This window comes from Sorghum bicolor, chromosome 7 (genome assembly GCF_000003195.3).
Source record: "Sorghum bicolor cultivar BTx623 chromosome 7, Sorghum_bicolor_NCBIv3, whole genome shotgun sequence".
Classification (NCBI taxonomy): domain Eukaryota; kingdom Viridiplantae; phylum Streptophyta; class Magnoliopsida; order Poales; family Poaceae; genus Sorghum; species Sorghum bicolor.
Genome location: NC_012876.2, coordinates 9639604 through 9783782, shown reverse-complemented (window position 1 = coordinate 9783782; position 144179 = coordinate 9639604). Strand labels below are relative to the sequence as shown.

Here is a 144179-nt window from a genome sequence, read left to right as displayed (position 1 = left end):
GATTTATGGCGCCACACAGATCCGGTTCATGAACGGTATAAGGAGGAACGACTTGCCATTGCCATGGGCTGGGTTAGCAGGTCCTTCCCAGCTAGCCAAGATCGCGGAGGCCAAGAAGAAGGAGGACGACATGACTGGGATCCAAGCACCAGTTGCGAATCATCATCCTGGCCAAGAACTTATCACTTTAAACTTGATAGACAAGGTTGGGTCGTCCTCCAGCAGCGAGCTCAGCTAGTTTGCCATATGTACTGTCATCTGTTGCTGCGAAATGCAATAGTGTAGATGATCACAAGCTTGATGTATCGTCGACTATGTATTACTGTGATCGCACTGTTTGCAAACATGCTTAACTAATGAAAGCAATTATCATGCGTTTCAACTATGTGGTATTTTGCTAAAATGTAGAAATATCCTGAAAGTGAAAACGGAAAAATATTTCGAACCGACCGCTTTTATTTTCTATATTATGATGATATCGTTTTCTATATTAGGTACCATTTCTGAATTTTGTGAAACATAAAAATTTCTCAGTTGGTTTCACAACCATTTTCAATGGACTCTTTAATTTGTAAAATGCAGAAATATTCCGATTCGGCCACGTTTGTTTTCTATATTATAATTTTGTTTTCGGCCGTTTCCTATCGCTTCCATCCTTAGACCCAATCCATCACAATCCACACACCGCTACCCTTCAATTATTCTCACCCACGGCTCCACCTTGAATCCTATAGCCCCTTGATTACCTCAAGTTCAGAAATTTCACCGCCAAGGTCACATTCTTCAGTGATAACCATCAGATGCTTTGTTACTAACATCACCATGAGAAGCGCGTGGTGCCATTATTTATCCCTTAATTTCTTAGTTTCATATGCTACTCGATGACTCTTCACCAATAGATGCTCATGCACTCATCCTTTTCTTGATGTCGTAACCGGAGCCACCGGAACATCGTCATCCTCGCCATATCTACCATACCACGATGACCTCACAAAAGAGCAGCCCGAGCTAGGCCATCCCTAGGATGACTTTCGAGATCATTGTAACAAGGTGAACACTCATAGGTGACGCAGTTTGTCGATGCTAATCTAGGAAAGGTAAAGGCACACAATATAAGCACAATATGTGGAAGCTTAAATGTGTAAGGTAGAGAACAAATCAAGAGTGGGCAAACTCTCACAGACAAGCATGCATCTTTCAGTATCCGTTGTCAAAACATAACCCCTTAGTCCATGTTGGAGAGCTCCATAAAGTATATGCTTCTAGTCATCAAGCCTTTTATCCGATCTTGTTTTTTGGAAGCCACAAAAGCCATCATCAATCAAGGCAAGTGCCATAAGCTAGTAAGGCACTAAACTTATCACTTGACTCTCACGATCACCAAGGTGTCATCCAATATTGAGCTTATCCACCAAGGTAGGGATCTCCTTGCCCCTCACACACAATGTCACTGTATCGCCTATCCATACTAAGCTTGAAGGCTCCATATCACCAGAAAGTCACAAAGACCTCAACATTTCTAGGGGTGTTTCCTTAAGAGAACCACCCCTAAAAATAGGATTTTTGGGGATGGACATCTTTTTTGAACCTTCTAGAAGAGAGTTTCACGGATGGTTATGTTAAGAGAATCACGTCTGAAATCTGATAATAGGGGCGGTGCTCTTAGTCAACCGTCCCTAAAAATAGCCCCCTACAAATACCATTCTTCCTTCTCATGAGTGTAGCTAGTCACACGACTACAACTGCGCCATGCCATTGTGGAGCCCCATTGGAGGCAAGAAATTGGAAAAAGAGAGAGAGAGAGAGAGAGATTTTTCCCTCTGGGCCTTTGAAAGAGTTCGATCTGAGAGGTGAATATGTGTCATCCCCAAAATCTTTTCAAATTTTACCTATACATTTCTTTACTATTTTTTTATTCTCGTGTAGATCTAGAGAGACATCACCACAATGTTGTATTGCTTTGAAGTGCCAAAAACCACCAAGGAAGGGGTTAAACCATCAAAGAAATGATCCTTGGCCACAAACGATCAAGCAAATTCACTCAAGAATAGGAGATAAGGTAAATTAATTTTCTTCGCAATTTTGGCACTCAAGGATGATTTCCTTAAAGGGTGACCACCAATAAAATTAAGACCATGCATACTTGATTCCCCAAAGGGCCAAGAAAATATTGCAACCGCTAAGGAAAATAGTTTTCTTGAGGGCCAGGAACCTCCAAGGAAACACTCCAGATCGCTAAGGTAATTGTTATTCTTTTGGCTATCCTTCACCTCTAAGAAAATTATAGTTTTTCTTGACTGTCATCAACCGCTAAGGTTAATTCTAATTTCCTTGGGGCCGGCCTTCAAGGAAATCTAACTGACAATAAAAAAATAATTGCAATAATCAACATATTCTAATATTCTAGTCTCTACATTAACATAATCTCACAAGGCAAACAATATATAAAAACATCAACATATTCAATTGACACATGATGACATGCATATATAAATTATTATGATCCGTAATCAATATATTGACTAAAAATGTCCATATGAATATCCCTACATGGAGTCCATACATCATAACACGCAAGGAAAAAGAACCAACAACTCTCAGATGGCCTTTGCGAATGCCAATACAGCTTCTTTCGGTATCCCATAATCTCACATGTGTACAAAATGTCACACTCAAAAATAGGAAATTAAGAGCAGCACGAGAAAGCATTCAACAGCAGCGAGCATCTAGTGTGAAACTAAATAAATAAAAAGCTGATAATATAACTCATTTAACTCTGAACGTAATAGCAATAATATATGACAATGTATCTAGGTAATAGCAAGAAATCTAGTTAGGTACCATTTTATTCTATTTATAAAATGTGGATAACTCAAGAATAAACCTGTACCATCAAAGTCAAGTTTCAGCACAAATGAATATATACGACGAGATCCCGAAACTACCAAATTTCCCAGCTCATGCATGATAATGGATCCACATAAAGAGACATAAGCATAAGAAATGTGATATGAATCTTGTTGGACTAATTAACTTTCTAGAATGTGCATTTTGAAGGCAGCAAGTTTAATCCGAGTTCTCTTTTTCTTAAGAGATAATTGTCTATGCCACCAAGCATGTCATAAATTGAGAATCTAGATACACTACCCTAGTTCTTCACATCACCATGGGTTCAAAATTCCCTTCACTGCTAGATTTTGAACCGATAGTGGCATTTATCACTCTGGTTTGTGGCCCAAGCAGGTAGTATTTCCTTGACCACCACTGCGGGCTTGTGGCTCAAGCCGGCTGTGTTGGTCAAGGCTCAAGCCAGCAGTGTCCTTTTGTGGATCAAGCCGGCAGTGATGTCAACACTGTCAGCTTGTAGCTCAAGCCAACAGTGATGTCTTGAATAACACCCTTGAAGCTCAAGTCGGCAGTGCTCTGTTTATCATACTGCTGGTTTTGTGCTAACTGACTGTTATCTTTTTTTTGCATTTATTATTTTATATTTTTTTGTGGAATCAGGTTTTGCTTTATATTGCTAGGTGGACCAACAAATCCATCAACGTCAAACATTACAAATGTTGCAGTTACAGTTTAAATGTACTTATCAAGATCTTTATCCCTCAAAACAAAAATGAAATTATAATAGTCTAGCGAGCTGCTCTGGCTCATACTGTTACTTGTACATCGGAGACCATGCAATGGAGAATACTCCTTTTCTTTCTAATATCTTAGATAAGATGAAGGATGCTAGCTCCGATGGTAGTGCTCTATGATCTCCATTTCTAACAGCCTTTCATGATTAAATTTTTTGCATTGTTGTTCAAACAAGATGTCACACCCAATTTTAAGGATAAAATTGAATGCAAAACCTTATGTGTGTCCAGAGATCAATCACACATAAGCCGACAAATTATAGGAAGTATCATCACAAGTGTTTATTACATAACGACATAACTCAGAGTCTTTACACAAATATAGCGGAAAATAAAAGATAACTCTCGCATGGAAGCTCCATCACACAGGCACGTCAACTGGTTGACCACAAGTCTAGAAATCCTCAGGGAAGTACCGATAGTAGTCATTACCCATGCCATCTGTTACCCATCCGGAATTTTTATCCAAATAAAGAAAATAAACAAGTGTAAGTACACCTCGTACTTAACAAGTATAACAGGGGGTTCATGAAGCTCAAAGGTTAGACACTGGTTCAACTGCATGTAGCTTTTAGTTGTCACAATTTTAGCATATGAGTAGCATCAAGTTGTCAAGTCCCATAATAAACTCATGATCAAGTAAAGTGAATAAAGAATAGTATAAACAACATATTAACAATAATAACATTTAATGAATTGCCATTAGTGTTCATTTATTCTGTATTGGTCCAAGGCCGCTCGTGACCGTGAGCACGGCTGATATATCAGTTTTACACTCTGCAGAGGTTGTACACTTTCACTGTGAGTCGTGATTTACCCTTTCGCCCGAGGTGATCAGCCCCTTAGCCCACTCCCAAGGAAGACCGGCAGGGTTCACTATGAAGCCTTTCAAAGGTTCGTCTAACAAGTTAGGGCCGCTAGGTTTCGTTAGTCAGTCCGTGTGACTCACCCGCAGGAATCCACGGTCTGCTATCCCCCACTTGCGCCACAAGGGTAACCACTAACAAGCTAGAAAAGGTCGTCATACTGAGCTAAAGCCAGAGCCATGTAGCCCTCACAGTTGTACTGTATGTCCCGGATGGTCAGATACAGATAAGTCCTTACGAAGAGAAACTAGAGCACCATAAGATAGCCCAATGCTCCAGCCCTCTTTTCCAAAGTTGCTAAAAAGTCATCTTTTAATGTTTATTGCATAATCCTTTAGTCAATTTACGAGATCATGGTTTAGTGGAGCACTAGCATAAGCTACCCAATGCATAACCATAGGTGACAAGGTATAAGATCAATACTAGGAAATCCTTAGCAAGGAGACACATGCAATATGAATTAAGTGATTAAAGTTATTAGGAAACAAGGATGATCCCATGCTATACTTGCCTTGATCACACTGGTCCTGCTGATCCTGCTCGTAGAAGTACTCTTGATCACCCACGAACTGCTCACCGTCTATTCGTAACCACCACATCAACAACAATCATCCAAAGACAATCATACAAAGCAAACAAGCCTATTATTAGAACAGTACACCAACAGTAATAAATAAAGATAAAAAGTTTATAAAACGAATCTACATCGCTCTACGATCACACAGATGTAAAGTTCACAAAAAACGGAGTTATAACGAAGAAGTTATGACTTTCCTAAGATTTCCTTTAATAAAATAATTAATTAAATAGAATCACGAAAATAAAAAGTTTAAAATTTGTAAAACAGTGAGACTATCATGTAGATCTTGTGATTACGAATCTAACGCAAGTTGAACGGATCAAAACGGAGTTAAAACGGATATTTTATGAGCAAAATAGATTCAATGGTAAAACTGTAAATCTGAGAAACTGCTTTTGAACTGTGCGGTGGAAAAATACGTTTTAAGACTTGGAAGGCGTAAACGGCGAAAGCGTAAACGGACCGTGGGTTTATACTTTAAAAACCTCGGGGGGATTTCTGCAAACCAGCCAGCCGAAGGGGTATCCTTCGCTGACGGCCGTTTGATCGCAAACCAAGGGCCCAGATTAGATCGAGGTGGGGGAGGGGAACTGGCCGGCCGGAGATGAACAGGACGCGGCGGTCCATGGCCGACGTTGGCCGGAGTTGGCCATGCTAGGGCTAGAAAGCGGTAGAGTATAAACCGAGTACACCGGGACGCTTAGAAGCTTGTCGCGAACTCACCTGAGGCAAGAATCGGAGCAAGGAGTGGCCGGCTACAGCTTGCGGCGATGATCGGCGGACGGCGAACCTGGAGAGAAGTTCGGCGATCGTTAGCATTGAGCACGGTGCACGAAATCGAGAAAAGAGAGTTCCGGCGACTTCGCAAGGTGATTCCGAAGCTCGGCAATCTGCTCACGATGCTCGGGACGCGCTGCAACGACGGATTGGTTGTGTTGCGGATCTCGGCGACGGCTTTGGCGAAATTTGACGCGGCGACTGCGGCTCGGGATGAGTTAGGCGATTGCGAGGCGGTATATAAAGGGCGGGAATCGGGCGGAAGGAGGACAGCTCGCGCGAAACACGTGCGCGGTTGCGGTTCGGCTCGTGTCCGGCTCGAACACGAGGTGGAAGACAGGACCGACAGGTGGGGCCCGCTTGGCAGTGGCACGGGGTGCAGGTCCGCCTTGTCAGCGGCTGCTGCGAGAAGGGAGGAGGCGCGCGGCGCTGGCTGGGCCGTGCTGGCGCTTGGGCCGCGGCGAGAAAGAAAGGGGAAGGGGGAAAGCAGGCCGCGGGGGGAAAAAGAAGTGGGCCGAACCCGAGACAAGGAGGGGAAGAGGAAATCTTTTCCTTTTTATTTTTCCAGCTTTTACTCAAACCTTTTGAAAAGAATTTGTAAAACCAATTTGAATTGAAAGAACTCCACTCAACCAAAATATATGCAGCAGCATGAATGCACATACATGTGTCTAGACCTTATAGTGGATTTTATTTCAATAAAATTTATTTTCCTACTATTTCTCAGTGCTCACATCAAATAATTAAATCAATTAGCCTATTTGGAAAAAAAAAGTGAAATTTTTAGGGTGTTACAATTCTTACCCCCTTAAAATGAATCTCGTCCTCGATATTCGGTTGGTGCTTACTCAAACAACTGAGGGTATGATTTTCTTAAATCTTCTTCTCTTTCCCAGGTAGCCTCTTCCTCGGTATATCTATTCCACTGCACTCTGCACATTCTGATGATCCGACTCCTAGTGACTCTTTCTGTTGTTTCCAAAATTCGAACCGGATACTCTTCATAAGTGAGATCCTCTTTAACGGTTAATTCCTCTATCGGTATCTGCTCTTCTGGCACTCGCAAGCACTTCTTAAGCTGTGACACGTGGAAGACATCATGCACTCCCTTTAAACTTTCAGGCAATTCCAACTGGTATGCTACTTCACCTCTTCTTTCCAACACTTTGAAAGGCCCAATATACCTTGGTGCTAACTTCCCTTTCATGTTAAACCTTCTCACACTTCGCATGGGAGACACCTTCAAATACACATAGTCTCCTATTTCAAATGCCAACTCTCTTCTTCGTGTATCAGCATAACTCTTTTATCGGGACTGTGCTGCTCTCAAGTTCTCTCTAATTATTCTCACTTGCTGTTCTGCATCACGTAACACATCAGGTCCAAACACTTGTGTTTCCCCTGCTTGATTCCAAAACAATGGGGTTCTACACTTTCGTCCATACAAGGCTTCAAATGGTGCCATCTGGAGACTTTTCTGGTATCTGTTGTTGTATGAAAACTCTGCATATGGCAAACTCTTATCCCAACTCGTTCCATACTGCAAAGCACATGCCCTCATCATATCCTCCAAAATTTGGTTAGTCCTCTCAGTCTGCCCATCGGTCTGAGGATGGTATGCTGTACTAAAATTCAGCTTAGTCCCCAGAGACTCATGCACTTTCTGCCAAAAGTGAGACGTAAACTGGGTACCTCGATCAGAAACTATCTTTTTGGGGACCCCATGTAACCACACTATTCTTTCCATGTACAACTCAGCCAATTTTGGTCCACTGTATTTGGTCTTGACCGGGATAAAGTGAGCGACCTTAGTCAACCGATCTACTATTACCCATATAGAGTCATAACCTTTCTGAGTGCGGGGTAATCCCACTATGAAGTCCATACCAACTTCCTCCCACTTCCACTCAGGGATCTTCATTGGTTGCAACAATCCTGCTGGTCTCTGATGTTCTGCTTTGACCCGTTGGCAAGTATCAAATAAAGCGACATATTCAGCAACATCTCTCTTTAAGCCATACCACCAATACTTTTCTTTTAGGTCTAGGTACATCTTAGTGCTGCCTGGGTGTATAGAATAAGCGGACTCGTGTGCCTCTCGCAGAATTGCCTCTCTAATAGACCGATCCTTAGGCACACATAGCCTTTTTCCAAACCATAGCGTCCCATTATCATCCATCCGGAATCCTGGTGCCTTTCCGATCACTATGTTTTCAGCTATCTCCTTCAGCTTTTCATCCTGCAACTGACCCTTTCGTATTTCTTGCTCCAAGGTAGGTTCTATTACTAACTCAACTGCATTAATAACAAAACGCAAGTTCAGACGTGAAATTTCAGCACACAACTCTTCAGCCATAGAGGCTATTTGCACCTTGTTGGCATAGCTCTTCCTGCTTAGGGCGTCTGCAACCACATTTGCTTTCCCAGGGTGGTAGTGTACTTCCAAATCATAGTCCTTGATCAGCTCTAACCACCGACATTGCCTCAAATTCAGATCTGACTGTGTGAATATATACTTCAAACTCTTATGGTCCGTGTATATGTCACTCTTATGACCGATAAGATAGTGCCTCCAGATCTTCAAGGCATGAACCACTGCGGCTAACTCCAAGTCATGAGTAGGATAATTCAACTCATGCTTCCTCAACTGTCGGGATGCATATGCCACTACTCTTCCTTCTTGCATAAGAACACACCCAAGTCCTAGACGGGATGCATCACAATATATGGAGAAATTCTTGCTTAAATCTAGCAGTACTAACACTGGAGCTGTAGTCAATCTCTTCTTCAACTCCTCGAAATTTTCTTGACACTTATCAGACCACACAAACTTGGCATTTTTCTCAAGCAGGGCTGTCATCGGTTTGGCAAGCTTAGAGAATCCCTCAATAAACCTCCGGTAATAACCAGCCAATCCCAAGAAACTGCGGATTCCACTCACATCTGTAGGTGGTTTCCAATCGAGCACATCCTTCACCTTGCCTGGATCCACCGCTATTCCTCCATTAGAGACAACATGGCCTAGAAAGGAAACTTCTTTCAACCAAAACTCACACTTACTTCATTTAGCATATAACTTGTGTTCCCGAAGCTTCTGCAAGACTAACCTCAGATGCTCAGCGTGCTCTCGCTCAGTCTTGGAGAATACCAATATGTCGTCAATAAACACCACCACAAACTTATCAAGAAATTCCATGAACACCTTATTCATCAGATACATAAAGTAGGCAGGAGCATTGGTCAGACCGAAAGACATCACTGTGTACTTATACAAACCATACCGGGTCGTGAATGCTGTCTTTGGTATATCAGTGGCACGAATCTTCAGCTGATGGTACCCAGAGCGAAGATCAATCTTGGAAAACACACAAGCACCTCTCAACTGATCAAACAAATCATCAATTCTAGGCAATGGATATTTATTCTTGATTATGACCTCATTGAGTGACCGGTAATCTACACACATCCTCTGCGTGCCATCTTTCTTGTCGACAAAAATCACTGGTGCTCCCCAAGGTGAAGAGCTAGGACGAATGAAACCTTTTTCCTGCAACTCCTTTATTTGTTTCTTAAGTTCTTCTAATTCTTTAACCCCCATTCTATATGGACGTTTAGCTATAGGTGCAGTGCCAGGTAATAATTCAATAATAAACTCAATGTCACGGTCGGGTGGCATACCTGGCAAATCATCGAGGAACACGTCTGGGAACTCATCAACAACCAAGCCCTCCTGATGGACACTGTTATCAAGCTGGTTCACTGTTGCTGTCGGCTGAGGCTGAACTGCAACTTCCACACAGATCCTGTCCCCTTTTGGTGTTGTTAGTGCAACTGCCTTTCCTTTACACTGAATTGAAGCATCTTGTTGTTTCATCCAATCCATTCCCAGAATCACATCTATACCAGATGCTCGGAACACAATCGGGCTTATCTTGAACTCTACCCCCCTTAGGTTTAAAGTAAGTGGGAGGCAAGTATAAGCAGCTTGCATACTTCCCCCCGGTGAATTTACTAATATGGGATTCTTCATGGCACATAAGGGTAAGCTATGTATTCTAAAAAATGCTTGTGATATGAAAGTATGCGAAGCTCCAGAATCAAAAAGAACAGATGCGGGGATAGAGTTGACTTCGAACGTACCGAGCATAACTTTCGGTTCCTGCTGTGCTGTCTCAGAGGACATATGGTTCACCCTTCCAGTAATGGGAGCTGACTTCTGGTGGCTATTTTGCTTCTGGGGAGTCTGCTGATTTTGCTTTTCAGGGCAGTGATATGACAGGTGACCCTCTTTACCACAGCGGAAACACTTGTTGGGGGTGTTAGGGGCACTAGTCTTCATTGGAGTGTTGCTGGGCGTACCCTAGCGTGGCGTCTGCTGATTGCCCTGCTGCTGATTCTGCTGATACTGCGGGCGCTGCTGGAACTGATTGCGCTGGGGTACTGACCACGATTCCACTGTGAAGGTGGTCCCTGGTACCTTTGCTGCGAGCCTTGCTGCTGGTTGGTGCGAGGACGAGTATTGCTTCCAGAGGCCTGTCCCTGCATCCTCTTCCTTTTAGCATCCATCTCCTTACGCTTGTTATCCACTACGATAGCACGGTTCACAAGCGTCTGGTAATTGGGGTATTCATTGGACAACAGTTGGAGTTGGAGCCCATCGTACAATCTCTTCAGAAAGAGGCGCTGTTTGTCAGCATCATTAGCCACCTCATTGGGAGCATAGCGCGACAACTGAGCGAACTTGTCCCTGTACTCTGGAACTGTCATAGATCCCTGCTTCAAATTCCGGAACTCCTCTGCCTTCAGTTCTATTAACCCTTCTGGTATGTGGTAGGACCTAAAGTTCTCCTTGAACTCCAGCCATGTGATAGCAGGTGCATTGGGAGGTCGTCCATACTCAAACGACTCCCGCCACGTCTGAGCTTATCCCTGAAGTTGTCCAGATGCGAACAACACCTTCTGCCTATCATCACACTGCGCTATATTGAGTTTCTTCTCCACTGCTCGAAGCCAGTCATCTGCCTCCAGTGGATCAGTAGCATGTGTGAAAACAGGGGGATGACCTTTCAAGAATTCACCCCGCTTATCACGCGGTGGTGCCCCTCCGATTGGATGATTCTGTTGGTTGTTCACCATGGCTTCCATAAGCTGCGTCTGGACTGCTAGTAGCTGCTCGATGGTGGCGGGTGGGTTGAGTGCGACACCCCTTCCACGTCCTCTACCTCTTGGCGGCATCTGTCATAACATTAAAACCTTAGAATCTCCCAAAATATAGACTTTCAAGTTCAAGTTTGAAATTCTGAAAACTTTCTGAGTGAGTCCAGTGCCAGCAGTTCAGTAAAACGATCATAACTTGAGATATAAAAGTCCAACAGAGGCGAAACTTTGATGGTTGGAAAGCTTATGAAATTTTCTACAACTTTTATTTAGAGCACAAATTCAGATCCGGACATTAAATTAGCCATAAACTGTCTCCAAACGAAACTGTTCCAGAACTCAAACTGCACAGGAACCTCTATTTTCAACATTCATATCTCTCGGCTCAGATCCGATAAAAAGGTGATTCCAGCGGCATAGGAAAGATGCTTAAGTCTAGTTATTCCCATAGAATTTTCATAATTTTTGGTCGAACGGATTTTTCTGGGTAAAATTATTAAGACAGATAGGTTTAAAGAAACAAAACAGGAAAGACAGATTTGCCAACCCAACTATTTATTCATTAAACCTTAATCCTTAATAACCTAAACTATGGAACTTGTAGACATGCCTACAATGTCCCAGCACTCATTACAAAGATCCAACTCACTCATAAACATAATAACAAGCAACTAAGCATGACAAAAGCACACCACACTAACTTGACTCGACTCACTTGCGCTTCTAGCGGCTTATTACAAACTAGGGACTTCCAACACTAAGAACGTGGTTCATAGTCAAGCTTCCCATAGATCTTGGGCTGTCCTTCCCTCTCACGATGATCGTCAATCATCTTGTAGCACCTCTTGAGAGCCTTTCCCTGTGCTATCACCATGTCTTGCAATTTCAGATGCTTTTCCACCATCTCGTGAGCAAAGTACACCATCACTCGGGAGACTGGGTCCAAATCTGTTGGCTCCAGCATTCCCCATCCTTGTTCCGGGTCCAGGCGGGGTAGATAACGGTGTATGTCCCACCGCATGTTACCGAAACGTTGCTCACGGAGGAACAAACATGCTGTGAAAGCTGCTTCCTCCATGCTTTCTTCCATAGTAGCTCTATGTCCATCATGACGGTAGCCCCTGTCCTTCAAGTATGCATCTTTCTCCACATCCTTGGGAAAAATCAGCACCTTGGACTTCCAGTAAGTGTTCTCCAGGGGGTGCGTGTACTCAATGCATGAATACTCCACTACTGCATCCGAGTCAGAGAAGTAATTCTCCAACATTCCCACCAGCCGGTGATGCGACGGAGCGTTGCACGAAGCCTTGTGGTACACCTTTCTATTCCACCCTATGGGAGGGGACTCATCATCTTCAGCAGGTCCATCTTGTGGCGGTGATGGGGGTAGACCTCCTCCGGGAGCACCTTCTTCTTCATCATCAGAAATGAGTATGACCTCCTGGGGCTCCTCCTGTGGTTCAGACTCCACTTGCGATAGCTCTGGCTCAGATGCTTGATCTGAAGGTGGTGGGGTCTCCTCATGTTCCGATGAACTCTCCTCTTGTGGCTCCATAGGCTCGTATTGGTAACGAGGTGGGTGGTACCCTCCAGTAGAGATACGAGCGGTCTTGTTGGCACGAACCATCTATAGAATAGACCGGAGAGAAGTTAGATTAGAATCAATAATTTCGTAATAGAGTGAGATGGTAGAAGCATTTTAGCAAATAACAAGAGCAAGATGGTAAGCATGAATATAGAGAAGAAAAGACAACTAAAACGACCATTTCTATCTAGGCTTGCGTCCTACAGTCAACACGACTCTGATACCAATTTGTTACACCCAATTTTAAGGATAAAATTGCATGCAAAACCTTATGTGTGCCCAGAGATCAATCACACATAAGCCGACAAATTATAGGGAGTATCATCACAAGTGTTTATTACATAACGACATAACTCAGAGTCTTTACACAAATATAGCGAAAAATAAAAGATAACTCTCGCATGGAAGCTCCATCACACAGGCACGTCAACTGGTTGACCACAAGTCTAGAAATCCTCAGGGAAGTACCGATAGTAGTCATTACCCATGCCATCTGTTACCCATCCGGGATTTTTATCCAAATAAAGAAAATAAACAAGTGTAAGTACACCTCGTACTTAACAAGTATAACAGGGGGTTCATGAGGCTCAAAGGTTAGACACTGGTTCAACTGCATGTAGCTTTTAGTTGTCACAATTTTAGCATATGAGTAGCATCAAGTTGTCAAGTCCCATAATAAACTCATGATCAGGTAAAGTGAATAAAGAATAGCATAAACAACATATTAACAATAATAACATTTAATGAATTGCCATTAGTGTTCATTTATTCTGTATTGGTCCAAGGCCGCTCGTGACCGTGAGCACGGCTGATATATCAGTTTTACACTCTGCAGAGGTTGTACACTTTCACTGTGAGTCGTGATTTACCCTTTCGCCCGAGGTGATCAGCCCCTTAGCCCACTCCCAAGGAAGACCGGCAGGGTTCACTATGAAGCCTTTCAAAGGTTCGTCTAACAAGTTAGAGCCGCTAGGTTTCGTTAGTCAGTCCGTGTGACTCACCCGCAGGAATCCACGGTCTGCTATCCCCCACTTGCGCCACAAGGGTAACCACTAACAAGCTTGAAAAGGTCGTCATACTGAGCTAAAGCCAGAGCCATGTAGCCCTCACAGTTGTACTGTATGTCCCGGATGGTCAGATACAGATAAGTCCTTACGAAGAGAAACTAGAGCACCATAAGATAGCCCAATGCTCCAGCCCTCTTTTCCAAAGTTGCTAAAAAGTCATCTTTTAATGTTTATTGCATAATCCTTTAGTCAATTTACGAGATCATGGTTTAGTGGAGCACTAGCATAAGCTACCCAATGCATAACCATAGGTGACAAGGTATAAGATCAATACTAGGAAATCCTTAGCAAGGAGACACATGCAATATGAATTAAGTGATTAAAGTTATTAGGAAACAAGGATGATCCCATGCTATACTTGCCTTGATCACACTGGTCCTGTTGATCCTGCTCGTAGAAGTACTCTTGATCACCCACGAACTGCTCACCGTCTATTCGTAACCACCACATCAACAGCAATCATCCAAAGACAATCATACAAAGCAAACAAGCCTATTATTAGAACAGTACACCAACAGTAATAAATAAAGATAAAAAGTTTATAAAACGAATCTACATCGCTCTACGATCACACAGAAGTAAAGTTCACAAAAATTGGAGTTATAACGAAGAAGTTAGGACTTTCCTAAGATTTCCTTTAATAAAATAATTAATTAAATAGGATCACCAAAATAAAAAGTTTCAAATTTGTAAAACAGTGAGACTATCATGTAGATCTTGTGATTACGAATCTAACGCAAGTTGAACGGATCAAAACGGAGTTAAAGCGGATATTTTATGAGCAAAATAGATTCAATGGCAAAACTGTAAATCTGAAAAACTGCTTTTGAACTGTGCGGTGGAAAAATACGTTTTCAGACTTGGAAGGCGTAAACGGCGAAAGCGTAAACGGAGGGTTTATACTTTAAAAACCTCGCGGGTTTATACTTTAAAAACCTCGGGGGTTTCTGCAAACCAGCCAGCCGAAGGGGTATCCTTCGCTGACGGCCGTTGGATCGCAAACCAAGAGCCCAGATTAGATCGGGGTGGGGGAGGGGAACTGGCCGGCCGGAGATGAACAGGACGCGGCGGTCCATGGCCGACGTTGGCCGGAGTTGGCCATGCTAGGGCTAGAAAGCGGTAGAGTATAAACCGAGTACACCGGGACGCTTAGAAGCTTGTCGCAAACTCACCTGAGGCAAGAATCGGAGCAAGGAGTGGCCGGCTACAGCTTGCGGTGATGATCGGCGGACGGCGAACCTGGAGAGAAGTTCGACGATCGTTAGCGTTGAGCACGGTGCACAAAATCGAGAAAAGAGAGTTCCGGCGACTTCGCAAGGCGATTCCAAAGCTCGGCAATCTGCTCACGATGCTCGGGACGCGCTGCAACGACAGACTGGTTGTGATGCGGATCTCGGCGGTGGCTTTGGCGAAATTCGACGCGGCGGCTGCGGCTCGGGATGAGTTAGGCGATTGCGGGGCTTCGGGGCGGTATATAAAGGGCGGAAATCGGGCGGAAGGAGGACAGCTCGCGAGAAACACGCGCGCGGTTGCGGTTCGGCTCGTGTCCGGCTCGAACACGAGGTGGAAGACAGGACCGACAGGTGGGGCCCGCTTGGCAGTGGCACGGGGTGCGGGTCCGCCTTGTCAGCGGCTGCTGCGAGAAGGGAGGAGGCGCGCGGCGCTGGCTGGGCCGTGCTGGCGCTTGGGCCGCGGCGAGAAAGAAAGGGGAAGGGGGAAAGCAGGCCGCGGGGGGAAAAAAGAAGTGGGCCGAACCCGAGACAAGGAGGGGAAGAGGAAATCTTTTCCTTTTTATTTTTCCAGCTTTTACTCAAACCTTTTGAAAAGAATTTGTAAAACCAATTTGAATTGAAAGAACTCCACTCAACCAAAATATATGCAGCAGCATGAATGCACATACATGTGTCTAGACCTTATAGTGGATTTTATTTCAATAAAATTTATTTTCCTACTATTTCTCAGTGCTCACATCAAATAATTAAATCAATTAGCCTATTTGGAAAAAAAAGTGAAATTTTTAGGGTGTTACACAAGATGATACCGAAAGGCATGAATTTAAGAGAAAATAGTAGATCATTTTATGGAATTAAGAGATATAAATAAAATGTGGATTGTACACATGAAATCATCTGTTGCATCCGATTTCTCGCCGAGGTAGCCAAGCATTGCCCACATTACATAGAAACCTACATTCATTGTTTCTTGCCGGCTGCTTTAGGGATTCCTTTGGTGCAACCTGGAATGGGACCTTCATCCCACGGATGATTCTTGCCTAGACACTGTGTGCCACATTGTAAAGTATTAAAAGGGGCAATATTAGAATGTGCCATATGTGTGATTAGAAAACAATATGTTATTAGGTTCACTGACAACACTGTGACTAGGGGATCAAGCAAAGAAAGTGGTTTTTACTTTGACTCCCACACCTCGATATGATTTTTACTAATATCGTAAACAATGAAGACAAGATGGTTGCTGCAATCATAAAATCCTAGTTAACAAAATTGTTGCTGCAATCACACAATCGTAACTAAAAAAGAAGCATAAAAATAAGAGCAGATAACACATAGTTGCAGTTAGGGATGAAAACGGTACGGATATTTTCCGATCGTATTCGAGACCGAATTCATTTAGAGGGTTCAGATCTGCCCATATCCGAGTCCGAATATTCAACATCCGATATCGTATCCGTATCCGAATACTTAAATCGTATATTTATGATGTCGACATCCAATTGTATCTTATCTGACATAATAATTGACATTATCCGTATTCGAATCCGAATCCGACCAAAAATATGAAAACAAATATGGTATGGGTGATATCCGTCCGTATCCGATCCGTTTTCATCACTACTTGCAGTTATAGTCTTGAAGTATGTGGTTTTTTTATTCATCTTGAATTGCTCGAAAACGTCAATCAATCGTGTTGTCAAATGTTCCATGTTCGTCATTTGCATGAATACCTCCGCATGTTTTCTCATTGATTTGCTCAGGGCCCACGAAGGCTATATGAGCGTCACTACTATTCGTTTTATTTTGCGCAGCATTTCACATAAAAGCTCCGAGACGGACGTCCTTTTTGCCCGTCATGGTTATTCTGGGCTGGCTGCAGCCAGCCACCTGGTCGGACAACCACCACGGTTAATAGACGACTATTAACCGTGGCGTGCATTATAAGTTAACCGCCACGGTTAATACTATTAACCGTGGTGGTTGCTTATAATAACCGCCACAATAAATGAAGTCCAGCCCGCTAGCCCACACTAGTCCACTACCATCTTCGATATATAAACAAAATCATCAGAAACCCTAACTCCCTCACTCTCTCCTAGTCGCAGCCGCACCCCAGCCCGATGCATCCCTTAGCCTGAATCATCTTCTCACCCGTCGCTCCCTCCCTCCACTGTATCGATCTCTCCCCTCCCTCCTAGATCTGGCCGGCGGTGCCTCTCCCTCCCTGCAGACCATGTCGCACGGTGGTTACACCCCTTCCTTCCCTCCTCTCTCTCTCTCTCTCTCTATCTATCTATATATCTCTCTCTCAAGCCCATTGGCAGCAGCGCTCGTGCTCCTGGCGGGAGCGGGGCAGGCGCGCAACACCCTGGCGAGAGTGAGGCGAGCCTCCTAACGGGTGTGTGGGGCGACGGCCACACTCTCCCTGGCCACGGCGGCGACAGACGTGCTCTCCCTAGCTACAACAGCGTGGATCCGGCATCATGGGCATCAACTCCGACGGTGGGTGTGGCCGAATCTAGCAGCGCTCCGCACCTTTCCTCCTTTGCTCCTAGATCCAGTGGTCGAGGGCCCAATCTGATGGCGAGCGACCTGATTCCGGTGGTTTGGCGAGGATGCTAGTACCGGCGAGCAGCGGCAGCCTATGGACAGGCTCAGTGGGCCCGTGGATGGGCTCGTTGGGCCTGTCCATGGGTTTTCTTATTTTTTTATTTTTTATTTTATGTACTGTGGTGGGCATTTGAACTACCTCAGTAAATCATCGATTTACTACGACCTTTCGACCGAGGTGATAGTAAAAACCACCTCGGTTAATGCCTTTTGCTAGTCATGGCTAAGTTTTTTTTTTGTAGTAGTGCGTATTTTCTATTTAAGCAATAGTTTGCTACACACCTGCATAAATTATCCTTGAGTGCCAAAACCACCAAGACAATTTAATTTACCTTATCTCCTATCCTTGAGTGAATTTTCTTGATGGTTTATGGCCAATGATCATTTTTTGCCATTTAAACCCCTTTCCTTGGTGGCTTTTGGCACTTCAAGGCAATTTATGATTGTGGTAGTGTGTCTCTAGATCTACATGAGAACAAAAAGTTAGTGAATAAATGTATAGGTCCAAAGGTCCAAAAAGTTAGGGTTTTGGGGATGGCGCAAACTCACCTCTCAACCCCAACTCCTTCAAAGGTCCAAAGGGCAAAACATCCACCCTCTTATCATGTGACCAGCTACAGCCACGAGAAGGAAGAAGGGTATTTGTAGCGGGCTATTTTTAGGGACGGTTGATTAAGAGCACCGCCCCTGTTATCACATTTTAGATGTGGTTCTCTTAACATAGCCATTCTTGAAACTCTATCTCTTCTATAGAAGGTTTGGTAAAGATGTCCGTCCCCAAAAATCCTATTTTTGGTGCAGTTCTATTAAGAAAATCACCCTTAGTAATCGATACATTTTTCTAGGGGTGATTTCCTTAGCAGAGCCACCCCTAAAAATTGATTTTCCAGCATAGGTTGTGTAGCTACAGTGTTTTCTGCCAAGGTTACAAACAGTTTCCTAATTCAATGCCTGCCTCTATTACAAATGGTAGCCGTCTGTAAAAATTATTTCTGCAGCAGTATAGCAGACCATCTAGCCAGTACAACATTTGGCAAACTTTTTCTAATGACTATTGGGGTTGGCGGGGTAGATATATGTGTTCCAACATCCAACTAACTTTCCTGGGGTGGGAGTGCCCTATATATATGGTTGCTAGAAGCTGGAGAAAGTCAATCTACACTTCGTCCACCCCCTTGTGAGGGTTAGGCCTTAGAGCTTTGAGAGAATGGGCAATCGTGCCCTTGTGATTTTTTGTGAGCTAGAACACTTGAGGTCTTTGTGACTTTCTGGTGATGTTGACCCTTCAAGCTTAGTATGGATGGGCGATACAGTGACATGGTGTGTGAGGGTGAGGGATGAGGAGATCGCTACATTGGTGGAGAAGCTCGATCAATAGTGGATGGTGACCGTGAGAGTCAGGTGGCAAGTGTTGAGCCTTCGTAGCTTATATATGGCACTTGTCTTGATTGGTGGTGGCCTTTGTGGCTTCCCGAGAACATGATCAGATAAAAGGCTTGATGACTAGAAGCGTATACTTTGTGGAGCTCTTCAGCATGGACTACGGGTTACGTTTTGATAACCAATACTGAAACGAAGATACATGTTTGTCTCTGAGAGTTTGTGCCCTCTCTTGATTTGTTCTCTGTCTTACACATTTAAGCTTTCCGCGTATTATTGTGCTTATATTGTGTGCTTTTAACTTCCCTACATTAGCTTGGACTAACTCCATCATCTACGAGTTCACCTTGTTACAATGATCTCCAAAGTCATGAGCATCTGTTAGTTGGCCAAGAGTCATCGAGTATCATATGAAACTAAGAAAGGGATCAGTAGCACCACGCTTCTCATGGTGATGTCAGTAACAAAGCATCTAATGGTTCTCACTGAAGAATGTGACCTTGGCGGTGAAACTTTTGAACTTGATGGGGCTATAGGAATAGGATTCAAGGTGAAGCCGTTGGTGAGAATAATTGAAGGTTAGCCGCGTGTGGATTATGATGGATTGGGTTAGTGGCTGTAGCTTCGTTTGGGGCACCAGTTAAATTGTTGTAGCAGAATACCACATAGTTGAAACGCATGATATATAATTTCCTTCGTTAGCTCTGTCTCTTTGCGAAGATCACAGTAATACATAGTGGACCGATAGATCAAGCTTGTGATCTTGCATTTCGCATCACACAGATGACAGTACATATTGGCAAACTAGCTGAGCTCGCTGCTGGAGGACGATCCAACCTTGTCTATCAAGTTTAAAGTGATAAGTTCTTGGCCAGGATGATGATTCGCAACTGGTGCTTGGATCCCAGTCATGTCGTCCTCCTCCTTCTTCTTGGCCTCCGTGATCTTGGCCAGCTGAGAAGGACCTGCCAACCCAACCCATGGCAAGCCGTCGTTCCTCCTTATACCGTTCATGAAGCGGATCTGTGTGGCGCCATAAATCAACAAAGAGAGGAAGCTCAAGGCGAGTCAGACACGAGCTAATAATAGAAGCAACTCCAATTCGAAATAGTACGTTAGTGCTGCTGCTCAGCTTGAAATGTATTAGTCGTACCTGCTTTCCTGGCCACTTAGGGAAGCCGTTCCGGCGGCAGAGGCGCCGGAGGTAGGTGATGGAGACATCCAGCTCCGCGGCAACGTCCTTGAGACGCATGTGGAGCATGCCACGGACGACATCCCATTGTGGGCGTGCACCCTGCAGCCTATTGCTCTTCCCGCCGGGCATGGTGGTACTATACTGTTGAAAGTTTGAGATGCAGACTTATGTCTCTGATGGAGAGGAAGAGAGCATGCTGTGTTTATATATATAGCACAAGCAAGGACAGGGGGTAGTCAAGGGCATCTTGGCGGTGTGTTTATCTAGGGTTTAACTCTCTCTCCCACAGCAGCGCCGCCACGTACGGGATGAGAGGACGGTTGTTGGAAACGATCGAATCACGCAGTCAAGGGATGAAGGGGCCCCTTTGATCTGCATTTCTGGCAGTACATAACTGGCGCCTGTTGGTTAAGTACTGGATATAGGTCTAGACACGCAATAAGCTCCAACGAGAATAAAAAAATAGCGGCAGCAGGATGCCAGGATCTCGCTCATAATTCGTGACACTAATACATACTATATATATTATTAATTTGTTTTTGTTTCACACATTGCCAGATTTCTTTTACACCAATATCATAAAACTTTACTTTTTTACTTTTTTGTCCTTATACCCTGTGCGCCACCCATACATGGCATACTGATACGCCCCCATGCATCTGTATGACACGTGGGCCCCGTTTGGATCCTTGGAATTGAATACATTCTAATAATTATAATTTAGGTATAGATTAATATGGTTGTATATGAAATATATTTGTATATTATTATTACCCATACAAAGGAGATATATACTTATATCTCGTGTTTCTACTGTAGAGAAGTGATCGAGTTGAACAACATGCAATAAGTTGGAGAGTACAAATATAGAATCGAATTCCATCTCCGGTCTTATAAATTTGAAATAGGCTTATTAGTGAGCTTGGAAAAGTTGTGGAATGTTTTAAATTCTCAACCAAATAGCCTAATCTATTAAGTAGATTACAATTCCTCCAAAATGAAAGGACTATGTTTCTTTGTGAAAATTGGGTAGCTGAAATCAAATATAGAATTTAGAAATTAGAAAATAGTGTATAGGTTCCTAATACTTTAGCAAAAACAAGTGTGGATTTATGTAACCCAAAAAAAATGTTAGTTTGTGAAAGTTCACTTGAAACAAGTATGGGTTGCATTTGCACGATGGTTGGTCCCCCTCCAAGCTAAGTAAAGAACTAACAATGTGTTTTGTTTTGGGATCATGTGGGTTGGGTTGGGTTGGGTCCAACCTTATTTTTTCGGTTGGGTTGAACCCATCTCGTGTGTCGGGTATCGTAAACCAGGGTACCCCAACTGATGATATAGAAAAGCTCGAGGCTACTTTCTTAAAAGCCCAAAACATCCCACGAAGCTTCCCTAGGATGGGCCAGAGCTACTCTTTTTTGGCCCAGGACAGGGCCAGCAAGGCAGAGTCTCCTCCTCAACCCGGCCAAGACTCGATCTAAGCCTTGAGCGAGTTCTCTGCCTCGTCCGAGGCCAAACCTCGAGCAAATTCTCCACCTTGCACGACCCCAGCCCCGGGCGAGTTCCTCCCTCACTCTGACCGCGGCCTCAGGCGATTCCTCCGCCTCGCCCGAGACCCAGCCCCGGCTCAGATCTCCTGTTCCCAGGCTTCCCACGCACGACAACTGCAATGTGGATAGGACGCAGGGCACGCCCGTACACATGCAACGGCAGGGAGGGGTGCTCACTATGCTAGCTGCTCCCATCACTGTAACATCTGACATCTGTCACTATGCATACGGCGAGTCAGGCGAAATGGGAAACATGAAGTCCGAGGCACTGCAGCCACAATAACCATTACTCCCGTATCTAGGCTCAAATCAGGGAAGAGGCCTCGGCAAGGCAGGCCATATACTAAACATAGCTCGGCAAGGTGAAAACAGAACCGAGCATCAAGTCAACAATATCAGGGATGGTCCGGCATGGTAAACAGGGATGACCACTCCAAGGCTACGGCTCCCAAAATGGGGCACTCTACCGCAACTACACCAACACCATCCCCCAACCTGTACTCCAGGAATAAACTATAACACAGCACATGTAAACCTGACCTCCCCTTGTGACTATAAAAGGGAAGGCAAAGACCCGTTGGGAACACACCATGATGACCATGGTTCACTCGAACACTCATACACACAACCACACCTCCTGCCGAGACTTAGGCCATGTACGGATGTACCCTCACTTGCAGCTCACTTGTAGCCCCTACTACAAGCACCTTGGGTGCAGGATAATACAGGACTCCACCTTCACACTAGACGTATATAACTAGTATAAACCTCTTGTATTCTTCTTGCATCACCATCTAGGTTCCGGGGCACGCAAACTCGTAATCACTCGTTAGTGTCTGGGTCACAGGTCTAGACACCGACATCGTGTTTGATTAAGGGGTTAGGTTGAACCTATTTTTTTGTTTGGTTGCAAGGGTGGAGAAGATGGAATAGATGGCACTTCCACACCGTAAACTGTAGCTATTAGTGGGGCCTCCCGTCATCCTTTATTTTATTTTCCCCATGTTATCTTCTTCGTCAACCAAAGCCAAGCATGCGCCACGGCTCCCCCGTCCAACCGAGCATACATCGTCGCTCGCCGCCATGGTCTTGATCTCGTCTTGCGCCAACATGGCCGGGGGCCGGAGGTCGCACCGCACCATGTCTGTGGCTAAAGCTCGCCTTGCGCCACATGGCCGGAGGGGGCGACGCTCACTCCAAGCATCCGGCTACCGTGCCCTGCCCCACGCTGCCCGGCTCTAGCCGGTCGCCACTTCTCCGAGCTTGCCCACACCTGCCGCCACCACCTCGAGTGCCAAAACTAGGCAATCACCCCAGCGAGACAAAGCATAACGATGTTTATGTGGGTCAAGCTCATCCCCTTGAATCAAAGGGTCCATTCCAACCTGCATATGAGGGTATATTTCCTCCTCGATTTGACCCAAACCCACATGGATCCTCAATGAAATCCATCTCCATCTAGGTCAAACCTAGGATATCCTAGTCCAACCTTCAAACCAATTGCATGGTAAATTTACGAGTCATTGCTAGAAACTGCATTACCCCTATGTGCCAAAGCACTGACAAGGAAAACAAAAAAAAAACAATCAAGGAAATCAATTTTGTCATGCAAACTATAGGCAAATCTCGTCAAGGATATATGCTCGACAGAGAATATCATTTTGCTTGTGAGTTTCACGACACAAAGATATCTCTAACGTTATTTCTTTTATGGTAAACTGATAGAAAACTAGTAGCTCTTAGGTCTTCTTTGGGACTTATTTTTCAATGTAAGATATTGGAGAGGCAGCTTATATTTTGGGCATAAATATCTATAGACATGGTTGAAAATGATGATTGGATTGAGCCAAAGTACGCATATTGACAAGGTATTGAAATTGTTTAATATGCAGGACTCTAGGAAAGGTTTCTTGCCAATGTCACATGTCATTACTCTTAGCGATACTCAGTGTCCTTCAATACCCGATGAGTGAGATATGTTGAGTGTGTTCATTCTTTATGCCTCAACAGTCAGATCCATCGCGTATGCCATGATTTGTACGGTACACCCAGATGAGTCTGATTGGGTGGATTTAAAGAATATCCTACAAAGGACTAAGGACATTTTATACATGGAGATGATGAAGAGCTCTTTGTAAGTGGTTACATGGATGCTGACAAAGGACTAAGGACTAAGGACATTTTATATGTCAGAGAAGGATACCATCGTTTTCATAACTGACTTTATGGTAAGAACTTGGCTGATTCTAAATCTACTCTTATTTTTCTCGAATACGTAGAAGACTTGCATATCATTATATTAAGAAAAACAGGGTTTACAGTACAACCAACGTGTAACAAGCGCGCTAGATGGTCAACAACTGAACCGGACCTAGCAAAAGGTTTCATGGATCGATATTACATAAATAGGTCAACCAAAATACGCTCGACGTCACGTCCTATGAGCCCTTCCGAAAATCTCACACGTGCGCCTGTTGAACATTGATAACAATGTGTCTAGGCCCTCCACCTTGCTCGACGACATGGTCCCAGAACACAGGGTGCCAAGAATCCCCCTCGCGCGGGCGAAACCGCTGCAGTCGGTGGAGTGATCCCCAGTCGCTTGTTTAGGAGAGCCTCGCCCCGCTTGGTGTGCACTGACGGCTGGGCGACAATCCGTCAGCTCCTGGGCCGGATAGGCGCGGCCTCCTGCCAGGCGTCTTTTGCCAAGGTGTGGAGGCGATCAGAGGCGGCTCCCGCTCGACTCGCATCTCATCAAGAAATTAACCTCACAAGGCGGCAAGGCGCCGAGCGGGGTCAGCGTCTCGTCCCTACCTGCGTTGTCGTGCTGAACCTCGCGAGGAGGTGTCAGCAGCGTCGACTCTCGCACCGACGGCTGAGGCGAAGCCACCGATGTGGGCATCACATTGCTGGGGCCAGGCGTGGCATGGTCGGCCACCGGACCATCCATCGGTGGTGTAGAGTCAGCCATCAGACTCTTATCATTAGTATGATGTATATTTATATGCATAGATAATATATGACCTATGTGGCTTCTCTATTTATGGAATGCACTACAAAATGGCATACTCCCAAACAATGATTGTTCAATATTATTAAACATCGGTGGGCATGTTTTCATGAAAAGATCAATTGTACCCTTATATATAGAGATCTATCATTTCTTGGAAGCCGGCCAGCATGTCTCAACCTCGCTAGCATCATCAAGTGGTAGATTCAAATATTATCTATGTTTTGTCAGGAAACTGCAGCATCATTATTACAACAATATATCTATAAAATAATACATGTCAAATATTGTACTTGCACTTTTTTTGTTTACTCCATGTAAATGCATAACATTGGGTAGTAGTTCAATGCCAAAAAAACTTGTATCATTCTCCACATAAACAAGAAAACAAACATCTAAGGAAACATGCCAAAATTTTTCATTTATATTATAAAATATATGTCATATTACATGCCATTGCCTCCTAGCAGATTATCTTTGCTTCACATTACACAATTATGTAGATAGCATAGAAAAAAATGAAATCTTTGAGGGAAGTTTTAACCTCCAAACTATTGCAATTACGTGGGTTGACGCTATCATATATATTTTGATCATATTCAGTTATTTATTTTGACTGATACAACTAGTTGCTACTAAGCAATTATTAGTTTGCTATCCACCAAGGATCTACTGGAAGAGTTGAGTTTGATGGAACTTAAATATTTTTGGGTACTGCTCTGCCAATCCAAAGACCTTTATCCTAGACAAACTTCTGAAAATTTTATTTAAATACATTTTTTCCCTTGATTTAACCTTCATGTGAGTCATCTAGATTCTTTTCCACATGCTATGCGCAATTGTTTTATTTCTCATAGGTACCACTTGTTTCTAGAATGATTTGACATACCCTGTCCTTGTAACTTGAAAGTAGAATCACTTACTGAGTACACATCTTCTCCACACATTCAAATTTGTCACCCTGAACCCCGTTCTTTGGTTCTATGTGCAAACAACACATTCCCCTTTGAAGTTCTATATTTCTTTTTTTTTCAGATATGTTGTGGCAGAACTGGATATTATTTCATTAAACTACAAGAAAAACCGGTACGCACTATATAGTACAGTCCTCACACATCAGCACCGAATATGTTTTCAGATCACTGTACATTATGGAAAATTACATCTAGATCTATCATGTTACTTTTTAAGGAAGTCGATCCCCTTGGGACATGAAAGAATGAATGTTTCTAGACTGCTAAGGATTTAGTGAATTAGCTCAATTTTTCCTTTGACAGACAAATATAATCAGTTTCAACCACTCAGATATTTTTTGGAACCTCTCCATAATCCATACCTCTCTTGCTTATCTTTCCATGACACGTTGAGACCACTAAGTAGATATAAGGATAAGTACACATATGACGTCGATTTTTTTTGAGAAAAAGACTGTGATTATTATTTATATAATAACCATAGTAAAATAGTTAAATTTCAAGCACTGCTAATTTCTCATATGCACATTACAAAATTTCACACAATTATTGACCTTATCAAAACCATTCTCCATGAACAAACCTTGTCATTTGTGTATACAAAAATTGGGAAAACATTGTTCTCTATTTCCATTGATAGGCACTTTTCCCTTTAGCTCTTGAAATTAGGATTGCAATCCTATATATGATTCTTGGTGTGGGATTTCAGAGTCCCTTCATCATCGTAAAGGTTCTCCCCTCATATAAAACCTATTATTGACCTTAGAAGGTTGGGGCCAGTGACCCAAACTTTTGGATCTGTCAGTAGGCTTTGAACTCTTGACTGCATTAGCATATGGGCCATGTTCTATCTTGAATTTTCTTTCTCTCTACCGCACTCCCATCATTGAAACATACAAATTTTGTAATGATTTCTATAACTCATGAATTATTTGTTTGCCCAAAATTTATGTAGAATATAAGTTATTTTAGGGTAGTGCGGGAGGGGGAGGGGTTTGGTTATTAATAATCTTGACTTCTCTTGATTCATGCATATACAGTTTTGGAATATTGTTTATAGAACTGATAGTGTTTCTCTTCCCCAAATTTATGCAGAATATGAGTTAAGGAAGTGTAGGTGGGGAGTGGGTGGTTATTAATTTTGACTTATCTTGATTCATGCTTGTATGCAAGAGATGGGAGATGACATGAATTGAATGATGATATTGTTGGCCTCTGATAAAAAGGTGCATAAATGCTCAGATAATGTGAAATTGGCTGATGTAGGCAAAAAAAAATGTCTTCCCTAAAAAACCAAAGAAATTGGTCATAGCTAGGTGAACCTATATTTGCTGCGCATTGTTAATAACTCAAACATGTCGGTCTATGTTCTAATGTGTTGGTCGTAAATAACTCAAATAAACTTGACATCAAATAGCTTCTTGAATTTCTTTTGATGGACTCAAAATCGACTGCACATTTCTTTTTTTTCGGCCTAGGGACGACCCCTCCATTGCTATGCAGATGTCCATTGTGATCGTACACAATAGCAGAGTAGAACGCAGTTCACAGAACTGACAGACCTAGCTAGCACCTAATTACACCTAACTCATGAGAACTAGGGCTAATCAAAACATAGACTAAGTTCAGATAACACAAAACCGACATAAAGTGACCACTCAGAACCCAGACAACACTACTTCAAGATCTGAGCCAGATCGTGACATGAAATGGCTTAGTAGTCCTCCTGAGTTTCCTAGCTCATTCTTGTATATCCTCCTCACCCTTCTCCCATCTCCGCCGCACATTATTGTTTAGGCAATACTAGTGGATCACTCATTTAGAGTATATTAGATACATGCTTGAAACCAGCTATATTTTCAATTGTGTTGATTAATCCATTCCATCTGACTATTCAAACTGAGTACTGCTTGAGAGTGGGACTCGCTAGCATTATCCACAATGCCACGCCATCTTCCAGCGCCACTCGCCGCCCATGCCATCGCTAAAGGGAACAGGTATACTACCTAGCACAAAATAAATCTACCACGTTCAAAACCAAAATATGTCATGTGAGTATGTAGTTCATATGAATTGTTACCACTAAACGTGCAGCAGAAGAAGATTTGCAGAAGTTTGGTCGAAACTATTATTACATGTTGATGTAGTGGATGTAGATGCACGTCCACATGCCCAGCTACCAGCCACATGCCTATCGATCATGCTTGCGTTCATTGCCAATCAATGCAGCAGCAATAATAACAGTGACACTATAGTTTCCACATGTGCGTTGATGAAACGTCGTGCGCCATTATACTAGCATCGCACGTGCATCTAGGGAGAGAGAAGGTAACGGCATCTAGGGTAGAGGAAGCGCTAACCATATCTAACTCGGAGCCTCACACCCCATTAGTAGTGTTGTGGTTCAATATACTATTTTGGCACACACATGGATCTATTCCATAGCATGTAGATTGCCTCTTGGCGACATCCACCAACAATCTTCCACTTGTATTAGAGCCAACCATCATGCAAATATTTCAACCCATTAAGTATGTGAGCCATTAGGTTCTTGTGTAGACGACCATGACCAAAAGGCATTTCGAGCCATCAATCAATAGCAATAATTAGAAGCACATATTTAATCCTGTATATACACATAAATATCATATCTATTGAAACTTGATATGCACATGTCTTGATCCATATGTTACATGATATTAGTCAAACTCAAGGCAACATTTATGAGTGATAGGTCAAAGGTTCACTCGATCCTGTAGTGGATTACAAATCATGGCTAATACTTCAGAAACATCATTAACTCCTTAACCATATTGGCATGGTATCATGCACTTTCTTAGTCCAACCACATTGTGAGGCCTAGAGATATCTCTCATGTTATGAAGGAGAAAAAATCCATCTTGATTCGCTCACATCCCATTCTATATGTTTCATAACTGCTTTTATAACTATCCAACAAAATGCACCACACACTCAATGAGAATATTGATGATAGAGTCTAAGGTCCAACTCGATCATATATCACTTGAGAACGCAGCTTGAAGGCACATATTAGCATAACAACCTCAGCGATGTCCAAGGGTTAGTCAATTCAACACCATGATCTCTATTGTGTGTCCAAAATATTAATTTTATAACTTTATATCTATGATCCATGAAAAATGATCATCAATTGAAACATGTGCTAGTCTACAAAATAATTATTGTCCCATATAATGACATAAGAAATGGATATTATGAATAGCTGTATTATAGAAACAAAGAGCTTCATGGACAATGCACATAATTGCCGGTCATTGTAAGAAAATGAAATTGCTACAGAAATTGATTACCAATGGGTCTAAAAACCCTTTCACTACTAGTGTTCCAAATCGACGATGAAGTGGACATTGATAATAAACTTCATCGCCTCCTGTTTCAAACTGACAATGAAAATGATCCTCACCAGCTCCTTAAAGAATTGATGGTGATAATTAGAAAAAATATATATAGCACCGACTTGATCTGGTTCTCTGGACCCTGTCTGCCACTAGCTCGTTGGTGTAGAGCTCATCGCCATCCATGTCTCCCCCACCACTGCCATGATGGGCTCGTTAGCAACGACATCCTAGTCAAGAATTTGTTCTCATCCTTGTCACCCTTGCACTTGCATGGGATCTGCTAAGAAGGCAGAGATAGGAGTGAGAGTAGATCTCGACGTACGATGGAGAGATAGAGGAGAGTACCTACCTCCGTCTCCCCTAATCAGGGGCACCACCTGCTTGTGCATGCAGGAGGTAGGGAGGAGGGAGAGAGAGATGGAAGGAGCTTTTTTGGGAGGGAGAGAGAGGGAGTAGAACGGGGCTTGCAGAAGTGGGAGTGTGGGGCCCCTGATCTGTGCCCTTCGTGTATTAGCTAACCTTGAGGTGCCCTGGGGGAGCACAGGCCCACTACTCATCCACTCTAAAGAACCACAATAAACACAGTTGGGCAGAGAGGTAGACGCAGTGAATGGTTTTATTTTTCACCGTCGATTTCAATCATGACCAAGCGGTAAGAATGGGAAGGATTTTTCAATGCCAGTTTTTTCGAGAACCAGCAATGAAACTAAATTTCACCTCTGATTTTATTACGAACCAGTGATGATATGTTATCACCAATAGTTGGTCCAATGAGACTAGCAATGAAAATGTGTTAGCGAAAACAATTTTTTACTCAAAACGTGTAAAAATAGGATGGCATAGAATCATGTGCACCACAAACAGTAAAGTCGATCATGTAAGTATTTAATACCCATCACTCGTATGTTCCTCATGATTTAGTCATGGAAGAGGCATCGTTCATCAATAGTTCAACAATATTTTTCCAATACGTGTGCTCCATGCAGGTCATCACATCATTTCTATCCATGATATCACGAATAAAGTGAAAGCACAGATGTATGTGTTTGAACTTTTTGTGCATCCTAGGATCCTTAGCTTTTGTGGTGGCACCACTATTATCACAATAGAGGTCCAAATGACTTTATATGAACTCAGTTAAGACAAACTTTATATCATATTTGTTAACTCTTGACGAGATCTACAACTTTGTAGTAAAATAGTTTTTGAATTGAAATTGTTTAGGGTCCCCAAATATTTTTGTAAGTTCATAGATCTGAAGTTTGAAATTTAACGTTATCAAATTGATGTTGACATGGTCTACACAAAAGTTATAGTTCTAAATAAAATATACAACTTTGTAGTTAAAAAGTTTTTAATTTGAAGATATTTGGATTACTAAATATGTGTTTGAAGGTTATAGATTTTGAAATTTAAAATTTAGAATTTCTAAATGACCTCTAATGTTCACATAGTTAATGAAAAGTTCTAGTGGCCGACCTGATCTGCATGTTAGATATTGACAAGTTTTTGATTTAAAGTCATCTAGAGGAGCCAACATATCCAATATAAGTTTGTGAAATATTAATATAAAATAATATCATATATTATATATAAACATGAATGAGCTAGTTATGGTTGGTGGTAGAAACATGAATGAGCCCAAAGAAGCGTTGACAAGTTCAAGTTTTCTGACATGAAAAAATATGTAGAGTTGACAACTTTTAGTTTTCTGTCAGCTTCCGATAAAACAAATGCAGCTAGAGATATCTTTTCTATCGGGATACTTACTAGCAAAATGATTTTCTCTGTGGACTCTATCCTTGACGAGATTTGCCTATAGGTTGCACGACAAAAATTTATTTCCTTGACTTTTTTTTGTTTTCCTTGTCGTTTTGCTGGCACACAGGGGTAATGCAGTTCCTAGCAGTGACTCTTAAATTTAGTTCTTTACCTTGGAGGGGGACCAGCCGCAGGGATGATAATGCATTGTATTATTTGCAAATGCAAACCATGCTTGTTTCAAGTGATGAACTTTCACAAAATAACTTTTTCCCGTAACATAAATCTACACTTGTTTTTGCTAAAGTATTAGGAACCTACACTATTTTCTAACTTCTAAATTCTATATTTGATTCCAGTTACCAACTTTCCAAAAGAAACAATTAGGTAAGGTACGACCTAGACCCGCATGTCATACACATGCATTATAGGTGGGCGGCGAAGGGCATAAGTTATTCAAATTTGTCGCAAGCAATTTATAATAGGAAATGGAAGTAAAAAACGTAAAGTTCTATATATGATATTATATATATTCTTCTAAAAGAAATAATGTGGCAATGTGTGAAACAAAAACAAAATAATAATATATATAGTATGTATTAGTGTCACCGATGAGCGAGATCCTGTGCTGCCGCTATTTTTTTATTCCCGTTAGAGCTTGTTGACCAATATCCAGTACTTATATCCTATAGGCGCCAGGTAGTACTTGCCAGCCACTGACGCGCACATTTCCATCTCATAATAAAAACTAACCAGAAATGCAGAGCAAGTTTTTTTTTGTAATTTTATATTTTTTTATGCGAAAAGAGCAAAGGGATCTTTTGACTGATGCGTGCTTCGAACGACTCCAAGCACCGCCGTCTGATCGAGATCCCGTGGCTGCGCCTGCTGTGGGGGGTCAAACCCTAGATAAAGACGCCGCCTGCAGGATGCTCTTTGACCCCTTGTTTGTCCTATATAATAATCCCAGCAACACGCTCTCCCCTCCCCATCAGACACAAGAGGACTCTCACCAGTATACCACCACCACCATGGCCGGCAAGAAGCAAGGTGAGCACCCGAAATGGGCTGTCGTCCGTGCCATGCTCCACATGCGGCTCAAGGACGTCGCCGCCGAGCTGAACGCCCCCATCACCCACCTCCGGCGCCTCTGCCGCGAGAACGGCTTCCATACCTGGCCAGGGAAGAGGGTAAGACGACTAATACATCCCTGATTCTATTCGAGCTATTTCGTATTGAAGTTCCTTGTGTTAGCTCGATCGTGTCTGAATCGATCGCCTTGATGAGCTTCCTCTTGTTGATCTATGGCGCCACACACAGATCCGGTACCTGAACAGTACAGGGAGGACCCTGAAGCTGGACGTAGATTCGCCGGAGAGCTCGTCACGGGCTGGATTAGCTGATCCTTCCAAGGTGGCCAAGGTCGCGGAGACCAAGAAGAAGGAGGAGGAGGAGGAGGAGGAGGAGGAGGAGGAGGAGGAGGAGGACGACGAGGAGGAAGAGGAGGAGGACATGACTGGGGTGGTCCCGGAACCTGCAGTTGCGAATCCTCCTCCAAGAAAAGAACTCGTCACTCTAAACCTGATAGACAAGATTGGATCGTCCTCCGCCAGCAGCTAGGCAGCTAGTTTGCCAAAACGTAGTGTCATCTGTATGTGCTGCGAAATGCAGTACATGTAGATGATCACAAGCTTTATCTATCGGTCGACTATGTATCACTGTGATCACACAGTTTGGGAGACATCTGTTGTTTCGATTGTGCTTTGTTGTGAACTGCGAAATGCCTTTGGTTAAGTCACTTGCGAAAGTTGCTATTGTTATTATTACAGGATGAATGCATTCATGCCTGACAGTTGGATGCCTCTCTAAACATCTATTGAATGTTGTGTGGTTTGTCAGATTGGCTTTGGTTAAGTCACTTGCAATTGTTATTACAGGATGAAACTTGACTGCAGCCCATGGATGCCTCTAACAGGGTTGCACGCGATAGCTACAGCTTTTATATATGCCTGGACTTGACTTAGTATAACCGTTCTTCATTTATCGATAATTTTGTTACATTACATGAATGGAAAACAAAATATAAGGTCTACAGCTCTTGCTATATCCAGTTGTTATATATGCTTCCAGCGTAGTTTAATCCGTGTTGTTCATATCCTGCAAAAAGAGGACACCAAAAGCAAGAGAGTAAGTATGATGGATCATACTCAACAAAATTGCATATGGAAATTATCATGTGTTTGGACTGTGGTATTCAGCTACAACAATTTAACTGGTGCCCCCAAACGGTGAAATCTCACACTTCTGCACGAAACCATATATATGACAAACCCCTGTTCTCTAGAGAGACGAGCAGATAGATCCCTTTGTTCCTCTAGGAAACAAGTTAATCTCTTGACTTACTAGCTACCGCATGTGGTCACTCTTATAGATCCATCATCAACCATCATATTCACAATAAGGTCCATCGATCCCCAATGGAGAACTCCCTACATCAATTTAACTTCTGAACTATATAGCTGATATGTTTAATCGCCATGGCAAAACCAGGTTTACCAAATACCAGTATACCACACTAGCATGCAGTTTAAGGGCATTCAGTTAAAATGCATGAGAAATATAAGCATTCATACGGAACAGCGGCTCAAACATCAAAACAGTGTTAACGATGCATAGATATATATGCAAGAAATGTAAGGTCAATAACACCATAGTTTGACATGTGAAAAATCTATGGCGTGTAAGCGCAACACCACAAGTCCACAATTGAGAATGTAAAACACTTTAGAATAATAGAAGGGCAGCACCACATAATGTAGATAGCTGAAAATAAAATGTTAGCAAACTGATATATTATATGCTAAAATACGGTATATTATGTTAGCTAACGGATCTCGCCGATGCAGGTGACACGGAGCCTCATGCGGTTGGCATGACGACAATGATGTCTTTGGAAGGTTGTGACAAGACTCAAACACAAGGATATACTAAGGCTTGAGGTAAGAAGTTCTCGCCCAAACGACCCCCAACCAATCCCTCTAGGAACGCTCCCGGGCTCGGGGCTATACCCATCAGGTATATATATATATAAGTTGACTCTATAAATAAATGTAGGGATCACTGGATACTCATTGAGATTAAGATCAAGAACCAATGTATATGTGTCTGGGACTCAATGAGAAAAGAGCTGGCAATGTACCAAGACATGATCCAGAGGTACGTTATATCATTCTTTAAATATCGGGCAATGTACCGACTTATTGGGCAGGGCTTGAGCTTGGTTCATACAAAAATATCGTACGAATCTGAAAGCGCCACTTCCCGCTCCTATTCTACATAGGTGGGTGCCCAGACAGCCATATGGTACCAATTTATGTGGATACTACGTTTGCGAGTACATGCGCTGTACCAAATTTACACCTTCTAAACAGATGCTCAAAGTAAGTAACATATGTATACATTAAATTCATATCTTATTTATTTGTTGAAACAAGATAAATCTTATGTATATTAATATCTTTTCCTTTAACTAATGTAAATGGAAGGAGTGGGAATTGAAAGAACAAGTGTTCGACCACACAATACTCGTCGCAATCCAGGAGACGATCGCAGAATTCATCCACGATCATGTCATCCTAGAAGACGCCGAGTTCCACTACAACCCTAGGTTGGGATTGCATAGTGCAAACAAGGATGAACACTTGTATGAGCTTTGAGTGGAGGCCAAACATTTGTACAACCTTTAACCGGCGGCCGAACACTTGATTACTTGTATATTATTGTAAATGTAATGTGTATGTACGTATATGTATAGCTCTATAATATATATATATAGTTTCATACTTTATTTGTATGCAATAATAACGCTCTCGTATAGATGCAACGTATACGGATAATAGCAGCGAAGAGTAAATTGGAAAACAATATAATTGAAAACTAAAATAAAAAATGAATTGAAAAGAAAAGGAAAAAAGAAAAAAATCTTTAATCTCGGTTTGTAATACCAACCGGGACTAAAAGAGGCTGCGCCACGTCAGTGCCTGGCGAGCCCTTTTGTCCCGGTTGGTATTACCAACCGGGACTAAAGGTGAAATATTTAGTCCCGAAACTTTAGTCCCGGATCGCAGTCCAGGGACTAAAGGCCGGTCTTGTAACAGTGACTACACGAGATGAGAGCAATAATTCAACATCAACGCATATAAGGTGTTGCCAAATCCTCCTAAGACACTTTTTAGAGCTAGCAAGCTAATGCATGTATAAATACTTCACAAATCACCAATCTGGCCTCATGGGATGAAGCTCTAAGCCGATTTAAGAAAAAAAAAATTCATAAATCTTTGGAAGAAAGTCTGGGTGTGCATTAATTAAAATAGCTGGGAGATATTCTAAACCATACCCCTCATATTTTGATTACATGATAGCTAGTAGCATGGAATACACAAGGAGTCGTAACTTTTCATTATCTTTTACTGTTACTGCATTCTTATGGTATTCTTTACTGTTACTGCAATCTTGCTCTATTTGTTATTGCACACGACTAACTAGAAGAAACCTTTTGTCGATATTTATATAATGGAGCCAGTGTGAGCTTAAATTGTCTAATATGATATGGGTCAAAAAATATGATAGCGTTCAAAGCAAGGGTCTAAAGATATGTTAATGGATCTAGAGATATTAAAACTGGACGTTTCAATTTAACAATTTTCTGAAAAGATTTGTTGATTTGATTTTTGTTGGCTTGCAGATTAATATTAAATAAAAGTTAGGGCACTAGCTTAGAGTTTCTTTCACAACTTCGGCGAGCACAAGCCAAATTAGTCTCTTCCTTTTCTCTCAAGCAGATTGCCAAGAACCGGTTAGAGAAGATGAAGTTTGCATTTGATGTATCTAAGTGTGAATTTGAGAGGACACAAGGAAAAAATCACGTGCAAATAAAAGGGATCAAATTTAGATTAAAATTGGGGAAATTTGAGTAGACACAAGAAAAAAACGAGCCAAGGCCACTTTGGAGAGCTTCAGCCAAGATGACATAAAAACCAGCCTAGCTAGGCCAATTTGTGTACACACCGCACCGTGGCCTTGGACACATCATCACTGCAGTTTCCATTGTGTTATTTTCTTTTTTCTTTTACACAAAAAAAAACGAAGCAAAAGGAAAAAGAGAAGCCACTAGGCCTCCGTATGGTCCTGCTGACATGTCCAAGGCCCAATTGTCTGCTTCCTCTCAAAACAAATTGACCTAGTCTGCTCGCTCTCCGGCGCCGTCATCGTCGCCGCCGCCGCCGCCTGCTCCGGGTGTCTTTTGAAGGTTCGGTCGCCGAAACCACACCGTGCTTCCTTTCCGGCAGTTTCCTATTTTTGAATCTCACCTTACCTTTCTCGTCATCAGTGTCTATAGGGCACGCACTCCGCGCAGCCTTCGCATGCATCATCCTCTGATCCTCCTTGCCTTGCCTCGCCTCGCCTCGCCAGTTGCAACCCACATGTCGACGCCGACGAAAGTTTCGACGTGTACCGCGGATACGGAGCAAGGAAAGCATGTCTTTAAGATCTTTGATTACAGCCAGCACAAGGGCATGGGTCAAAAGATGCTCATCAGGTCCGGCACCTTCACCGTCGGCGGCCACGACTGGTCAGTCCTCTTCTACCCCGACGGCTATAGCTTGGCAAGCATTGATTGCATCTCAGTTTATGTCGAGCTTCTGGGAAAGGAACGCATGGTATGGGCGTCATGCGACCTGAGGCTGGTCAACCATACCACTGGGTTGCCGTCTTTTGTGCACAAGACAGACCTCAGGATGTTCAATTCTGCTGATTTTAGCAGGTTTGCTCCACAGACTGGCATGTTTATGAATCGGAGCAAGTTCGAGTCGTCGGCTTACCTTCAGAATGATAGTCTCACCATCGAATGCAATATCAATGTAAAGAAAGCACCACGGGTATCTGCAACCAGACTCCTGAACAAAATTGAGGTGCCACCATCCAACATCACTGTGCAACTTGGCAAGCTGTTAGATGCAGAGGAAGGTAAAGATGTGACTTTCATTGTTGGCGGAGAGACTTTCGCAGCACATAAGATTCTGCTCGCAATGAGGTCACCAGTTTTCAAGGCTCAGCTATATGGGCCGATGAGCGAGGCCAAGGCAGAGCATGTAACAATCCAAGACATGCAACCCGCTGTGTTTAGGACCCTGCTGCATTTTATCTATACTGATTCTTTGCCTTTGGACTATCATGGTGGAGGCACTTATAATTGTGAAATGATCTGGCATTTACTCGAGGCTGCTGATAGATATGCTGTGGACAGGCTGAGTTTAGTATGTCAAAGCATTCTTTGCAAGAACCTTGACGTTGAAAATGTGTCAACTACATTGGTTTTAGCCTGTCAGCATGGCTGCAACAGGCTTAAGGATGATTGCCTTGAATTTATCACCAGTAAAAGTGTGATGGATGCAGTGGTGGCGACCCAAAGTTATAAGAATCTCAAGATAGCCTACCCTTCTGTGCTGTTGGAAGTACTTGAGAAGAAAATGAAGTCCTGCAAAACATAAGCACCATCTGAAGCTGTCCATTAGAGTGAGTTCTTGAATTATATAAATAGGATACCATATATTGCTGACAAACACATGTTGAGGAATCTAAGATTGGATAGGTTAGTTCTTATTTGTGATAGAAGAAGACTCTCATTGTGTTGCAAAATCAGTGCATCCCTTGCTTGATCTACTAATGTTCTTTTTTATAATTTTAGAACAATTTGTTGGTCTAATTATTTTTCAACTCCGAATGTGTGAATGTTTTTAGTGTACATATTATCCTTGCTATAGAACATTCATTGTTTAAAACATTCTTTCTTTCTTTTTTACTTTTTGTAGCAAATTTTGCAATAGTGGATATGCATGCAGACAGGCCATTTTTACATGGAATGCTATGAACTCATCCATTGCAAATTATTGTCAAAAATAATAGTAGCATATTGTTGTGGGCTAGCATTATAAACAGGAATATAACTACACCGTGTTAATTTTTTTTCTCCATAGTATTTAATAACCATTTATGTTGCCAATAAACTCATTCCACCACAGCAGTTGCATAATTTTAGAACACTTGTGTGTGTTTTGGACATATACTTGCACAATAATTATGATTTTTTAGATTAGTGAAACAAACTTCTAATTAAACCAAAGGAAATTATGATTTTTCTAGTGCACTGGAGTCCATGCATCCAACAAGAGCTGTAATTAATCTGATCTTTTTATTGAATTCAGTACTCAATTAAAACTAAACTAGCCTTCACTACGATTTTTGTTTTTGTTGCCCTGACTTTAGATCAATTTTTGGAAAGTCACTAGTGACTTTCTTTTGCTGTGGGATTTTGTTAGTCTATAGTTAATGATGTTTCAGTTGGGAGTAACATTAACATGCATTTTTCACTCAAAAAGCATTACAGCCATTGCCATTGGCAACTAATTGGTCTAAATAAAAATATTGGCAAGAAAACATTGCCATTATATATATTTAGGTTTTTATTACGAGTATAGTGGAGATATATGATTCAATGTCTATGCTTGTAGCTTTAGACTTGACATGATTCCATGCTTAATTTCATTTGCACTGTATCTATGTTCAGCACTGTCTGCTAAGATAATCCTCACCATTTATATGTTTTAATCACCTGTGTAGTTTTTCGTATCTTTTTTGTTTTTCATAAAATTGATTGATCAAATTTTTATACTGTAGCATTGCCTTTTAACAGAACAGATTGTCGCATTTGCTAACAATTCCTAGACTGTAATTTTTAATGTTTGCATTAGTGTAGAACTGTAGATAATAGTAATTTGGTAAAACTGTACGGAGAGGGCACTTAGTTCCTAGTTTGGTTCATTGTTGCAATGTTTCACTAGATAGGTTCCAATGAACAAGCAATATACCTAGTTTGCTTCTTATCTTTGAAACAAAAGCAGAGGAAAGTTAGGAAGCCATATTTACTTGTCTGTATCTAATACTTTTGGCACGGCAAGTTCATCAACGAGGCTAATCAGCTGCTACTTCATTCCAGAAGTAGATTACAGTGCATGTACTCATGCTAAGCTAGTGAGTTGTAGTTCCACTGTACTGAGATGTATCTCTTGATGAATATGTATCAACTACCTTACAGAAATAAACACATGGAGCCCATTCCGAATATCCTGTTACTTCTGTGTCTGCAGTTAATTTACTACTACCTGTCATTCCTTAATAATGAATTAATGGAATGAATTTAATGTTACGTTTATGTTGAACAAGAAATCTTGAATCAAACTGCTCAGTGTATCTATTAATGTTGTTTTACTATGATAATTGTTACACTCAGTAGCCGTTTCTCTCATTGTGTCATATATTTTATATAAGGGACGTCTATAATCTCTTATTAGTGATAATTGTTACATTATATATTGCTACTGAATTCCTAGTAATGGTCATGAACTGCGATAGTTACATCACTGAGCATCTCTTGCATGAACATTAAGTTGTTTGGTTGTCTATGACAAATACCAGGTAGATTGGAGTAGAAATGGCAGTCAGTCATTTAGTTAACAAGATAGCTTTATTTTGGCAGCTTTCTGAAGGTATAAAACCATGTCTATTATTCAAGACATATGAACTAAGCACTAAGCAGTATGTTTGTCAACGGGCTGCTTAAATCCTAAAGGTGAGTGCATGCATGACACCATCTTGCAAAGCCACACATTAGTATCACGTGTATGTTCTGGTGGATATGGCTGCTTGTTCTTTGTGATTTTCAGATTCTACAAAGTTTGCATCGGCTTGTTTTACTTTTGAGTGATTATATTACTTGTGTTCTACAAATATGGAAGTATTTGAAATTTTATTCTGAACATTGTTTGCCTTGTTGAGTAAATTTTTTCTTATTTCAGTCAATATATATCTCACTTAAGAAATTTTATTCAGGACGTTGTTTGCCCTCTATCGTCCAAATAGCCTAGATGATTTGGGGCTACGGTTGCCGTTTCTGTTTCCAGTGGTTCTGACTATCATGATTCATCATTCTATGTACAATATTTCTCATGTTGTCGTAATACTTTTAGCATGGATTACAGCAGAAGCATGAAAAGGGAAAATTCACATGAGCTTCTACTTTAATTTGGTTTCTTACAGCAAGTGCCATCGTGTTTTGACCTTGCGCCTGCATTGTGCACCTCCTCTGTCATTACTTTTGAGAACATTAATTGCAAGTTTTAACTGCTTCGAAGATTGGGAGCTCATTCAGACTACCTCTAATCATCGACATGTCAGCCGTATATTTGTCTACCAAATATCATGGATTGAGCAGTGTATGCCATGTCACTCTATTCGCTTGGCTGATGGCTGAAAAGCCAATATAAATATATGGATATTTCTATAAACTATTTCTCCGAATAAATATACTTAGCTTGTATCACTTCCGAACATTCAAAATCAACAGACAAAAATGTACCTTATAGTAAAAAAACTCAGTTTAGACACGGACGGACAACCTTAAAGTGAAGTATTTATTTGTTTGTGACCAGAAAGTGGATGCAAATGTTGTTGAAGTATTGATAAGAGTCTTGTCGTGTCCCAAGTTATTCTCCAAACCAATCACTTTCTAAATTTAATTTCATCAAATGATGTGATGAATAACACCAAGTAAACATCTAAGTATAAATGTTATAAGAAAATCATATTGCTTGGAGAATTGTTCTCATCGTTAATGATGTACTGGGTGGAGTGGATTAGCTTTAATTTTATTTCTTTGGGGGTTTATAAATAGTGTTTGGCTGTTTTGGGGCTCACTCTCTTGGTACTTTGACATACTTGATATCCTTGTGAGTCTAAGCAAACACCTCTCACTCATCTCTTTCATAGATTCACCATCTTTGTGAGATTAGGAGTGATTCCAAGTGCATTTGCTTGAGTGCTTGCATCTAGTGGCATATGGGGATCGTTGTGGTTGCGGTTTTTCTTGTTACTCTTGATGGTTGCCGCCACCTAGACGGCTTAGAGCAGCAGTGGAGGTCCGGCGCGTGTTGGTGATTGTTCCTGGCCAGCTCCGGTGATCTTGTGAAAGGTTCTGTCTTTTTCGGTGGAGCACCAAAGGCAACTCTAGTGGATTGCGTGTGTCATTGAGCTATCTTACTTGTGGATAGATTCTTGCGGTGTCTTACATGAGGTCGAGTTTCGTTCAACACCTCTTAGCCGTCAAACCAACAAGCATTGGTTGACACAACGGAGACTAACATGCCCACAAGCATATGAACCTCGGAAGAATAATCATTGTGTCCATCTCTTGTGTTTGATTGGATTTTCTTCCGGTGATTGGTCTTCATCATATTGATTGGTTCACTTGCCTCTACACGGTGGTATAAAGATCACATTCTCTCTATTTATATTCCCACAAAGTAGTGTAATTAGTTTTAGTTGTTAGCTTTGTCTTTTGTAGCTTAGTTCACTAGTGTAGCTTGTAGTGACATAGCTATTGTGTGCCTAGTGATCTTAGTAGCTAAATTTGTTGGATAGGTGGCTTGTAACCCTTGTAGAGCTAGAGCAAATTTGTATTACGCCTTTTGTTATGCTAATCATTTGCTCTAGTGCTTTGTAGAACTTTTAATTGGATATTCACCCCTAGTCATATTAGGACCTTTCAGATGGCTCAGTCTTGTATGGATACTATGCTTGTGAGTACCTCACGGCTTGCGGGAGATTCAGCAATAGCTAGCGGCAGCTGAAGAAATCCCAAAGTTGGTGGAAAAAGGAAGCAATTGATCAAAGAACCATCACACAAACAATAGCCGAGATTTGTAAGTTTGTCATGGATCAATGTTGTCATGTTCAAGAAAAATTCTTCTATACCATCGAGCGAGCTAGCGAGGGAGGAGAAGTTTGAGAAGCTTCGCAACTAGAGAACCAGCGATCCAGACATGAATAATTACAAGTTGCCAACATTTTTGGAGTGAACATTATTAGATGTGCTTTTGTGAACATCGTCTACCCTTATGTAATATGAACTTAGTGTGTAACATAGACTGTGGAATGATAAAGATGACACATGAATGGATATAATATATATGGTTATCCTTCATACGCGTGTCTTCTGCTTTGTATATGTTTCAACCTCATAAAATTTGGTTTTAAATTAAAAAGTAATTTCAAAAAAATATTTTTTTAATTCTAGATACACTTAACGGAGACGGGTAGTTAACAAAAAATGTCTCAGTTAAACTCATAACCGAGGAGGTTGCCTCAAAGGAACCGCCTCGGTTATTGCTTTAAAGGAGGTGGGTGAGTTAGGGCAACTGCCTTCGTTAATAGGCATTAACCGAGATAGTTTCTTTACTGCGCCTGCCACAATTAATAGATTAACTGAGGCAGTTGATCCGAGGTGATGGGCTCAGGCACCTCCTTCTCCGGCGGCGGTCGCGACCACCTCCTCTGGCATGGTGGCTGCCCTTCCTCTCATGGCGTCCGACAACGGCTCCCTCTTCTCCCTCCCTAGTGGCGCGGATTAGGCGGCATTGCGTGCGGGGAGTCTAGATCCGGTGATGGTACGGCGAGGAGCCATGGTGAGCATAGGGAGGCAGAGCACCTCCAGCACCGGTAGATTCAACGAGAAGGACACTAGATCTGCACGAGGCAGAGCTAGAACTAGTGAGGTGGCACACAGGGGCGGTGGCGCGAGGCCTAGCTAGCAACGGCACCGGTGGCCTGTGGATGGGCTCGGTGCACTTATCCACGCGTTTCTCTTTTTTTTTCTATGCCATTAACCAAGGGGGCAAACAACCATTTCAGAAAAAGGTCCTATTTACCGTGACCTTTTGTCCAAGGTTGTTGCAAAAACTACCTCGGTTAATCAATTTTGCCCGCCTCGATTAATATTTTGTGTAGTAGTGAAGGTGCCAACTATATAAAATAATGCTCTGATATTGTAATTCAGGAACAGATAAAAGAAAATAGTTTCTTATAAAAGAACATTTGTCTACACGAGAACCAACATCCAAAGAAATATGATATGTAAATGATAGAAGAGAGATGTTGCTTTTTGGAATAGATGGACATTTCGTTCGCCCGTCTATAAAATAAACTAATATAAGGAAAAAGTCTACGTAACCTCCAAACTATCTAGGTGGACTACTTCACCCTCCCAACTATGAAACCGGATATTCTATCCCCTAAACTTTCAAAACCGGTCAAATAACCCCTCGAATGGTTTTGGAGGGTGGTTTTGTCTTTTTCTTTTTTATTTATTTCTGCTAAATATTTGAAAAATCATAATAAATCATAGAAAAATCATAAAATGAAAATTTTAATTTTGTTGGACTCCTGATGAGTTGATATACACGGTGAATATATAATATGGTATATTTTAGTACAAAGTTTTTGCTATAACTTTAAATCTATGTTTTTCTGTAATTAATTTGAATAATTCATATATGCAGTTCCTGTGGTCCAATTGTGGTAAAATTTTTATGGTGGGCTCATTATTATATGCTTGAACTATGGTAAAAATTTCATACTCATTGGATCACGTATAACTTAGTTATAGATAAAGCATAGATTTAACAAGAATAAAGCTAAATAAATTGATAACTAAGTTATACGTGATCCACTAGGTATGAAACTTTTACCATAGTTCAAGCATACAATAATGAGCTCACCATAAAATTTTCACCACAATTGGATCATAGGAACTGCATATATCAATTATTCGATTTAATTACAGAAAAACATAGATTTAAAGCTACAACAAAAACTTTATACTAAAGTATACCATATTATATATTCACTGTGTAGATCTACTCATCAGAAGTCCAACAAAATTGCTATAATTTTTCTATGATTTATTATGATTTTTCAAAGATTTAGCGGAAATAAATAAAAAAGACAAAGACAAAACCACCATCCAAAACCACTCTAGGGGGTTATTTGACCGGTTTTGAAAGTTCAAGTGATAGAATATCCGGTTTTATAGTTCGGGGGGTGAAGTAGTCCACTCTTAATAGTTTGGAGGGGTTATGTAGACTTTTTCCACTAATATAATGTACCGATAAGAATCATTGGACTATTATTCTGTATTTGTTTTAGGGAGAAGTTCATGTTTTGTCGTCTAACCATTGTTGGGTTTGTTTCGGTGGTCTTGCAACTTTAAAACCAGGAACCTTTGACCATTGTATTATCAATTCTGGACAAATGTTGTCATCTAACTAATTACAAAAGTGGTTTGGTATTTTTTCTCCTATACAACTAAAAAAAGAATAAAACTAAGACTGTGAAATGGTGCGACAATTGTTTCGCTCCGCCTCTGCGATCCCATCATCCCCCCGCGATTGACGTCCTTTGCCTGGCTGTCTACTGCAAAAAAGGAAATCAACCCCAATCAATGCTAGGATTCCACTCGGTCGCCCTCGCCATCGTGCGCCCCTCGCTCGGGAACCACCTCGACGAGATCCACACCGAGCTCCTCCTCCTCCAGGAGCCCCACGCCGCCCTCCATGCCGCCAGCGCCAGTGCCACCACAGACCATCTCCTGGACGGCCTCCTCACCCTCGCCGACGCACACGACGCGTTCTAGGAGGCGCTGCTCGACCTTAGGTGCCATGCCGCCAAGGTCCAGACCATACTCCGGCTCTGCAAAACGGCCCTCCTCGAGTCCTTGGTCGGCACCCCAGCACGACGCCGAGAAGGACATCGCCTGCCTTGCATCCTCCGCGTGCACCGCCGCCCGGCTCCCGCAGGTGTCAAACCCATCTACAACTAACTCTAACTACATCGTTCGCACATTTCCCCTACAGCCAACGCCTACAGCATCATCACTTTTCCCCTATGTTGTCCGCATCTACTCTGTAGTGGCAGACCATGGCCTCCGCTCCACCTACACGGCGCCACTAGATGTTTTGTTTTTTTCTTAGCAGTACCTGATTTTTTTTCTGTTGGTTTGCTCACACAACAGTTCGTTGTCTTGTGAGATAAGAAGAGCAAACTAAATGATGGACACTCTGTTATAGAAATTAGGCAGGAAGACAGTTTAATTAGATTCAGTGATGCCATGTTTAAATGTTACATTATAGATGGTCCTAGCTACAACAAGCAGTTTGCTAACAACAACATCTGATTTCTTTTTTTGGGTCAAATCTGATTGCCGAATACTACCAGATCTGCATTATTTATATTTCTGTTCCATGAGAAAAGCCTCATTCAAGTGGTGAAAATGGTAATTCCTTGTTTATGGCATTAATATATATGATCAATTAATGATGAATAAAGATTTTCCACAAGTAATAATTAATATATATTTGTCCTATGGAAATCATGTAACAATATGGTTTATATTTGTTATGGAATCCATGAATAAAACAATGTTTTAATATATTTGTTATGGCATGTATATCTGAAGAACTGATCAAAGTCACTGAACCGCTTGGTCACAAATTACACCATGAATTCTCACCTTTATACTGAGACCTATTGTCAATCTACAATTTCAGAAGTCAGGACTATGTGACACAAGATGACAACTTGAATGACATAATGACAGTAAGGGAGACAATCTAATTAATATTTCGCACGTTTCCAGCTCCCCAATAAGATGCCAAGGGAGGAGAAGCAGGCCCTGATCGAGGTCACCATTGCCGAGCTGGGGTTGCACGGTTGTGCCAACATATATAGTCATCTGTAACTGGTACCTGGCACCTGTGGGGGATCAGGTGGCAGCGATAAGAGCAAGGTCGGTCAGCATGGCTATGGGGGTACTGATGAAGCCTAGGTTACTCATCCTAAATGAGCCCACCACTGGTTTGGATAGGTATGCACTTCTATTTCATCTCTTTTGGAAGCTATCATTTGCTATAGTGATTGATTTGCAACATAAAATATATATATACAGTGCTTCGACACTGCAGGGGTTGATGAGGGACGCTGGCCGAACAATCATAGCATCAAGCCATCAGTTAAGATGTGAGATTTTCATACTCTTTGACTATCATTATTTTCTATCATGGGGCAACTCTAAATTTGGAAAGTTCTTTGAGTCTTGTGATGTAACAATTTGAGAGAAAATTTTATCTATGTTTTTTCTCTACCAATGAGACATCTGAAATGTCCACTCTATTGTCCATAAGAGCAATTTTTCGCCCAAGTTGATTTCCTCTGCCCAGAGATGCTCGGTGAAAACTCATGTAATGTTAATAATTAGCTACAAGTACTGGAAGTTGTGAACATTATTAATACTAAGCATTATTTTTTCACGTTCTGACTCAAATAATTGTGACACTAATTTTTCTATTACAAGTGCAAGAGGGTTAGTGTGTGAGACTGATTTCTGTTGCCAGTCTTATCCTATGCGACTGTTGATGCATAAGATTAGTGTATGCTTTCTTACAAGCCTTTGTTTGTACTATGCAAATGGATTTGTTTAATGTGTCATCTTGTGAGATACATTAGTTCTGATCCTCTTACAATCTTTGTTTGTGCTCAGCTTTTTTTTTCTAAAAGAAATATATGTGCTCATTTACCAATTAAGAGCACGGATGATTTTTTTTTCATGTATCGTACTTTTCAGTTTTGGGCTGAAATGGGGTACATGTCTTAAAGGTAACAAAATTGTAACCTTAATGATTTTGGCTTGAAAATAACTGTAGCCTTATCACCAAAATGGACAAGAAATTTTGGAACCTTGAAACCTCTTCTTTTCTTGACAGTGATATTCAAATGAAGAGCTAAATTAAATTTTTAAGACACCATGAAATGGACAGATGGTACCTTTCTTATTCGTTGATTTAATAGCTCCAATTTTGGTTCATTTGGTTTTAGTCACCAATTTTGAGCTTTTTGCACTGCCTGATGATTGCAACTCAGCCTCATCCTGCCATGCAACCTGCAGTAAGAGAGCCTTAGCTGGCTTTCTTAATTTCATTTCTCAAATTCACATCTGAAATGGTGATGTTCAAATGGTAAGAAAATTTCATTAGAGAGATTTTACATGTCGATTGTTGTTTCATTCTTCATAATACCATGTGTATCTTCTTAACATGTGCTTGGATGGAATGGACTGTCAAACGCTAGAGCCCACAATATTTGGTGCCCTTTGCCATCTGAACAATAGTTTTTTTTGTTTAACTAGCTTTTGTTTCTTGATATTGCAATCAATTAGGTAATACTTTTCTCTTGATTACTGTAAGACAATGATCAAGCCAAAACATAACTCACTCCTTGAAAAATGACTAGCAAGCACCCCTACGTGATTTTTTTTATTTGTTAGAAGTTGGAAATTCGGCCAGATGCAGGAACCAAATAAGCATGGCCGTCAGCAATCTTCTTCACTATACACTATAGTTAGTATTAGTTAGTGATGAGGTCAGTAAGTCATATTAGTTTATGGCCCTTCCATCTTTGCGTAAGTGCTCCGTTTAATCCATTCCTGTTTTTAATCTTAGTTCTTTTCTGCAGGTAAGGAAGATCAAAGAGTAGAGCAGAGAGAGCTAGCTCTTAGATGTATCATGGAATCCATGTGCATTGCAATGTACATCACTGAATTGAGTAACAAGATGCAGAGGTGAGAAACCCTCTCACGAAATCATGTAATTCATCTTAATCGTACGAGCATCGCAATAAAGTGTGAATGACTCTTTTAAACTGTCTGCACACCATGTAACATAAAAAAATTCAGATTCAGTGAGTTCAATGTCTGCTATTTCACATATCTTCATTGCCTCTTTGTTACACTTTATAGTCTATTATGCTAGGTAATCTGTCTAGGCCTGGTGTTTTTTTCAAGAATATCGAATGATATCATATCTGCTGTTATTGTTGTTCAAGACGAGACAATGCACCACAGCTGTTTGGTTTGAACTTAGAACCACAATAGCTGTTTGGTTTCAGTCACACTGGTGGCAGAGATGGCAACTAGGGAGGCGTGTCGAGAGTGCTGGTGCTACCCCAACGATTGAAGCTTGATAGAAAACTGGTTTTTGAGGCCTCCTCTTAGGGAAACACTCCAATGATTAGATCATTCTCAAAAGGCCTAGCGAACACTCAGCTTAGGTGTTGAATCATGAAGCACTTTGTCATGTTTCAGTAATCAGTATTTTGTAATTTGTAATCACGATGTACCTTGCAACAAAAAAATATTTTAAAAAGGAAATTTTTGATTGTGTTAGTCTTGTTCAATCTTAAGAATTCACTAAAAACATTGCATGGGAAACATATAGACATGAACCATCATCTTGATTGTGTTAGTTTTGTTGTTCCCGTTGCAACACGGGCATGAAACCAAAAGCAATCGTGCTCAATCACAGCACTGCCATCCTGTGAATAAAAATCTATCCGGTCATTGGTCCGCTGAATCCTACCATCCCTCCTCCCCAGGATCGCTCGGGTTTGAGTAATTGCTCATAGTTTTCATTCTGGTCTCGCGCCTCACTGCGCTGCCTCTCTCTATGATTTTTCTTTCCAAAAACAAATCTCTAAAAAACAGAAATAATCACATTATTTATTGGTTGTGGCAATTATTCTTGTTCCTTTCCTGCATGATTCCTTCTTTCCCTATAGCAAACAACTCTACAAAAGCGAGGCAGACCCGCACATATGGTATAGAGATAGGGCAGATCTTATTTATGAAAATAGATATGAAAGATTTATTTCTTCTGATATAAAACATTATCTTAGCCGCATCACGAAAAAATCTATATAGTGTTTATGAGCCTGCGACGCTACACTCTCCATGACTATACTAATTTCACAAACTTTATTTTTTTAGATTAAATGTCATGTTAATATTGGTATTTAATTCTCATAGTATTGTTATCATATTGTGCGATCATGTGTTTTAAATACAAATTATTAGTTATCCCGTAGCAACGCACGGGCACACTACCTAGTAAGATTACAAAACCTAGTTTATTTTCTGAAAATACATAACTAAGTCTCATTTCAAAATAAAAAAGTTCAAAACTAATGCCACATTTTCTTTTCTAAAAATATAGTTTATGTATCGGTACTTTATTTAGAGTTACTTATATTTTATTTGTTCATATTAGTTTTTTATTGCTCGTCGAGTTTGTTACTTGGTTAAATCATCATTTTACACTATACTATACCACATTGACCAAGAGAATCCATTGTAAACTATGGAGCAGTTTGATAGAACTCTCTTCCTGATTTTTTTAGTTTCACTCATTATCCTCTAATGGTGTGTTTGGTTGGTGGAATGAAGTGATCCATCATAAATTAAGGGATGAGGTCATGATGCATTACTCTATCTAGTAATGAGTTGGTTTCCCCAAATCAAACATTCCATATAACGGAGTGATTCTGGTGAAGAAGTGAGCAAGAAGTAATTGTGGAGTGATTCTAGTAATAATGACTAAATGAGGAGTAGTGGGGAACGTATTTTTTGGCTCCTAGCATGTAAGATAAATGGAGAAGTGATCTTTATCACATCTCATCAGAACCCAGATGCGTTAATTTTAACTATTTGATAGGCTCCATAGCGTTAAACATAAGATCTGCACCTACTATAGCAATGCATGCTACCCATCTAAAAATAATTTGATCAATTTAACTACAGCATATTTTGTACTCTAATTTGAGGATTGATTCTCTTGGTTGATGTCTTGGTTTAATATAGCATAAAATGTTAATTTAATCAATAAATAACAAGCATGACTATGAGCAATAAAACAACAGGAATAAGTACAAATAAGATATAAATAACTCAAAATGCATGACCGATAGATAGAAAGCAATAAAACAACAGGAAACTCGTGCTTTGCCATGCGCCCGACGCTTTGCCGAGTGCTAGGGGACAGGCACTCGGCAAAGACTGGCCTTTGCCGAGTGCTACGTCACACACTCGGCAAAGACCATCTTTGTCGAGTGTTTTTTTGGCACTCGGCAAAGAATCATTTTTGACGAGTGTTTTTTTGACACTCGACAAAGACCTTCTTTGTCGAGTGCCCAAAAAACACTCGATAAAGAAAATTTCAAATCAAATTTTAAAGCCCTAAATAAATTTAAATCAAAAAGTTTTGAACTACAAAGTTGTATAACTTCTCAAGATCTATAATATTTAGTTTGGCCATTTCTTTATTTAACAAAATAAAAATAAATTTGTTCACAAATTTTACATCTCTCTTATAGTTTCTAGAACTATAATAGAGATATATAAGATTTGTGAAAAATATTAGAATTACAGTATCAGATGAGCAAATGATCAAACAATAAAAATAAACTTTGAAGATCTTGACAAGTTATGAAATTTTATAGTTGACAACTTTTTTATTTGAGTTTATCTTGTCATTTCAAACTACGTCTTTATTTGAAAATTTTTAAATTTGATTTTCTCAAATTACCTCAGATGAAAAAACTACCTAAATAAACTTTATAGGTCTTGAAAAGTTATGAAACTTTGTAGTTGATAACTTTTTGATTTGAAATCATCTTGTCATACAAAAACTATGTTTAAATTTCTCAAATTTGAAATTCAAATTTTGTAAACAACCTCGAATGGAGAAACTCCCTAAATGAAAATTATAGATCTCAAAAAGTTATGAAACATATGATTTGGTATAATATATGAGGAACAAAAATGAAATATAGACAAAAGTGATGGTGTAGTGCAGTGGATAAGGACTAAGGTGCTCGTGAGATAGGTCCTAGGTTCTCGGCTGCCACAAAGTTGTGAATTTTGTTGGAAAAACAAAACGTTGAAAAAAAGTGGGGAGGTGCTAGCTGATGGCAGCCCTCTTCCTAAAAACAAATTTTTCTTATTTTTGGGATTTTTTTTCATTTTTATCTTTGCCAAGTGTTGATGTGGCACTTGTCAAAGCCTTTGCCGAGTACGTAACACGTGGCACTCGGCAAAGAATCCCTTTGTCAAGCGGCCTTTGTCGAGTGGGCACTCGACAAAGCCTTTCCCGAGTACAAGACGGGCCTTTGTCGTACTCGATAAAATCTCAGAATCCTGTAGTGAAGGTTATACTTTTAGAAGACATTAATTTTTATTTAAAATGATTAGCTTACGAAATTAACCCCCATTGAGATTTGAGAATAGCCAGATACCAAATTTGCCCCCAGGAAAAAGCAAACTCTGGACAATAGTTGAATGTCCAAAAAATATAATTGTTTCTATTTTATTTTAATTTTTCGGTTTTTCAGAAACATTTTTCTTTTTTGTTGGACGGAGAAGATTCAGAGAAAGACGCGAATTTGTTTCACTCACGTATTGAGGGTTTCCTTCGCCTATAATAATAAAAAAAGAAACGTATTGAGGGTTTCCTAGCCGCCGCCCGTCGCCGCCGCCGCCGCCCTCCAGCAACCTTCAGAAGGTTAGTTTACCACTGCCACGATCTCTTCGCTGCCGTTTGCATTCCCTTCCGAATTAACCGCTTCTATTTTCTGTTTTCCTTATCGGAAGGCTCGCTTTGCCGCCGGCGTCGCGTCGACGATTCATCGCCGTCGCTGCTCATCGCCGTCGTCCCAACAGTTCGACACGACGATGCGGACGGCAGTGTCTACGTTCGCAGCGAAGACAGAGCAATGCATGCTTGTCTTTGAGATCTCTGATTACAGGCTGCACAAGGGTATGGGGATCGGTGAGTTTATCAGATCCGGCACCTTCACCGTCGGTGGCTACGACTGGGCCATCTGCTTCTATCCCGACGGGGACGTCAATAGCGCAGGTTACATCTCAGTTTATCTGGAGCTCTTGAGCAAGGACACCAAGGTGTGGGCCAGCTGTGATCTGAGGCTGGTCGACCAAATCACCAGGTTGTCCACGTCAGTGAACAGGACTGAGCTAAGGGTGTTCAAGTCCGGTGATACTATTAGTAGACGTGCTCCATATAATGGCACATTCATTTGCCGGAGCCAATTCGAGGCCTCATCCTACCTTAAGGATGATCACTTCACCATCCACTGCATCACAACTGTAAGACAACCACATGTGTCTGGACCTGAATTACTGAACAAGATCCAGGTCCCGCCATCCAGGATCACTGAGCTTCTTGGCAAATTGTTGGATGAAGGGGAAGGAGCAGATGTCACTTTCAGGGTTGGAGGAGAGACTTTCGCGGCACACAAGATAGTGCTCGCTATGCGGTCTCCAGTTTTTAAGGCAGAGCTGTTTGGGCAAATGAAGGAGGCGAGGGAACAGCTTGTGACCATACAAGATATGCAGCCAGATGTGTTTAGGGCCCTGCTGTATTTCATCTATACCGATTCTTTGCCAGCTGACATGGATGTTCGAGATGGAGAAGGTTACAGAGAAATGATACGGCATTTGCTTGTGGCTGCCGATAGATATGCTGTGGACAGGATGAAGTTGGTATGTGCAAGCATCCTTTGCAAGAATCTTCATCCCAAGACTGTGTCTGCTACTTTGGCTTTGGCTTATCATCATAACTGTGACAGGCTTAAAGATGTTTGCCTAGAGTTCATCACCAGTTCATCAGACGTGATGAATTCAGTGATGGCAACTCAAGGCTATCAGAATCTTAAGGCAACTTGCCCTTCTGCACTAGTAGATGCATTTGAGAAGTCGTCAAAGAAGTTCCAAAAAACTTAAGGTTATTGTTTGAAGCTGTTCATCAGCGCAAAAGTTCTCAAGTTACACAAATTCTCTAAAGATTTTTCTCTAGTGGCTCATAACATCCATATATCGTTTTGCAGCAGCAGCTTAGAGTTAGACGAATCTTAAAATGGTTAGGCTAAATATTTCTTTTCAGCAAATAGAACTGTCATTTGTTTTGCTATGTCTTTCCATCCTGTCGTCAATCTAGTAATGTTTAGTTGCACATTTAAATTTTATTTCTTCATATTCCTGATTCTTGAGTTTCACTTTTTAATTTTTTAATGGAGTGATTCTTGTGAAGAAAGTGAGAAGTGATTCTAGTGGTGATTGAACGGGCAGGGGGAACGAGTTTCTATAGCTCACAGCTCTAGTAGAAATGGAGAAGTAATTCACCTCTCCACTAGAATCCAATTGCATTTTAACTATTTGGTAGGCTCTATAGGATTCCTTTGAAGAGCCAATAATAAAGCTCTATAAAAAAGTATCGAATGTCATCAATTTGTAATGGCAGGATCTGTTTATTCTACATGTAACTCATACATGTGATGACAATATAGTGATTCAAATTAGGCCCAGTTCGGTTCCTGGAGAATGACCTCCAGGAACAATTCTGGCTGGATAGTTAATTTATATTTGTATACAATTCCGTTCCGTCAGCGGGAATGAATCCCGGCGTTATCCTGTCCAAAACAAATGAGCCCTTAGTGTATATTTACAAAAGTGTAACTTATTACAAAATGACCAGAGGGTCTAAACAAAAACTACATACAAGTACAAGCGAAGCAGGGTTTCCATCCCCGCAAGCAACCGACCGGGATACACCAACCTAGCATTGACATCGTCTTCAGAAAACACCATCTTCTAAGGACTTCATCGTCAAGTCCAAACAACTGGGTGGGGTAGCAAGGGTGAGTATATTGAACTGTACTCTACAAGTGTAGGAAAGTATAACATAAGGGTCAATACAAGTAAAGTCTTACAAGATTTAACACAAACACTTAAACGATGCATCCCAGTTTACCTTAAATCCTTAGCACCTACTAAGTGAAGTCGGCCATCTCCTCAGAGAACCAAACCATAACCACGTTTAGGTAGAAATTAAGATATCTGAAAATTTTCCATACTTGTTTTTAAATTATATATTTGAAACATTTTTTAAATAACAATTTTCAACTGAACTTAAACTTATTTTTCAAACAAAGTATTTTAAACTAAATTTTTAATCAACAGAATAAAAATTTGTTCGAGCATAAATGAACTCTTATATTGATTTTCAAACAATAAAATTTATGCTAATGTATGAATGCAATTCCAAAAGTTTTTAGAAAATTGTAATTTTGCATTGTTTAAATTGTTCAAACCCTTATTAAATTTTGAATTTTTTTGAAAAATGACAAAATCATTTTTTTTTTATTTAGTGAAAACTATACATAGTCCAAAATAGAAATTTTTGGATGTCACAATATGGCAATGCTACCTATCTAAAATAATTTGATCAATTTAATTACAACATAATTTGTACTCTATTTTGAGCTTTGATTATCGTGATCTCTCAGTTTAATATCGCACAAAATGTTAAATAAAGAATGAGCATGACTATCAGTAATAAACACTAGCTAACAAGAACTAGATTTCAAAAAAAGAAACACTAACAACAACTATAAATAACTCCAAATAGATGAACGCTATATTTTATAAAAAAAGTTATTGAAAATGAATTAGTTCTAATTTTTAAAATCATACTTGTTTTTTTATTTTTAGAAAATACGAAACCACCTTTGAGAATAGCTAGATATCAAATTTGTCCTATATTGATAGTTAGCTGGTTAAATGTGTTATATTTTTTGAAATTAAAGGTGTTAGATTTTAGGACAACCAAACTCGGACAATAGCTTCGTTCAAAAACTCGGATAATATTTCAATGTCCAAAAAATATATTTGTTTTTTTTTTCTGTGGACGGAAAATATATATAGAGAAAGATGAAGTGTGGTATTGGTTTTTTTTTTTTTGACAAAAGTGGTATTGGTTTCGAAAGTGGGCCAGCAATAATGGGCCGAATTTGTTGCCTCCAAATATTTGTTGCACTCACATATCGAGGGTTTCCTAGCTGCCGCCGGTTTCTCCGCCGCCGCCGCCGCCGCCGCCGACTTCTCCAGCAACCTTCAGAAGGTTGGTCCACCACTATCACGATCTCTACGCTGCCGTTTGCAATCACTTCCAAACCGCGCCTTTTATTTGTTCTCTTCTCTCTTTTTCCTTATCGGAAGTCTAGGGAAGGCTCGCTTTGCCGCCGGCATCACGCCGATTCATTCCACTCCGGCCTTGTTGCTCATCGCCGTCCCAACAGTTCGACACCTATCCACATGACGATGCCGACGGCAGTGTGTACGTGCACAGCGAAGACAGATCAATGCATGTTTGTCTTTGAGATCTTTGATTACAGCCAGCACAGGAGCATGAGGACCGGTGAGTTTATCAGATCCAGCACCTTCTCCGTCGGTGGCTATGACTGGGCCATCTGCTTCTATCCCAGCAGAGAGCAGAATGACTGGGGTTACATCACAGTTTATCTCGAGCTCTTGAGCGTGAACACCAAGGTGTGGGCCAGCTGTGACCTGAGGCTGGTCGACCAAACCACCGGGCTGTCCACGTCACTGCACAAGACTGAGCTGAGGGTGTTCAATTCCAGTAATGCTAGTAGATTTGCTCCACAGACTGGCTCATTCATGAATCGGAGCCAGTTCGACGCATCATTGTACCTTAAGGATGATCACCTCACCATCCAATGCATCACAACTGTAAAACAACTACAGGTTTCTGCTCCTGAATTACTGAACGAAATTGAGGTCCCGCTATCCAACAGCGCTGTGCTTCTTGGCAAATTGTTGGAAACAGGCGAAGGAGCAGATGTCACTTTCAGTGTTGGAGGACAGACTTTCACGGCACACAAGATAGTGCTCGCTATGCGGTCTCCAGTTTTTAAAGCAGAGCTGTTCGGGCAAATCAAGGAAGCAAACGAACAGCTTGTGACCATACAAGACATGAAGCCTGATGTGTTTAGGGCCCTACTGTATTTCATCTATACCGATTCCTTGCGTGGCATGGATGGTCAAGATGGAGAAGGTAAGAGAGGCATGATACGGCATTTGCTTGTGGCTGCTGATAGATATGCTGTGGAGAGGATGAAGTTGGTGTGTGCAAGCATCCTTTGCAAGAATCTTGATGCTAAGAACGTGTCTGCTACTTTGGCTTTGGCTTATCAGCATAACTGTGACAAGCTTAAAGATGTTTGCCTAGAGTTCATCACCAGTTCATCAAGCGTGATGGATTCAGTGGTCGCAACTCAAGGTTTTCAGAATCTTAAGGCAACTTGCCCTTCTGCACTAGTAGATGCATTTGAAAAGTTATCAAAGAGGTTCCGAAAAACATAAAGGTTGTTCTTTGAAGCTGTTCATCGTGGCAAGTTCTCAAGTTACAAAAATCTAAAGATTTTGCTCTAGCAGCTCATGGCATCCATATATCGTTTAGCAGCAGCAGCAGCAGCAGCTTAGTGTTAGATGATCTTAAAGCGGTTAGGGTAAATATTTATTTTCAGCAAAGAGAACTGTCATTGTTTTGCTATGTCTGTCCATCCTGTCATCGATCTAGCAATGTTCAGACACACATTTATATTTCCCTATCAATTTGCTGGTTTATCTATTGAATGGACAGCTAAATGTGCGAATTGTCCACTTTTCTGAATTCTTGGTAGTACTCCCTCTATATAATTTATCTATTTTTTTATCATTTATAGAATTTATTTTTACTTTTGTTCACTTTTTCTTTAAATAATGGACATGCTACTATGCTAGTAATCTACATTTATGTGTAATTATGAAATGCACTGATCCATTATTGACAAAGGCTACCGTCATAAATTGGAACACTTTGAAATGACGGAAAGAGGTTTGGCGTGAATATTAATACCGTTTATTTCCCTATAACAGTCTATGATTTACAATCGATTATATAACTAAGATTCTCATGTGTTTATATTTGCATCTATATTTAAGTAGTAAGTATTTTTTTTTCTCAAATGATAAGCATAACAAATCAAACTTATAAAGGGAGATTGTCGGAAATTAGTATGTTTAGTTGATTAGGCACTGCAGTCAATGCAGTAGTTGGCTTTTCAAAGGTTTTTTTAACAAATAGTTGATTCAAGCCTGATAAGATAGTGTTGAAGCGGAATTTTCATAGTTTGTTGAATTCAGTACTCAATGCAAAATTAAACTAGGGTTCACTCAGTTTTATTGCACTGATCTCAAATGAATTTTAGAAAGTTTGTACTATATTTGTACCTGTGTGTTGGTACAGGAACAAAAAAATTAAGGCAATAATGGAAATTCGAGGACACATTTGTATGTAGAAAAAGAAAATTCCATATTTTGTTCTATGCTTTATTGTTTTCGAACTACAGATCTGCAACAATGGTTTTGAATGGTCTGTATTCATTGATTTTACTTCATTGGCGACGGTGAGGAAAGAAAAAGGAATTTCTAAGCCAGGATGGAAAATTGTTGATGTAACACTTATGCCATACTGTTGACATATATTTGTAATTTTGTATCATATCAGTAGCAAGTAAGCTTTCGTCTATATATGGTCAAGTCGAAATAATCAATGTCAGAGCTCTAAGGTCTATTTGGTTGAGTTGTGTAAGCTACGGAAAAGCTGTTAGGAACTGTGAAAAAACTGCTATGAGTTGTAAGCTATAGAAAAGCTGTTGTGAGCTATGTGATGTGAAAAAATTGTAAGTTATTTGGTTAAAACAAGTATAAAACTTATCCTCTCTCGCTCTCTACCTTCCTTAAGCAAATGTGAAATAACTGTTTATTTCCCCTCATTTTGAAAAGCAGAAAGTCAAAAGCCAAAGCAGGGTCTAAAGTATTTCCAAAACTATACCATACGAAAGCAAAAAGCATTTTTTTTTATTTCATATGCATAGGGTGTATGCCTTTGGTTGGGCTTTTCGGAGCTACTTTTGCTTCTAAAAAGCCAAAAGTCAACCAAAGGAGTGAGAACCCATAGGTGCTTCTAAGTGAAAGCAGATTCCAAGTTGAAATCCTATAGTAGGTGATGAGGTGCTTCTTCTGGCTGTGGAACTGACAATTTTGAAGAAATTACCGTGTCACTCGTTATGAAACTTACCCCTTTGATTCTTTTCTCCTTCCCTTCAATTTTCCTAATTCCACATTGAATAGAGGCTGCTGATTGCGCTCCCCATCATGGGGCAGCCCGTGCTAGGGTTAAGGGTTAATGGTGGTGCGGGTTCTACCCAGCCATCCATCCCTAGCGGTCGTCTCTGGCAGCCCTTTTCTTAAGCCAACGCCCGAAGTACTTTTTCGAAGCTCAACTAAACACATACTAAAACTTATAGCCTTGTGGACATGCAGAATATGGTAGGTCTTGAGATACCGCCCTCATGCATATGATTTGACTATTTGTTAATCAAAGACTAATAGTTTCAGGGCATGCTTAGTTGGCTTCCAAAATTTGCAAGGCAAAAATTGGGTAACCATAAAAGTTGCCTAAAAAATGGACAAAAGATTTAGCAAGATAAACGTGAGGTATTGGTAAGTTTTGGCAACAAACTAAATAGAGGCCAAAAGCTTTACTTTCCAAGTTTCGGCAACCAAAATTTAGCTATCAACCAATCAGGCTATGAATTTCTCAAATCCTAATACACCCTTCATGAAGAATACTCCTAGGGCTGAATACTAAATTATACTCATCAAAATCAAAATTTAAATATATTATCCAAAGTGGGCTGATTTATTGTGAGAGAAAAACATTGTTGGCTGGCAGAAAAAATACGGTTGATAAGACAAGCGAACGGGTTTTATCAACGGTGCCTACTGTGCCCATGGATAGTTAAGGATAGACGGTACCCAACGTACTTGCTTATATTTATATTGACTTCATTAATCTTGATACTTGTTAGCTTATTCTTTCAGTAATGCACACAAGGATTGGGGGGTACATACGTGCATTGATAAAGGTGATGGTGTATCGGTGTCCAGCCATAATAGGCTTGGTAAGTATAGACCTTTTGGACAGCAGAAACGCAGGCAATTAGATGTTAGCTAGCTTATGTCTAGCCCCTTGTTAGAGCAACTCCAATATCTTAACTAAAATTAGTAGCCAAATTTTATTGTTTAATCATTTTATAAAGTAGAAAACTTCTTAAAAAAGAAAAGGTTCACAAAAACTTTGCTATTTTACAAAATCATATAGCTAGTATCAGGCCGTGTTTAGTTCCTGAGTGAAAAAATTCGCGACACTGTAGCACTTTCGTTTGTTTGTGGTAATTATTGTTCAACCATGGACTAACTAGGCTCAAAAGATTCGTCTCGTCAATTCCGACTAAACTGTGCAATTAGTTTTTATTTTCGTCTATATTTAATACTCCATGTATACGTCTAAAGATTCGATGTGACGGGGAATCTTGAAAAAATTTGGGTTTTTGGACGGAAGTAAACAAGGCCTCAGTGGTTGGCTATACTGTTCGCTTGTCTTATAAGTCGTACATTTTAGCCAATAGTATTTTTCTCTCATAATAAATCGGTGAACAGCTATGACTTTTTAGACCAAAGAACAGGCATAGTTTTTCAGTACCATATTATATATTTACTGTGTAGATGTGCGTAGAGTCTAACAAAATTAAATTTTATATTTTATGATTTCTATATAATTTGCTAGGATTTTTCAAATATTTAACCGAAATAAATCAAAAAGAAAAAGACAAAACCTTTATAGCAAAAAACTTTATACTAAAGCGTAACATATTAATATGTTCATTGTGTAGATCTACTTATGTGGAGTCCAAAAAAATTGAATTTTTTATTTTATGATTTTTCAGTGATTTACTATGATTTTTCAGCGATTTACTATAACTTTTCAAAGATCCAGCCAAAACAATTAAAAAAAAAGACAAAACCATCATCACTATAGCAAAACCACCATTCACTATAGTAAAACCGCATTCTAAACTGCTCCAAAAAGGTAAAATGTATGGTTTAAAAAGTTAAGGGAGGTGTTTTACCCGGTTTTAGAGTTAAGGAAGGAAAAATAGACTTTTTTCTCTAGAGTAACTGAACAGGACGTAGTAGGTATGGGCCTAGTCGGACCGGGCTGTAGGGTTCTGCTGGGCTATCTTGGGCTCAGGTGGTACGCTTCTTCCTTCCCAAAGCAAAACAGAACTTCATTGCAAGTCTTTAAAAAAAAAAAAAAAAAAAAAAAAAAAACCTCGTCGGCTTGCTTTACTCCTCCCTGCATCTCCTCACCTTCCCCGGCGCGCCGTCGTTTGCCAGTTCACCGCCGCCGACGCCGACGCCGACAGCCATCTTCGGGAGGTTCGATTTTACTCCACAAACTCATCTTCGCTCCCCTCTAGGATGTACCTCGAATTCTGATCAATTTGCGATTCTTTATTTCTCGCCGTAAAAAGTCTAGGTCACGCGCTTAATGCCGCCGCTGCGTCGATTCTGTCAGTTCTTGCCGCGGTCCACGCCGTCGATGGCTCGCCATGTTCCGACGCCGACGACGGCGTCGACGTGCACCCCGGAGACGGCGGAAGGCAGGCACTTGTTTGAGGTCACTGGTTACAGCAAGCACAGGGGGATGGGCCACGACAAGTTCATCAGGTCCGGCAACTTCTCCGTCGGAGGCCACCAGTGGTCCATCCGCTTCTACCCGGATGGGTTCGTCAAAGGCAAAGATTACATCTCAGTTTATCTCGAGCTCATGGGAGGCTCCAAGGTAAGGGCATCCTGTGACCTGAAGCTGGTCGACCTGACAACAGGGTTGTCGGCTTCAGTGCATAGGACAGAGCCTAGAATGTTTAACTCCGGTGATGTCAGTAGGTATGCTCCTCAGAATAGCTCGTTCATGGAACGAAGCGGATTTGAGGCATCGGTGTACCTTCGAGATGATCGCCTTGTGATAGAATGCATTGTCACTGTTATGGCAGAACCTAAGGTATCTGCAACCAAATTGCGCGCAAAAATTGAGATGCCCCCATCAGACATTGGAAATCATCTTGGCAAGTTGTTGGAAGAAGAGGTGGGTGCAGATGTCACATTCAGTGTTGGAGGAGAAACTTTTACAGCACATAAGCTTGTGCTCGCGATGCGGTCGCCGGTTTTCAAAGCTGAGTTCTATGGTCCGATGAGGGAGAGGAGCACGCAGATTGTGACCATTGAAGACATACAACCTGCTGTGTTTAGGGTCCTGCTTCAGTTTATCTATACCGATTCTTTGCCTGACATGGAGGATCTTGTGGAAGATGTCGACTGTGAAATGATCCGGCATTTACTTGTGGCTGCTGATAGATATGCTTTGGATAGGCTAAAGTTGATTTGTCAAAGCATCCTTGCCGAGAATCTTAATGTGATGACTGTGGCAACTACATTGTCTTTGGCTTATCAGCATAACTGCAGCATGCTTCAGGATGTTTGCCTTGAATATATGACCAGTTCAAATGTGATGGATGCAGTGGTGGCAACTGAAGGTTATAAGTATCTCAAGACAACCTGCCCTTATGCACTAGCAGATGCATTTGAGAAGACGATGAAATTGGGTAGAACATAAGCTGCTTGCCTTGAGCTGTTCACCAATATTTCTTATCAAATTATTATTATAATAGCTTGTCAGAATCTGCTAGAGCAGCTCATGATAATTTTAACATAGGGATGAGTAGCCTATTATAAGATGAATTGTTTGAGAACTATCGTACTTAGTCCTATACTATACTCAGTATACTAATATGTCTACGAACTTGTACAGGCTGTCTAATTTTTCACACAATGCGTTGCTATCTACTTAGTTATATTATCTACTTTCTCATTAGAATCTGGTAAAACCAGTGGTGAAATCTACTAACCTGTGAAAAAGTAACCTGGTAAAATCTACTTTTTCATATTATCTTTGGAATACTGTGAAATCTACTTAGTCATATTATCTACTAAGTAGATTTTCAGTCAGGTTCCAGTGCTCATGAAAAAGTATGTATACTTAGTCACCACACAAAGCAGTGGTGAGGTTACTGTAAGAAATATGAAATAGCTTGAACAGTCACAATTTTACCTCATTGGTCATTAGTTTTTACAATTTATATATGCTGGTAGCAGTACGATATCCAGTGTTGCGCTTGCACATGATTTTGGAGGTTCGTGTGCTTTCAATGTATGATTGAATAAAATGATTATCTGGATTACTGTTTCCAGTGGGTTTTGATTATGAAGAAATAGGCACCAAATTTTGCCTCCATGAGCATTTGAACTTGGTTGTTCTGGGTGTAAACATCCGTGCCATGCGCTGGAGAAACCAAGCTAGGTTCAGTTGCTAAATCCAAAGAAATCATTAGCAAGTCTACTTAGTTGTAATTGATTTGACACCCATGGTACTTTGTGCATAGTTAAAAGCTACTTTAGGATTGACTTCGAATTCTGTTCTGTTAACCGTACTTGAGACCTATGTAAGGCGATCGAGGTACTTGCTTAGTTGCTTGTTACTATTTATGCTGTGTTTTGTGTGTGTGTGAATCACTCAAAATAAGACGCATTGGCAAGTAAAATGTTGCCACTCTATACACACTGGTAGTAGTTCTTTTGCTAGAGTATAACGTTCTTTGAGTTATGAGGACAGTAGCATCATAAGCACAAAATCACTCAATGTGTAAAGACTGAAAGCTCTCATGTTTCGTCAGTTAACTTACTTGGCTCTGTTTCTTTCTTCAGCACTCTCAGCTAAGCCATCCTCATGTTTTTTTTTTGTCACTGGTACTATATGAGCCTTTGTTATCTTTCATCAAATTGGCATCTTACATTTAGGAGTTTGTCTCATAATGCCTTTTGGAAAACAGATAGATGCATTTCCATAAAACTAATTTATCAAAGCTTTGCTAATATTGACCATTGAGGGGAATGCATGAAGCTGCTTTACTCCTAAAATTTCCAAACAGTGAATTTTAGTATTTGCGTCATATTTTTGTAAAAGGAATGTTTCTTAATTGGTAGAAGGGTGGTGTTAATATCCACTACTGATTCTTATATTCCTGTTCATCCTATCTAATAAGTGTCACACAACTTTTGTTTCTATGCATTTTTCAATAGTTCTACAATGCCGGTGAGACCAGGAGTTGACACGAGGTTGTGAGTTTCATATTGGGCGGATGAGCTAGCAATACAGTGAGGATGCAGCTGCTTACTCCTTACCTGCTTCAGAAATACTTGTGACTCAAGTATTTTCGTTTTGTTGACCTGACTCAAGTGAGACCTATGTGTCACAAGGTACTTGTGACTATTTATGCTGCTGATTTTTGTGTTAGAGTATTTACTGTTCAGTAGAACCCCTCAAACTGAGATGCATTAGACAACGCTCCTGTTCAATAAAACCTCCACTCTATACGCTTTATCAGTATTTTCTGTTGTGCTGGTGTCACCTGAGGCTTCCATCTTGTTCCATGCTTTTCCATTGAAAACAATAACCATAGTAAATTAGTAATCATAATAAAGCTGAAGCGTTCTAGATCAGAAATGCCGAGGCCTATGTAAGGCGTGAACCTAGCTCTTGGAAATGGATTTTGATTCCGTTTCTCGTGGGCCTGGCTCATGTGGGCGTGATAGAGCAAGACAACCAAAGAAACATGCTTGCATGGCCACAGCCTGGCTATTGTTAGCTTGACTCTCTAGATGTAATGCAGGCTAGCTGAGAAGTGAATCAAATGAACCGAAAATTTTTCCTTTCCGTCGTGGTGATGTTCACCAACTATATACCTGTTTCGACACTTGGTGTGGCAGTGGCAATCAAGTCTTAAATTCCCCACAGTTTCAAAAAAATGCTCGATCAGGTTCTTCTTTCCTTCATAGAATTTGATCATAAAAATGCCCTCAGGGTTTTCTTACGTGCAGTGGCAATCCAAGGCATCTCAGGAAATGTGTCGGAATTTTTCTGAATATATTTAGGAGAATATATTCCACCACCGACATATCTGTCATGCTGATGGCTTATTTGAATACTCCAATATCCACCTCAATACATGTGTATCATAGTGGGGTTGGCAGATCAAATACGAAAATCAACCCTAATACACATGAATTGAGGTGGATACATGAACATTCAAATAAGCCTTAATTGAATTTGTTTTTGTCTTGGGCAAGTTGATTGTGAAGGCGTCAACAATTTCGACACGCGTATGAAAAAAAATGTGTAAGGAATTAAGTTTGATTGTTATTGGATTGACCAAGATGACTATAATCTGAGTCTCCTATGCAGCTCTGAAGTTAGACAAGCATCTAAGCCTCATGCATTCGAAATCAAATGCTTGGGAGCGCTCAGACTGTCTGGCAAGCATTCCTGAGATATGTAGGCCCTCTTGGAGAGTCAAAGCATTTTCAAGTTTGACAAAAAAATATAGAGAGAAATATAAAGATTCATGTCATAAAATAGGTACACTATGAAAATATAACTAACAAAGAATCTAACGATACTTGGTTGGTACCAAAAATGTTATTATTTTGCTATATAAATTTGGTCAAACTTGAAAAACTTTGACTCTCCAAGATTCTTGGAATGACTTATAATTTGGGATGGATGGAGTAATATACATGAAACTGAAAAAAGGATCCATCTTGATTATATATCGATTTTGAGAGATGGTTCACTCACCTTGGGCCACCAATGTACATCACCTCTACATTCAACTATATGAAAAGTACCCTTGCTAAAAAGGCTGCTAGTTCATTCCCAATCATCTTGCCATATGTGAGTTCACCTATATGAGATTCTTTCAAAATTTGAAAGGAGTGGGAGGAATCCTCACAATTGATTTGTACGGCTTTTTCTTGGATAATGGTTGGTTGTTGCTACTATTTGTTCATGTGTCTGCCGTGTTCCTCTTCTGCCTTCCCTGTCCAAGTGAATTTGGCTTGGAGCTACTACTAGGTTTTTCTTTTCTTTTTTTTTTTTTGAGGAAAAGCTACTAGAATCACAACGTACTCAACCAAGGCCCATTCTCTTGATGGGCCCCTTTGAGCAGGTAGGCCTAGGCCCACTTAAGCCTCTCGATGACTAGAATCACAACGAGGCAGTCAGACGGTTGTTCCATTTTTGTATGTACGATTCCACAGCGTCGCTCCACTCGTCGCCGTCTCCTCCGATCCGGCCGTCTTCTCAGGTTCGATCGTCTCCGGCCACGACCTCCGATTCTCTTCCTCCTCCTCCCACCCCATCCGATCCCACCACCGGTCCAGGAACGAGATCACGGCACCTTCATCATCAGATCCATGTCGCGCCAAACCAAGAACGGGGGGGATCGGAGATCCACCGATTACGCGCGCTCTGCATGCTGTCGTCGCCGGGCTGATTGATTTCTCTCCCTCCCTCTCCCGGCACTGGCAGGTCGTCGTAGGTCCGCCGCCGCCCGCCGCCGCCGCCTCTCGCCACGGCAGCATGATGACGACCCAAGCGAAGACGGCGTCGACTTGCCCGCCGCCGGAGACGGCGCAGGGCACGCACGTATTCGACATCCTCGGGTACAGCAAGCACCGCGGGATGGGCGCCGACTACTTCATCAGATCGGGCGTCTTCAACGTGGCCGGCCACCAGTGGGTCATCTTCTTCTACCCGGACGGCTACGGCGAGGAGCTGGCCGGGGGCTTCGACTTCGTCTCGGCGTACCTCCGGCTCCTCAGCACGAGCGGCAAGGTGCGCGCCTCCTGCGACCTCCGCCTCGTGAACCCGGGCACGGGCGTCTCGACGTCGGTGCACCCGACGCTGGTCATCACGAGGGAGCTGGACCCGGAGAAGGACAAGGTGGTCTGCCACTGCATGTGCATCGGCCGCGGCGAGCTCGAGGGCACCTACGTCAAGAACGACCGCCTCACCATGGAGTGCGTGGTCACCGTGAGGAAGGAGCCCAAGGTGTCCAAGTCCAGGACGTTCCCCAGCATCAGGGTGCCGCCGTCCAACCTCAAGCGTCAGCTCGCGGAGCTGCTGGAGAGCAGGGAAGGCGCCGACGTGACGTTCGCCGTCGCCGGCGAGACGTTCGCGGCGCACAGGCTCGTGCTCGCCATGCGGTCGCCGGTGTTCAAGGCGGAGCTCTGCGGACCCATGAGAGAGGTCGGGATGGGGACGCGGCCCGTCGTCGTCGAGGACATGCAGCCTGACGTGTTCAGAGCGATGCTCTACTTCGTCTACACGGACTCCATGGATCACAACGAGGACCTCTCCAGGGACTACCACAGCAAGAACTGCGACATGGTCCGGCACCTGCTGGTGGCGGCGGACAGGTACGCCATCGAGAGGCTGAAGCTCATCTGCCAGAGCATCCTCTGCAACAACCTCGACGTGCAGAACGTGGCGACGACGCTGGCGTTGGCTGATCAGCATCACTGCGACAAGCTCAAGCATGCTTGCGTCGAGTTCATGTGTTGTTCGAATAATGCGCAAGATGTCGTGGCCACACAAGGGTACATGGATCTTGCGAAAACTTCACCTTCTGTGCTAGCTGATGCAATGGGCAGGATGAGTAAGATCAGCAAAAAGGTGATGACAAGAGCACTGCAAGCCCAAGATGGATCGTCCATCTCATAGATAGTGCCTAGTTTATTAGTTCTTTCTTTAGTTAAATACCAATAAGATTTAGCTATCAATTTTCAGTTTCTTATTTGAACAGTTTATTTGTTATTAGCTAGTGGTATCCTAATAAATACTCCTATATATGTTACTTGATGTTTTCCAGTGTGACGGTAGCTATTACTATTAGCCATATGACAGTAGCTGTTTGTTTTCCAGGGTGCTTGATGTTTTATACCAATTCAGGCACGACTTTTTTTTTATGTACCGTTTCTGTCCACGTTTATATGTATATAAATGTCCGGTACCTGTATAGTCGAACATCAATTTTTCTTATAAACGTAACAATCGAATTTACTGAGCTGAGTAGCAGTGCACACTAATATGAATAACTTTTAAAATGGCATTGCCATTGTTAATTGGTTTCTTATTACTGATATTAGTAGGATGCTTGAAAATACATTAGAATTATTTTACTCTATTGTATAGGGAAAATTTGAGAAACTGAATAAGATATAGATTTCAATTGAATATAATTAGAGGAATAAATATCTTCATATGAATTTGGCCACCTAGACCACCACATTGTGGTTGCAAGATATAGCAAGCATATGCATATTGATCTATGCGTGCTCTTCTTATTTGTGTATTTTTTTCGACTCTATAATACTCTCAGTTTTGCACTAAAGTTGTGAGGCTAAACTGTTTGCCAGTGTGTTTGATGTTTTCTACTAAATTCAAAGAATGCTACTTCCTCCGTCCTTTTTTAATTGTCACTTGCGTTTCTCGAAAAACAACCGCCGGCAATTATATATTAAAAATATTAATATTTACAATATATAATTAGTATCATTAGAAAGACCTTTGAATCTAAATTTTTAAAAAATTTATTTGGAGATACAAATGTTGCACGTATTTTCTACAAATCGAGTCAAACTTGTGGCACATACACCAACATCGACAATTAAAAAGGGACAGAGGAAGTAATTTTTAAGGAAAAATGTACTGTTTATGTCCACATTTTATTTATACTGAAATACTTGAGGAACATTGCCACTGTTAATTAGTTTTGTATTATTAATATTACTGGAATACTTGAGAATACAGTAGAATTGTTTTCCTTTATCTTATAGGAAAAAAATTGAGAAACCGAATAAGATGCAGACTTCAATTGAACATAATTTGGGAATGGTTTTATATATTTTTGCAGCTACATCATCCGTTTTGCGCTGAAGTTGTGAGGCTAAAATTGATTCATAAAAATCACAATCGGAAGTGTTGGCCTATGGTGGTCCACATGTCAGCCTCAATAAGAGGCGATTGGTCACCGGCTCACGGCCGGCTCTGACCGTTGACCGGTACGTAGATCAACGGCACCAAAGTCTCCGACCGCTTTGGTCTCAGCCATGAGATCCCTCTCCCTCGCGATCACCAGCCACTTCGTCGAACACATGCCACTGACGGCGTGGGCGGACCCAATCGCCGGCGATGCGCGGCAACAAGGCGCGCACATGCTCGAGGTCACAAGGTACAGTCACCTCCTCCACAGGAGGCGCAGGGGCGTCGGCACCGGCGACCGCAACAGGTGCGTCGTCGTCGAGTCCGTCGGCTTCACCGTCGGAGGGTACCAGTGGGCAATCCTCTTCTACCCCGACGGCGACGACGACGCGCCGGGCAGCTCCGGGTACGTCTCCGTCTCCCTCGCGCTCGTCACCCGCCCCGCCCGGGTGAGGGCGTCCTTCAACCTGGGCCTAGTCAACCGCGCCACGGGGCTGCCGTCGTTCCAGCCGGAGGACACGACGGCGGTGTTCGACAACGCCGCCTGCTGCTGCTGCCGCGTGCACCCTTACCCCTACCCTATCCCGACCTGCCGCCACGAACGGAGGCGGCGCTCCAGCCACGGCGTGCCGAGGCTCATGAGACGGTGCGAGCTGGAGGCGTCGTCCTCGGCGTACCTCCGCGACGACGCGGTCACCGTCGCGTGCGTCGTGACGGGCGTCACCGGGACGGCGCTCACGTCGTCGTCGTCGTCGTCCCGTGGCGCGCCGGAGATCGGCTGCAGGGTGCCCGAGCGCGACCTGCACCTGCACATCGGCGACCTGCTCGTGTCCCAGGAAGGCGCCGACGTGACGTTCGATGTGGATGGGGAGGCATTCGCAGCTCACAGGATCATCCTCGCCGCGCGGTCGCCGGTGTTCGAGGCGGAGCTCTACGGCTCCAGTTCGACGACGGAGACAGCAGACGACGCGCACACTGTCGTCGTCGTCGTCACGGTACGTGACATGCGGCCTGAAACTTTCAGGGCGTTGCTCCATTTCATCTACACCGACTCCTTGCCGGCGATGAGCCATCTGGGCATGGACGAGATGAGAGAGCTGGTCCAGGATTTGCTAGCGGCCGCGGATCGATATGCCGTTGACAGGCTCAAGGTGATGTGCGAGCACATCCTTGCCAGGACACTCCATGTGGAAAACGCGGCTAGGACTTTGGTTCTAGCAGATCGCCATGGCTGCGACAGGCTTAAACATGCTTCCATCCAATTCATGGAATCGTCTTCAGATAAAAGTGAAATGGGTTTGATGGCATCGTCTTCAAATAAAGTTGAAATGGGTGATGACGTGGCTATAGAAGCATTGGAGAAGACAATGTAAGTTTCAGCGAAATATATAGTGTCTCAATTTGAATGTAATCTGGTTGATTCGTTGTAGCTTATTGAATCATATGAACAGTTGGAAGTAGATTTATATATGCTGGTAATAATCCTAATCGCAATGTGTGAAGTTTTGTGTGTTCATGTAGAAAGAGGAAGGTACAAATACAGGACTGATGAAATGATACACTGCAAAAACTTTATAAGCTGCAATTGGTTCCAAATTTTTCATGATATCTACCCATAAAATTTGCGTAAGCTTTTCAAAATGATAGGAACAAAGGAAGCGGGGAATATATAATCAGATAATTTGATCAGGGTTCAATTCAGAAGCAAAAAATTGTATTCATCTGATGAAGTAAAAGTGTAAACCAGTGGAGAGTTCCATAATTGTAGACTGTAGATGGAAATAATTAATGTAGGAGGAATTCCTTAATTTTAATGGTTAACTATTTAAGATAAGTTTGAGGACAGTATAGGGTATAGCGCCATGATCAACATCATCTAAATTATTCAGGTTAGATGAATACAGTATATATGTTAAATTTGGCATAGACAGTGAAATTAAAATCCTAATTTGCACTTGTAATTTTAATAATCGAAAATACAATAAAATTTCCTTTTGCCTTCACAGTTAGATGAATAGTATGTTAAGCTTTACTTTGCAAAAACAAAACAAAACAAAACAAAACTAAGAGGAGTCAAAACATGAAATTATGGATGTATCACTCCCAGAACAGAAGATGCAGTGCACAGGAACAAGTGTTAGGAACAACTCTGGTACCAAATTAAGAGTGTTGTACTAGATTTCAACAGCCACAAAACAGAATAAACATGTTAGAATTGATATGCTGATTAATCCCTCATTAAAATAGTGTCGACATACGCCTTTGTTTCATTAGTTTGGTGCAATGGCTAGTTGTCACGAAGGCAGCCACCGCCACAAAACCAATATTGAATTCTCAGTAAACTGAAATCTGATGTTAGATGAACAGGTATTTTGACAGTACATGTACAGAGAAAGTAAACATCTCAACAGTAAATATACTCCATCATTCCAACATCAAAGCTGTCCGGACATTTTTACAAGGAAACTGGTATGAAGTAGTTTCAGTCTATGCAGAATTGCAGATAGCACTAGACCCGGGGAAACTTGCTTGACTTCTCCAATACCTCCAGCAAAACTGAAGGACACAATCTTTTTATCTGAACATAGCCTTGTCTTGCCACCACATCATCAATCTTGTTTGAGAACGCAATATACTCGATGCAAGCATCTTTTAGGATGCATAAATTATGCTGCTCAGACAGAATCCACACTAAGGCTGTTGCAGAGGCTGTCTTCGCACATCAACTTCAGCCTCTTCATTTCATACTGATCTGCAATCACCAGCAAATGCCGAATCATTTCTTGCTTATCAACATCGCCAAGAGCATCCATATCAGGCAATGAGTCAGTGTAGATGAAATGGAGCATGGCTTTTAAGACAGCAGGCCGCACATCCTCAACAGCAATGCAACCTAGATTCTCCTCCATCTCAGGCCCATAGAACTTTGCCTTGAACACCGGTGACCCTTGAAAGTGACATCAGATGTGTCATCCTCCAATAACAAACTGCCAAGATGCACCGACAGGTCCAAAGGTGGCTCCTTGAACACAGAGACAGTCTTGGTTTCAGACACTTTTGGTTCTTTGACGACAGTGACCGCTCACTCGATTGTGAGGCCATCATCTTGGGTATACATTAACAGATTCCACCTGTAAGTGCTGACTTTTGCGCGCTTACTCACAGATACAACTTTGTAATTCATAAAACAAACCTGCCACTTGGGGGACGCCATCCCGGTGGCCTGGTTGAGAAACACGCCTTCGCCACGTCCTTGGTCAGCAGCTCAAGGAGCAGCACTAGCGCGCCGCCCTCGCCCCCATCGGGGAAGAAGCGGACGGCCCAGTCATAGCGGCCCATGCATGGAAAAGTGCGCGGAGCAGCGCCTTGTTTGTTTGGCTAATAAGCCATGACAGAAAATATTGTTGTCTGATTTATTGTAAGAGAAAAATATTACATAATGACTGGCTGATTCGGCAATAAACTCAGGCCTTGTTTAGATCCATTTTTTTATTTTTAAAACTGTAGTATTTTTGTTTTTATTTGACAAACATTGTTCAATCATCTTGCGATTTACAGGCAAACTGTACAATTAGTTTTTATTTTTATCTATATTTAATACTCCATACATGTGCCGATGTAACAGAATTAAAAAGCTTTTTATTTTTGAGTGAACTAAACAAGGCCTCAAGCGAACAAGCTGGCGCGAGATGTGGTTGAGGCGGTGGCAGCAGACCGGCAGCAATATCGGTGGGCCGAGGGAATCAGAGGGGCTTATTTATTTTAATAAAAAATGGGCTTGTATTGGCCGCGGCTAGCTCTGCAGTGGGCCGGTGGCCTTCTCCCATTTCGGGCCAGGCTGTCGGGCCTCGCGCTAAATGGATTTCTATAGGAAAAACATTACTTTCCCTCCTCTAATTTTCACAAAAGTTTATTTTTTCTATCTCAACTTCAAAACCGAGCAAACTACCTCTCACAACTTCTTGAACCATGCCTTTTACTTTATTTGAGCGGTTCCGAATACGGTTTTGTTTTGCTACAGTTTTGTCTTTTTATTTTTTAATTATTTTAGCTAATTTTTTGAAAAATCATAATAAATTATAGAAAAATCATAAAATGAAAAATCCAACTTTTTTAGACTCCACGTATGTAGATCTACTTAGTAAACATATAATATAGTATATTTTAATATAAAGTTTTTGCTATAAAAGTTTTGTCTTTTTTTATTTACTTGGTTGAATCTTTTAAAAATCATAATTTTCTTAGACTCCACAGTTCTGCCGTCAAAAAAACTCAAGATACAGGGCCACGCTGTGACCTGTGAGTGCCGGCATCTTGCCAGGCGCTCTACAGAGTAGTAACATCTGAAATTAAAGTGTATTTGTCTTTTGTCATACGAACACATGTTCACCAAAATAATATAAGTTTATGTTACTTTACTCTTTGGTTTATTCATTCGGTGCTACTAAAATATTGACCCTAATTCCGAGAGCAACGCATGTTCCTTTTCATATATCGTAAAATACACTTCACCCCATCGATGATTCTTAATAATGTTACACCATTTAAATTTCATTTCTCACTCCTTAAATTTTTCATGTTAATACAAAATTTTCACAGCAACACGTGGGATACCATCTAGTATAAATATAATTTTTTGGCTTCATATCTTCTGCTATTATGAATATTGCATCACCAAAAAAATTGTTTGAAGACAAGCCAATAATTTCTCCTTAAATATAATTGTTCCAAATTAAAAAGGGTGTTTGATCCGGGGACTAAAGTGTAGCACGCGTCATATTGAATGTTTGGATGCTAATTAGGAGGATTAAATTTGAGTTAATTATAAAACTAATTACATAGGGACTAGACCTTAGCAGCCACGTTCCCGGAACTAAGCCTGGGCATTCGGGTTACCTGATTTTTTCGGATCAAGTAATTCGGTAATTTAAAATTCGAGTAATAAAAATTATTATCCAATATTAGTCTCGAAAAAACACTATCCGCAATTTCGGGTACCCGATAATTTAGGTTCGGGTATTCTCGATTTACCCAAATTTTTAGAAAACAACACACTACACAAATTTTCAATAGCAATTTATATATAATTTCAGCAGCAATTTGTATAGAATTTCAATAGCATTTTATAGAGAATAATATATTACTATCACTTGTTCAAACAAAGAGAATTATATTCTAATAAATTGATAAGTTCTAATATTTAACTAACAATACACGATAAATACAAAAAGACATAGACAAATGTTTGGGTAATTCCGATAGTTTACCCGAATTATCCAAACTAACTTCAGGTAATCAAAATCGCTATACGAATTTAGGATTAGGTACCTCGGGTTCGGGTAATTTGGGTCCGGGTCCGGATAATTCGGGTACGGGTAATGGGTATCAGGTAATTTGCCCAGGCTTACTTAAAACGTTGGGGATGTGGTACGGGAACGTAGTATGCGGTACGACATCTTCAAAACCTATGAAACGAGGGGGGTATACAACTGCAGCTCGTACCAAACCCAAACAGAACGTGTAAATTGAAATAAAATGATAACATGGAACATGTTCTCAAAAAATAAGAAAAATGTTCTCAAAACGTGTACCAAATCGAAAGGAATCGCGTACCAAATCCAAATGGAGCGAGAAACATGTTTTATCAAATTTAAAACTTAGACAAGTTTGAAATAATAGGAATAAAATAGTAGATAACTGAAGTAATGAACTTTCCACTCTCTAGCTAGATAAGTCTAACAAAATTGAAATTTTGTTTTATAATTTTTCCGTGATTTATTATAATTTTTCTAAAGATTCAGCGGAAATAAATAAAAAAGAAAAAGACAAAACCACCCTCTAAAACCACTTGAGGGGTTATTTGATCGATTTTGAAAATTTAAGGGGTAAAATATCCGATTTTATAATTTGGAGATGAAGTAGTCCATCTTAAATAGTTTGAGAGGTTATGTAAACTTTTTACTTAAAAAATTGTTAGCTATTTTGCGAAAAAAAACATTTTATATGGTGAAGCTGACATGTGCCAGAGAGAACATTAATTTCACATCTAAAGATCTGAATGGATATTGTCAAAAAAAAAAGATCTGAAAGGACTACACCAAACAAATTGATTAGTAGGAGTTGACACGGTCACAACAAGAATAAATCCGTATCCCAAACTCCATCGTTTCACCAAATTGGCAAGAAAGCTGCCGCTACCAATCCACCATTGCGATTTGCGAGAACCTGTAAATACTATCAAAATCTTTCGCCATTCGACGCTGGTGATCCAAATGTGGAGCTCCTGATCCGACTTTAATCAGAGCCAGGCCTCCCAAAATAGGGTTCAAATAGGGGCAAGGAGCAAGGAGCCATCCCCTTTTTAGCCGTTGCCGCAGCTGGTCGTCGTCGCTGCTCCCAATCTGCGGCCGTCGGTGTTGCCTTCGCTTCTAATCCACAAGAGCGAGCAGCACCGACCGAGCCGATCCGCTCCTCTTCTTGGTTCTTGGTCAATAAATCAGCAGAGAAGGAAAGATCTGTGAGGGTTCTTGCAGTCGGCAGGTGATTTGCATTTTCTTCAACTAGTTGCGTTCTTTCTCGGGAGTTCTTGTCCTGATTGCTCGTCGTTTAATACGAAATGCGATAAATTCCAGGTTTTATTTTTGAAATGCTTGTAGGGGTCCAGGATTAAGATGGAAACCAAGAACGCAAGAAACATCTAAGAAGAGGGTAGGAAAGATTTGGGTGTAGATTGGTAGATATATTACACAGGTTTTCTTTTGGAGTAGATTATTAGCAAATAGATCGGTGGAGAAGAAGCCTGGCAAATAGAGGAGGTGAAATTTGTGCAGAAGAACATGTTTGGGATCCAAACCAGGGACGTGGCAGATGATTTCAACTCCAGGAGGAGGACACTATGGAACACGCCCACCGCATCGATGCCCACCAACACCCACACCATCAGGTACAACACAGCCAAGAAGAGTTTGTTCAATGTACACCTCATGTCTGTCAAGTTTGAGGACCTGTACGGGTTCATGGTGAAGGGCAATGTGGATGATGTCAATGTGCTGAACGAGGTGAGGGAGAGGATCAGGGAGCAAGGCAGGGTGTGGTGGGCGCTGGAGGCAAGCAAGGGTGCAAATTGGTACCTCCAACCAAAGATTTCTTCAAATGAGGGGGTGATCAGCGTCACATCACTCAAGTTGTCAGTGCTCACTAATACAATTACATTGAGGAGGTTGATCAGGAAAGGTGTGCCACCGGTGCTGAGGCCAAAGGTTTGGTTATCTGTGTCAGGAGCAGCCAAGAAACGGTCAACAGTACCAGAAACATACTATGATGAGCTAATTCGTGCTACTGAGGGGAAGACCACGCCAGCCACAAGGCAAATTGATCATGTGAGTTTTGTGAACATGTTATGGACTTGTTATATGGAGATTGGTGCTTTCTTATCTTGCAGCATATAGAACCCATGTTTCTTTGTGGTCACTATTCAAGTTTAAAATAGAAAGATGGTCCTTTGATACTGTAGTTTGTGTTTGTAAATCTTAAGTATTGTCATTAGTTTACTCTGTTATGCCAGTAAATTAACCCCAATACCCCATCGAAAGAACCTAAAGTATCTGCATAAATTCACTTTGTTACAAATGTGGGTGTTTCATTTTATAATTTTCTTATTCTGATACAATTATGTTGATAGTAATAGTAATACTAATGATAGGGATTTTATAGGATCTTCCTCGCACTTTCCCTTGTCATCCTTGGTTGAACAGTGACAAGGGTCAGGCATCTCTGCGACGGGTACTTGTGGGGTACTCATTCCGTGATTCAGAAGTTGGATACTGCCAGGTTAGCATAGTGTCAGATTATAAAATCAGATTATATCATTAAGCACATCCATCAATAACTGCATCCACTGCAGGGTCTAAACTACGTAGCTGCACTCTTGTTGCTTGTGATGAAGACAGAGGAGGATGCATTTTGGATGCTTGCTGTACTCCTTGAGAATGTACTTGTCAGTGATTGCTATACTGACACTCTTTCTGGATGCCATGTCGAGCAGAGGGTATTCAAAGATCTCCTGGCTAAGAAGTGTCCAAGGTATTTCTTTCCCTTTATGTTTTTGAGATGCCGCCACTAACCAATATAAATCTGAAACCATCAGGCCATGATTTCTTACTGTATTTTATTGGGCATTGATATAGGATTGCTGCTCATCTTGAAGCAATGGGGTTTGATGTTTCACTTGTTGCTACAGAATGGTTTTTGTGCCTCTTCTCAAAGAGCCTGCCTTCAGAGGTTACACAAAAGTTCCATCAGTATCAAAATTTATGTTGTCCCCTGTATGATTTGCTCATAATCATTTGAAGTTTTATTTTTACACTTCTTTTCATTGATGTGAGCAGACAACACTTCGGGTATGGGATGTTTTATTCAATGAAGGAGCCAAGGTTTTGTTCCATGTTGCTCTTGCAATTTTCAAGGTACCTCATGAAGCCTCCTATATACTTCACGTGTCCTGACTCCCTAGCCTATATCAGGTAAAGATTACTTTTCCTTTCACATTACTTATGTCCACCAAATTTGCAGATGCGAGAAGATGATCTACTACGCATCCAACATATCGGTGATGTGATTGATATTTTGCAAACAACCACACATCATCTATATGACCCTGATGAACTCCTGACAGTAAATCTTCTTGACTGTTATTTCATAGTTCTATCCTTTGCTGATATATTCATAATCTTTGAGAAAATTCTTCTATGCCATTGAAATTTAAACCTATTGCCATTGAAAAATATAACTTTTCTTGAGTGCCATTAGTTCTATTTTTCTCCTCCCCTCTATGCCATTTAGGTGGATGCTGACCTCATCTCTCTGCTTATTCCCCCATTAATTAACGAGCATCCCTGAAAATGAAAACACGGATTAGTCAAAGAAGTTCAGAGAGCATAGAGCATAGCTACAACAGGATGTTTCTGTAGTCAGATACTGCGAGGTAGAGAAGGGAAAAGCAGTGCTGTAAGTCAAGAAGGAACACATCATAGAGAGTGAAGCATAGGGGCGGCGAGGAGAACCCAGTCTACTTTGTGAATAAGTCAGGGTGTCCCGGAACATTGTCGGCTCCTGGCCACCACCATGCATTAGAGCGCATCACAGTAGAACTTGTATGTTGTTCTGTGCTGCGCTGGTGGTGAGGCTGTGCCCAACTTCTGGAGCCACTCGGGCATGGACATATAGCCTGCAATTTGCTGTGCTAGCGTTCACACGACTACTCTATCAATGTCGTGGCATGCAGCGGTGCTGCCTACATGGTCGTGCTGTCTGAGTTCCCCGACGTGGCAATCCTCCGCATGTGGGAGTTCATGGGTGGGATGGACAGCAGCAGGTGGCACGGGCCGCATTGCTGGCACACAGCAAGCAGCTGCTGCAGGCAGCTGGGTCTGATTGCAGACTGCAGACGCATGCATTCGCAATGCGTGGCGCGGTAGGATGGGGAGAAGAGGCAGCTCAGCGCAGGGAGCAACACATGCACACGGGGCAGTGCAGGTAAGGGCATGGGCACAGAGAAAGGTGGGCCATGCAAAGGTTTAAACCACTGTGCTGCCACGACACCATCATTGGATCCAGGACTTTAAGCTCCATGGCCGCCCTTGAGCGGTGCCATGGCCAAAAGGAGGCAGACGCAGAGGGGCGACACCAACTCCTCTCTCATCCCTTGGCAGTCATAGTGGCTTCTACTCCTTCCTGGGCGCCGACAACAGATCGCGAGGATGCCCTGCCATGACGAGCTGCGGAGAGGCGCCATCGTGAGGAGAGACCTCGTCTTCTTTGTGCCAGTGAGGTGGCATGTACAACCACGTGGCAGATGGCAGCAACTAAGATTTTGCGTATAATCTAATAGCAATGGCACAGAACGGAGATAAAAAAAATAAAAACAATGGCATAGAAGGGATGATATATTTTTTTAATGGCATTGAAGAGATAGGTATAAATTCCAATGGCATAGAAGGAATTTTCTTGTACTTTATTGTATTGTTGTACCAACAAATTTGGTGTAGGAGGTGATACATTGCTTTCTAGTCTATGCAAATATCTTATAGCAGTAGTTAAAAAATTAGAAAAAAAAAAGTAAGAAGACAGGTTTCTAGTAAAATCACAATGAAATATAATCTGTAACTCTATTGTAGATAACTTATTTTGCCAAACATTGGTTGAGGACCTTAAACCCTTCCTTTTTTTCCAGTTTGCATTTGACAAGATTGGTTCAATGACAACAAACACAATCACAAAGGAAAGGAAAAAGCAGGAGACTGTTGTCATGGCTGAGCTTGATCAAAGAACAAGACGGCTGAGTTCACTCAAGATGGATGAATAGTTTGTAAAGTACAAAGTTCTTGAAAGCTGTAGTCTTTGGCCTATTCGGCACCTTTGTCACACATGTGCGTTTGCTTCGGTGAGTGAAAAAAAAAATCATGGGGCTACCAAAAATACTGGGAGATGGAAAGCTGCAGTGTGTGTGTTTGTTTAACACGGGTTTTTTGGACTTCGTATTGACTGCTTTGTGTGTTGTTCCTTTGTGTTTGCAATTCATATTTACAAGGTACCGGCCAGGCCAGGTGCTGATTTTTTCTCTTATGTCTTGTCTATCGGAAACACTGTGAGCAGGACGTTGCATCGTCCGGACGCCCGCGTTGGTGGGCTTGCTCACCCGAACGGCCCAACACTATTCATTGCACGGCTCGTGTCGAGTTGCTCAATAAAATATAATAAAAACTCTGCTTACTTTCATAACTGTAATTATTATTTTGTTGGATTAGAGCATACCCATATTATAATATGATTTACTATCGTGTTGCTCAATAATAAATAAAATATAATAAAAACTCTGCTTACTTTCATCTCGAACCGTCGTGGCGACCGCACCCATCTGGAATCGCCGCTAGCGCTCCGCCTTGCTGCTGCTGTCGTTTCGACGAGCGCACGCACCCACCAGCGACAGCGATGCTTGGCTCTGTGTTGCGCCGCACGTCTCCTCATCTCCTCACACTGCCACATCCACATCTATCTCCCACCCCCGTTGCATTTGCATTGCAGCCCGATCGGCCGACTCCCCATGCTGTCGGCGGTGGCGATGGTGCTAGAGCAGCCCACGATGTTGGATGGCCTGGGAGACAGCGCTCCTCGTCAAGCACCGCGGCCCTCCTCGGCACCCCTTGCTCGGCTAATCCTAGCATAGGTCAACAATATTTTCTGTCATGTCTTATCAGTTAAATGAACTTAAGCTATATAGAACAACGTTAAATCTATTGTAGCTAACAAATAAATACAAAAAGATACAATAGAGGTTACAGGAGGCTTTATCAAGCCGTGCTTTTGACAAGATCTGGAATCTCTAAGCGAAGCCTCCCATTAATTCTTGCCTAGGTAGCTATGCCCTAGAATATGATGGAGCTTTGAGGAGATTAGGGTTTCTAGCTCTGATGACTTGATCAAATGACTTGGTGCCTTGAACCAAGGGTAGGTGGTTTATATAGGTCGGAGCAATGAATCAGAGCCCTCAGATTAAACCGACTTTAATTAAGGTTGTAGATGCAATACTTAAGGCGGTGGAGAACCGACATGCGGAGACAGTGGCTGATAGGCACGCGGGGCCATACTTTGGCCGACCTGGGGGTGGGGTCGGCCGAATTGGCTCTATGTCAGGTGGCCCCCTTCGGTGGGTCGCCTTCTCGTATTTTCTGTATCCTTCCTATGTTGGTTTCCATGTGGAATATACTTTTTAGCCCAACGTGTGGGTCTTCTTTACCTCTTTTCCCGAGTAACCCTTGTAGAAACACAAATTCATCAAAACCTGTGAAATTCTATCAATTTAACCCCTAATTCTATGTTGGAGTTTGATTTATTCCCTTATTCATGTTTAGTCGATGGTTTATTTTAGTAGTTGTCTACCATCAACAACTCTCCCAAGCTTAACCTTTGCTCATCCCTGAGCAATGCTAAACTCAGCGATAGATTAAGAGTTGCTATGATGTTTTCATGCCCCTAATCTGACTTTCGAACTCATCCATGTTACCTTCAACCATGGGGCTTGTAGCCTTCACTTGGGTCTTGAGCAATTGAAAGACAGAATAGTTAAGCCAATCACTATGTCTCAAGCTCTTTGTTCAACCATAAATCTAGAGTTTTATAAATTTTTAAAATAAAACTCAATGATTCCTTTGTATGACCCTCTCAAGTCTCGTGGTGTTTGTGGATCCTCACCAAGGCAGAAATGATGTTGTGCCTTCTCTCTCTCACCCTACAACTAAGGTTTATGTGTAGCTTATGGGTATGGAGATAGCGTATGCATACTTGCAAGCATATATTGTAAAGTCAAGCAATGGGTCCAGAGAAACGAGTCATATAGTCAAATCAAGATGTGCATGTGTATGAATATGAGGAGTGGGGTGTGATATATGGTGGAAGTGGTTATGAATGGTGTCAATGGTAAAAACCTAATTCTACTTTTGCTCCTTAAAGAAACATACCTCTCTTTTGGATCTTGAAAACTCTTGCTAGAGAACATGGGCTATTTTATTCATATTTCTTTTAGAATAACTTTTGCATAGCCACATGCCTCTTCTCTGCAACAGAATTTTTGAGAAATAACAACAAGAACATTGGAGCCTTATTTGGTGGCAATGGGGTGATTGGATGGATGGAAAATATGTTTTTGGTGTTCCTCCTAGTGTAGGAGTAGAATATTTTTGGATGGATCTTAAATGAAAAGCATGTTGGTATGCCTACCCCCAGTATAGGAGTAGTGCATTTGTGAGTGCAGTGTGCGTAATCTTGATTTAAGAGCATGAGAAGCCTCTAAAGGTCAACAAAGCTCGAAAACACTCATTACAAATACATGCAGTAAATATAAGTAGTTTTCCTAGTCCATGTGTATATGGTTGTGGTAGGAATTCAATCTCTGTCATACAAGGAACTAATCACATAGCATTTAAGGTTTTTTAAAAGATAAATCTCTAGAACTTTAGTATCACTAGGAATAAGATAAATCGACGAAGTTCTTCCCTCAGATCCAACCTCGGCACGGCGACTCGCTCGTCGAGCTAAGACATTTGTGCTTCTCAACAGAGAATTGTACATGTGCAGCCCTTCAGGAGTACTACAACATTGTATCACCTCTAGAGAGGGCAGAAGCCTTCTCCAAGAAATACACTTGGGGGCTTGCGGCCACCACGCGACGCCTCAGAAATGACTTCTGACAAGGCTTCTACTGGCCAACCGCTGTGGCAGACGCCACGAAAATCATGCGAACCTATGAGGGCTTTTAGTTCTACACACGACAGACCCATCTTCTGGCACAGGCTCTGCAAACGATTTCCATTACATGGCCTTTCACTATATCGGGCCTTGACCTCGTTGGGCCCCTATAGGAAGCACCCGGGGGCTTCACTCATTTGCTCGTTGCAGTTGATAAGTTCTAAAAGTGGATCGAGGCTCGTCCCATTGCCAAGATCAAATCTAAGCAAGCAGTATCGTTCTTCACCGACATCATACATCGGTTTGGGGTTCCAAACTCCATCATCACCGACAATGGGACACAGTTCACTAGAAGGAAGTTCCCAGAGTTTTGTGACGAGCACCACATACGTGTGGACTGGGCAGCAGTGGCTCATCTGAGGACCAACGGGCAAGTAGAACGTGCCAATGACATGATCCTCCATGGTCTAAAACCCAGGATCTTCAACCAGTTGAACAAGTTTGGCAAAAAATGACTCACCGAGCTTCCCACTGTCATCTAGAGCCTAAGAACATCCCGAAGTCGAGCAACGAGATTCATTCCCTTCTTCATGGTTTATGGGTCCGAGACCGTCTTCCCCATGGATTTAGAGTATGACGTCCCGAGAGTAAAGGCTTATGACGAGCACAACAACAAGACTTTCCAAGAAGACGCCCTGGATCAGGTGGAAAAAGCCCGAGACGTAGCCCTTCTACACTCGACCAAATACCAGCAGGCTCTGCGTCGCTACCACAGCCGACGCATCCGAGGCCGGGCCTTCAGGGTCGGCGACTTGGTACTGAGGCTAAGATAGAGCAACCAAGGACGCCACAAGCTCACCCCTCCTTGTAAGGGTCCTTTCGTCGTCGCCAAGGTACTCCGACCAAGGACATACAAGTTAGCTAACGAGAAAGGCGAAGTCTACTCCAGTGCTTAGAATATCGAACAGCTACGCCGCTTTTACCCCTAAGTTCCTGAGCTTTGTATAATTTCTCGTCTTGAGAAAGCAATAAAGAAATGTCTCTTATATAATTGCCTAGTTTTCTTAAGACTCTACGCGAGCCTAGGGTCAAGGCTCGATGGTATGCTTTACTTTCTCAAGCTCAGAGGGAGCCTCGGCAGAGACCAAGCCTCACCAAGATGTATTGCAACAACAAAAATTCAAAGGAAATGAAGATCATATTTTCATTCTGGATGGGCCAGAGCATAATTTACTCCTTATCTTTTTGTTCAATTTGAGACCCAAAGATGATGTCTTCAGTTAAACTCGACTACAGAGAATCTGTTCCATATTGTGTGACTTAACTTATATCAGCATGAAATTATTGAACTACAAAGAACACATTAAAAAGGGTTTCAGAAATAAGTACAAAAAATATAGGACAGAGAGATGAAAAGGCACTCTCTATTTCAAACTCTTAGTTTTCTAACTAAGCAACAGTATACATCAATAGCTGAGCAAACAATTTACAGAACGTTTGAGACATGTATGTTTCAGTGTCTTTGTCCAAAGATAATTCAGTCTAGCATCCCGCAAATGAAATGAAGTGCAGATGCTGGTAGCTGGTTGCTGAAACTAAAGGAATTCTCGCAGGAACTCTAGGGGAAACACAATAAGCAATCTAGGGCCTGGTTTACTTTCACCTTAAAACCCAAATTTTTTCAAGATTCTCTATCACATCGAATTTTTAGATGTATGTATAGAGTATTAAATATAGATAAAAATAAAAACTAATTACACAGTTTGGTCGAAATTGATGAGACGAATCTTTTAAGCCTAGTTAGTCCATGGTTAGACAATAATTACCACAAACAAATAAAAGTACTACGGTGTCGTGAAATTTTTCGCTTCAAGAACTAAACACGGCCTAGCAATTTCAGTACACATAACCAAACTAACTGTTCGTACTTCGTAGCACCAAAACACAAGCTTCTTCCTTAGAATCTTAGCTTGCCACCAAAATAGTTCTACATATATAAAAGATACAGGGAGAAAATATATACTTGGTATAAGAATAAATATAGTTAGGAAGGATTTGCTGTTAGACACCGTCTATTTTCAATTCCACGGGTAACAAATTTGGAGAGCAGCTGTTTCAGAACACCAGGACAGCTAACTGTCAGGTAGTCAAATCCACCTGTTTCCATGGATGCATCCAGAGTCTTAGCGGGCCTTGTTTAGTTCATTTCGAAATCCAAAAAGTTTTCAAGATTTTCCGTCACATCAAATCTTACGGCACATGCATGAAGCATTAAATATAGATAAAAACAAAAACTAATTATACAGTTTATCTGTAAATCGTGAGACGTATCTTTTGATCCTAGTTAGTTTATGATTGAACAATATTTTTCAAATAAAAACGAAAATGCTACCGTAACGAAATGCGGAATTTTTTCGGAACTAAACAAGCGTTACGCGAAGGCTTTTCAGCTAAAGCCAAGATGGTCGCTGCGGAGCCCGTATCAATATACTTGCACACTTTATCTTCATAGATTAACTTCAGCCACTCCAGGTTCTGCGGCCACAAGCAGATGCTGAGCCATTGCACATTCCTGTCCTTCCTTCATCTCTAGCTCCATGTCTTCTATCACTATCGAAAAGCCGGCCAAATCCGTGTGTCCGTCTGTTTGCCGTGAGCAACACACGACAAAGGTTGGGTTTGCCGTATGCTCAGCCTACGCACACGGCAAACGCTAGGCACACGGTATACCTAGCCTTTGTCGTGTGTTGCTCACGGCAAAAACCTTTGCCGTGAGCAACACACGACAAAAACAGAGCACACGGTAAAAACTAACCCCACACTAACGCTCACCCCCAGTCAACAACGTTTGCCGTGTGCTAGGGCCATAACACACGGCAAAGACCAATCTTTGTCGTGTGCTATGACCATAGCACACGACAAACCCACCTACCAGGCCGCCTATTCCATACCTGGGAAGGGGGTTTGCCGTGTGCCCACCCCTGACACACGGCAAACATTGAGACTTTGCCGTGTGCCTGCATGGTGGTACACGGTAAAGATTTAATGTTTGCCGTGTGTCACAGTGAAGGCACACGGCAAACCCTTTTTCAGGGAAAAACAAAAAATTATTTATAATTTTTGCCGTGTGCCCACTCTAGCTCACGACAAAGGTTTACCGTGTGCAACACACGGCAAACCCTGCCGTCAAATCGTCCCCCGCTGTTTCACGCCGTCCGTCACCTTTTTTTGCTGTGTGTCAGGGTTGACTCACAGCAAAGCTTCGCCGTGTACACCATTTGCAATGGCATTCAGATGTCATTGCAAATGGTGTATGAGACTGCTGCCACTTATATATAGTATGATCCTGTCATCTATAATCCTGTGCTAAATTTTGTGTTGTTATGCTTGTGAAATCCTATTAGCTACCATTGCACCAGTCAACCCAACCTTAGGAATCAACATGCTTGTCTTAAGTTTATGGCTCAAGGGCTTATGATCTCTAAAAAGTTTGCTATGCTACTTTGTTGTGATCTGCAATCTGATGATGCTGATGCACATGAAATGTGTGCAAGGGCTATTTACTGCACAAATATTGAAAGAAGGTTTGCTGCCCTACACTAGTATGTCTGTTCGCTTCTCTTTTTAGCCATACTTATTGCAGGTCACTCAGGCATATCTGAAATTGTTCTTTGAGTCTGTGTGGAGAGGTTTGCCATTCTTTACTTCAAACTTCCTTTCCCTTCTGTTCGGTTTGTGTTGCTAAACATCTGCAAAATGACAATTCAATCAGCACAACATTGTTGGCTCATTGCAATGCTTGCTACAGGTCTTTTGGCTGAGGTTGCTTGGTGTTTGCTATCATTCTACTCGCATTGCTTTTGGGTTTTGGGGAATTTGTGATGGTTAGCTAGCATATCTTCTTCCTGACACATTATATTGTCTCCAAATACTAAAATGCTAAGAATATTGAGGTGGATATCATTATGTGTGTTGCTTGAGAAGCGTGTCACAGCTTTCTTTGCAGTAGAATATCATGTACTGTTTACATAGAAGAAATTTGCATCACTGATTTTAGTTTCTGGACGGGTAGACAGTTTCAGTTTTAGAAACCCAGATTAATTGAGGTGGAAATGGATGTGCAAGAGACTTGTTTTATGTGCTGAGATTTAGCTCTTATCACCAAATTAATTAGGCAGACAACAATTTTCAGAACCCTCTCATTTTGAGCCAAAATGGAGAACATTAGAACAATGAGTATAGGTTTTTGTATTCTCAAACAAAGCTTTACTTGTACTAGTAACTATTTTCTTCTGTTTCTGTTATATCATAATTCCCTAGGAATTGTTACTTGTTTGAGTGATGAATCAAATTTGGTGAGGTGCACAGCCTAAGTACCACAAACATGATTTTTTCTGCCCAAGTACAGCCTAAGTACCACAAACATGATTTTTTCTGCCCTCTACTCCTGCTTCGCTTCTCTCTGCACACTATTGAAGTCGCTAGTGCACCACTGCACCCATGCCAGCTCCATGATGGAGGAGGATGTTGTCAAGCTCAAAGAAGAGCTAGACTCGTAGCTAGAAGAGCTAAGAGGAGATAGGAGGGCAGGAGGGAGTCGCCATGGTCGAATCGAGAGGCTCTTGTGACCATTGTTGAGGAGGAAGAAACGCCACCGCCCCCCTGCTTTGGGAAGAAAGTGACGACCACAGAGGGATGGGCGTAGGGAGATTATGGGAAGAGAAGAGATCTAAGCCGTCTGGCACCAGTGTCCATGGAGTTGGGCAATCTGCTATGGCTCTGACATAACGAGGGCTAGGCCTAGCATAGGGAAGGAGGTCTCGAGGGAGAGAGAAGGACAAGAAAGGTGTACAACCAAACTAGTATAGGGAGATGGGAGAAGCTACTGACATATGGAGTTATGGATCCCATAGGTATATGTATATTGGGGTTGATGTATTAATCTGCTGTAATATTTCTTCTAAAAATATGAGAAAATAGTATTAATGGTAACCAATACTACTATATTAGCAATGGGATTATTGGTGAGGTGCTTGACATGTTGCAATGGGGAGCAAGTTGCATGATGTTTGCATGACATCATGAGAGGACTGTTGGGTCTGGCTAAGTACTAGTGCGGGTCCAGTTGTCAGCACCGATTGAAGGCTGAGAGCCAAAGTACACACATGAATAGGGATAGAGTATGCATTTTACCGAGATCCTCTGAAGTCGAACGAAGCGACTTGTCTCTGCAGTCGCTGTGCATCTAGCCGTTCACTGCTATCTGACGGTGGAGCTAGAAATATGCAGTTCCCCACTTGGCTTGATGGGCCGGCCCAACATCAGGCACGACGCACGTATAGGCGTATAGCTGCCGCTACGGTAATTTCCTGGCGAGAATCCTCACTGCTTTGATGTCAGGCTCATGTTTTTGGTATGAGCAGTGAAGGTCGTGGGGGCGGCGATTGGTGAAGGTTGTGCGTCGGGGCTCAGGTCTCTGCTTGTGCTGTCCATCGGCAAACTGGTGCCAAAATCTCTACACTTGTCTCGTCTATTGCTCTCCATCAACTGGCAAACTACTTGCATCTAATTTTCAGGAGCAATGACAAATGCTGTTATTGGTAAATTCCAGTAGTACAGATTATATCCCATATGCACTCAGGAGTATGGCTCAACAGCCTCCTTGGCCATATTACTAAAACAACAGGCTCCTTAGATATCATGTTCAGATAGTTTTGGTTTCCTAGTTCTATGTAATTAACCATATGAAAGTTTCAAGTTGCAGACTTGCTGTAATATGCATCATTTTGAGCAGCCATATGAACTTGGAGTAATCAGCAATATCTTTTGTGGATTTCATTCACAACATCATTCTAGAACTTATAGCAGTGTAGCACTTGAATACACAACTGATAGCAGTATGTAAGCGCATTGCAGTCTCCTTCCATCACAGAATCTTTTACAGTCCACCGATATGCTTGTCCATGGGATGGCAGGGGCTGCTGCCACGAATCCTAAGCGTCGCAGTGGTACAGGTGTGAGCGCCGACGAGGTGAGGAACGCCACTGCCACAACCAGCCACGCGCTAGGAACGCTTGCAGCGACGACGCTCGAGGCTCGATGGCTTGACCACGATGGCGGCGATGGTGAATGGGAGCGTTGGCGAGGTGGAATCCCTGCTAACGTGCCATGCCGTTAGATCAAGAAGGAGAGGGGAGCGCCGGCGAGGTACTCCGAGCGTCCTGGCGGCGGTCGGTCGAGAAGAGGAACGCTGACGTGGCTATCGGTGACGGCGGCGGAGTCTGAACGAGTGGCGTCCAGGGACAGAGAGTCACAGTCACTAGCCACTGGGCTGATATGGGCCGGCCCGTGAGATTGGTTTGTTTCCAGTTTGTTTGACCCACGGTTGGATATGAATTGGACGGCTTGGATGCGTGACTGCAGAGATAAGTCGCTTCTATCGACTTCAGAGGATCTTGTTCCCATTTTACAATATACAGAGACAAGTCATCAAACTCTATCTTGTGATCCAAACAAGCCATTTTTTTTGTTTAGATTTTACAACTCCACAAGCTACAAACCCTTTTACAATTCCACAAGCTACAAACGAGTTTCCACAATCTAGTGCAGATCAAACAGACTCAAACACCTATGCATTGCAAACCAAAAAAAAAAAAAAAAACCTATGCCCACGTAGTCGTTTGTGTGAATAGTTCACGGATGAGATGTAACACGACGATGCGGCATGATTGACATCTTAAGCCTATCCTCTTGTCGCGGCAACCTTGTGTGCATGCTAATATCTACTCTTTTATATATATGAGACCTTGTATACTTTTTTTTTGGGTAAGAAAAGAGGGATGTGCGTCGAATGATTGCACATCTGTATTACCATATACATCAGTTTTCAGTATCATGCTCGTTGCTGTGTTCTTCAGATGAGCCCCTTGTCATCGTCTTCCTCCTCAGAGGCGATCTCGCCGGGGGCAACAGCTTCATCAGTTTCAGAGCCGCCGGCACCCGAATTATACCACCTGGCACACAATAGGTAGCAGAAGAAATTGAGCACGCTGAGCGCGGCGAGCACCCAGTAGAAGAGGTCCAGCCTGTCCTTGTTAAGGTCATTGTCGCCGAGCCATCCCCGGCGGCCGCCGCTCGCCGTGACCCTGTTCACCAGCGAGACGAGCACGGAGCTGAGGAAGAACCCGAACGAGAAGGAGCAGTAGAAGAATGCCATGAAGAAGGCCTGCATCTGCATCGTGCCTGCGGTCGCCGCCTGCTTGTAGAAGAACTCCATGAGCCCCACGTTGGTGAACAGCTCCGACACGCCGAAGACGAAGAACTGCGGCACGAGCCAGAGCACGGACAGCTGCCTGGACGACAAGGCGGCGTCACGGCGCCTCCGCTCGACGGCCGCGGCGGAGGCCATGGACAGCGCGACGAGGCAGAGGCCGACGCCGATGCGCTGGAGCGGGGTGATCCCGGACCGCGTGCCCGTGAGCCTCCGCATGAGCGGCACGAGCAGGAGCTCGTAGGCCGGGACCAGCGCCAGCAACATGGCGTAGGGGATGGCCTGCAGCGACGCCGGCGGGATGCGGAACGAGGAGGAGGAGCCCGGCGCTAGCCTGGTGTCCATGACGCTCCCCTGCTGCACCGAGAACGTCTGCAGCTGCGCCAGCACGGTGTTGGTGACGATGGTGCACGCCACGATGGGCAGCACCGCTAGGAGGGTCTTGGTCTGCTGCACCTCCGCCGCGGTGCACAGCCGCCACTCGCTCTCCGGCACCGTGTCCGCCGCGTCCCTGATGCACGCCTTGTCCAAGAACCTGCCAAAGTTTTTTTTTTTAAAAAAAAAAAAATTCTCACTTTCGTCAGATCAGGTGTCTGAAACTCTGAATACTGAATGCGGATGGTGCACGAGCTGGATGTTGACCTGAACTTGTTGGCGTGGCGGAAGTCGCCGTCGCCGTCGACGACAGCCGGATCTCCGGCTGCAGTGTGGGCAGGATTGGAGGAGCCGGAAGGGCAGATTTGCTTCCTCTTGCTGAATGCAGCCACGAAAACCTGACGAATTTTATAATTGCACAATCAGGCAACCGTATTTAGCACAAGGAAACTTGCGACATTTTGAAAGTTCTCTTCTTCTCACCCTTGCAATAGGAGTAAAGATGACGCTGCCCCGGGGAGGCTTGTTCCGGTATAACACCGCGCCGGAGACGAGGGTGACGAGGCCGGCGCCCAGGGCGGCGGCGGCGAGGCCGAAGCCGACGGCCATCCCGAAGCGCGTCTGCGCCCAGACCACCGCGGTGAGCGCGACGACCTCAGCGACGCAGTAGCCGAAGTAGGACAGGTTGAAGTAGGTGGAGAGCCTCTTGCTGGCATCCTTCTCCGCGGCGGCGCCGGCGAACTGGTCGCCGCCGTACGTGGTCATGTTGGGCATGACGCAGCCGGTGCCGAGCGCCACCAGGTACAGCGCCACGAAGAAGATGGCGGCCTTGGACCCACTGGCGGGCTCGCAGCTGCCCGCCATTGTCAGCATGTTGCACGGTGCCGACTTGAGCTGTGGAAGGTGTGCTTGTACTGCCAGTAATACCAGGCCCTGGTAAAAATATTTTAATTTTAGTTTTACCGAAGAAAACACTAATGCGTCTGGCATCAAACAAGTATATTATAAAAATATACTTCATGGTGTATTGAATAATATAAATTTGGTGTCATAAAATTTGGTACTTCTTTGATCGATTCAATTAAATCTAAAAATATTTGACTTAGAACAACTTCATGAGTTAATTCATTTTGAGACTTATAGGAAAAGTAATAAATATGTGCTATGGCCCCCACAATATGGCTCACGTTTAACAGTATAACTTTATACACAAGGCCTCTTTAATCTTTATGCCCCATGGCTTGTAATAGTCCTAGTGCCAATTTTTTTTGTTTGAAAGTTTGACCAAATTTATAGTAAAAAGTAAATAGTATTAGTAATTATATTTTAAAAAAAATATTATGAAAATATATTCTGTAACTAATCTATCATTTCCCATTGCCAAAAGTTTGCAACTATTATTAGAGTACTGCAAAACAGATATGAGGTCCTTTTCTGTTCTGAATATATATCCTGAGAGGACAGCAAATATTAATCCGCATTCAAAACAAATAAATTCCTATGACTGATAGATTCTTCGTAGCTGGGTTCGTGAAAAGTTCAAACGCAAAAGTTCAAAATATTAGGTAGATCGCCATAAATATGAGATCCCATGGAAAAGAAAACCCTACCACAGTACACCGTACCGGTCATCCAGTGACCACTAGTACCGGCCAACCTCACAGGTCACAAGTCACAACATAAAATCCAAAAAGTTTTCAAGATTTTCCGTCACATCAAGGCCTTGTTTAGTTCGCAAAATTTTTCAAGATTCCCCGTCACATCGAATCTTGCGGCACATGCATGGAGCATTAAATATACATAAAAGCAAAAACTATTTGCACAGTTCATCTGTAAACCGCGAGATGAATCTTTTGAGCCTAGTTACTCTATAATTGGACAATGTTTGTCAAATAAAAACGAAAGTGCTACAGTGCCGTTTTTCACAACTTTTTGCGAACTGAACAAGGCCCAAATCTTACGACACATGTATGAAGCATTAAATATAGACGAAAAAAACTAATTATACAGTTTGTCTGTAAATCCCGAGACGAATCTTTTGATCCTAATTAGTTCATAATTAGACAATATTTGTTAAATAAAAACGAAATGCTATAGTAGCGAAATCTGAAATTTTTTCAGAACTAAACAAGGCCTAGCACGGTATCACCGGTCCTACCCTACCCACCACAGTCCACAGTGAATGTGTTGCGTGTTTGGATGGAAGCACTCCATCGTCCCCGTTAAAATTCAAATAAAATTGAACAGTTTTGAATTTAATCAAATCTATATAAACCGGTGTTAACATTTATGATACTGAATTGGCATTATTAAACTAATCATGAAATGTTATTTCTTAGTATATATTTGTTTAAAGTTACAATTGTTAATAATATTTTTGTATAAGCTAAGTTTTTTTTTGTCTCAATTCAAATTCAGAACAGCGTCTTTTTTAAGGACGGAGATATAGTAGCATATGACTATATCTTCATGTGTGCTCCTTTTGTTCCAAATTATAAGATATTTTTGATATTTTTAATATATATTTTTTGTTATGCATTTAGATATACACTATATGTCCAGATATAATATATAACAAAATAATATATTTAGAGAAACTAAAAAACTTATAATTCAAAAAGTAGGGTATACTATTTATAGTGTGACTGGAAGTCCAAAAGGAACAACTTAACAAAAATGTAGAACTAAAAGCATAACTGAGTCTACATGCATTAAAAATAAAAATACTCTACCCATTTTAAATTATAAATAACTTTGAATTTATCACAAGACAAACTTTTTTTTAACTTTGACCAAATTTATTGACGAAATATGCTATACGTAAATCCATATATAACTAGTCCTACGGAATGATTAATTTGATAGTGCTACTTTTAAGTAATGGTCTTTTTTACTTCAATTGGACAATAGAAATCTGTAAATTTAAATTTTATCACTTGTTCTAGGTGATGGTTAACTTCATTTGAATAGATCATAAAAAAAATTATGTATTTTTTTCTGAGAGTTGCGATGTCGTTTAGGCCTTATTTAGATGTGAAAACTTTTTGGATTTCGGTACTGTAGCACTTTCGTTTGTTTGTAACAAATATTATCTAACTATGGACTAACTAGGATCAAAATATTCGTCTCGCGATTTACAGCTAAACTGTGTAATTAGTTTTTGTTTTCGTCTATATTTAATGCTTCATGCATGTGCCGCAAAATTCGATGTGATGGGGAATCTTGAAAACTTTTTGATTTTTTGGGTGAACTAAACAAGGCCTACTTTATCCCCTATTGAAATTCAGCCTGTGCTTGGAGAACCAAACAAAAAAAAATCATACTATCTCATTTGGCATAGACAGACTGAACCAATCAAAATAGTTTGAGCAGTAAACTGAGGATAATCAAAGCTTTGTACCTCGGTTATATATAAGCAGATAAAGTGGATTATTGCGCGCTGGCTGTAGTAGATAGATCTTGGTGTTGGAAAATTAGAAGTACAATCTGTAACAGGCTAACAGCTCCCAATGATGATTTGGCCCCAGCAATGAAAACTCCTCGAGGATCCAGCTGCCTGACCTGATTATATTATTATTACTACTACTACTACTACCGAGCGGCTCAAGCTCAATGATACAACAATGCCGATCTTTGGCTGGCCCAGGGGCCCAGGCCCCGGCATGGAAAAGCCAAGAGGCACACAACACACAGCAGCAGGAGAGGTGCCAGATCCAGAATTCCAGATGGACCACACACCCGCACACACACCTCGTGAATCCCAATGTTCCTGTCGGATCGAATCCCGCTCAGGCGGTTTGAAACTGCAGATCTCTCTGTACACTGAAATTTTTTTGGATTTAGCATTTTTGTTTTATTTGTCGATTAATATCAGTCGTAGAGTTCAAAAGATTAATCTTGTAAATTATAAATAAATTATATAATTAGTTATTTTTATCTATATTTGATGTTTTCTGTATACTTCCTCCGTCGATAAATAAATGCACATCTTACTTCCGATGAGTCAATTTTTTTAAGTTTGACTAAAAATATATCAAATAATATTAATATTTGTATCTGCGAATAAGTATATTATGAAAGTATATTTCATGCTCAATCTAATAATACATATTACATAAGATAAATATTAGTACATTTTTGTATATATTTGGTCAAACTTAAAAATGTTTGACTCATCAGAAAACGAGATGTGCACTTATTTGTAGACGGAGAAAATATATATATAAAGATTATGGAACGAAAACAAATTTTTTTTATGAACTACTTAAACAGGGCAAGTCAAGTAGGAGTGCTTGAACGCTGATGGATCCAAACTCCCAAAAATGCTCAACTCCCCCACCCGGTCCCGTGCAAACTACTGTACTAGTAAAAACTATAGTGTGCAAGGATGCTAGCATGTGAGCGGCTGCGAGTTCGTTGCTGCAACCAGCGCGACTTTTGGTTGTGTTTTTTTTTCCTTTTCTTTTGGTGTGTTTCTTTTTTTAAAAAAGAAAGAAATAAATTGGGAGCTGTGTTGGTCATGGTGATGGGCGTCTTTTGCGGGCCATGCATCCATGCCCATGACCCTACCATGTTCTCATGTTCCAGTTCAGTTCATCTCCCTTACCACCAACATGATCAAAAGGCGGGTCAAAAAAAAAAAAGAAAAGAAAGAAAAGCAGCTGGCTGGCAATCTCTGGTCCATGTCCATGTCGTCGTCCATGTCCATGAGAGTGATGCTACATAGGATAGCAGCTGGATAGGAGTAGGACTACACTCTACTGTCGGACTTACTGTACTGTCCAATCCAATCCACCAATGATGAAGTGAAGGAAGGAAGAAGAAGAGGAAGAGGAAGGATGGAAGCGTACGTACGGCGAGCTCGGCGGCGGCGAATGCGAGCAGCGTCCAGAAGCATCCGGCGTAGGAGTCGGAGAGGAAGCCTCCGAGCGGGGAGAGGATGAAGACGGTGCCGACGAAGTTGGTGACCACGTTGGCGGCCTGCGACAGCGGGAAGTGCAGCTCGCCGAAGACGAAGGTGATGAGGTTGCTCCCCACCGCCGCCAGCGCCGCCGTCTGCGACGCCTGGAACACTGCATCCATCCATCCCATGGAACACCTTGTCAATCCGCCAGGAGCAAGAGCAAGACGGCCCCCACCCAACCCACTGCAACCCACCCACCTAGGATGAAGACGGCGGCGCGCATCCCGCCGTGGCGTTGCTGGTGGCACGGCCGGCCGCGCCAGTCGACGGAGCTCTCCGGCGCCTGCAGCTGCAGGGATCTCTCTGCGTCGTCCATGGCTACCTCTCCCTCCCTTCCTGGAGCCGGAGAGGAGCTAGTTGACTGCGAATCTGCAACTGCACTGCAGATTGGAGTGGAGGAAGCTGGGAACGAACGAGCAGGAGGAATGCAGGATTTGGACTTGGAAGCTGGCGCCTGGCGGGGGCTATCTCTATATATATATATATATATATATATATATATATATATATATATATATATATATATATATATATATATATATATATATATATATATATATATATATATAACCGCGGAACAGCCAGGCAGCGTGTGGTGTGGATCAAGTTTGGACGACTCGTACAGTACACACCGGGGGGGGCGGCCAAGCAACAAGCAGAGGAGAGCAGAGCACGGCACGCGCGCAACGGCACGTGCAAAGGGGGGCGTCGGTCAGCACCCACGTCAGGGTAGCAGGTGAGCGAGCACAGTGCGCGCGTGTTCCGGGTCCGGGGTTTCCTCGTCGTTCTGGGCCCCCGCGCTCTGCTCCAAATGGTCTCAAAGAAAACTCCGACCGCCGCACAAAGAAAACACTTTCTCTTTCACATTTGGGAGGGGGGCTGTTTACTTTTGACAGACATTGGGGTTTGGGACTGACAAACTGGTTAAAAATAGTGTCATTTGCCTAGCATTTTGTCAATGATGGAAAAAAAAAAGTAATCTTTCCCTCCTCCCTCCTCCCTCACTCTGTCCATGGAGTGTGTAATTAATCCGCACGTTCTTGCATTCCCCCACAACAAAGAAATACGGTACCAAGCGTCCACATCGGCTGTTTCCCGTCTTTTTTTTTTTTGTTGTTGTTGTTTCTACTTAGGTCTTGTTTAGTTCACAGAAAATTTTGCAAAATTTTTCTGATTCCCCGTCACATCGAATCTTTAGACACATATATGAAGTATTAAATATAGATAAAAATAAAAACTAATTGCACAATTTGGTCGAAATTGACGAGACGAATCTTTTGAGCCTATTTAGTCCATGATTGGACAATATTTGTCAAATACAAACGAAAAAGCTACTGTGTTGATTTTGCAAAATATTTTGGAACTAAACAAGGCCTTATATTATCGAGTAGTACAAGTAACCTTTTTCTGTACATCTATCTATACAGAGGATTATTACTACTCTACTACTCGTCAATCAATCAATAATAATAATAATAATAATAGAAAAGGTAATCTTTGGTCTTACGGCTCCAGCGATGGTGCCCTGTGATCTGTTTAGACTAGCACCGATAAGTGAACCAGGCCTCCTTTGGACCAGTACTCAATCATGCCCGTCTCAAGTTCAAAAAAAAGAAGAAAATAATCATGCCCCGTCTCTCCTCTCTTTTCCCCGTGACGTCCCTCTCTGTCAGCGCCAACCTACACTACGGCCTTGTTTAATTTCCAAAAAATCTGTAAAATTTTTTTGTCACATCGAATCTTAGAACATATGCATTGAGTATTAAATATAGATATAAAAAAATAAATAATTACATAATTATCTGTTTTTTGTGAGATAAATCTTTTTAATTTAGTTAATTCATGATTAGATAATATTTATCAAATACAAATAAAAATATTACAGTGTCTATTTTTTTAAAAAATGCAACTAAACAAGACCTACACCACCCTCACCCTCTCGAGTTTGGGCCTTATTTAGTTCACCCTGAAAACCAAAAAGTTTTCAAGATTTCTCGTCACATCGAATCTTGTGGCACATGCATGAAACATTAAATATAGACAAAAATAAAAACTAATTACACAGTTTAGCTGTAAATTACGAGACGAATCTTTTGATTCTAGTTAGTTTATGATTAGATAATATTTGTCACAAACAAACGAAAGTGTTACAGTACCGAAAACTTTTCACTTTTCCGACGTAAACAAGGCCGAAGAAGGGCGGGGGAGGAAGTTGCCGAGGGCTGGTGGAGGAAGGCGGTGACATTGATGCTGGATCTCTCATGCGTGTGGCGTCGCCTGCCGAAATCTGCGTCAAAACTCACGTCGCCACCTCAGAGGCACTCGCGCTGGCTTCTTCACCCAGCCCCCTCTCTACCAGCTGTGGCAATGGCAAGGGCGTGCCACGGAGCATCCTCAGGGGAAAAAAAATTGCACGACTGTTTTGAGCCCAAAAAAAAAAAATCTCGTCTACCATCATCCCACTGGATGAGCCACAAGTTGAGCGGTTACACTGTAAAATATGCTTATCAAATAAATATTTTAGGCTAAGGTTTTTTTCTACTCTAGACAACGAGATCTGTGTCCAGGGCGGCTCCAGGCTCTATCAAGTATCAACTAGTTGTCTCGATGTAGCTAAATATGTATCGACAATGGTTGCTAAATTAGCCTGCATCAAGTTCTAAAATTTAGAAACGTGACAGTTCACAAAATGCAAATTTCAAAGATTGTCGATCAAGGAAAAGCGAACAATTTCAATCGGACAGAGGAAGGCCACATGTGAACTCTTGGGCCAACTCCAATGGTATGGTCTATTTGTACAATCGTGGGCTCTCTGAAAGTTGATAGTGTGCAAAACAAAACATGGTACTTCAAATAAATAACTTGTACCAGATCGCCGCTGCGACTTTAGTGTTAAACTACGTGAACATTCAAAAGTCCTTCAGAAACTTTAAATTTTGAATTTAAAAAACTATCAACTTAAAATATATATTTGGGACTCTAAATGACTTCAAATAAAAAAAACTTTTTAGCTACAAAACTGTAGATTAGATTGAGAGCTGCAACTTTGGTAAAGACCGTGTCAACATTCTATGTTGTTTGAAAATTCTAAATTTAAAATAACCAAACTTAAATAATACTTTGGGATTCTAATCAGCTTTAAATAAAAAAACTTGTCGACTGTTGAGAGCTATGAATTACTGTTTTTTTAATTTAACTTTTTATAGTCACAGGCATCTTAAGATACATATCTTTAAAAAATAGATTTTTGATGATGGATGCTTATAAAGAAAGTCTCTGTTAACAATGATTTTCATAGACATATATGTCAAGATTCCTACCTCTTAATATAGATATACACAGACAGGTGCCATATTTCGACCGTGATGATTTCTAGAAGCGGCTACCTTAAGGCACTTATCTTTGTAAATATTTTTTATAAGATTTTTAGAAGCGCCATTTCTCTTGAGATCGTCGGGCCATTGTGCGGAGGCGGTTTCTAGATCTCCTAAAATTATTGTTTTGTGATTTTATCCTTTATATCTATTATGGGAAGTTTTACCAAATGTTGTTTTACAAAAAAAACTAGCTGAAGCCGTTGCTCCGTTACAGAAGAGAGCCAAAGCAATTTATAGTCTGTTTGGTAGGGATTATATCCTAACTTTACTAAACTGTTTTTATATTTTCTTACCAAACGAGCTCTTTCAAAAGAACTTCTCCCAAAAAGCTATTTTTCAGCTCATCTCACAGCACAAAAACTGAGGTGTCCTAGCTTTCTCCTCTGAGAAGCTATTTGCCAAATGTTTATGAAAACATATTCAACTATATCGAAAAAGATACTTTTGAAGCCGAACCAACAAAAAAACAGAAATGTGAAGTTGAGCTGTACCAGAAAGACCCTTAATTTGACTCGAAGCTCTACAAAGTAACACCGTAAGGGGTTATTTAGTTGGAGGTGTTAAAGTGTATTGTAGTATTTTTGTTTTATTTGGTAATTAGTCTAATCATAGACTAACTAGGCTTAAAAGTCGTCTCGCAAATTATTATCAAGCTGTGTTTTTAGGTTCGTAAATAGTTTATATTTTATACTTTATGCATTTATCTAAACATTCGATGTGATAGGCGGTAAAGTTTACCGCCTCTAAGTGAACTGTGCCTAAATCTCAAATTTGTTTAACGATATCTAACTACATATATACTTTGCTGAATTACCAAATCTTGGCTTAACCCCACCAAACAGATCGCAATTGTGGCTTGGGCTTCATCTCTCTGCACGACGGCACGACTTCTCCCAAACCTATGGCCACAAAATGCCGCAACTGCCGTGGCATTGCTATGCAATAGGATCTTCTTGGTTTTATGCAGTCGAAGCCCACCTCGCTGCCACCACCCGGGCACGCACCGTGGTGACCATGACGTCGTCGACGAGCGTGATCGAAACCACCAGCTCCTAAGTTCTACAACCAGCCGCCACCTCCACAGTATGGTTTCTACCCCAACCACCCACCACCTCCTATCCCAATTCATCATTTCACCATAGTTTGGCTTTTGCGCCCTAGAGGTGGTGGATTACAGGGGAGGGGGAGAGACCAACTCTAACCCAAGTGGTTTACCAAGAGATCAAAGGAACCATCAAAGGAAGCGGTGAAGATTCCTATCAAGGACAATCAAAAAGTTACTGAAGAAGGTATTATGGACACATCTATGGAGAAGAATTTGAAGGTCGTTTGTTTTAGTTGTGGTCAGGCGGGTCACTTCAGTTCTGCCTGCAACCAACCGAGGATGTGTTTCATTTGCCGCAGTGTTGCTCCTGTAGTTGATCTCTATCTTGAATGGCTGAAAGCACAAGCAATAGCTCAATACTTTGGTAGTGCTAACAAAGGACTGGGCTTCTATTTGGTTGATGTGGAAGATGCAAAGAATAGGTTCAAACACTGGGAAGGCATGGACAACTTTGGGGTCACAACTATAGAAGAGGGGGATATTGATGAGGAAGGGATTGTGGAAAATCTGAGTGAACTCTTTTGATGAGAATTGGGCTTGGCATCTGAGGAAATCTAATGAGTACAGTTATATTGTGAGGTTCCCACCATCCAAAAAGGTTAAGAACATAGTTATTGGGAAAGCTTCAGTGTTTGATCTTAATAGACCTAGGGTGGTTGGTTCTTGAGTGTGTGGAATGGTGAGGTAGAACCTGTAGGCGTCTTAGTGGATGTTTGGGTGCAAATTAAGGGAATCCTCAAGCTTGGCTATACAATATTGGCCTTTATATAGAATTGTGAATGAGAAGGAAAAGTCTATAGCTGATCTATGGGATGGTGATAGTCTTAGATGTACTTTTAGAAGAACAGTTTCTGAAGATTTTGTTAGTCCTAATCAGAAGTAGTAGAATTGATTTCTACTGTTTCTCTGTCTAATGAAGAAGATGAGATGATAAGGCAGTTCACCTCTTCAGGGGTGTATTCTTCTCATTCTTTATACAAGATCAAAAGCTTGGCTGAGAAAAATCTTTGGCTGCCCTATTCCCCCCTCGACATCACATGAAGCTTTCTAAAGGGAGGACATGATCAAGTGATCTGGGGACATCAAGGTGGGGGAGGTGACTTCAGATCTCTACCCCTGGTGGAAGGATCTGGACGTGGCTTTGTTTTGAAGTCGCATTGGTGTAACATTTCCTTTTGTTTCTTTGGGGCGCGTTTGCAAAACGCTGTGTGTCACAAGGAGTTTGTGCAGTTTTTTTGCCGCTTTTTGTTGGTTCGTTGCTGGTGGTCTGCTGGGTCCAGGTGGACATGGTCCTGCTGGTTTAAACTTTGCACTGTAAATGGATCTTGGTCTTTTAATGTTAATTGAAAGGTCGGGGCTATAGCCCTTTAACTAAAAAACGCATGTCTTCCAAGTCTGCCGCTACAGCCTGCTGAGGGGCATCGATCGGCTCCGGCAACTACGTGCAGTCAGGCACCTTCGCCGTTGGTGGCTACCTCTGGTCCCTCCGGTTCTTCGCCGACGGCGACGCGCGTGGCGGGCCTGGCCCTGGCGGCTGCAAGAGCAAGAGCAGCGGCGACGACTAGTGCTGTTTCCACGCGGACTTCATGACCCAGGGAGCCGACTCCAAGGCGTGTTGCTTCGCAATTGGGTTCCTGAACCAGGCCGACTGATCCACGTGCTGGAGATGATATGCCAGGGCATCCTCACCCTTGCAGTGCATACTGTGGCGTCTATGTTAGCACTTGCTGATCAGCACCATTGTGATATGCTTAAAGACAGCTCATTTAGTAGTTAGTTGTCAACATTACCGAGTTGTTCAACAAGTAACGAAGAGCCGCTTTATCAGTAAAAGAGTAAAATACACTGGAGGCCCTTTAACTTATCAGCATGTGCCACTTTGGTCCATGAACTTGCAAACCCAAAAAGTGACCTCTGAACTTGTCTGCCTGTGCCACTTTGGTCCATGAACTTGCAAACGCAAACAGTGGCCTCTGAACTTGTCGGCCTGTGCCACTTTGGTCCATGCGTGTAAAGGCTCTTTCAACGCGTCAACAAATATTTGTTTATTTCATAACTAATTATTAGTGAAATGATAAATTCATAAAATATTTTGTGTAGCCTCTTTATGATGTACTCTGCCTAGAAAAAATTATGAAACTTAGAAAACGAATAATTTTTGCTTGTTTTAAAATTATCTCTTTTAATTAATAAATGCAACGAATTGATATATTTGATGGTACGAATAAAAATATATCAATTTCGTAAATTAAAAAAGAAATGCTGACATCATCGCTGATGTCAACACCATAAACGGTGTCATGCATGGCCTACCAGAGGCGGCCACGTGGCAGAACAATGCCATGCAGCTAATGTTATTTTCGTATTTGCATGTTCATGGACCAAGTGGCACAGGTCAACAAGTTCAGGGGGCACTTTTTCGCGTTTGCAAGTTCATGGACCGAAGTGGCATAGGCGGACAAGTTCAGGGGTCACTTTTTCAGGTTTGCAAGTTCATGGATCAAAGTGGCACAGGCTGACAAGTTAAACGGCCGCTAGTGTATTTTACTCTTAGTAAAATCTGGTAAAGGTTAATAGGACAACCACCAATAGATTCAACTTGAGACCAGCCGCTCACTTTTTACGCAAATTATTACTGGTCTTGAACTCAAGTGCATCTGCTAGGATACAAGGGTAGTTCGTCTTGAGATCCTTATAACCTGGGGTTGCCTTGACTGCTTCCATGGTATTTGGATCAGTGATAAGCTGAAAACATAAATTTTTCAGCTTAGGACAGTTATAATGATAAGCTAAAGCCAACGTGGTCGCCACGTTCCCCGGATCAAGATTGTCACAGAGGATGCCCTGGCATATCAGTTTCAGTCTCTCCACATCGTACCTATTTGCAGCCACAAGCAGATGCTGGATCATCCGGTTGTCAGTGTAGCTTATTTAGCCGCCCCTGCAGTAGTAATATATCACCCCTATCCGGCGGCAGGGAGTCGGTGTAGATGAAATGCAGCAGTGCCCTAAAGACATCAGGCTGCACGTCGTCGACGGTGACATGCTGCGTCGCCGCCTCCCTCATCGGCCCACACAGCTCCGCCCTCAGCACCGGCGACCGCGCCGCGAGCAAGAACTTGTGCGCGACGAACGTCTCGCCGCCGACGACGAAAGTGACATCTGCGCCCTCTCCCGTTTCCAGCAGCTTTGCAAGGTGCTCCGTGATGTTGGGCGGCGGCGGCGCCTCGAGCCTGCCCGCGAACGTGTTCCCGGTGAACACGCTTGGTTTCTTGATGACGGCGATGTCGCAGTGGATGGTGAGGCGGTCGTCGTGGAGGTAGGCGGACGCCTCGAGCTGGGCGGAGTCCATGAAGGCCGCCGCCGTCGTCTGCGGGAAGTACATGCTGCCGTCGCCGTACCGGAACTCCCTCGGCTCCGGTGTCCTGTGGAAGGACGACGGCAGCCCGGTGGTGTGGTCGACCAGGCCGAGGTCGCAGGAGGCCAATACCTTGGCGCCCTTGCTCATGAGAGCTAGGTAGACCGAGATGCAGGGCTGGACGGCTCCTCCTCCGTCGTCGACGCTGTAGATGGGGTTGTTGGGGAAGAAGACGATGCTCCAGTCATGGCCGCCGACGGAGAAGATGCCGGACGAGATGGACAGACCGCTGCCCATGGCCTTGTGTACGCTGTACCCCATGATATCGAACACGTGCGAGCCGTGCTGTATGACTGGGGTGCACGTAGACCTCGTCGCCACCGTCCTCGTCGACGATGTCGGCGTGCGCCCTGCCATTGGCGATCAGCTCGGACGACGACGACAGGTGGTGGCCGTGGCAACAAAATGCATGTGCTTGTAAACCTGTCACGGCCTCACGGGAAGGGTATGTGTTTGTCTGGTTTTATTGAGAATTGATGGAGGTGTGCGTTTTTGGTTCGGCTAACGTGTCGGAATCGAACACGTACAGAGTCACCGGCAAAACACGGCAGATTATCTTGGTGTTCTCACTTGGTGTTCACCGGCTCCGACTCGGAAAGACGCCAGCCTAATCCAGCTATCCAGGTGTTGAGGTCTAGGCTTCTTCAGCTTGTGTCACAAAGTTCAGAACGGTTGGGTCGATTGCATCCAAGGTATTCTTTTGGCTTAGTTCACTTTGGCTGTCCCAAGTCAAAGTTACATGACACAGTTAAACTTCTGTAACTTTGAAAATTTGAACTAGTTTCATTATTTTTTTTAGGAAAAATGTGTTGGCGGAGCATTTATTTGGACTTGTACATCCTAATATATTTTTTCTTAAAAATTATATGAAAGTTAGAGAAATTTCATTTATGATAATGCTAACTAGAGTAAACTCTAATTTAGAACATAGAGTATAAAGGGCCGATTATATATATATAGTTGCATTGCAAGAGAATGAAATTGTCATCTTAAATTCATAATATGTGCAGATGTGAAAATGAGATAGTACGTAAAACATCTCTTCCTTTACTCCAACATTGCAACAGGGTTCTTGCAGATTTACAGAACTCATCCATATCAAAATAAAAAATGTTAAAATATATCGACGTTCAACTTGTGGCTCTATGTCACTTAATTAGGTCCATGGACTTTCAAAACTGAAATCTACTCCTCTAAACTTGTTTCGTAGTGCATGGAAGATCTATGTCACTTCAGAGGACATTGAGTCGTTGACTAAGATAAAATTTTACAAAAACCACCATGTGTAGTGATCTTCTACCTCTAGCACTCTGTTCCTAGGTGAGGGCCTGAGGTGCCGGTGTCACCCAAACCGGCCTCCTACTTAAGGATGGCAACGGGACGGATTCGGATTGGGCGAAGTCTATGTGCACTCGAACCCGAAACCCGAAATTGAAACCCGAAACCGCACCGAACACCAATTCGGGTGATAACCCATTCCAAAACCAAACCCGCGGATACCCGAAACCCGCTTTCTATGTCAACATAATAATAGCAATAAGGACTTTCTATAAATATATACATGATATATATACACATATTTACATGTATAAACAAGAGGCAATAAAAATAAATATTTTCATGAGTTAGGTTAAAATAAATTTAATAATCTAAGTAAACAAGTTCTTATTATCATATTATAACATATGAAAATTAATTCTAATGACTTATTTCAGATATCCATTGGATATCCACGGGTGGAAAACCAAACCCGATAGGTTTTGGGGCCCCGAACCCGAAAACCGTGGGCGAAAAATCATCCCCAAACCCGAACCCGCGAGAACCAAAACCCACGGATATCCGACCCGAAACCGCCCGACTGCCATCCTTACTCCTACTATGGACAAGCACACAAGCAGGCTGTCGTCGTTGTTCCTCCACCACCGCCACGATGCCAGGCCACCGTCGTGGTCGCTCGATGTCAACCCTCCACCATTATCCGTGAATGTCTATGCTTTGCCCCTCCCATCTCCCTCCCTCGCCTCTACCCTATTCCACACTGCACTATCCCGGATTCGTCGTGCTAGGCCACAACAACGGCCAATGCCAGCTTCCAACCCTGATCACGCCCCTAACGAGCTTCGCTAACACCTTGCCTTTTTGCTGCCTCATGGTGTAGTTGCCACCTTGAAAGCCCAAGTTTGGTTTTGGTAATTAATGACACCAAGTTGCTAATGCCTTGTATCTAAGTGATTTGAGTTAGGCATAGCAACACATGTGATGAAGGTGCATGGTGGCATAGAAAGGTGGCCACATGATCACAAAGGGATGAAGCATGAAGTGAAGATCATGGTGATAGACGAGGAGCAAAGTTATCAAGGCAAAGGTATAAACATAGGGTTTTACTTTTGCCGGTCTAAGATGAGTAGAGAAGTGATTGATCGGGTTTAGGATAGATAGCCGACTATCAAGAGGGGAAATCACGGTCATCTCTCGAATCAAGTGCTACTAGGTCCATATCTTGAGCATATGCATTAGGATCTAGTAAAGTGCTAACTTAACTCCTTTGGTAAAAATGTTTGTGAAAAGCTAACACACATGCTCTTTGGCGGTGGACACTTGTTGGTGTTAGCACATTTACAAAGGAGGTGGTTTTCCTAGGGTTGAGAGGGGTGTGGGTTCCTCTCTCCCTCCCGCCGAGCTTGCGAGGCGGGATTTGGCGCTTTTGAGAAAAATAAGTGTATATTTTCTTTTACGCCGGTGGGAAATTTGGAGAAGTCGCGGGAGTGTTTTCTCTCTGAGAAACACTCACCGGACGCTGAGTGCAGAGGCACCGGACGCTGGCCTCAGAGTCCGGTGTGCTTAACCCTACTAGGGTAGAGCACCGGACGCACTCTGAGAGCGTCCGGTGGTTAGCGTCCGGTGTGAGGGGTTTTTGTAACCCTCTCTGCGCATGAGTCCGGTGAGCACCGGACCGTCCGGTGCCTAGCATCCGGTGAGGTCGCGAGTTTGACAAACTCTCTGCGCATGAGTCCGGTGTGCACCGGACGCGTCCGGTGTGGACTTGCAGAGCGTCCGGTGTGTTGCAGGTAGCCGTTAGAATCTGACACGCGAGATTTAAAGAGGACACGTGGCCTATCCCTGAGCACCGGACGCTGGGGGTCGAGCGTCCGGTGATCACTTAGTAGCGTCCGGTGCCCCCGTTTTCAGCCCAGTGAAAACAGCCAACGGCTAGTTTCTTTGAGGGGCTTATAAATAGTTGGTAGCCGGCTTTGGGAGGTTAACTCTTGCACATTTGATTACTTGAGGCATACTTTGAGCTAGAGAACACTCCCTCCACTCATCTTCTTGCTTGATTGCTAATCCTAGTGAGATTGAGTGAGATTCAAGTGCATTGCTTTGAGAGTTGCATTCAGTGGCACTTGATTCTTGAGTTTGCTGCGGATTTCTTGTTACTCTTGGGTGTTTCCCGATGCCCTAGACGGCTTGGAGCAGCGGTGGTGTTGAGCTCGTGATTGGAGATTGTTTCGAGCCTCACCAAGTGATTTGTGAGGGGTTCTTGAGCCTTCCCCGCGGGAGATCGCAATTGGCTACTCTAGTGGATTGCTCGTGGCTTGGAGGATCCCCATCTTGTGAGTGGATGTGCGGCACCCGCTGAGGGTTTGGCTTTGGATTGCCAATTAGCTCGTGATCCATCAAGTGGGTGTATCGCCACAACGAGGACTAGCTTGCCGGGAAGCAAGTGAACCTCGGTAAAAACTCTTGTGATTGTGAGTGATTGATTGGATATATCTCTACTCTACAACGTTGGTATAAAAATCACTCTCCACTCCTTTACTTTCCTGTATATCTTGCTAGTTGCTTAGCTTGTTTAGGAGTGTAGCAAGTTTGTAGTTGTGCTTTCTTATTGTAACTTGTGTTTAGCTTTCTTGCTAGACTTGGGTAGGTGGCTTGCATAGCTTAGTCGTGCTAGTGCTAGAATAGCTTCGCCTTTTGTTTTACTAATCAACTTGTCTAGTTTAAGTTTGTAGAATTTTAAATAGGCTATTCACGCCCCTCCTCTAGCCATTTGGACCTTTCACACCTCCCTTGCTGTCCTCACCGGTCTACATTGCTGACGTAGGGGTGTGCCTATAGAGTTGTCCGTGATGCTAGTCTGAGCCACAACGTTGGCCATGTCGGGGCTGTCTCCCTGGGTGCCACACCATGACGCCGCTACCACTGAGGACTATATCGAGTGACGCACGGACTTCGTGATGCTAGGAGTCACCACCACGGATGGCCCATCGTCCTGCGCCGTTCTGCCAGGACCTACTGCTTGGACCACCACAACATCTCCGTCTTTCACTAACAACTATGGCATTGCAAGCCACACGACCGTGACCTCGCTGGGTACAACCCTCATCATGCCAGGCCTGCACGATGGGGTTGTATGCGGGTGCGGCGCGGCGGGTTGGCTTGAGCAGCAGCAACATGGCGGGCTGGCGTTGCAACACGCGGATGGTGCTGTGGTTGGGGAAGAAGTGCTAGAGGTAGAACTACAGGGCCAGTTTTTGTAAAATTTTATCCTAATCAACATCTTTTTAGGGCCCGTTTAGTTAAGTGTTCCTGGCCTGGAAAGGTCCGGAACAATTCCAGCCCAATATAATTTATCGAATGGTTCCAGGCCTAGGACAGTTTCAAACCATTCCGGGCTGCAAACGAACGGGCCCTTAAGGGGTATGGACCTTCGGTGCAAAACTTAACAAGTTCAGGGAGGTAGGTTTCAATTTTGAGAGTCTTTGGACCTAAGTGGCATACTGCCAGATGTTTAAGAGCCATCAGTATATTTAAATATAAAAAATAATAATACTCATATTGAATCTTGAATGTACCACACAAGGCAGAGATAAGAGCTTATAGAACAAATATATACTCATACTTCGTGTGGAACACCACAAGACACAAGGAAAACATGGATTGGCTCCAATAATGGTAGAGTTCGAAACACATTCTAGCCTTCCGCGGCCTAGCAATATGATCAAATCAAGGATGAATTGTTTGATTTCAAAAGCATACAATTAACTCTCCACAATTTTTTTAGCACATTCCATAATTGGAGGACTGCCTTGTACTTGCTTAGGATAGCGACACGGTAATGAATCTTTAAATGCTAAGTTTATAAAATCACAACAATGTCAATGAAGCAAATATTTTTATTGGCATCGACGAAATGATAAAAATCAAGGATTTACCAAGTTTTGTGCTCTGCAAGCTTGCATCTCATTATCCTCATAAACTTGAACAGAGGACAGTTGCTAATTTGGCAAATTTAAACTACTTGTTACTTCCAATATACCTTTTTAGGTAGAATAATCTTAACTTGGATAACTCAAATACAACATCTCAAAAGACAAACTGTGATACAACAATGAAAGCCAGCAATAAATAACTTCAAAGTAGTTAATTCGTGCATCGTGCAACTAAATTAAAGTATTGAGGCAAAATATGGCAGCATCACCTTCAAGCACCAAACACACCATCATGTTTTCATGTTTATTATGATGCAAGTTGTATTTCACTACGCTACCACTATAACTCCAAACGAGAATGGCAATGTAAGTCTGCAATTAAACTCCAGAAGTTGTGCCCCAGTAAACTAGCTAACCCCGGCCAGCACCTATGCCGCAAACACACAAGCATGATTTAAGCATGGCTATTTTCGTCATTTTAACTGTGGCATTGGCCTTTCTGCAAAAGAGAAACATTCCTAGTAAATTCAAACATATAGGAACTTAGGAAGTCCTACGGTTCTTGGATGCGACACATTAAGTTCCCTATGTCTCCACATAAACTGTACTCATTTTTTCTTGTGCTCAGAATAACACCACATCCATCTGAATTTCATGGTGCAAAGGATAAATTAGATTTAGCTAGAGTAGTGGCATCATAAGGGCCAAACATTGTAGTAAACCAACTCCTGTAGATTGTGGATGTGTAGTGCCAATCCATATCCTAGAGCACACATGATGTCAAACTAATCATATGAAAAAGTCTAGATAAGTCTCTAATGATGTGACAAAATATTTATTTACATACGTAGATACAGAAATGTAGATATGATCTAAGAATTAGATCAAGAGTAACCATTCCCAAATCCCTTTACCAGGACTCTTAAACTATATTTTACGCAACTTACCTGCCTTCTCCAGTACCTCTACCAAAACACAAGGGCAAGATCTTTTGAGGTTTGCGAACCCTTGGGTTTTGGTCACATCATCCATCTTGTTGGACGAGATGATAAACTCAATGCAGGCATCTTTGAGCCCACTGCAGTTATGCCTGTCAGCTAGAGCCAATGTGGTAGTCACACTCTCCACGTCAAGGCTCTTGGAAAGGATCTGAGCACAAATGAGCTTGAGCCTTTCCATGGCGTACCGATCGGCAGCGACGAGCAGATGACGGGTGATCTCCAAGCTGTCGTCTTTACTGAGATCATCCATCGGCGGCAAGGCATCGGTGTAGATGAAACGAAGCAGGGCCCTGAACACCGCTGGTTGCATATCGCTGATGACGATGCGGTCCACGCTCCTCTCCTTCATCTGCCCATGGAGCTCAGCCCTGAAAACCTGCGACCTTGACGCGAGCACCGTCCTGTGCGCCGGGAAGCTCTCCCCCTGGACCTCGAAGGTGATGTCCGCCCCGTCTCCTTGGTCCAGCAACCTGCCCATGTCCGCGACCAAGTCCGACGGAGGCACGTCGATCTCTGGCACCGCCCGGGCCTCCAACACTCGCGTCTCCTTGACCACGGTGACCGCGCACTGGATGGCGAGGCGGTCGTCGCGGAGGTACTGGGACGCCTCCAGCTGGTTCCTCTTCATGAGATCGCGCCTGGACCATATCGTGTGGGTGTGGAACTCCACCGTGCGGGATTCCGCGACGAACCAGGGCTCCCCGGTGGTCTGGCTGATGAGGCCGAACTGGTAGGACGCCCTGACCACGCCGGCGTCGGCCGTCATGAGCTCGAGCCCCACGGCGACGCAGTCCTCGGCATTCTCAGCTTTCCCGTCTGGGTAGAAGAGGACGGACCACTCGTAGCCGCCGACGTCGAAGGTGGCTGAGCGGATGGAGCGGCCGACGCCGATGCCTTTGTGTAGGCTGTAGTCGGCGACCTCGAACACGTGCGCGCCCCGGGACGCCTCCACGACGCACCTCGAAGCCGTCTTTGGCATCGGCGGGGGAAGTGCGGATGGAGACGGCTGCGGCGTCACGGGGGCGCCGCCGCAGCGTGCGATCCTCCCCCTCCCGAAGCAGATGCCGATTGGTCGGTCCATGGGAGGGCGAAATGCCATACGGCGGCGGCGGCGGTGCGGTTTAGGTTGAGGACTTGGGAATGGGATTGGGATTTGGGAACGAAGGACAGGGGGGAGTGTGGTGATGGAGACGGGATCACGGGAATGTTATGGACTAAATAAAGCCTAATAAGAGCAAGACAGTTGTGATTCTCGATGGGCTGTTGATACAAGCCCACAACGCAGAGCAATTTTCCTCCATAATTGCATGCATTGTCCCTACGTAACGGGCCTTTTCCTAAAAGAAAAAATAAACAAATATTTATATCTACTATATATTCCCTCCGTTCTAAATTACAAGATGTTTTGATTTTTTTTAGATACATAACTTTTTGCTATGTACCTAAATATATATTATGTCTAGATACATAGTAAAAGATATGAATCTAAAAGTGCTATAATGTCTTATAATTTAAAACAGAGGAAGTATATATATATTTACTATCTAGCTAAAATTGCAGCTTCAGTGTATCTCTTCTTTAGATTTGTTTTTGTATATCCAAATTTTAATTTATACTTCTTTAGACAAGATTTAGCAAACCAAGACGTGATTAATTAGAGTACTTTTTTGTTTATCCTTATTAAACATGATTGTCTATATCTCCCATGCTCAAACATCACTACAACATAAATGATTTTACAAGGCAATGCGATTTTATTAACCGAGACGGTCACAAAATTTAACCGCCTCGTAAACTATCTAGAGATTAACCGAGCTGAGCGTTTTTATTTATGAAGGCGGTCAAAAGTGTCCGCCTCCCAAAATATATTTATGGAGACTGTCATTTCACGACAACCGTCTCAAAAATGACTCATTTATGGAGGTGAACGTCTTAAGACAACCGCCTCCATAAATCTATTTTCGGAGACGGTTACTTTATAAGGCCCACCTCTAAAATTCTAGCCCAGTCTGCTACCATTCCCAGGCCCAATGCCTAGTGTTGACTGCATAAGCTAAACAAAAACCCTAACCAGTCCTAACTCATTCCCAGGTGCCGCTCCCTCCCTCTGGTCTCTCTCTAGCTCGCACGCCTCCCTTCCTCCCTCTCTCCCAGCGCTCCCTCACTCTCTTTCTCTCCCCCTTTGCCCCTCCTTCCCTCCCTCCCTCTCCACCGGCATGCCCTCTCCGTGGTGGTGCCGGACCATATGGCCGCACAGTGAGGCATGGCGCGGTGGTGCGTGGTGTCCGTGGTGGTGAGCGGCACGGTGGTCGTGGTAGTGAGCAGCGTGGTGGCCATGCTTGCGAGCAGCGTGGTGACTCTAGTGAGAAGCAAGGACACAAGTAGCGGATTTAATCCAGCAGACGAAGGTACAAATCCCTCTCCCTCTCTCTCCATCTCCCTCCCTCTCTGGAGGCAAGTAAACCCAATGACACGCCTTCTGCTAGTTATATTATACTAGTGGAAATCCACGTGCACCACACACGTGTCTACAATTTGTTTTCCCTTTGAGAGGAGGAATAACAATAAAATCTTCTAGTTGCTAGTTGTAATTCTCTTTAGTTTACTTTGATCTTTGTGAGTTTGTAGAAACTAAAATTTGCTCTCCTTTTTCTGTAATATATACAACTTAGAATGAGTTTACTTCGATCTTTGTGAGTTTGTATAGAAACTTAAATTTTCTCTCTCTTTTTATATCTTGGAGATATTTGAATCATCAATACAGTGTCTGACATGATGCTGCAAACAGTTCACATTTTCTTCTCGTCGAAGGTCACCATTCTATCGTCAACATAGCTAATTTGATTCCTTTAGTGCGGAGAGAACTACAAGCTAAGCCTAGCAGATTATCAATAGGCACAACTCATCTCACTGAAGCTCATGATTATGTTTTGATTGTGTACAACTGTTGCCATGGATAATTTGAAAAATGATAGTGAAAAATAAACAAGGATTCACTAGTGATTTACTATTTACGACAAAGGTGACACTGCTAGTTATATATACTATTTACATCAAGGCGACATTGCAGAATGGATGCCTTAAAACTATCCTGGTTCTTGTCCCAACAACGAATTCTTGAAAATAAATTCTTTTTCTTCTCTCAAATTTATCATGCTGTTCTTATAGACTTGAAAAGTTATGATTTTTATATTATTCACACCAATGGGCTACTAACATACCATTCCATTAGTCACCAGCTCCTGCAAGAAACAAATTTATTAGACGAACCATTTACAAAAATGGGGATGCTTTTATATTAAAAAAATGCATAGGTTTAACATTTACTATCAATAACAAATAAAAAACAGCTCACCTGTGTATTTCGTTTGGGAATCACTACTAAAATGGTGGAGTTCTCCTAGTGTTTTTAGTTAGTAATAAAACACTACCACTAGTGAAAACACTAGGTAATCCTCACTAGGTGGTATTTACTAGGGAGAGTTTATACTAAATTTTGAATGCTAAAACACTAGGAGAACCCCACATTACTAGGAGAAATTGAAAAATCTGGTTGTGAATGACGGCAAGAAAACTTGTATTCTACAGAACATGTCAACTCCTCAAATCAGAATTGATTTTTGCCTTATATGAGTGAATGCAACATACAAAAATAATTAGGTCAAAATTAGAGGCAGCAAGGCATGTTTTTAATTTGTATAATGGTTGAACTCAACCAAGACAAAGTTGAGGGAACCACCAAAATTCTTTTCTGATCCGTAGATTGATCCTTTCATTCGGCAAGAACCCAAAAGCAGTTTAAAATATTAAGTCTTCAACACCAAGGGAAACACACTTAATAATTTCACAATATAAACATCAGTATCCACATAAGCTGATACCTTTAAATAGAGAATGTTATCTTTCTATAGCTTCAACTTTTGATTCCTCGTCATCTTCTAAGGAAGATCAAATTATGTCAAAAAAAAACACTTCAGAGACGAGCTTTTAGGTGCATCATAGGTGTGCCAACGCACATCGGCACTATGGAAAAAATCACAAATTTTTTGCTGGCATATTTCCTAGAGCTGGCAGCACTAGCTGCAATGTATGGAGTCACTCTTCTTTTATCTCTCTCCTATTCTGCACTACTCAAGCATCACGCTGTGGAGGGCCTAACATCCTCTTTAACTGCTTCCACATCCACACTTGCAGGCTTCCTCTTGTTGTTATTCATTCAGGCTATGTAATTCATTCAAGCTATGTAATTCATTCAGGCTAAACATTGATCCAATTCTGATAGTGCACTTGTTGTTAGACAACTTAGTACCAAGAAACTAGAACAAACTGCTAAACTGGAAGACACCCTGGCCCTTCAAATGTGAATTCGAAGGTAGTTAGGTGCTATAAAAAAATCAGATGAAAAGGAAAAGGACTAGGAATCGGATGGGCTGCACTGCTGCTGCAGCAAAGAGGCAAAGCCACAGCAGGCTCCCGCATGCGGGTGTGGGACCGACTTGGGCCTGGCGCTACCGTCGCCCAAAAAAACGAAGGGAAAAAGGGAGTGCCGAGCTGGGCTTGGTCCACGAAGGGAGAAGGGCGCAGGGTACTTCGGGGGCCTCTTCGGGTCCGGCGTTCGGACGGAAGGAATCTTCGGTCCGTCAATTTTCCCGCCTTGTGCGTTCTGCAGCGGCTGGGTACAACTTGTTTCTTTATTGTTTTGATACAGACGCTGTTCAGTGTGAGCTATTTTTTTATTGTTTCTAGGCAGGCACACCGCACGCCACAGGCAAGCTAATCACATAGGCCCACCTCATCGAATTTTTTTTATTTTTAGTCCAAATTCAAAACATATTTTAAATTTGACTCGGTTTCAAAAATATTTTTAAAACTAACCCATTTGGCCCCGCCACCATACATGGCGGGGCAAATACACTATACCCCGCCATGCATGACGGCGGGGTATAGTCTCCACGTAGCGTGCATAGCGGTGGAGCTGCTGACGTGTACCCCGCCATAGATTACGGCGGGTTAAGAGTACCCCGCCATGGATCATGGCGAGGTATGGCTAGACCCACGGCCTGGATCACGTCTGGGGCTGTGGAATACTGTACTTATATGTGTGGTCTCCTTTCGCAACCAGAAAAGATGGTTGATTTGTCACTTATCAAGGCCTTGTTTAGTTTAAAAAAAATTATAAAATTTTTCAGATTTTCCGTCATATTAATTTTTTTATACATGAATGGAGTATTAAATATAGACAAAAAATAAAAACTATTTGCACAGTTTGATCGAAATTGACGAGACGAATCTTTTAAGTCTAGTTAGTCTATGATTAGACAATATTTGTCAAATATAAATGAAAATACTACAGTGGCAATTTACTAAAATTTTTTAACCAAAGAAGGCCCAAAGAATCAAGACCCGGCTGCTGTAACTGTGATGGTCTGTCCGTCAATGAGATGCGTGGGCCTCGTTTAGTTTCAAAAAAATTTTACAAAATTTTTCAGATTCTCCGTCACATCGAATCTTTAGACATATTCATGGAGTATTAAATATAGACAAAAAGAAAAAACTAATTGTACAGTTTAGTCGGAATTGATGAGACGAATCTTTTGAGTCTAGTTAGTCGATGATTGGACAATATTTGTCAAATATAAACAAAAATGCTACAGTATCGATCTCCCAAAAAGGAACTAAACGACTCCTTGAATGCTACGCCTGACAGATCGTAACTACATGCTAGAACGTACCAGTACCAATTGTTTAACTCTTAAAAAATTTTGCAAAATTTTTTAGATTCCTATCACATCGAATCTTTATACGCATGTATGGAGTATTAAATATAGACAAAAAGAAAAACTAATTGTACAGTTTAGTCGAAATTGACGAGACGAATCTTTCAAGTCTAGTTAGTCCATAATTGAACAATATTTGTCAAATACAAACTAAAGTGCTACAGTGTCGATTTTCCAAAATTTTTGGAACTAAACAAGGCCCAAAAGACATTTGTAACTGCTACCCTGCAAGCATTGAACTTTTGTGACAAATGTGGCCTTGTTTACTTTCACCTTAAAATTCAAAATTTTTCAAGATTTTCCATCCCATCGAATCTTTAGACACATGTATAAAGTATTAAATATAGAGGAAAATAAAAACTAATTGCACAGTTTGATCGAAATTTACAAGACGAATTTTTTAAGCCTAGTTAATATATGTTTCACTTTCCCGTGAAATGACCCTTCGTTGGCCAAAAAGTGCTACACGCTTCAGGCCTTGTTTAGTTCCAAAATATTTTACAAAATTGACACTGTAGCTTTTTCGTTTGTACTTGACAAATATTATCCAATCATAGACTAACTAGGCTCAAAAGATTCGTCTCGTCAATTTCGACCAAACTGTGTAATTAGTTTTTATTTTTATCTATATTTAATACTTCATGCATGTGTCTAAAGATTCGATGTGACGGGGAATCTGAAAAATTTTGTAAAATTTTTTGGAACTAAACAAGGCCTCAGTAGTCAGCACCCGTGATGATTTTTGGCGGTTTATGGTGTCTTGATAACCCAGTGGCACGTCATTCCATAACAAATTCGAGGTGGAACGGAACAAACTGTCTTCGCCATCCATACCCCGCTATGATCCATGGCGCGGTACCCTAACCTGCCGTGATCTATGGCGGGGCAAATACACGTCAGCAGCTCCACCGCCATGCACGCCACGTGGAGGCTATACCCCGCCGCCATGCATGGCGGGGTATAGTGTATTTGCCCCGCCATGTATGGTGGCGGGGCCAAACGGGTTAGTTTTAAAAATATTTTTGAAACTGAATCAAATTTGAAATATGTTTTGAATTTGGGCTAAAAATAAAAAAAATTCACCTCATCCCACGTTGCATGCAATACTTTACAAGAAATAAAAAAGTAATAACTCCTAAACTAAATATCTAAATTAAATTCCGATTATACCATCAGATTTCTTGCAATAAATCCTTCAAAACAAGATCCCACATAAATATATTTAGATAAAATTTTATTAACAAACATTTATTTTATAAAGATAAAGATAGAATATTTTTTAAAGAGCAGAGACAATGTTCTAGGTTCAAAGAAAAAATGTTTTTGTTTTAGAACAACAATACTCTAGTTTTAGATTCATGAAATTTGTATTTTAATATACACAAAAATAAATAAAATACATAACATAAGTAAAACTAATAAAATCTGGAACAAAGTATAAGAAAAAAAATAAAAACATGTAATAGAAAAATATTTAAAAGAATATCATGTGTATACTTTTCAAACATTTTCAAATATACTATAGAACAACGCATGTGTACTGAGCGAACATTACTAGATATATCATAGAACATCACTATATACATTATAGAACATCGTATGTATATTACGTGAACAACACTAAATACACTATAGAAGTCATTAAAACATTATAGAACATCGCATATATATTACGTGAACATTACTAAATACATCATGGAACATCACTAAATATATTATAGAACATCACATATATATTATAGAACATCATATATATACTAAGCGAACATTACTTAATATATTATAGAACATCACATATATATTATATAAACATCACTAATAAATTTATCATAAAATATTATATGTATTCTATGTGAATATTAAAAAAACATTACAGAACATGAAAGATAAACATGAATCAAATAAACATAAAAGAACATGTGAACATAAACATAATATATTATATGCACGCGAAAAAAAAACATAAACATGAATCAAAGAAAAACATAATTAGAAAATGAAACAAATAAATATAAAAGAACATGTGAACATAAAAAAAGAAAAGAAGAGAAAATATTAAAAACAGAAAAAAGAAACATAAAATATAAAAATGGAAAAGAATAATAAAAATGACATAAAATACAAAAATAAAATAAAAATAAAGCATGAAAAGAAAAAAGAAAAGAAAAAGAAAAAAAGAAAATAAAAATAAAAGAAATAAGAAGAATAAAAAAAATAAAGAAATTGAAAGCAAAGAAAAGAAAAAAGAAACATAAAAAATAAAAAGAAACAGATAATGAAAAATGACATAAAACAGAAAAAAGAAATATAAATAAAAATGGAGAACAGAAAGAAAAAAGAATAAGAAAAAAAAAATAAAAAAAAGAAGAAAAGAAAACATACATGACTTCCTACCTGGACGCTGCCGAGATGCAGTGCGGGCAGCACACGAAATCCCGTACATGTAAGTGGGCCACGCGTGGACTTAATCACCGTGTAAGAGCATCGCGTGGGAAGAACGAGCGGGAAAATTGAGCGGGAACTGTTCGGCGTACGGCTTGTGTCCGGCCGTTCGGATGCGAAGAATCGCGGGGTAACGGTGGTCACGGCCGCGAGACAGGGTCCGGGCTTGCACAATGAAGGTGGTGCCGCGCATCCTATACACGGCCATGGTCGCGGTACTCAAGCGCGCACCGCGACTGTGGGTGGCCTGCGGTGGCGGTACGGTGGTGCCATTCTCTGTGTAGCTGCGCAGGTGTGTCCGTGTCCACTGTGGTGTTGGGTGGTCGACGCGCCGCGCGTGCGAGTGCCAAGGTGCCGGGCGAGGCGTGTGCAAGGCGCGCGGCCACAGGGCTGGAAAAGGAGGCTGACTGGTGCCGTGGTGCGTCGCGGAGGTAGGGGGGAAGCAGTGCCGGGTGTCCGCGTCTTGGCGAACACGGCCACGGCACGACGTCGGTGGCCTCCATAGCACGGGGTCGGCGGACGGGACGGCGTCTTGTGGCACAGTGCTATGGGGAACGGCGGGGCGGGGCGAGGTCGCGGCCGATTGGCCTGACGTAGACGCGCGGCGGCGGTCTCGACGCAGACGGAGCTCCGCACCGGCGTTGTGGTCCTGCTAGCTGCCGAAAAGCAAACGACGCGGGGACGGAAAAGCAGCAGATGAGGGTGTAAAATTAGGGTGAACGAGATGACCCTTTGGGGCTCTCGGTTGCATGTTAATATATGCAGAGAATAGCCCTCTGCGTGGCTTACAGCACAAGAAGATGAATTACAACAAACTCTCAAAGATCTCATCTAGATAACCACCTAGCTAGATACATGCGTCATATCTTCTAGTACAAGTAGTTACAAGTCATCATATCTCAACAACTAATTCTAATACTCCCCCTCAATCTTAGCCACTTACAAGGTTAAGATTGTTTCTGAATTTCCGTAATTGTGCAACTGAGATTGCTTTGGTGAAACCATCCGCAACTTGATCACCAGAGTTAATGAATCGAATATCCAGTAACTTGTGTGCCACTCTTTCTCTCACAAAATGGAAGTCAATCTCAATGTGTTTTGTTCTCGCATGAAAAACTGGGTTTGCTGATAGGTATTTGGCACCTAAATTGTCGCACCATAACCTCGCAGCTGATGGATGTGATATTCCCAACTCACTTAACAGCTTTTGCACCCACATGAGTTCTGCAGTGGCGTTGGCTAACGCTTTGTACTCGGCTTCAGTCGATGACCTTGAGACGGTAGCCTGTTTCCTTGCCATCCAGGACACAAGATTTGTGCCAAGAAATACTGCGAAGCCTCTTGTCGACCGTCGGTCATCCACATCGCCGGCCCAGTCCGCATCCGAGAACGCACTTACTAGCATCGATCTTGACTTCCTGATTTTGAGACCATACTTGATCATTCCTCGAACATACCTTAAAATCCTCTTCACAGCGCTCCAATGAACTGAAGTAGGAGCGTGAAGAAACTGGCACACCTTGTTCACTGCATAGGATATGTCAGGGCGTGTGAGCGTGAGGTATTGCAAGGCCCCCACCAAGCTTCGAAACCGTGTAGCATCTTCTGAACCCAGCGCCTCACCATCAGTGATACTGAGTTTTTCCGCGGTAGCCATAGGTGTTTCAACTGGCTTTGCCTTGTCCATGCCTGCACGAGAGAGAACATCATTTGCATATCTTTCCTGAGTAAGTACAAGTCCTTCTGATGACTTCTTGACTTCTATTCCAAGGAAATAATGAAGATCACCAAGATCCTTGAGTGCGAAGTCTTTCTGCAAATCCTTGAGCAGTACATTGGTTCCCTCTTGTGTAGAACTGGCAACGATAATGTCATCTACGTATACTAGGACGAATATGCAGTAATCACCCCTACTATAATAAAATAGTGACGCATCAGCTTTAGAGGGAATGAATCCCTATGACTGCAACCTTTTACTGAGTCTGGCGTGCCACGCTCTTGGTGCCTGTTTCAGGCCATAAAGAGCCTTGTCCAGCTTACATACATACTTGGGATGTTCCTTGTCTTCATAGCCCGGTGGTTGGTCCATATATACTTCCTCTTCCAGGATCCCATGGAGAAAAGCATTCTGAACATCGAGTTGACGTAAAGACCATCCTCTGGAAACTGCAATTGACAACACAAGCCGTATAGTCGCTGCTTTTACAACCGGACTGAAGGTGTCTTCGTAGTCAAGACCATACCGCTGCTTGAATCCCTTTGCTACAAGGCGAGCTTTGTAGCGATCAATTGATCCATCTGCCTTGCGCTTAACCTTGTATACCCATTTGCAACCTATGACATTCTTCCCTTTGGGACGGGGTACAAGGTGCCAAGTCTGATTCTTCATAAGTGCTTGATGCTCATTGTCCATAGCTGCATGCCAATTTCTGTCATTGAAGGCTTCAGCAAGGGACGCAGGTTCCCCTGAGGCAGTGCTTGCAACCATGCCCCACCGAACCGTTCCATCAGTGTATGTCTTGGGCTTCCTAATCCCACGTTGAAGACGAGTCACCGGGCGCAGTGGAGGAGCTGGTGCGGCCGTAGAGGATCCAGGCGTAGGAGCATCTGGCAACACAATCGTCATGGGATCCAGTGCTGCCTCTGTCCCCTGGGCGTTGGGATCCGGCTGCGGCACTGGGACCGGCGCCGTATCGGCCGTATCGGTGTGTGGCACGGGTACCTCCGCTCTAGGCGAGGACACGCGCTCCTGAGCAGCCGTACCTCGGACAGCAGGACGCGGTGAATCAGCATCGACCGCTGTGCTGTCCCCAGTTGGGACACACATGAAATGACGCTTGCCCAGCGCCGATTCTGGATCAGTTTGCTCCATGTGTGCACCTGCATTCAACGAGTTTCCTGCACAACTTGATGAGGGATTAGAAGGTAATGAAGACTCATTATTTTGACCAGGCAAGTACGATTCCCCAGAACTAGCGTTTGAGAGATGTTCGGGCAATAGCGCAATTTCAGCGCGAAGTTGAGCGCCGGCGTTAGGATGGAGCACTGCGAACGGGAAGACATGTTCATCAAAAACAACGTCGCGTGAGATATACACACGACCAACAGAGGGATCAAGGCATTTGTACCCCTTGTGCTTGTTGCTATAGCCAAGGAAGACGCATTTTGTGGAGCGGAAGGCGAGCTTTCTATAGGTATAGGGCCGCATATTGGGCCAGCATGCACACCCAAACGACCGGAGGAAGGTGTAATCTGGTTGCTGGCCGTAGAGTCGGAAAAATGGGGTGTCATTATTGATAACTTTGGATGGCAATCTATTGATTAGGAAGACCGCAGTGGTGAAGGCCTCGTCCCAAAATTTAAGTGGCATGCTAGCATGAGCAAGAAGGGTTAGCCCAACTTCAACTATATGTCGATGTTTCCTTTCAGCTGCTCCATTTTGTTGGTGAGCATGAGGACAGGAAACGTGATGGGAGATTCCCATGCGGGTAAAGAAGGGACTAAGAGCTTGATATTCCCCACCCCAATCAGTCTGTACAACACGGATTTTTCGATCAAATTGTCGCTCAACAAGCATTTGAAAATCACGAAAACATTGAAAAACTTCAGACTTTCGACGCAACAAATAGATCCATGTGAATTTACTATGGTCATCAATGAAACTCACATAGTAATTATTTCGACCAACTGAACTAGGAGCAGGACCCCATACATCAGAGAAAATAAGATCCAACACATTATTTGAAACACTAGAGGATCTAGGATAGGGCAATTGATGGTTCTTTCCCTTTTGACAGGCATCACAGATGCTAGCTTTATTCGACTCTTGGATGAAAGGAAGCTTGTGGTGGTTGAGCACGCGCTAGACAATGGATGATGCAGGATGCCCTAACCGATGATGCCACAAGGACGCAGGAAGCTTGGTTACTCCAAGCACCTCTTTATTTGATCGCACGGGGTAAAGACCATCCTTACATGGTCCGGTGAAAAGTATTCTCTTCGTCTGCTGCTCCTTCACACAAAAGTGATTGGGGTAAAACTCAAAGAACACATTATTATCACGAGCTATACGGTTGACAGACAGAAGATCTTTGTGTGCAGATGGAACATGAAGAATGTTTCTAAGATGCAGCTTACTAGTTGGGGAACGTAAAATGTCATGACCAATATTTTGAATCTTCATACCTGAGCCACTGGCCGTGTGAACTTGGTCACCGCCGTGGTATTTATCGCGAGTTGTGAGCTTCTCCAGCTCACTCGTGATATGATCGGTCGCACCGGTATCCATATACCAGTTGGTGTCGATGCCGTATGCCGAGGAAGTAGCCGTGGACGCCATCTTCTGCGGAGGCCCGGTGAAGTCACGATCAAATCGCTTGAAGCAGCGATAGGCCGGGTGGCCTTCCTTCCCGCACACTTGGCAGATGACTCCTGGTTGGAAGGTACTCCGGCCGCCGCTGTTGCCAGCACCACGGCCAAAACCGCCGCGGGAATTGCGTCCACCTCCGTTCCTGCCTCCGCTGCCACGGCCGCCATGGCCGCCATTGCCACGATGAGGATGGCCACCGGTGCGATTTCCTTTGGTTGCCATGTTCACCAAGGACTGACTGCCCCCATTGCGCATGTCGAGGCGTTGTTCGTGACTGATTAGCTGCGTAAACAGTTCGCTAATGGAAATTGGTTCCACTCGAGCTGCAACAGCCGTCGCAACTGGATCATAATCTGGATCCAGTCCATTGAGGAGGTAAGAGATCATCTCCTCGTCTTCAAGTTTGTGCCCTGCCGCCGCCATCTCGTCTGCTAGGGCCTTGATCTTTGCGAAGTACTCGCTGACGGTGGAGGTGCCTTTGGTGGCATTGGCGAGCGCCATCCGGGTGGAGATCACCTTGACGTGGGACTGCGATGCAAACATCGCCTCAATGGCCGCCCATGCACCTTTGGCCGTGACTTCAGTGTTGACATGGCCAAGAATCTCTTTGGAGAGATTTGTGAGCACATAGCTCAGGACCATCTGGTCCTTGGCCACCCACGCGGCGTAGTCAGGGTTCGCCTTGGGTGGATCTGCTTCCTTCCCTGCCTCAACCGGCAGGTATTTCGCCGGCGGCTCAGCAGTGGTCTCCAACCAGTCGGCTAGTTGGGCACCTCTCAGCGCCGACAGCATTTGTGCCTTCCACGATTGATGGTTGGCACGATTCAGCTTCTCGGTCACCGGAGGAAGAAAGGCGGCGAGCGAGAGTGCAGCAGCAACTCCTAAGGAGGACGAAGCGGAAGCCATGGAAGCAATCCGTGTGGAAGAAGGCTCTGATACCATGTAAAATTAGGGTGAACGAGATGACCCTTTGGGGCTCTCGGTTGCATGTTAATATATGCAGAGAATAGCCCTCTGCGTGGCTTACAGCACAAGAAGATGAATTACAACAAACTCTCAAAGATCTCATCTAGATAACCACCTAGCTAGATACATGCGTCATATCTTCTAGTACAAGTAGCTAGTACAAGTAGTTACAAGTCATAATATCTCAACAACTAATTCTAATTCTAATAGAGGGAGCGGTACGGAGATCCAAGGAAACTGCGACGTAGACGGAGGGAAACGGAGGTCCGGTGCTTGCTTGCTTCTTCTGCTGGCTACGCTAAGGGGCCCGCGTACGGCATCCTTGCCATTGCACGTGCGGTGCGCGTGATAGGAAGGGAGCGGCTTGTCCGTGCTCGTGACGTGCACGTGAGACGGAGAGGGCTGGGCGGCTGCCCCTGCTTGCGCGCTGGGCCTGGGAGGGAGGGGAGGAAGGAGCAGTGGAGCGCTCAGGCCCAGCAACGATGATGCCAACAAATGAAAACGTGAGGAGGTGTACGTGGGCCCAAGGCACAGGAGCATGGTGTAAACTGCTGCTGCACAAGATGATTAGGTTCATGACGAAAAAGATCTACCTCCAAGCACAACAAAGAACCAAACACTCATGCAGGCTTTAACTAAACATGGTGCACAAATTATTTATAAATTCAGTTTGAAGAAGATGGGGGAGTTTGCAACGGGAGAGAAACAAAAGACTATCTAACATTCATGGAAAATGACAACAGGAATGATACAAATGTATTTATGTTTTATTCTCTCTATAAAATATGAAATTTTAAATCTATAATTTTTGTTATGATAACTATATGACATCTATAATATAAGTTAATATTAGCAATGATATCACAACTTTCTTAAAAATAGTCTCTTTATCTTAAATTATAAGTCATTCCAAGAATCATGAAGAGTTAAAGTATCTTAATTTTGACCAAAATTATAGAGAATTTTAATTTTTTTTTTGACATCAAATAGGTATATTTATACCTGAGCATTTTGCGTTAAAAAAATAAATAAAATATGAACAGAAAAAAAGAGACGGCCTAGAGATAAAAAAAAAGAATAGAACTAGATATAGTAGTCCGGGACAAATAGATGAAAAAATAGAGAAAAAGGTAAACCAAGAAAATAGAAAATTTATATCATTTTCTATTTGGATTACTTAAAGATTGGAGTAATCTATTTATATTAGGATTAGGACTCCTCCTAGCTATCAAGGTTACCTTATATAGGACCTATATAAAACTGGAATCGAACTCCATATCATGCCAGTCAAAGAGCTTTATATATAAGTTTTTTTTGAGGGAACTGAGTTATATATAAGTCCGGATAGAAGAAATTCTGCATTTGTCCGGTAGTTAGAGAAAGACGGACTAAAAAAATGGATGGATCAAAAAATAGGCTGAAATTTTGTCATTTTATTAATAGGTATGGATTATTATTATTATTTTGAAAACATTTTATTTGAAAATGCCTTTTGTCATGTAGGTGATCAATCTTCATGACCACCAGTTCGTTGTAAATAGTTTTGAAGTTTGGATTTTGAATTTGGCGGAAGGAAAATATTTGACTAAGTTTCACCTCACATTTTACATGCAACACACAATCAAACAAAAAAAATTAAAAAGTTGGAATTTTTCTGTTATACAAATTTGCGAACGTTACATGAATCTAATAACCGTTAATACAACCATCAAATTCTCAAACTCCCCTTAATTTACTTTTATTGTTGTAGTTTTTGATCTACCAATTCCTCAAACTTTGTTTCAGTAGTTCAATCAAAAGCCTGTCTAATATGATTCAAAATCAATAATTGAATTGAAGAAAGTTTTATTCTTCGATGCATGCATCTGAAGCATACTACCCTCCAAGAGTTACACAAAAGATATAAATGTACTTCTATTGTCATATGCGTTAAGTATCAAGGAAGCACAATAAATACTCTGCTACTGTCAAAGATATTCTAGTTTATGATGCTTTATTCTCTCATCAATTTGTTTTATAGAGATGGTTGAGGTCATCATAATAAATATTCCACACAGAACTTATCATAAAGGATATGACAAAGCTAAACGTGTGCCTGAAACATCAAGCTTGCAGACAAGTGCAAACAGAAAGGGAAAAAACCATCAACTTTTGCAAAGCTATGCACAGTTCAGACATCCAGTTCTATCCATCATCAACACATAAAAGCAGGCATTTTTGTTTTAAATTCTAAGACCATACTCATTAATAGTAGCTAACCTGAGAGGATATAACAAAGCTTAAAAGCTATAAAGCTACTCATATGACAAAGGAGGTACTAATCTCCTTCTATTCAACTAAGAATGAGCTGCTTAAGCCTGTGATCAGCTCTGACCAATAGTAGTTAACCTGACTACCTGAGAGTATTATTCAACAAAACTAGCAAACTATTCATAATTTCATATAACTAAGGTGGTAGTAATCTCCAATTCTACATTCATCTGACAGTGAGTTTTGCTTAATAAATAAGCTAATCAGCTCATGTTTTACGAAGTTTACTTGCCTCCTCAAAATCAGTTACAATAGATGGGCAAGTTCGTTTCAGATCCTTGTAGCCTTGAGTTGCCGCCACGGCATCCGTTGCGCTTAAACAGCCAATAAACTCAACGCAGGCATCCCTAAGCAAGTCGCAATTATGTTGATCAGCTAGAGCCAACGTGGTTGGAACATCCTGCACAGTAAGATTCTTGCAGAGGATGCTTTGACACATGAGCTTTAGCCTCTCCATCGCGTACCGATCCGCCGCCACAAGCAAGTGGCGGATCATCTCAGCGTAATCATCCGACTGGAGATCATCCGACGGAGGCAAAGAATCCGTGTAGACGAAACGGAGAAGGGCTCTGAAAGCATCTGCCTGCACGTCTTCAATGACAATGGGAGCTGTTCCTGTTCCTGCCTCCCTGATGGGGCCATAGAGCTGTGCTCTGAAAACAGGCGACCGCGTGGCGAGCACGATCCTGTGCGCCGTGAATTCCTGCCCTCCAACGCTGAAGGTGACATCGGCCCCCTCCATTGTTTCCATCAGGTTGCCGAAATCCGCTGCGATGTCGGATGGCGGCACATGGATCCTCGGCAACGATTTGGTCTCAGATGACAGTGGTCCTTTGAAAACAGTGATGCTGAATTCGATTGTGAGGCAATCGTCCTGAAGGTAGCTGGATGTTTCAAACAGGTCATTCTTTATCTGACAGCAAGCAACCGTGGTGTCGCCATAGCCGGGGTGGAAAAAGCTGGGTGCAACCTTGTGCACCGACAAGGACGACCCACTGGCCAGATCGAGCAGGTTGAGGTCGAACGACGCCTGCACTTCCTTGGTCTGGGCATGGCTCTTGAGCAAGAGTACAGCGATGATACAGTCTGGGTGGGAGAACGCAGTTGCTGTGCTGCAGCTATCGAGAACCAACTTCACGAACCACTCGTGCCCGCCGACGGAGAACTTGTCGGAATTGATCACCTCCTTCATGCGCCTTAGTTGGCTGTACCCCAGGATGCGAACCACATGCGTGCCTTGCTCCGTCTGCGCCGCAATCGTCGACACCGTCCTCGAGGTCGGCATGTGGTGGTCAGGTTATCGCCGGCCGGCGGCGTGCCGGGGGATAGAAGCACTATGGACTCTGGAAGTCTGGAGCGGAGGGGGAGAAAACCGACGAGGCAGTTAAAGAAACGTTCGTTTAAACATCGGATGCTGTAGGGGAGCTAGAGGGGACGGAACCTTAGATATTCTGATGGACTGCGGCGCGGGTGGCCGGAGACTATGGTGCCGCGACGGCGACGGCGACGGCTTTGAAGACGAAAGGTAACGGCGACTCGGCGAGAAAGGGGTCTTTTCTTCTTGTCCGTGACTCGGCCCCTGTTGGACTTAGGATTTGCCAATTCCTTTTTATACACTTAGTATTATCATTATATACACCTTTTATTTATCTTGTTTTTAATTTCCTTTCCTTTCTCCGAGTTCGATTGGGATGTGGCCGCTTGCTTTGCCCCGCGTCCGATCAGTTTGTCAAAATATGTTTTTTTTTTCCATTTGTACGTATCTCTACACCTAAAACATACCGACGATCGATCATCGACAGCACACCACCGCCGGCCTCTGCTCCATCCACCCAAAGTACGATCCAACCAAGAACTAAAACAAAGCGGTGATCGATCCCTCCAAGAAACCAAGAACTTTCTTGCATGAGAGCACACTGGAAGGCGGTGGAGGCATTCCCACCCATCGAGCGATAGGGGTCGGCCAACCCGCCCCCCTCTAATGACTGGTGGGTCCCTCTCTGGTGTGGGGCCTCTTGCCATCATCTTGAGTGGGTATGTGTTGGTTTTGCTATGGTACACCCATTACCTCATAGGAGGTAAGAATTCAGTTAAATCATAGCCCTTGATTTTTAAAGCCAAAATATTTTATAAGTAACTAAAATGTCTAAAAAGTAAAAATCAAGGCAACAATTAAAGAAACAAATCCTTCCAAGAAGTCGCATAGAATTAAGAATGGAATGTTATGCATGCATGCATGCATTTATCACTTCGATTAAGCACATGTTATTTGTTTTCTATGTGTTATGTGTGGAAGGAAGCGCTCCTTATTATAAAAAAGGATAATCATGGATATTTTGTATTAAACTAATATATGTATAGTAGATTCATAAATCGTGCTAATTTTTTGTTTAGATCTAAAAATATTTTGCAAAATTCACTGAATTTTTTATAGAAATTCGTAAAATTCAGTAATTTTAGTGGTTGCCGAATATTTCTAAAACCAAAATTGAAACCCTGATTTTTTAGCAAGTGACTTACACGCACGAAGGTGTGTGAAAAAAATGTAACAAAAAAGGCTAAAACACACCTTATTACTTTATTACCATGTCATGTCACGTCACAAAAATAGTAATAATTATGTCCATCATGTTGATTACAATTTACATCGTCCATGATCTAACGCAATATGTAAACTAGATCTAATTGAAGATATTTTACCTATTTGCTAATATATATATTTCTTCCTTCTATTACCTCCTAGGAGGTAATATTTGATGAAAGTCCTCTAGATCGACGACTCATAGTTATTTGGGTGTACCACAGCAAAGCTCATGTTCTCCTTGGCACGTCGATTTCTTAAGTTGTAGGCTCTTCAATCCGTGTGAGTTGATCTTTAGCAATTGAGAAGAAATACAACTTTAATTTGATGCAAGGGGTGAGTATTGCTTGAATTATGCTTCTTGGCTCATGGAAGGATTGAAGAGGGTAGTGGGACCCACTAGGGTGGTGGGTGATCCCCTAGTGTGGGCTCATTTGGCTCAATTTCTAGCTTTGGCTTATGTCTTGCAAAAAATACTCCATATACATGTGGAACTTGTTATTGAATAAATTATATTCATGATATGCTTATCTTCCTTTTATTCTGAGGTTGTTGATGGCATTTAGAGTATGTGAAATTGTGACATTTTCATAGTCGCCACCATGTAACTTATTAACATGTTCCATAAACAATTATGCTACTTGGAGGGTAGAATAGGGGGTGTTTGAGCCTAGTGAAATGAGTGTACTTAGGAAACTTGTCTACTACCACAAGTATGTAATTGGAGGGGGAAGTGGGAAACCTTCTATAAAATCTATGGTGACAACTTTCTAGGCTTGATCTAGCAATGGGAGTGGTTGAAGGAGCCCTCAATATGGAAGGCATTTAGACTTGGCATGTTGGCATGTGACACAGGCAGTGACAAGCTCTTTGATAGAAGTCTTCATGTGAGCTTAGTAAAACAACTTCTTGATGCGGTGAGAAGTACCTAGAAAACCAAAGTGACCACCATTAGAGCTGGCGTGAAACTAAGTAGTCACTTTGGTTTGAAGTGGATCTGAATGGCCTAGCCAGATAGCATGCTTGTATTTGATGATACCTTGGACTAATGTAAAATGGCCATGAGGACCATGTAGAGCTAAGGGAGACAGAAGATCTTGAGCAAGAGGACTTTGAGCACAACTATGTTGGAGAGTCTGCAAACCATGGAGGTTGTGCATGTGAGATAGCAGAAAGTGTGGAAGTGTTATGAACAACTCTTGACAGAGCATCAGCGGCCTTATTGGTGACACACTATTGGCATGACCTACTAATTTTGAATGTAGTGGTGAACAATATGTACCTTGTGCTGACAAAGAACAGTTGACAATCTCATGAGTATAGAGTAACTGAGCACCACCAACAACCGTAACGACCATTGATTGTTTTATAGGAGTGCAAGGTTTGAACATAGAGGTCATGTGCTCACTAATAAAGTTGTGATAATTACCTTAATCCGCTAACTAAAATCATAAACTAATGGTATCCTATGAAGGCATGTGGGGTCTTTGCAACATTAGTGCCCTTGACTCCATTTTCCGAGATGGCCAAAAGTTTATCATTAGAGTCATACTATGATTATTGAGGAGGAATTTGGGAACACACAGGTTCAACTACCAATTTCCACACCTCTTCCACCATATTTAAAGGAACATAGGCATGACATTTGTGTTGGGGTCCCCATTTACCTCCACATTTGAAACATAAACCCTTGGCTTTGCAATATGGCATTATAATTGCCACCTTGTCTTCAGACTTTCTATGAACATCGTCAGAGCAAGCACCTTCAAAGAACTTTGGATCAATAGGCTTAGGAAGTTGTCCCAAAGCCAATCTAGGAGGCTTGGTGTAAGTGCATTAAGCCACTTAATGTGTTTTGGATGATTGAATGACAACCATGATTAAAGGAACTAATGATCTTGCTAAGTGTGAAACAGGGAAAAGCTACCTCATAGGTATTTGATCCAAGTTTACAAAAGCCAAAATTATGTATTGTTGTATGAAGCAATCTAGTTCAAGCACAAAACAACAATGCAAATGGAATCATTGAAAGAGACTTATTTATTGTGAAGATATCTATCACTCATATGAAAGCAATAATGAAAAGTATAAAATTGTTTGGATGATTCAAAGCAACATATGACTTGAAGACTTGAGATGGTGAAGATAGCAAGGAAAGGCTTCGAGGTACTAAGCAAGGGTGAAGGGCAAGCGACGGCTTGACGACCGAAAAACCTAGCTCGGGTGAAGAAGGAATTACTTGCATTTAGTTGAGGTACTAATCAAGCTCTAAGGGTCATGTTGATGTGGAGGATCAAATCTACTATTGAAGTAGTTAATGAAAATGACTTGGTACATTTGGAGTCAAATCTATCTATTGAATGGAACCAAGTCATGTGCTCAAGATGGCTATGCTCAAGATTAAAAACAAGTTTGACATGATGACATCCTCAGCTTATCAAGAATTGAAAGAAAGGCTTTGGTTTGATGGAAGCTTATCAAGTGGTTTAAATTTGATTTATCTTTTGATCTTGAGTTGATAGGAAAGCCGTACTATTAAGAGGGATGCATCATGATCATGGATTAATACTCTCTAGCGCTCAAGTCAACCCATGTGAGGTCTTAGAGAAACTAACCTGAGAGCTGAACTCAATGTGCACAGGTTGTGCATACCGGACGTGTCCGGTATGATACCAGACGCGTCCGGTATGGGTACTGTTGCACATTCTGACTTTTTGAGTTGTGTTGACCTAGGAGCTGTTCTGGTGCGTGTCAGCACTTCCGGCGCACGTCAGCAGTGCTGACTTGTCGGAAGTTCCGACGTACGTCGGGAGTTCCGACGTAGGCTTCACCGTGGTAGGGAGTAGCAAGCTAACAGGGGTAAGTTTGTTGGCCTCGATCATATCGGACGTGTCCGGTATGATACCGGACGCGTCCAGTATGGCCAACGGCTAGTTTTCAAAACTGTCTTTATATACCCCTCAGCCCTCCTCTTTCGGGGCTGCTGATTCTACCGGTTTTGTGACACATTGCTGAGCTTTGCTAACTCTCTCCAACCCTCTCTTTGTGAGTGTTTGATCTAGATTGACAAATCCATCTTGTGGGTTGAAAGATTTTCGGTTTTGAGAGCAAGCCACCACTTGAGCACTTGAGCATATTGTCTATTTCGTGATTTGCATTTGTTACTCTTGGACTCTTCGTTCCTAGACGGTTAGGCATCGCCGGAGAGCACCCAAGTGTTTGTGGTTGCCTCAGATTGTTTGTGCAGGTCGGATTTCGCCTCCGCAAGGGAAGAAATCATCTAGTGGAAGGAGGAGTTGGAGTTGGAAGAGACTCCGGCTAGAGTTACCTTCGCGGTATTCTCTAGGGAGGACCTTTGAGCTAGAGTGACCTTAGTGGTATCCTCTAGGTCATCGAGTGCCTTACCCGTAGCCCCCTCAACGGAGATTAGGTCTCTACGGAGACCGAACCTCGGTAAAACAAATTTTGTGTCTCCCTTCGCATTACATTTGAAATTTGTGTCTTATCCGTTGTGTGAGCTTCTCTGCAGGGTTCTAGTATCATACATACTGTGATTGAGACTCTTGCAGGGAGAGGAATAAGTTTCACAGCACAAGGATTGAATATCCTCTGCTCGTGAATTCCGAACGCGTCCGAGTTCAAGCCGGACGTGTCCGAGTTGGACAGCACAACACTTCTTATATAAATTGTATTATCTGTATTGGATACCTTTTTGCAGGGTATTGTATATCTATACTTCTTCATATAAGCTGTGTGTAGGTTTAGGAGAAGCTGGAGAACAGAAACAGCTAGGTGCTGTGTGCTCGTGTATCTCGGACGTGTCCGAGTTGATATCGGACGCATCCGGTATTTGCGAGTTGTCAAGAATATTTCTTTATGCGATCTAATCTCTGTGATGCAGGTGTTAGACTTATTTAATATTGTTTACAACTGTTTCTCTGATTATCTTTGTGTGGAGTTTTTCATTTGCGTGGAAAACTCTAGTTCTAATCGTTTCCGCATTTTAAGTTGTAAATTTTCAGAAACGCCTATTCACCCCCCCCTCTCGGCGCATCCTTGGTCCTTTCAATTGGTATCAAAGCAAGGTCTCACGATCGAGCTTCACCGCTTGTGAGAAAAGGATGTCGATGCCTAATGACATGGATCCCATACTTCTCCAAAATGATGGTTCAAACTTTCTATCTTGGTCAATTCATGTACTCAATACTTTTCGGACTATCAGTCCACTTGTAGAGTAGATTGTGGATGCAAGTATATCTCATTCCATAGTTGCTTGGTTTAGCTATAAGAATATTCCAAAAGAGGAAGAGATACATGTGCAACTCAATGCTCTAGCTACTAATTTCATTTTGAGTACATTAAGTGTAGAGGTTCAGGATGAAGCAATTTACAATGGACAAACTCTTCCATCAAGTGCTCATGTCATTTGGGTCAAATTATTTATATGGGAAACCCAATGACAACGAGTGCTATGTGTGGAAAACAAAGGATAATATGTCCACCATACTTCACTGCAATGAAGAAAGATCCAGCAACCTCAAGAGTGCAGAGCCAAAGCTGATCAAGGCAGATGCTGCTGTGCTGGCAATGCAGCGCATACCGGACGTGTTCGACATGATACCGGACGTGTCCGGTATGGCTGTGGCAGCAGGACAACAAGCAGATCAATGCAGCAACAATGCACCTCAGTGGAGACCAAGTGATGAGTAAACAATAGAATCCCATGACTCTCATCACTTGTGTCTCATGGCCAAGAAGAGCAAGAAGAAGAAGAAGAAAGAAACCAAGCAAAAGAAGGCTCAAGAGGATGATCAAAGAGAAAGTGAAAATGAAGATAGTCACATGCTTGATCATCTTAGCAGCAAGGACAAGCTCATGTTCATGAAACTGATAAATGAGGAACAAGATCAAAAATTTCATGATCAAGACAAGTCCCTCATATCCAAGCTTGAAGAGCTAAAGGAAATGAATGAGAGGTATGAAAAATTGTCAATTGAGCATGATTTTGTGTTGATGCAAAACTGATCTGCAAACACAAAGGGCTAATACCCGATTCAAACGTTAAGGCGTGCCAGCCGATTTGACCTTGCTATCGGCAAAGGTGATAACTCGAATACTTTAGTCCTGACACCAGCGATGCGCCCGGATGTCACGGCTAAGAGGTACTCACGCGGAACTCGAGAACACGCCGAGCTTAAGTCGACGAATTCCTAAGAACTCGTAATAAAAGGAAAAAAAGTATGACGAAGTCGTCGAAAGTAGATGCTGGAATATGAGTAAAAACGTGTGTTTGATTGATTTCTTGATTCTTTGATTACAAGGTCCTAGGGTTTATATTTATACCCTGCTCAAAGAGCTACGACCAGACACGATTAGAATTCGAATTCCAAATTACACGGAATCCGTATACAAAAGGATGCAAATAACTAAGGAAATAATAAAACTATCCTTCGTGACAAACCGAAACTCCTCCACATGACAACTGGCAGCTTCCGGACTCCTCCTTCGCGTCATCGGCAATCCCCTTGCCATAGTCATCGGCAGACCTTTTTATCCAGTCATCGGCACCATATTACTGCCTGTGGACTTAGTCACATTCAACCTCTCCCTCATCGGCAACCATCCTCATCAGCAACCCGCATCGTACTGCCACCCTATCCTGCCATCCTGGACACGTGCCCAAAAATGGTGTCAACACATGCCCCCCAGTTTCGGAGTATAAAACTATTAATGCTCCGAAATTCTCTGCAGTAATGATGCCTTCTCCGCAATTAATGCTCCTAATCTGGTAACCGACAACCTCAATCTGGACAACTCTGATCCTAATCCTCCGCAGATTCCTCGAAATCCCCAACTTCCTAAACGGGCATCTTTCTTGGTCGTACATCGGCAACAATACCGTTACAAAGACCTGCCGATGCTCTGACCAGGATATTCGCAAAAACGGTTACCTCCCCTCTATCCGCCCATCGGCAAGATGACCGTTATAGAATATCGCCGATGGACCGACCAGGAGATCTCGCACAGTAAAATATCTTTAGATAATGACCGCTTCCTGTCAAATCACCTGCACAATCCCTGGATTACCGTGCGAACAGTTACCATATCCACCTGAGTACCCTCGGGCTTCTCGGATGCGGCAAAGAAATAAGTCGGATTTGCCCTTGCCCATCTTGTCCTATAAATAGTTCCTTCTTGGGTACTCCTCCCCCATTACACCATTCTACTATCCAACTTTGCTTTTCCAGCGGCGGCGCCATTTACAACCCTCAAGATCTCCGACAAGCACTCCTCTTCATCAACTCCGGTGCCCTCCAACGTCCTCCTCACGACAAGATGGCCATTGGCTTCGTCGTCCCTGAGGTCAGACTTCCATCTCATCTCCTGTACTTTTTCTCGCATTCCTGTTCATCTGCGATTCATCCTACTGAATATCTTCCTTTTCCTTTTTCTTTGTATTTTTATTCCCCAAAACACTAGGAATTGTCCAACAAGATTGTCATCCCTACCGATCAACCACACCTTCAGTGCCTCGGCCCTCTAGGGAATCCAGATCCAACCGACCTTATCAATGCAGAAACCAACAGGATCCCCTTTAGAGCCGAAAACTTTTCTTTAGATCTGTGGAAAGACACCTTTCGCTCTTGGCCCAGCCCTACTGTAGGGTGGAAAGATTGGTTCTTGAGGGTCAGCAATTCTTATGAAGTCCAGTGGGGTGAGAGGAAGCTAGCTCAATGCATTAGGCTATCCATTGCCGATATGCACAGGAACGAGTCGCTGCTGATAGCTGCATCCTACTTTTGGTCAGACACTCTCAATGCTTTTGTTTTTGGCCACGGCCCTGCTTCTCCTACCCTTGCCGATGTAGCCATGCTCACTGGGCTAGATATATCTTCTGCCGATAGCACCCATTTTTTTGATACTGCCCCCAGTGCCAAAGTGGAGACTCGCGCTATCGGCGGTTGGTCAGGGTACATCCAGAAGTACCGCGGGAGAGGGCCTGTCACCATAAAGGAGCAAACCACCTTTCTGAACATGTGGCTGGACAAGTTTGTATTCTGTGGTCGATCGGCAGGACCAACTTCCGTCTATCTATCGGCAGCAGAAAGACTGGCTAGCGGTGGCCAATTTCCTCTCGGCCGATATTTGCTCAGCGCTGTTTACCACCTTCTTCATCAGGTAGCCCAGAAACTCCTGCTTGGCCAATCCATCGGCAACTTGGGAGGCCCCTGGTGGTTTATTAATATGTGGCTCAATCTGCACCTGCATAAGCGCCTTGATTTCAACTTGTTCTCACAGCACTTCCCAAGAGATACAGCCGAGAATCATGTGTTGGGTGAAGAGGAATCGGCAACGCGTGCCCCCTTGAACTTTGGCGAAGCCGTTATAGTCTTACCCGGTTCAGGGAACAATCCGGATCAGATCGGCCGATTCTTCGAGACTCTGTATGAGGGTCTGGCCAGAGATGAATGACCATGGCTGGCTTATGACGACCCAGACAGTATGCTCCCTCTGACCTTCAATCCATTTGATGAAGCTCTCGACAGGGACAATGAGGTGATGATGGCAATTGTGACTCCCAGAGCCATACCAGTGAATTTCTTCGGTAGCACAAAAACCTCTCCCCAAACCTATGAATTTTATAATCCATCGGCATTAGCTCGCCAACTAGCTTTCGGCCAATTGCCGATTGCACTTCCTTATGCCGATGTAATAAAGCCCAGAGAACCCATCGCCAACCTTCTCGAGTGGACTCGAGTAGCCCAGCTACCACCAAATGCCGATACAGATGTAGATCTGTCAGAATGGGTTCCAGCTGCCTTTATCACTCAGGCATACAAGCTATGGTGGGCAGAATGGAAAGAGAATCTATTCTGCAGATCGGCCCTCTCATACCGCGGCATGATCGACCCCGAATACGAAGTCCCTGATGACACTGTAAGTATTTTAAACCGATGTCTCATTTCCCAATACTATTTCCATCGGTAACTTACCCCTGTATTCCTTTTGCAGATTGACAACACCCCCCCATCGGTTAGCAGGAGTGGCAAGCCGATCGACTTGTTCCCATCAGGCCCGATCTCCTCAATCGGCCATAATGCTCCCACTCTGGCTTCCATCGTGCACCGGGGTGCGCGCCTCAAGAAAGTTACCACCAGGAAGACTCAGACATCGCCAACGGTAGCTGCTTCCACTCTGGCGCAAGCTTTCAGGGCAATTTATCAAACCCTTTTCATTTATGCTAACTATCTTTGTATCGGCTATCTATGCTCATAAACTCCTTTTTGTTGTTGCAGCAAACTGGTGCATCGGCAAAAGCCAAACGCCAAGGTACCGATGCCCCCCAGGCTAGCCAGCCAAAGAGGAAGGGCACCCAAGGTGCTAAGGCTGGAACAAAGCGCCAGAAAGTGGCAACTCCTCCTCCTCCTCCGGTGTCTCCAATCCCGGTGGAATCTTCCCCTTCTTCTCCAGAAGTCCAGACACAGCAAGCACCATCTCCCCAACCAATACAGGAAGCACCACAGATGGAAGAACCCCAGCAGGAAGAACCTCAAACGGAAGGTACATCAGCTGACGTAGGTGAACAAACAACTGGCCCGGCAGGTCCAGTTATATCATTGGCGGTTTCCCCGATTCGGACAACTGTTGTTCCTCCTCCGGGTAACATATCTCAACAATACTTCCGCCGATAAACTTATTCTCATTTAGTCTCATAACCCTTCCTGTCTTCTTTCAGGCGATATCGTTCCATCGGCAACATCTGCCGATCAACCTGTAGTTCCATCAGTATCTTTGAGTCAAAGGCAAGAAATTGCCCTGAAACAAGTAAGTCATCCAACTTTTCCACCAGCATCGTCTGCCGAAGCTTTGACCATAAAAATGACTTATTTCATTCTCATTTTCAGGAACAAGATTCTCCCGATAGCTTATTCTCCTTCGCCATTGATATCTTCGAAGAAGAAGGTGAGGAAGCAAGCTCCTCTCGGGCAATTGGGACTGTATCGGTAGAAACCAGGGCTAAGCTGGAGGAGCTATCGGCCATACTTCATCAAGACACTGCTCAACTGGTCAACGATTCTGACCCAGCCAAGGCCTTGTTCAAAACCCTTAGAGGCCAAATTCCTGCCGATGCTGAAGAAACGCTCTTCCATGCTGCATACCTAGAAAGCCGCCAGCTACAGTACCAGAGAGCTACTCGACGCCTTGCCGATAGAGCCGCTCAAATCCAGCTCTCTGAGGAGATGATGAAAGAAAAACTCTTAGCCGACGAGAAACATAAGAACATCGGCACCTTAAAGTCCTCAGGTGATGCACTGAAGCAGAAAGTATTTGATCTATCGGCAAAAAGAGAAGCTCTACTGGCCGAACTCAAGCAAGTAGAGGATGCTCTGTCCCAAGCCCAGCAAGAAGAGAGTCAACTGCCGGAGACCATCAAGCACCTTGAACAAGAACGAAACGTCCACGGCCGCAAAGCGCTGCAGCTGAAGAGGAAACTGAGGCCGATAGAAGGTTCTGCCGATGATGATATCAAAGAGATAGAGACAGCCAATCAGATCCGGCTGCGCGCCATATCGGCAATCCAAGCGCTGCTGAACATCTGAAGCTTTCATCGGCAACACACCTTTGTTTTCCCGCTTTTAGCTTTTAGTCTAGCCGATAAGACTGTTATCGGCATCTTTTGAAACATTAAGTCTGCCCCCAAACATTTAAATCCAGCCGATAGGAGTGTTATCGGCACTTAAACTTTTATGCATCAACCCATATGCTGGGGTAGTACTTCTTTAAATATTTGCCATTTAATGCTCTGGGAAATTCAACTCCTTCGAGAGTTTCTAGAATATAGGCATTACCAGGAGCCGAGTGTCTTATCCGATAAGGACCTTCCCAATTAGGAGACCACTTTCCAAACTTCGAACTTTTAGTCCCGACTGGCAAAATCAACTTCCATACCAAATCCCCATCGGTAAACTCCTTAGCCTTTACTTTCTTATCATACCATCTAGCAATTCTCTTCTTATTTTCTTCTATACTCATTAAAGCCTTTAACCGATGCCCTGCTAAAGCATCTAACTCATCGGTCATCAAAGTGGCATAATCATCGGCAGCCAATTGATCTTGAAAAGATAATCGCCTAGATCCAGCCTTAATCTCCCAAGGCAACACTGCATCATGTCCATACACCAATTGATAGGGTGACACCTTGGTTGATCCATGACAAGCCATCCGATAAGACCATAGTGCTTCATTTAGCAATGTATGCCACCGCCTAGGATTTTCTTCAATCTTTCGTTTAATAAGCTTGATAATTCCTTTGTTAGACGCTTCGGCCTGCCCATTGGCTTGAGCATAGTAAGGAGAAGAATTCAACACTTTAATTCCCATACCGATTGCGAATTCATCGAACTCCCCTGACGTGAACATGGTGCCCTGATCGGTGGTAATCGTTTGGGGAATCCCAAATCGGTAAATAATATGCTCCTTCACAAAATCAATCATATTGGCCGATGTGACTTTCTTCAAAGGAATAGCTTCGACCCACTTAGTGAAATAGTCAGTGGCAACTAGAATGAACTTATGCCCTTTGCTAGATGGTGGATAAATCTGGCCGATCAGATCGATGGCCCATCCCCGGAACGGCCAAGGTTTTATTATAGGATTCATAGCCGATGCGGGTGCTCTCTGGATATTACCGAACTTTTGACAACCTTGACATCCCTTGAAATATTTAAAACAATCTTCAAGTATGGTTGGCCAAAAATATCCATTCCTTCGAATCATCCACTTCATCTTAAAAGCTGACTGATGCGCTCCACACACTCCTTCATGGATTTCCCCCATCAAACTTCTGGCTTCATCATCACCCAAGCATCGGAGAAGAATTCCGTCGATAGTTCGATAATACAATTCATTTTCAAGGAGCACATACTTGGTCGCTTGAAATCGAACCCGTCTTTCAACTTTTTTGGATGGATCTTTTAGATAATCAATAATTTCTTTCCTCCAATCACCGGCACTGACTGCCGATGTCGCATTAATCATTGGCTGATATCCCGAGGCATGCTGGGCTAACCGATTAGCATCTTCATTATGCAATCGGGGAACATGCTCCAATCGGAAGTCCTTGAATTCCTTTAACAGTTGCATACTTCTCTCGAAATAGGTTATGAGAACTTCGCTTCGGCATTCATAGCTTTCGGCCAATTGATTTATAACCAACATAGAATCCCCGAATATTTCAACAGCATCAGCACGAACTTCTCTTAACAACTCCAATCCCTTGATCAGAGCTTGATACTCAGCCTGATTATTTGTTGATGTAGCAACAATCGGCAAGGAAAACTCATACTTCCTCCCCTTAGGAGAAACTAATACAATGCCGATTCCTGCTCCCCGGTCACAGGTAGATCCATCAAAGAAGAGCGTCCAGGGTGCAATTTCCAAGGTTTCCACTAGACCGCAATGCTGAGTCACAAAATCGGCCATAATCTGCCCTTTGACTGCCTTAGCCGATTCGTAACGCAAATCGAACTCCGACAACGCTAAAATCCATTTACCGATCCTACCACTCATAATCGGCATAGATAGCATGTATCGGACCACGTCATCTTTGCAAACAACAGCACATTCGGCCGACAACAGGTAATGTCTCAGCTTGATACATGAAAAATATAAGCATAAGCACAGCTTCTCAATGGCCGAATACCTGGTTTCAGCATCAATCAACCTCCTACTCAAATAATAAATTACCCTCTCTTTCCCTTCAAATTCTTGAACTAAAGCTGAACCGATAACCGATCCATCGGTAGATAAATACAATTTGAAGGGCTTCCCTTGTTGAGGTGGAACTAAAACTGGAGGATTTACTAGATACTTTTTGATTTCATCCAGAGCCAACTGCTGTTCTTCTCCCCAAACAAACTCTTGATCGGCTTTCAATTTAAGGAGAGGACTGAAAGCACGAATCCTCCCAGATAAATTCGATATAAATCTTCTGATAAAATTCACCTTGCCGATCAAGGATTGGAGCTCGGTTTTATTGGTAGGGGCCACTATTTTATTGATAGCATCAATAGATCTTCGACTAATTTCAATACCCCTCTGATGTACCATGAAACCAAGAAACTGCCCTGCCGATACGCCAAATGCACACTTGTTGGGATTCATCTTCAATCCATGCTTCCTTGTGCACTCCAACACTTTTCGTAAATCGGCAAGATGCTTTGAGAAATCTCCAGACTTAACCACCACATCATCAATATAAATCTCTACGAGCTTGCCGATGAACTCATGAAATATGAAATTCATAGCCCTTTGATAAGTAGCACCAGCATTCTTTAACCCAAAAGTCATGACTATCCACTCAAATAGTCCAACATGACCAGGACACCTGAATGCGGTTTTTGGAATATCCTCCTCTGCCATGAATATTTGATTGTATCCTGCATTACCATCCATGAAGCTGATGACCCGATGGTCAGCCACAGCATCAACCAGTAGATCGGCGACAGGCATTGGGTATCCATCCATCGGCGTAGCTTTATTGAGATTCCTGAAATCAATGCACACCCGAAGCTTCCCGTTCTTCTTGTAAACCGGAACAACATTGGAAATCCATTCGGCATACCGACACTGCCGAATAAACTTAGCTTCAATAAGTTTAGTGATTTCGGCCTTAATATCAGGTAGAATGTTAGGATTACATCGGCGGGCTGGTTGCTGATGTGGCCGAAATCCAGACTTGATGGGTAACCGATGTTCGACAATTGATCGGTCTAAACCAGGCATCTGTGTATAATCCCAAGCAAAGCAATCTTTATATTCCTTTAACAAACTAGTCAATTGTCGCTTACACTCAGGATCTAATTTAGCACTAATAAAAGTAGGCCTAGGCTTATCACCACTACCTATATCTACTTCTACCAAATCATCGGCCGATGTGAATCCCTGGCCTAATTTTCCATCATCGGCGAATCTATCCATTAAAAACCGTCGTCAGAACCGACTGCTTGGATCGGTGGAATCTCATAATCGGCAACTTTGAGAAAATCTTTCTCCCAAACTTCTCCTGAAATGCACCTAGTCTTTTCATAAGTATCCGCTTCTGCCGATGCGATAACATAAGAAGAATCCCCTGGGACGATCTCAATCTTGTCACCTACCCACTGAACCAAGCACTGATGCATTGTAGATGGGACACAACAATTGGCATGAATCCAATCTCTCCCCAATAATAAATTGTAGGCACCTTTTCCGCTGATCACGAAAAAAGTTGTCGGCAAGGTTTTGCTGCCGATGGTCAACTCTGCACATATCGCCCCCTTGACTGGAGACACGTTTCCTTCAAAGTCTTTGAGCATCATATCGGTCTTGGTCAAATCTTGATCCCCTTTCCCAAGCTTCCGATATACTGCATACGGCATAATATTAATAGCAGCTCCACCATCAACTAGGATCTTAGTCATTGGCTGCCCATCAACCCTTCCTTTGAGGAACAAAGCTTTAAGATGCTGCCTCTCGTCATCGGCAGGTTTCTCAAAGATAGCCGTCATCGGATCCAGAGCCAACTGAGCTATCTGATCAGAAAATTCCAACTCATCGTCACTGGCTGGTGCAAGAAACTCTATCGGCAACATGAAGACCATGTTGACGCCTGCCGATTGACCTTCCCTCTTAGTGTCTGACGGCTGCCGACTTCCAGAGTTCTCTCCCTTGTTTAGCTCCTCTTGCCTTTCTCGTTGCAATCTCCTTTTCTGTGTCTTGGTTAATCCTTGAGGGCACCATGGAGGAAGTGGCCTTTGCCTTGCCGTCGGGCGTTGGTTCTCCCTTGACTCCATGCGATGCGTGTTAGCATCCCTGCAAAATATGAATTCATCGGGAACCCGCGCATCAGCCATTCCTTCGAGCTCCTCTTGGTTCCTGGGAAAATACTGGACACGGTCACTAAGTCTGTTGTGCCCACTGAATCTGCCCCCCAGCCGGTCATGAACTGACACCCTTCTTCTGATCGGCCCATTAGCTCGCCGTTCATCATCATGATAACGCCGATCGTTCCTATCGTACCGATCATAACCGTTGCATTCAGGGCAGTCTCTGACAGTAGGAAGCTTGATATTTTCCTCCCAACAATGGATGAAGAATGGGCAATTCCAATGATCCCTGTGCCGATTCCACTCCTGCCGGCGTCTTTCTTCTTCCCGTTGATAATCTTCCTGCTGGCGTCGATACCGATCTTCCCGTTGTTGCCATTTTTCTCGAGGCCTCCTATGAGTTATGACGATGCCAGATCGAGGAAGCCTTCCTGAGCTAGTTCCTTCCTGGACCAAGCCTTTACTTCTTGCATCGGCAGTAGTAACTTGATGCTGAGGATCTACCGATGCACTCTTCTCAGCTGTCTCCGACGTTAAGACCTTAGCCTTCCCCTTAGCATCCAACATGTTTGTCGGGAAAGGATGTTGGTCTATCTTCATCGGCTTCTGGGCTTTAGAACTGTCAAACTTGATTCTCCCTGACTCTATAGCCGATTGCAGCTGCTGTCTGAATACTTTGCACTCGTTGGTGTCATGTGAAGTTGCATTATGCCACTTGCAATATCTCATCCTCTTCAACTCTTCTGCCGACGGGATCACGTGGTTAGGTGACAGTTTGATTTGACCTTCCTGAAGTAGAAAGTCAAATATCCTATCGGCCTTGGCGGTGTCAAAGGCAAACTTCTCTGGTTCCTTCTGCCCAAAAGGACAAGACATCGGCTTCTTGTTTTTTACCCACTCTGCCAAACCGATTACTGGTTCTTCATCGGAATCTGAGCTTGTTGCTTCATCAACAAATGACACTTTCTTATTCCATGCCCTCTTAGGCTCGAAAGGCTTGATGTCTTGATCAGATATCCTCTGCACCAAGTGACTTAAACTTTCGAACTCCTGAGAGGCATACTTATCCCTGATATGTGGCAACAAACCCTGGAAAGCCAAATCGGCTAGCTGCCGATCATCCAGAACCAGGCTATAGCATTTATTCTTGACCTCTCGTATCCTCTGCACAAATCCCTCAACCGACTCATCATTACGTTGCCTCAACTTGACCAAGTCGGTGATCTTCTTCTCATGAACCCCCGAGAAGAAGTATCTGTGGAATTGCTTCTCTAGATCGGCCCAAGTAATTACTGAGTTGGGAGGTAATGATATGAACCAAGTAAAGGCCGATCCAGACAATGATGATGAAAATAGACGAACCCTCAATTCGTCCCTGTTACCAGCCTCTCCACATTGAATAATGAACCTATTGACATGCTCCATAGTTGACGTGTCGTCTTGTCCGGAAAACTTTGTAAAATCCGGTACCTTGTACCGATGTGGAAGCGGGATCAAATCATACGCTGGAGGATACGGTGTCCGATAAGAATAAGTGTTGACTTTGGGTTTTATCCCAAATTGTTCCCTCATTACTTCAGCAATCTTATCGGCCCAATACGCATCGGCATCTTGCCGATGAGGCGGCTGCGGATCTGGCACTTGGTGGCGAACCTCCACGTGTCTGTTTGGGACGTGACCTGCATGGAACATTGTATTGGTCACCTGTCCTCCAATCTGCGGACTACCAAACTGCTGTCCACCGATTGGCTGTCCTCCGAGTTGCTGCACAAAATTTATTGGCTGGTTGGGAATCCCCTGACCTTGGAACCCGGGATAGACTTGCCCTTGCTGGAACCCTGTAGTCTGATAACCCTGCTGGGGCGATTGTGGAAAGGCTTGCTGTCCAAGCCATCCATTATTAGCGTTCATCGGCATAGGTGCTGCCGATGATTGGTAATTGGGTACCGTCGTTGAATTGACATACCCCGACTGGGCCATAGGCCTCTGTTGCATCAGCATTGACTCTGCCGATGCGTTGGGCATCTGGAACATTGAATCTTGAGGATTTCCAGTGTGAGGCCTTGCAGTAGTAGTTGTGGTATACCGAGGACTCTGGTTCACCGGCACATTGGAAGGTGCCGATGTCATAGGAGTTTTGCCCCTCATGTCAGTTATCTGTGATGTTCCCGGCGTCAACTCTGGAGGCATACCATAAGCCCACCAGTTGGGAGGAAGAGTTAACCCTGACATTGCCGATGCCAACATATCTGTTGTCAGTTTATGCTGCCCAACTGAAATTTGTGGGTTGGTTGCCATCGGCATAGATAGTGCACCAGTAGTCCCCAATGTACTTGGAGGGATGGCAGACTGTGCACTTGCATTCGTCAAGGCAGCCGATGGAGCCGTGACCTCTGGTGCCGTTGGCTGATGATGGGAGGGCCCCACATAATCTGGCGGGATTTGTCCTTCCTTGAAAGTTCTTGCCACGGCGTTGAAAACCGTATTAGACAGTACACCAGCTTGGTTAATCAACGCTCGATTGATGGCATTGTCAACCATATCTTGAAGCTTGCCAGGATTGGCGTCAAAGGTGACCTGCCGTGGTGCCGGCAGTGCATCTTTCTGGACCACTTCGCCGCTCCTGTTTATGCTGAAAGACCTCAGGCATTGCTGCTTGAACTCTTCCATGGCTTGGGCAATAGCTTGCTTTTGCTCATCCTTGAGGTTGGCTTCCGTCACGGGGATGACGTTCTCTTGATCGAGGTCAGAGATCGACATGTTGATCTTGATCTTGAATCGGTCCCACCAGGCGTGCCAAAAGATGTGTTGATGCAAAACTGATATGCAAACACAAAGGGCTAATACCCGATTCAAACGTTAAGGCGTGCCAGCCGATTTGACCTTGCTATCGGCAAAGGTGATAACTCGAATACTTTAGTCCTGACACCAGCGATGCGCCCGGATGTCACTGCTAAGAGGTACTCACGCGGAACTCGAGAACACGCCGAGCTTAAGTCGACGAATTCCTAAGAACTCGTAATAAAAGGAAAAAAAGTATGACGAAGTCGTCGAAAGTAGATGCTGGAATATGAGTAAAAACGTGTGTTTGATTGATTTCTTGATTCTTTGATTACAAGGTCCTAGGGTTTATATTTATACCCTGCTCAAAGAGCTACGACCAGACACGATTAGAATTCGAATTCCAAATTACACGGAATCCGTATACAAAACGATGCAAATAACTAAGGAAATAATAAAACTATCCTTCGTGACAAACCGAAACTCCTCCACATGACAACTGGCAGCTTCCGGACTCCTCCTTCGCGTCATCGGCAATCCCCTTGCCATAGTCATCGGCACACCTTTTTATCCAGTCATCGGCACCATATTACTGCCTGTGGACTTAGTCACATTCAACCTCTCCCTCATCGGCAACCATCCTCATCAGCAACCCGCATCGTACTGCCACCCTATCCTGCCATCCTGGACACGTGCCCAAAAATGGTGTCAACATTTTGTTACTAATGCTCTTTCTAGTGTTGTTCAACTAGAAAAGGAAAACTTTGAGCTCAAGAAAAGGCTTGACAAGATTTCATGCAACTTCAACACTCTTCAAGTTGTGCATGAGCAACTCAAATGTTCACATGAAAGCCTAGTAGAATCACATGCCATGCTTGAGATAGCGCATGAGGTTGTTGTTACAATGGTAAAATCCTCTCAACCTCACACTCACCCACTCACTAGCACTCCCTCTAAATTAAATACTTCTTGTGCTAATGAGTGTGCTTCTCAAGCTAGCCAATCTTTGATTGAGCATGATCCTATGGAAAACATTAGGCTCAAAGAAGAAGTAGAAAAATTGAAGAAAGATGTGATTAGGTTGAAGGATAAGGAGAAAGCACAACCTTCTCAAGATAACCGTGAAAACATGGTGAAGAAGCTTGAGAAGGGTTCAAATCTTGCTTCCTCCAACATACAACAAACTAACCACATCACAAGCAAAGCAATGTCAACCAAGAGCAAGAAATATGGTAAAAGGTTATGCTATGGTTGCGGGGCATATGGGCACATGAGAGATATGTGTCCAAACAAGAGTTGGGCCAACAAATGTGAGGTGGTAGAGAAAAAGTCCTCTAGCAAGTTGGCAAACCAACTCAAGATGGATGAACCTAAAGCTAGCATCAAGTGCAACAAAGTAAGCCACTTGAGCAATACTTGCAAGGATTTCAAGAAGACAAGAAACAAGGCTCAAGTTGCAACAAGAAGATGTTATGCATGCAATGAGGTTGGACACATGATATATGAATGTCACAACAAACAAAACAAGGATTGTAGCAACAAAGGCCGCATTTGCTACAATTGTAGAAGAAAGGGACATCTAAGCTATGATTGTCCCAAAGGTAACATGCCCAAGCCAAATGCATATGTTTTCAATGATAAGCTTAGAAGGACCACAAATGGATCTAGTACTAGCCAAGCAAGGTATTCACCACATGCTAGCACTAGAACCACTTGGGTGCCTAAGCACATTGCAACTAACTCTATAGGACCCAACAAGAGTTGGGTACCAAAGTGTGCCTAAGCTGTGATTGTAGGAACTTGGTGAAGATGAAGGCTTTGGGGTGGTTGAGAAAGCATACCATGTCTTTACATTTGACACGCTCAACCTATCAACTTTT

General features: G+C 42.6%; 13 protein-coding genes across 18 annotated transcripts; 8 read left to right on the top strand and 5 right to left on the bottom strand.

Moving 5' to 3' along the window:
* On the top strand, positions 36252–37396 carry LOC8086071 (BTB/POZ and MATH domain-containing protein 1). The gene has a single exon (XM_002445197.2). It carries the CDS (start codon positions 36252–36254, stop codon positions 37317–37319), a length of 1068 nt encoding a protein of 355 aa, XP_002445242.1. The 3' UTR covers positions 37320–37396.
* Positions 44431–47911, top strand: LOC110436929 (ABC transporter G family member 11-like). 4 transcript variants are annotated; one of them, XM_021464661.1, is made up of 5 exons: positions 44431–44516; positions 45356–45583; positions 45665–45735; positions 47227–47332; positions 47645–47911. In XM_021464661.1, the coding sequence occupies exons 2-5, from the start codon at positions 45516–45518 to the stop codon at positions 47724–47726; spliced, it is 327 nt and encodes a 108-aa protein (XP_021320336.1). In that variant the 5' UTR covers positions 44431–44516; positions 45356–45515; the 3' UTR covers positions 47727–47911. The 4 variants fall into 4 exon arrangements, with proteins under 4 accessions (XP_021320336.1, XP_021320337.1, XP_021320339.1 ...); XM_021464662.1 differs by having other exon boundaries at positions 47596–47911; XM_021464664.1 differs by having other exon boundaries at positions 47523–47911.
* Positions 51206–52574, top strand: LOC8086070 (BTB/POZ and MATH domain-containing protein 1). The gene has a single exon (XM_002445196.2). The coding sequence runs from the start codon at positions 51275–51277 to the stop codon at positions 52340–52342; it is 1068 nt and encodes a 355-aa protein (XP_002445241.1). The 5' UTR covers positions 51206–51274; the 3' UTR covers positions 52343–52574.
* Positions 54413–56059, top strand: LOC8086069 (BTB/POZ and MATH domain-containing protein 1). Its single transcript, XM_021465383.1, has 2 exons — positions 54413–54518; positions 54617–56059. The coding sequence occupies exon 2, from the start codon at positions 54713–54715 to the stop codon at positions 55778–55780; it is 1068 nt and encodes a 355-aa protein (XP_021321058.1). The 5' UTR covers positions 54413–54518; positions 54617–54712; the 3' UTR covers positions 55781–56059.
* LOC110436823 (BTB/POZ and MATH domain-containing protein 1-like) lies at positions 59614–62831 on the top strand. 3 transcript variants are annotated; one of them, XM_021464379.1, is made up of 3 exons: positions 59614–59743; positions 59883–60969; positions 62504–62831. In XM_021464379.1, exons 2-3 carry the CDS (start codon positions 59907–59909, stop codon positions 62518–62520), a joined length of 1080 nt encoding a protein of 359 aa, XP_021320054.1. In that variant the 5' UTR covers positions 59614–59743; positions 59883–59906; the 3' UTR covers positions 62521–62831. The 3 variants fall into 3 exon arrangements, with proteins under 3 accessions (XP_021320054.1, XP_021320052.1, XP_021320053.1); XM_021464377.1 differs by having other exon boundaries at positions 59844–60969; XM_021464378.1 differs by having other exon boundaries at positions 59839–60969.
* Positions 64505–66219, top strand: LOC8086068 (BTB/POZ and MATH domain-containing protein 2). The gene is made up of 2 exons (XM_002445194.2): positions 64505–64566; positions 64791–66219. The coding sequence occupies exon 2, from the start codon at positions 64842–64844 to the stop codon at positions 65982–65984; it is 1143 nt and encodes a 380-aa protein (XP_002445239.2). The 5' UTR covers positions 64505–64566; positions 64791–64841; the 3' UTR covers positions 65985–66219.
* LOC8072186 (BTB/POZ and MATH domain-containing protein 1) lies at positions 67369–68732 on the top strand. Its single transcript, XM_021465852.1, has one exon. The coding sequence runs from the start codon at positions 67373–67375 to the stop codon at positions 68615–68617; it is 1245 nt and encodes a 414-aa protein (XP_021321527.1). The 5' UTR covers positions 67369–67372; the 3' UTR covers positions 68618–68732.
* Positions 69920–70583, bottom strand: LOC8086067 (BTB/POZ and MATH domain-containing protein 3). The gene is made up of 2 exons (XM_021465572.1): positions 70481–70583; positions 69920–70191 (listed from the first exon to the last, which is right to left on the bottom strand). Exons 1-2 carry the CDS (start codon positions 70581–70583, stop codon positions 69920–69922), a joined length of 375 nt encoding a protein of 124 aa, XP_021321247.1.
* Positions 73358–77867, top strand: LOC8072185 (growth hormone-regulated TBC protein 1). Its single transcript, XM_002445192.2, has 8 exons — positions 73358–73784; positions 73901–74623; positions 74958–75074; positions 75148–75326; positions 75431–75524; positions 75632–75709; positions 75816–75917; positions 77476–77867. Exons 2-8 carry the CDS (start codon positions 74081–74083, stop codon positions 77605–77607), a joined length of 1245 nt encoding a protein of 414 aa, XP_002445237.1. The 5' UTR covers positions 73358–73784; positions 73901–74080; the 3' UTR covers positions 77608–77867.
* Positions 86984–93559, bottom strand: LOC8072184 (protein NRT1/ PTR FAMILY 4.3). The gene is made up of 5 exons (XM_002444020.2): positions 93293–93559; positions 92986–93203; positions 88615–89064; positions 88399–88529; positions 86984–88291 (listed from the first exon to the last, which is right to left on the bottom strand). Exons 1-5 carry the CDS (start codon positions 93408–93410, stop codon positions 87400–87402), a joined length of 1809 nt encoding a protein of 602 aa, XP_002444065.2. The 5' UTR covers positions 93411–93559; the 3' UTR covers positions 86984–87399.
* On the bottom strand, positions 100190–101351 carry LOC8072182 (BTB/POZ and MATH domain-containing protein 2). The gene is made up of 2 exons (XM_021465571.1): positions 100533–101351; positions 100190–100498 (listed from the first exon to the last, which is right to left on the bottom strand). Exons 1-2 carry the CDS (start codon positions 101349–101351, stop codon positions 100190–100192), a joined length of 1128 nt encoding a protein of 375 aa, XP_021321246.1.
* Positions 106929–108362, bottom strand: LOC8072181 (BTB/POZ and MATH domain-containing protein 2). The gene has a single exon (XM_021465823.1). It carries the CDS (start codon positions 108302–108304, stop codon positions 107132–107134), a length of 1173 nt encoding a protein of 390 aa, XP_021321498.1. The 5' UTR covers positions 108305–108362; the 3' UTR covers positions 106929–107131.
* Positions 121835–128291, bottom strand: LOC8072180 (BTB/POZ and MATH domain-containing protein 2). Its single transcript, XM_021465021.1, has one exon. The coding sequence runs from the start codon at positions 124352–124354 to the stop codon at positions 123278–123280; it is 1077 nt and encodes a 358-aa protein (XP_021320696.1). The 5' UTR covers positions 124355–128291; the 3' UTR covers positions 121835–123277.

Bases quoted from the DNA above. Each gene is read 5' to 3' on its own strand.
- LOC8086071 (XM_002445197.2), top strand. From the start codon at position 36,252: ATGTCGACGCCGACGAAAGTTTCGACGTGTACCGCGGATACGGAGCAA.
- LOC110436929 (XM_021464661.1), top strand. From the start codon at position 45,516: ATGGCTATGGGGGTACTGATGAAGCCTAGGTTACTCATCCTAAATGAG. The intron at 45,736-47,226 runs GTGAGATTTTCA...TCTTTTCTGCAG, and splicing joins ATCAAGCCATCAGTTAAGAT to GTAAGGAAGATCAAAGAGTA. The intron at 47,333-47,644 runs GTGAGAAACCCT...GAACCACAATAG, and splicing joins TTGAGTAACAAGATGCAGAG to CTGTTTGGTTTCAGTCACAC.
- LOC8072186 (XM_021465852.1), top strand. From the start codon at position 67,373: ATGAGATCCCTCTCCCTCGCGATCACCAGCCACTTCGTCGAACACATG.
- LOC8072182 (XM_021465571.1), bottom strand. From the start codon at position 101,351: ATGGCAGGGCGCACGCCGACATCGTCGACGAGGACGGTGGCGACGAGG. The intron at 100,499-100,532 runs ATATTACTACTG...TAAATAAGCTAC, and splicing joins TGCCGCCGGATAGGGGTGAT to ACTGACAACCGGATGATCCA.
- LOC8072180 (XM_021465021.1), bottom strand. From the start codon at position 124,354: ATGCCGACCTCGAGGACGGTGTCGACGATTGCGGCGCAGACGGAGCAA.
- LOC110436823 (XM_021464377.1), top strand. From the start codon at position 59,856: ATGCCGCCGCTGCGTCGATTCTGTCAGTTCTTGCCGCGGTCCACGCCG.
- LOC8072181 (XM_021465823.1), bottom strand. From the start codon at position 108,304: ATGGCATTTCGCCCTCCCATGGACCGACCAATCGGCATCTGCTTCGGG.
- LOC8086068 (XM_002445194.2), top strand. From the start codon at position 64,842: ATGATGACGACCCAAGCGAAGACGGCGTCGACTTGCCCGCCGCCGGAG.
- LOC8072184 (XM_002444020.2), bottom strand. From the start codon at position 93,410: ATGGACGACGCAGAGAGATCCCTGCAGCTGCAGGCGCCGGAGAGCTCC. The intron at 89,065-92,985 runs GTACGTACGCTT...TATTTTTACCAG, and splicing joins TCGCCGCCGCCGAGCTCGCC to GGCCTGGTATTACTGGCAGT. The intron at 88,530-88,614 runs GTGAGAAGAAGA...AAAATTCGTCAG, and splicing joins TCTTTACTCCTATTGCAAGG to GTTTTCGTGGCTGCATTCAG.
- LOC8086067 (XM_021465572.1), bottom strand. From the start codon at position 70,583: ATGGGCCGCTATGACTGGGCCGTCCGCTTCTTCCCCGATGGGGGCGAG. The intron at 70,192-70,480 runs GTTTCTCAACCA...GTCACTTTCAAG, and splicing joins CAAGGACGTGGCGAAGGCGT to GGTCACCGGTGTTCAAGGCA.
- LOC8086070 (XM_002445196.2), top strand. From the start codon at position 51,275: ATGCGGACGGCAGTGTCTACGTTCGCAGCGAAGACAGAGCAATGCATG.
- LOC8086069 (XM_021465383.1), top strand. From the start codon at position 54,713: ATGACGATGCCGACGGCAGTGTGTACGTGCACAGCGAAGACAGATCAA.
- LOC8072185 (XM_002445192.2), top strand. From the start codon at position 74,081: ATGTTTGGGATCCAAACCAGGGACGTGGCAGATGATTTCAACTCCAGG. The intron at 74,624-74,957 runs GTGAGTTTTGTG...GGGATTTTATAG, and splicing joins CCACAAGGCAAATTGATCAT to GATCTTCCTCGCACTTTCCC. The intron at 75,327-75,430 runs GTATTTCTTTCC...GCATTGATATAG, and splicing joins CTGGCTAAGAAGTGTCCAAG to GATTGCTGCTCATCTTGAAG.